The sequence below is a fragment of the Chiloscyllium punctatum genome, chromosome 10 (genome assembly GCF_047496795.1).
Source record: "Chiloscyllium punctatum isolate Juve2018m chromosome 10, sChiPun1.3, whole genome shotgun sequence".
NCBI classification, from domain to species: domain Eukaryota; kingdom Metazoa; phylum Chordata; class Chondrichthyes; order Orectolobiformes; family Hemiscylliidae; genus Chiloscyllium; species Chiloscyllium punctatum.
Window position 1 is genome coordinate 118,730,939 of NC_092748.1, and position 144,179 is coordinate 118,875,117.

Below are 144,179 nucleotides of genomic sequence, written 5' to 3' on the forward strand. Positions count from 1 at the left end.
TTCTATGGAACCATTTGCAAAAATACAGCATGGACAATCTGAGTGACTCATAATGTTAAATATTTAGTATTTTAATAATTAAGTATGTATTGTGACCACAGCAAAATGGCTAAAATTTCCGTTTTGAGCAGCTGTTTCCTTTATTACCCAAACTAAGTTTCCTTACACCAGAACATTAGCTAATTCAATCCACTCCACATGATTAGATTATCTACAGTGTGGAAACAGACTCATTGACCCAACCAGTCCACACCGACCCTCCGAAGATTAACCCACCCAGACCCATTTCCCTCTGACTAATGCAGCTAACACTATGGGCAATTTAGCGTGGCCAATTCACCTGACCTGCACATCTTTGGAATGTGGGAGGAAACCAGAGCACCCGGAGGAAACCCACGCAGACATGGGTCCACACAGACAGTTGCTCAAGGCTGGAACCGAACCTGGGACCATAGCACTGTAAGGCAGCCACCGTGCCGTCCATAAATATAAAGAAATAGTTGGAGGCACTGAATACTGCAAAGGCTGGAGGCCCTGACAACATGCCAGCAATTGTACTAAAGACTTGTGCTCCAGAACTTGTCACTCTCCTAGCCAAGCTATTCCAGTGCAATTACAACACTGGCATCTACCCGGAGAAAGTGAAGGCTATGGACGCTGGAGATCAGAGTTGAAAAGTGTGGTGCTGGAAAAGCACAGCCAGTCAGGCAGCATGTAGGGAGCAGGAAAGTCGATAATTCAAACATAATCTCTGCATCAGGAATGAGGGGTTGGCCCAAGGGAGCTGAGAGATAAATGGGAGAGGGGTGGGGCTATGGGGAAGGTAGCTGGGAATGCGATAGGTAAATAAAGGTGGGGTGAAGGCGATAGGTCAGAGAGGAGGGTGGAGTTGATAGGTGGGAAGGAAGATGGACAGATCAAGAGGATGGTGCCAAGATGGTAGGTTGGATCAGTAATAAGGTCAGGGGAGGGGAACAGAGGAAACTGGTGAAATCCACATTGATCCAGTGTGGTTGGAGGGTCCCACGACGGAAGATGAGGTATTCTTCCCCAAGCAGTCGGGTGGCTAGAGTTTGGCGGTGGAGGAGGCCCAGGACCTGTATGGCCTTGATGGAGTGGGAGGGGGAGTTAAAGTGTTCAACCACAGAGTGGTGGGGTTGCTTAGTGTGTGTGTCCCAGAGAAGTTCTCTGAAACATTCCGCAAGTTGGCATCCTGCCTCTCCAATGTAGAGGAGACCACATCAAGAGTAACGGACACAGTAGATGACAGATGTGGAAGTACAGATAAATCTCTGTCAGATGTGGAATAATCCTTGTGCGCCTTGGAAGGAGGTGAGGGAGGAGGTGTGGGCGCAGGTTTTGTACTTCTTGTGGTGCCAGGAGCAGAGAGTGGTTTGGCAGGGTGGGCATGGACCTAACAAGGGAGTCACAAAGGGAATGGTCTCTACGGAATGCAAATAGCGATTGGGAGGGAAACATTTCCCTGGTGGTGGGATCTGTTTGTAGGTGGCAGAAATGTCGAAGGATGATATGACGTATCCACAGGTTGGTGGGGTGGAGCTGAGAACCGGGTGTGGGGCTTGTCCTTGTTGTGATTGGAAAGGTGGGGTTCAAGGGTAGGGTTGTGGGAAGTGGAGGAGTGCTGGAGGGCATGGGAGGGGAAATTGCATTCTTTGAAGAAGGAAGCCATCTCGAATATTTTATGGTGGAATTGGTCCTCCTGGGAGCAGATGCGGCAGAGGCAGAGGAATTGGGAATAAGGGATAACGTTTTTACAGGAGGCAGGGTCCAAGTCCTCCATTTCTTCCTCTCCTGCCGACCCAACCACTACCCTCCATTGACACACTTTGTCGATTTGCTGAACTGGTGCTTATCCTCAACAATTTCCCCTTTGAATCTTCCCACTTCCTCCAGGCCAAAGGGGTGGGAATGGACACCTGCATGGGCCCCAACAATGCCTGTCTCTTTGTTGGGTACGTGGAACAGTCCATCTTCTACAGCTACACCAGCACCATTCCCCACCTTTTCCTCTGCAATATTGATGACTGTATTGATGCCACCTTGCGCTCCCACAAAGACGTTGAGCAGTTCATCAACTCCACGAACACCTTCCATCGTGACGTCAAGTTCACCTGGACCATCTTGGACAACTCCCTTCCCTTCCTGGACCTCTCCATCTCCAGTTCCAGCGACTGACTCTACACAGACATCTAGTTCAAACCCACCGACTCCCACAGCAACCTGGACTACAACTCCTCCCACCCTGCCTCCTGTAAAAATGCTATCCCTTAGTTCCAATTCCTCTACCTCCACTGCATAGAACTTGGAAAATTACAGCGCAGTACAGGCCCTTCAGCCCTCGATATTGCACCGACCTGTGGAATCAATCTGAAGCCTATTTATTCTACACTATTCCATTATCATCCATATGTTTATCCAATGACGATTTAAACGCCCTTAAAGTTGGCGAGTCTACTACTGTTGCAGTTAGGGTGTTCCACACCCCTACTACTTTGAGTAAATAAACTATCTCTGACATCTGTCCTATATCTATCACCCCTCAATTTAAAGCTATGTCCCCTCGTGCTAGCCATCACCATCTGAGGCAAAAGGCTCTCCCTGTCCACCCTATCTAACCCTCTGATTATCTTATATGTCTCAATTAAGTCACTTCTCAACTTTCTTCTCTCTAACGAAAACAGCCTCAAGTCCATCAATCTTTCCTCATAAGACCTTCCCTCCATACCAGGGCAACATCATAGTAAATCTCCTCTGAATCCTTTCCAAAGCTTCCACATCCTTCCGAATGTGGTCACCAGAACTACACGCAATACCCCAAGTTCGGCCACAGCAGAGTTTTTTGCAGCTGCAGCATGACCTTGTGGCTCCGAAACTCAATCCCTCTACCAATAAAAGCTAACACACTGTATGCCTTCTTAACAACTGTGTCAACCTGGATGGAAACTTTCAGGGATCTATGTACATGGACACAGAGATCTCTCTGCTTATCTGCACTGCCAAGAATCTTATCATTAGCCCAGTACTCTTTATTCCTATTGCTCTTTCCAAAGTGAATCACTTCACACTTTTTCACATTAAACTCCATTTACCATCTCTCAGCACAGCTCTGCAGCTTATCTACGCCCCTCTGTAACTTGCAACATCCTTCAGCACTATCTATAACTCCACCGACCTTAGTGTCATCTGCAAATTTACTAACTCATCCTGCTACATCCTCATCCAGGTCATTTATAAAAATGAGAAACAGAAGTGGACCCAAAACAGTTTCATGTGGTACACCACAAGCATCTGCTTCCATGAGGACCAATTATACCACAGAATATCCCAGATGGCCTCCTTCTTCAAAGTCTGCAATTTCCCCTCACACGTGGTCAATGATGCCCTCCAGCGCATCCCTTCCACTTCTTGCACCTCCGCCGTTGAATACCACCCCTCCAATTACAACATCACCTTCCATCCCAGCAACCTCCAGATACAGTGCATCATCCTTCGCCATGTCCACCACATACAAAACAGACCCCACCACCAGGGAGATATATCCCTCCACACTCCTATCTACATTTCATAGAGACCATTCCCTCTGCAACTCCCTTGTTAGGTCTATGCTCCCCACCAACCCACCCTTCACTCCTGGCACCTCCCCCTGCCACCACAAGAAGTGCAAAACCTGCAACCACAACATTTCCCATTCCCCCTCACCTCTGTCCAAGGTCCCAAAGGATCCTTCCACATCCAACTGAGATTTAGCTGTATTTCCACACACATCATCTACTGTGTCCGTTGCTCTCGATGTGGTCTCCTTTACATCGGGGAGACAGTTCACCAACTTTTGGAACGTTTCAGAGAACATCTCTGGGACACAGGCACTAAAGAGCCCCACCACCCTATGGCTGAACACTTTAACTCCTCCTCCCCGTCGGCCAAGGACATGCATGTCCTGGGCCTTCTCCATCGCCAAACCCTAACCACCCGACATCTGGAGGAAGAATGCCTCATATTCCGCCTGGGGACCCTCCAACCAGACAGGATCAACGTGAATTTCACCAGTTTTCTCAGTTCCCCTCCCCCCACCTTATCACAGATCCAACCTTCCAACTCAGCACTGCCCTCTTGAACTGTCCTACCTGTCCATCTTCCTACCTACCCATCTACACCACCCTCTGCTCTGACCTATCCCCTTCACCCCCATCCTCATCTACCTCTCGCATCCCCAGCTACCTTCCCCCAGCCCCACCCCCTCCCATTTATCTCTCAGCCCCCTTGGACCACCCCCTCATTTCTGATGAACAGCTTATGTTCAAAACATCGACTCTCCTGCTCCTCAGATGCTGCCTGATTGGGTGTGCTTATCCAGCAACATACTCTTCACCAGCATCTACCCAACAATATGGAAAATTGCCCAGGTGTAGCGTGAACACAAAAGTAGGATAAATCCAAAGTCTGCTTTGATAATCGGTAAAGTGATAGACGGTGTCATTAACAGTGCTATCTAGCAGCACCTGCACAGCAATAATCTTTTCATTGACATCCAATTTGTGTTCAACTAACACCACTCAACTCTTAACCGCATTACAGCCTTTGTTCCAACATGAACAAAAGAGCAGAATTCCAATGATGAGGTAAGAGTGACAGTCCTTTACATCAAGGCCCCATTCGATCCTGTATAGCATTAAGGAATCCCAGCAAAACCGGAGTTAATGGTTATTGGGGGGCAAACTCCCTACAAGCTGCAGTCATACCTGGCACATTGGATTATGTTTGTGTTTGTTGGAGGTTAGTCATCTCAGCTCTGCAGGAGTTCCTCAGGGTAGTGTCCAAAGCCCAATTATCTTCAGCTGTTTCATCAATGACTTTCCATCCATGATAAGGTCAGAAGTGGGGACGTTCACCAACGACTTCACAATGTTCAGTACCATTCACGACTCCTCAGATACTGAAGCAGCCTAGGTTCAAATGCAAGAAGGTCTGGACCATATCCTGGCTTGGACTGACAAGTGGCAAGTAATAATTGCACTACACAAATGCCAGGCAATGACGTCTCCAATAAGAGATAATCAGAGCGTCATGACATTCAAAGATGTGACCATCACTGAATCTCCCACTATCAACATCCTGAGGGCTGATCTCTAACCAGAAACTGAATGGACTTGCCACATAAACATAGTGGCTGCAAGATCAAGTCAGAGGCTAGGAATACTGTGGTGAGTAACTCACCGCCTGACTCCCCAAAGCCTGGCCACCATTAATAAGGCCCAAGTCAGGAGTATTATGAAATACTACTCAATACTCTAACCAATAAAGGAAAGCATACCAAACACCTTCTTCACTATCCTATCTACCTGCAGCTCTACTTTCAAGGAGCTATGAACCTGCACTCCAAGGTCTCTTTGTTCAGCAACACTCCCTTTCCCTGGAGGGTCGGAGGCTGAGGGGTGAGCTTATAAAGGTCTATAAAATCATGAAGGACATGGATAGGATAAATAGACAAAGTATCTTCCCTGGGGTGATGAGTCCAGAACTCAAGGGCATAGGTTTAGGCTGTGAGGGGAGAGATACAAACAAGACCTAAGGATCAACGTTTACATGCAGAGGGTGATACATGTATGGAATGAGCTGCCCGAGGAAGTGGTGGAGACGAGTACAATTGCAACATTTAGCAACACTTAAAAGGCATTCAGATGGGTATATGAATAGGAAGGGTTTGGAGGGATATGGGCCAGGGACAGGTGAGACTAGATTGGGTTTGGATATCTGGTCGGCATGGACGAGTTGAACCAAAGGGCCTGTTTCCATGCCATACATCTCTACGACTCTTTGCCTCCCCAATACCTGGATCGGGGCAGCTCCAACAACACTCAAGGTGCTTGACACCATTCAGGATAAAGCAGCCCACTTGATTGGCACCGTATCCACTTCATCCACCATTGACGTTCAATAGCAATAGTGCACTATCTACAAGATGCATTGCAAAGTTTCACCAAACATCCTTCAACAGAACTTTGCAAGTCCATGACCTTCCATCGAGAAGGACAAGTGCAGCAGATATATGGGAACACCACCATCTGCAAGTTCAACCCCAAGTCACTCACCATCCTGACTTGGAACCATGTCGCTGTTCCTTCAGTCTTGCTGGGTCAAAATCCTGGAATCTTATTAGCTGTCAGTTTTGTTGAGTTTGTCTTAGAGGGACTTTTGCTGTAAGGTCTAGTGGGCATCGTCTTTGGAAAGCCATTCTGCACCCATGAAAGCACGATCAGTCTGGATCTGCAGATGGGAAAATGGCTGCATACTTTGCCAGCAGGAGGCTGAATGTCTTGCTGTATGTGGTGGTGCAGTTGAGCAGTGTCCTATTTTCCTGTATCAGTAGCAGAGGTGAGCATGTTGTTATGAAGTTGAAGGCATGTACTGCACTTTTAAGAGAGTGGAAGCTGGCAAACACCTGTCATGTGATTGACTGTCAGGCACAGAGTGTACTGGAGAAGTAAAAGATGTCACCTTAGTCACGGGGGGATGTGACTACAGATTGATTGTTTGGATGGTCTCCCAACTGTGCCTGTGTAGTCACCTTCGCAATTGTTCTTACGTATTTTTACCGGGTGCAAAGTTGGTCGAACCTCCACGTGGCTCCCCCGAAAATGGCCTGAAAGAGGAAGCTCGATAACGGAGGACTGATTTTAACTTGCTTGAGGTGGTGTCACTGGCGTGGGTTTTAATCATTGGTTTTATTGTTGATATTATCTTTGGCTTTATCCGGTGCTGTGTGGCCACTGCCGGTTTTAATTTACTCTTTCCGTTGCGAGAGCATTACTCTTATAAGGTCGGCTAATAAGACCAGAGCAAGAATACGAGACGGCTGGTGACCTTTCGGTCAATTTTAGAAAACCCTATTGGCAGATTGGCGATTATATCGAGCTCCAAAATTTCCGGCCGGGTGGGAGACCGGGAAAATAACCGCCCCGCACGGTTGCTATTGGCAGCACCGTGCGCCAAATGTATTAGCCAAATAAGGACTCGGCCATCCGCTTCCACACAAACGGAAGAGACCCTCACGATTATCCCAACAAGGTTACCCTCAGGCAGGCATGAGGGGACCACTTATAAGATGGGGACACGACTGAATCAAGTTGAAGGATCCGAAGAGAAGGCCCCTGTTGAATCTTGTCCGCTCAACACCCGGACGAGTTTTAACTCGAATTTTAAAGGGTCATTCGATTTTAGTCGTAATAGAGAGTCAGAGAGCGATAGAGAGAGAAGTGAGAGTAGGATTATTCCTCCGATTGTTACAGAGAAAGATAAAATAGAGATAATAATAAAGTACGCAATAGATAGTTTTATATGTAAATTTTGTAATAACATTTATAATAAGACAGGGCAGTTTAGAAAACGTCCAAACCAGTGTAAAGGGATAAAATCAGTAAGAGTAAAGTGTAGCAAATGCAGCTGGGATGGTAGTTACCACTCAGTCATGTGTCACTATCCTAAATGCAATAGTAATGAAAGAAATAATGAAGTAGATAAATTGTTCCAGTGCGAAATTTGTCCACTCAGGTTTACAACAGCCATAGGTTTGGGACAGCACGAGAGGCACGTGCACCCAAATTTAAGGAATATTAAAAGAAATAAAGATAAAAAAGATAGCTTGGAAAAGTAGAAAAAGTTGGAAGCGGAGTCTGGTCCAACTCCGAAACAGAAATGTTAAAAGTGTTACCACAGGAATTTATAGCCTGTAAAAATATTAATAAACTTATCGCAGAAAAACTAAAAACTAAAACACCAAAGCAAATCTCTGATAAAAGAAGATTATTCATAAAACAAAATAGAATCAGCAATAAAGAAGTGGGCATTAGTCAAGAAGTAGTCCCCATTAATGATAATAGAAATGAGGAGATTAGTGACATTGATTTAGATACTCCAACGGAAGGTGTAGTAATAGAAGGTAAAAACAATGACTGCAGATGCTGGAAACCAGATTCTGGATTAGTGGTGCTGGAAGAGCACAGCAGTTCAGGCAGCATCCAAGTAACTTCGTAATTACACCGGCACCACTCCCCACCTCTTCCTCCGCTACATTGATGACTGCATTGGCGCCACCTCGTGCTCCCGCGAGGAGGTTGAGCAATTCATCAACTTCACCAACACATTCCACCCTGACCTTAAATTTACCTGGACTATCTCTGACACCTCGCTCCCCTTCCTGGACCTCTCCATCTCCATTAATGATGACCGACTTGACACTGACATTTTTTACAAACCCACCGACTCCCACAGCTACCTGGATTACACCTCTTCCCACCCTACCTCTTGCAAAAATGCTATCCCGTATTCCCAATTCCTCCACCTCTGCCATATCTGCTCCCAGGAGGACCAGTTCCACCACAGAACACACCAGATGGCCTCCTTCTTTAGAGACCGCAATTTCCCTTCCCACATGGTTAAAGATGCCCTCCAACGCATCTCGTCCACATCCCGCACCTCCGCCCTCAGACTCCACTCCTCCAACCGTAACAAGGACAGAACGCCCCTGGTGCTCACCTTCCACCCTACCAACCTTCGCATAAACCAAATCATCCACCGACATTTCCGCCACCTCCAAACAGACCCCACTACCAGGGATATATTTCCCTCCCCACCCCTTTCTGCCTTCCGCAAAGACCGTTCCCTCCCCGACTACCTGGTCAGGTCCACGCCCTCAAACAACCCACCCTCCAATTCTGGCACTTTCCCCTGCCACCGCAGGAACTGTAAAACCTGTGCCCACACCTCCTCCCTCACCTCTATCCAAGGCCCTAAAGGAGCCTTCCACATTCATCAAAGTTTTACCTGCACATCCACTAATATCATTTATTGTATACGTTGCTCCTGATGCGGTCTCCTCTACATTGGGGAGACTGGGCGCCTCCTAGCAGAGCGCTTTAGGGAACATCTCCGGGACACCCGCACCAATCAACCACACCGCCCCGTGGCCCAACATTTCAACTCCCCCTCCCACTCTGCCGAGAACATGGAGGTCCTGGGCCTCCTTCACCGCCACTCCCTCACCACCAGACGCCTGGAGGAAGAACGCCTCATCTTCCGCCTCGGAACACTTCAACCCCAGGGCATCAATGTGGACTTCAACAGTTTCCTCATTTCCCCTTCCCCCACCTCACCCTAGTTCTAAACTTCCAGCTCAGTAACTGTCCCCATGACTGGTCCGGACTTGTCCGACCTGCCTATCTTCTTTTCCACCTATCCACTCCACCCTCTCCTCCTTGACCTATCACCTTCATCCCCTCCCCCACTCACCCATTGTACTCTATGCTACTTTCTCCCCACTCCCACCCTCCTCTTGCTGTAGTAATAGAAGGGAATAGTCAGCAAGAAAATATTAATATTAATGGGAGTTCAGAATCTATAAATAGGCCACTAATAGAATTACTAGACATGATGGAGGACAAAATAAGTAAAAGCAAACCTATAACAATAAATGACTATGATAGCATTATGAACATGGTAATTGGTAAGTTAGGAAGTAATAATGATAGCAATAAATTGGATAAAAAGAAATGTAAAAAGGATCTCACTCCTAAACATAAGGATATTAGACAAAGATATAATACGAGATTTAAAAATGCTAAGAGAAGATATAATAAGAAAAAGGGAAAATTTAAAGAGATACAGGTTTTATATAAAAATGAAAGACAGTACCTAGCAAGGTCTATGATGGGAGCTCCATCCAAGTTATGTGTTCACTCAGCAAGGAGGAGTTGGAAGAATATTTTAGGTTGTCTACTTCTAATGATAAAAGTAGTTTAAGAGGCTTTGCCAAATATAAAGGTCAAATTGAGGGGTCCCTGTGTGACATGCTGACCAGCCCAGTCATGGTGGAAGACGTCAATCAGGCCTTAAAGGCGATGGATGTTAAAACCACGGCCGGGCAGGATCAATGACACTCAGAGACATAATTAGAATATTTAATAAAAATAATACAGTAATCCCTAGAATTTATAGTATTTGGCTTAAAATAGACAGTATCCCAAATGTGTTAAAGATAAGCAGAACAGTATTAATCTCTAAAATCAATGATGAGGTCAGTTTAAAAGATATTAATAATTGGCGACCCATCTCAACAGGCCCAATTTTAAAGAGACTTTTCACAAAAATTATTGCAAATAGGTTAAGTGAGGTAATAAATATAAATAAACGACAAAAAGGTTTTTTGGCAGGAGTGGCTGGTTGTGAAGAGAACATCAAAATACTTGAGTACATTATTAATAGAGCTAAGAAAAAGACAATTGACTTAGCTGTGGAATTTGTCGACCTGGCTAAAGCCTTTGATACCGTGGGGCACAAATTGATAATTAATGCCCTCAAAAGAATTCAACTTCCCCCAGTTTTTATTAAATTAATTACAAGTTTATACAACAATCATTTTACAAGGATTGAAGGTTTTAACTGTTAAATGAGTTTGATCAAAATTTTAAAAGGCTTTAAACAGGGTGACTCTTTGTCACCAATTCTTTTTAATACAGTTATGGACCCCCTCATAAACACAATTAAAGAGGCTAAAAAAGGAATACTTTTAGGTCAGGATATGGACAGTCACCATGGTGCAACCCTAGCTTTTGTCGATGATATAGCATTGATCAGCCAATCCTATGAAGGAATGGCATACAATTTAAAACTCATAGAAAGATTTTGCAATAATACTGGTATGGAGGTTAACGTGAGAAAAACAAAAGGATTTTACGTTGCTAATAAAAATAAATCATTTATTTATAATAATAGGGCCAATTGGAAATTTAATGAGGGAGACATACAGTTTATAGATCCAGGAAGCACCGATAAATATCTAGGTGCAAAAATTGATCCATGGATTGGGGTAAATCAATCGCATTGGGAAGACCAGCTAGGAAACTGGATAGATAATCTTAAAAAAATCTCTTTTAAAACCCGTTCAAAAATTGGAACACTTAAAAGTATATTTTATCCCTAGGCTTTATCATTATTTAGTTTTATCAGAGGCATCACAAAATTATCTAAATAGACTTGATAATATAATTAAAAGTGTGGTCAAAGAATTATTACATCTCCCGCAATCTATCGCAGATGGGTTTTTATATACTAGGACTGGCGATGGTGGCCTTGCACTGAATAAATTATCAACATTTATTCCAATTGCCATTTTAAGAAAATATGAAATGTTATGTACAGATCCGAGGATCAAATTTTACATGCTTCATTTTCATTCGAAGGTACTAGTATAACGACAAAAATGCAAAAATTTAGTAAATTGAATGCGACAAAGAAAATCTGGAATCCAAATAAAAATGGGCAATTGGAAGAAATGATTAATACTGATGAGGAGAACAATGGTATTGAAGAATTTAGTAACAAGAACTATACCAACTGGAGGAATGTAGAACTACAGAAATGGATGGCCTTGCCCTGTCAAGGGGCAGGCATCCATTAGTTCAAGAACAATAGTATCTCCAATAATTGGTTGACAAAGATTCAGCATATGAAGACGTCCAAAGTAATAAATTCAATTTTATTACGAACAAATTTATATCCAACAAGGGCGTTGCTAACCTACTGTTTTGACAAATTGACTCAATGAGATGATCTGACGTTTGAGTTATACGAAGCAGGCATTTTGGACAGTTAGCCAGAAAGTGCACCAGCTGCCATTGTCAGACAGACTACCCTTTTCATATGAAAAATCTGCACAGCTAAAGACCAAAGATGACCCAGGGAGATCTAGAAACAGAGGAAGGTCGGCGTTGGAGATGACAGCCGCTGTCTGGTTTTGAAAATTGAGCTGCTGTAAATTTAACAGGGGCTTTATTTGATCAGTATATTGTTAAAGTTTGGGAGGTAGATAACAAAGCTTCAAGAGAAAGGAGGCTTAATGTTGTAAAAAGTTGTTGTTTAACATTTACTTTAGAGTTAAACAATAAAGTTGATATTTTAGATTACTTACTTACAGTGTGGAAACTTCGGCCCAACAAGTCCACACCGACCCACCGAAGCATAACCCACCCAGACACATTCTCCTACATTTACCCCTTTACCTAACACTATGGGCAACTTAGCATGGCCAATTCACCTAACCTGCACATTTTTGGATTGTGTGAGGAAACCGGAGCACCCAGAGGAAACCCACACAGACACAGGGAGAATGTGCAAACTCCACACAGAGAGTTGCCTGAGGTGGGAACTGAACCTGGGTCTCTGGTACTGTGAGGAGCAGTGCTAACCACTGTGCCACCGTGCTGTCCATTATTTCTTGTTATTTCTTGTTAAATAGTGGAATTTGGGTAGTTCTCTATCACTTATACTTTAACAGATTACAAGGCGAATTGAGCTTTTCTGTCTGTTTGGTTTAATTAGCAGAAGAGTTTACAGCTGTGTTGTAACAATGCAGGAAGAAGGTTCAATGACTTTCTCTACTCCATCTATATCTTCGTGGGTGGGTTGCTCTTCGGAGGGACCAAAGGGCCTGTTTCTACACTGTAAGTAATCTAATCTAATCTAATCTAATCTCTCTGATACCTCACACTAACCCTATTTTTGGCTATTGTGCCCACCTCACACCAAGGCATATGCTTTACCACTCTCAATATTGCCTGCAGCATGTTGCCTTGTTTGCTTTCACCAATCCAAATCCCCGACAGCAAAACTTAGCATACCCTCTACACTGTTTATTCACTCACTGATACGGTCTTAGAGTTTTTACAGCATACTAAAGGCCATTCAGCCCAGTGTCTGTGCCATTCACCAAGCATCTATCTATATTAATCTAATTTTCCAGCACTTGGCCGGAATCCTTGTTTCAAGTGCTCATCTAAATACTTTTCAAATATCTTGAGGGTGACTACTTCTACCAGCTCTTTAGGCAGTGAGTACTAGATCTCCGCAACCGCTAGATGAAAGAAAATGCCTCCTCAAGGCCTGTAGAAACCTCATGTTCCTTTTCTTAAAACTAGGCATCTTCGCAATGATTGCTCTCCTAAGGTGAAATGTTTCTCTGTCGATACCTAGCTATGCCCTCATAACTTTGTATACCTCAAACATATGCCCTCTACTCTAAAGAAAACAACCCCAGCCTATCTAGTCTCTCTTCATAACATAATTGCTCCTGCCCAGGCAACATCCTTGTGAGTCTCCTCTACACACTAGTGCAATCACATCCTTATGGCATGATTAACACCTTATAGAGCTCCATCATAACTTCCTTGCTCTTGTATTCAATGCCTTGACAACTAAAGACAAGAATCCCTCATGCCTTCTTAACCTACCATTCAACTCCCCTGCCTTGTTGGTCCTCCCAAAATGCATCAACACATATCTTTTCCAATAAAATTCCTTTCATCACTGTTCAGTCCACTGACCAACCATCTATGTCGTTCTGCTTGGAATACCTTCCCATTTGCATCAGCATTAACAATTATGTCACCCACTTTCATCTCCCTTAATACCTGCCTTACTCTCATTCCAAGAGGAAAACTACAATAAGCAGAAATAGTCAAGAAGGGTGATGGGCTGCCTGACATTTGGCTCATTGCCTCTTATAAAGAGAGGATCCAGACTTCTGACCACCCTAAATGGCTGACTGACCATGTCCAACTCCCAGACTGGTATCAGAGGCTATCTCTGACTTAGTGCTGGGAACCCAGACCGAAAGCTACCTCCTTACAATAGAATCCCTACACTGTGTAAGCAAGTCATTGAGCCCATCAATTCCACGTCGACACCCCAAAGAGCATCCCACCCAGATCCAAATATTTATTAAGTTCCAATTCCAACATCTACTGTGGCACCATTTGAACTCAGGTTCTCAGATCATTGCCTGGGTCTCTGGATTAACAATCTAGTGATAATACTACTAGGTAATTAACTTGCCTGTACATGTTGAATGCCTACACCTGTGGAAGTCATGTGCGTGCAGCTGGTGGCCAAAGGGCATGCCCTGAGGTGTTAGTGCCTGGTGTTGAGCATGAAGGTCCTTTCGAGAATGTGGCAAGGTGAAGCTGTCAGTTGTCTACTCCGATTTCCATATCGAGAATTCTTGGCATCTAGTTTGCTTGTGGCAGGTCGTAGGGTAGAAAGCTGCCCTACTACTGAGGTGAGATGAGCAGTTAATACAGTCAGTGCCTACTAATAATCCCCTTTAATAGGCAACTCCCTACTAAGAATCTCACCTCAATGCCTGGAACTTGGCTGAAGATGCAATAATTTAATCCCATCGTTGAGACAGGCTTCACTGGACTGACTCAATTCTGCTATACTTTTCAGAATGATGCCCATCATTCAGGTTCCTATAAGATTCTGCTCGAAAACAGAAAATGCTGGGAATATCTAGCAGGGCAAATAAAATCTGGAGACAGGAACGTAAGTTTTTGTTTCAGGTGTACAACTTTTGTAAAGCCCACACCTTTTTATTTTTCTTAATTTTGGATATGGACCAAAATTGTAGGAAAATAGAAGAAAAAAACAAGGACTGTGGAGAGAGTTATTGCACTTTTAAAGGCATATTGTGAATTGTGTTTCCACTGTTGCTTTGATCAAGCAATTGGGAAGATGTCTAACGCCCCACAGTGGACTATGTGTGGACAGCAGGCTTGTCCAGAGACAGACTGCTGACAGGTTTGAGTAATCAGGACCAGTTGTGGAGGCTGAGAATTAATGACAGGATGACAATTGTTATGACACGGAGGTCAACCCCTCTGTTAATTAAACCAAACATCCAGAAAAGGTCACCTTCTCTTGTAATCGGTTAAAATATGAGTGACAGAGAACTCCCTAATTCCACTATTTAAAGAAAATAACATCAATTTATATTTTAACTTTAAAAGTGAACATTACACAACAATTATTCAGAATTCTAAGCCTCTCTCTTAACTGCTTACTATCTGCCTCCTACTCTATAATGTACTGTTCCAATAAGACACTTATTAACATTACATCAATTTAATTTCAAAACTGCAAAGCCACTGTCTTCTTCTGTGTCTTTCTTCTTCCAGCTGAGGAGCTCCTGGGGTCATCTTCTTTCTTTTTACTGTCAGTATGTTTCATATGAAAATGTATCTTTGATAGACAGCGTTTCCTAATTTCTTGAGAGCAAGATATTAGCTCTCCATGTGTTTCTGTCTCGATGGCAATTGCTCTCTCTGACCAATTTTCAAAATGTCCACACTCTATACACCTCCAACATTGGATAATCTCATTGGTTACATGTTGACAAAACAATAAATTCAAACTCAATTGGGTTTTAGTATCCTGGGGCATAATTTAAATTGATTGGTTAAATTCGAACTGTTGTCAAAAGAGCAACCCAAACTCAGATATCCATTTCACAGCCAATGTTACATATTTTCAATTTTCCAATAGATTCTGGGACTGCCATCTAGTCATATACAGAGGTGCTTGTAATCTCTCATCTCAGAACAGCATTCACTCTCTCTTAAAGGTACAGTACATGCCTGAAACTTCATAACACAACTCTCTGATTATCTTCTAGGCAAGTGAACAGATGGAAAACATACAGATGCAGAAGCTTAGAGACTGCAACAGATAAAGGGCCAGAATCTCTTTTTGCAATGAAATAATCAAAACCTAGAAGATAGCTAGTTATTCATCCCACCATTTTGCTATAAGCTGTTGCCTCTAATCAGACTGAAAGACCAAACAATTACTGTATCTTGCCTGTAGTAAAGCACTGAAAGATTTGGAAAGGAAAAGGGATGTCTCGTTGATTGATGTGGACTGGTGGTATTGAACTGCATTTGCCCAGTACTTTTCCTCCACCTATGACATCCATGTTGGTTTATTTCCAATGTTTGCCTGCATGTGTGTGTAGGGGTTTAAGAAAGGGGTTAGAGCTTTAACTAACAGGGCTTTATATTGATAAATCAAGTTTGTGTTTGCCTGTGGTTAAAATTGATTTGTTTGTAATAAATAAACGCAAGGTATTGCATTTTGGTACAGTATACAGGGCCTTGGGTAATGTTGTAGAACAGACCGACCCAAGGATTCAGGTACATAATTCTTTGAAGTTTGCAATACAGGTAAACAGGGTGGTAAGGAGGTGGTTCACTTGCTTGTTTTCATTGCTGAGTTCTTTGAGTATTTGAGTTGGGAAGTTATGTTGAGGTTGTACAGGACATTGGTGAGGTCTCTTCTGGAGTACTGTCCAGTTCTGGTCACCAGTTGTAAGGTGGATATTATTAAACTGGAAAGTGTTCAGAAGAGATTTACTAGGATGTTGGCAAGTATGGAAGGTTGGAGTTGGATAGACTAGGACCTTTTTCACTGGAGTGCACGATGTTGAGAGGTGACTTTATAGAGGTTTATACAATCGCGAGGAGTTTATAAATAGGACTAACAATAGGTGTCTTTTCCCTGGGTGGGAATTTTAAGACTAGGGGGCATATATTTAAGGTGAGAAAAGAGAGATTTAAAAAAAGGAATGAGGGACGTTATTTTACACAGTGGGTGTTTCGTGTAGGGAATGAGCTTCCTGAGGAAGTGGTAGATGTGGGCACAGGGAGTACTGGCACTCAGGTATCAACCCGTTTTCCCAAGTGGGTCATGACAACAGATCGGGGCTCTTGTGGGATAATCTTTCAATGGAGGAAATGAATTTTTGACTGTGATATTATCAAATGGTAGAAGACTAAAGGAAATGCCAAGTTCCATACCACAAATAATAAAGGGTCCTGAACACAGCAAAGGACTTCCTGCAGGTAGCAGAGTTGTTTCCAGTGAACTTAAAAGAAAGTAAGAGACCTTGGAGTGCAGGTTCACAGTTCCTTGAAAGTAGAGTCACAGGTAGACAGGGTGGTGAAGACCATGTTTGATCAGTGTATTGAGTATAGGAGTTGGGAAGTCATGTAGCGGCTGTGCAGGACATTGAACATAGAACATAGAACGTTACAGCGCAGTACAGACCCTTCGGCCCTCGATATTGCACCAACCTGTGAAATAAAGTGATGCCCATGTAACCTACAGCATTCCATTATTGTACATATGTATGTCCAATGCCCATTTAAATGCCCTTAACGTCGGCGAGTCTACTACTGTTGCAGACCTTGGTTAGGCCACTTTTGGAATACTGCATTCAACTCTGGTCTCCCTGTTACAGCAAAGATGTTGTGAAATTTAAAAGGGTTCAAAAAAGATTTACAAGGATATTAACAGGGTTGAAGGGTTTAGCTATAGGGAGAGGCTGAAGAGGCTGAGGCCATTTTCCCTGGAGTGTCAGAGGCTGAGGAATGACCTTATAGAAACATCACAATGTTTTGGCAGTGCAAGGAGCTCAATGTTCCTCCTGCGTGATGTTTGAAGTGAGGGACGCCATTAGTGTCCCATCCAAGTACATCTGCAGGGAGTGCACCCAACTCTCGCTCCTCCAAGACCGTGTCAGGGAACTGGAGCGGGAGCTAGATGAACTTCGGATCATTCATGAGGCAGAGGCTGTGATAGATAAGAGTTACAGGGAAGTAGTTACTCCTAGGCACAAAGAAAGTTGGGTGACTGTTCGAAGGGGAAAAACACAGTCAGTGGGATCACCTGTGGTCGTTCCCCTGAAAAATATGTATACCGTTTTGGATACTGTTGAGGGGGACGACTTACTAAAGGTATGCAATGGGGCCCAGGTCTCTGGCACAGAGCCTGTCCCTGTTGCACAGAAGGGAAGGAGGGAAAGGAGGAGAGTGTTAGTCATTGGGGACTTGATAGTTAGAGGCTCAGATAGAAGGTTTGTTGAGAGTGAACGAACTCGCAGTTGGTGTGTTGCCTCCCAGGTGTCAAAGTCCGTGATGTTTCAGACCATATCTTTGTGGTCATGAAGGGGTCATGTAGCAACAACATAGGTGGAAAGAGGGATAGGGATGTAAGGCAGGATTTCAGGGAGCTGGGGTGGAAGCTGAGAGCTAGAACAAACAGAGTTGTTATCTCTGGTTTGTTACCCATTCCATGTGGTAGCGAGGCAAGGAATAGGGAGAGATATCAGCTGAACACATGGCTGCAAGGATGGTGCAGGAGGGAGGGGTTCAGGTTCTTGGATAATTGGGGCTCATTTTGGGAAGGTGGGACTTGTACAAACAGGACGGTCTTCACTTCAACCAGAAGATGGGAAATTTGCTGGTGCTATTCGGGTGGGTTTAAACTAGCTCAGCAGGGGGTGGGAACTGAAGGTGTAGTTCCAGTGCACAGGAAGATGAGAGTAGGAAGGACAGGGACAGGACTTCAGGGTCACAGGAATGTGATGGCAGACAGCAAACTGGTTTGAAGTGTGTCTACTTCAACGCCAGAAGTATCCAAAATAAGGTAGGTGAGCTTGCAGCATGGATAGGTACCTGGGACTTCAATGTTGTGGCCATTTCAGAGACATGGATAGAGCAGGGTGAGGAATGGCTGTTGCAGGTTCCAGGTTTAGATCTTTCATTAAGAACAGGCAAGGCAGTAAAAGAGGGGGAGGTGTGGCCTTATTAGTCAAGGATAGTGTAACGGTGGCTGAAAGAACTTTTGATGAGGACTCGTCTACTGAGGTAGTATGGGCTAAGGTTAGAAACAGAAGAGAAGAGGTCACACTGCTTGGAGTTTTTTATAGGCCTCCGCAGAGTTCCAGGGAGGTAGAAGAGAGGATTAGCAAAATTATTCTGGGTAGGAGTGAAAGGAACAGGGTGGTCATTATGGGGGACTTTAACTTCCCCAACATTGACTGGAAATGCTATAACTCTAGTACGTCAGATGGATCAGTTTTTGTCCAATGTCTAAGGAGGGATTACTGACACAGTACGTCAAAGGGCCGACAAGAGGGGAATGCTTGGTAATGAACCAGGCTAGGTGTTTGACTTAGTGGTAGGTGAGCACTTTGGAGAGAGTGACCATAATTCAGTTACATTTAGTTTACTGATGGTAAGGGATAGGTCAAGATGCCACAGGTCAAGAGTTATGGATGGGGTAAGGGAAATTATAATGCGATTAGGCAAGAATTAGGATGTATAGAATGAGTAGCAAAATGCAGGGGATGCAGACAATGGAAATGTGGAGCTGGTTTAAGGAACAGATATTAGATTAGATTAGATTAGATTCGATTAGATTAGATTACTTACAGTGTGGAAACAGGCCCTTCGGCCCAACAAGTCCACACCGCCCCGCCGAAGCGTAACCCACCCTTACCCCTACATCTACATCTACATCTACCCCTTACCTTACACTACGGGCAATTTAGCATGGCCAATTCACCTGACCTGCACATCTTTGGACTGTGGGAGGAAACCGGAGCACCCGGAGGAAACCCACACAGACACGGGGAGAACGTGCAAACTCCACACAGTCAGTCGCCTGAGGCGGGAATTGAACCCGGGTCTCTGGCGCTGTGAGGCAGCAGTGCGTCCTTAATAGGTATGTCCCTGTCAGGCAGTGAGGGAGTGATAAGGTAAGGGAACTGTGGTTTACTACAGAAATTGTATCTCTTGTTAAGCAGAAGAAGGAGACTTATGTGTTGATGAGGCAAGATGGTTCAGATGAGGCGATGGAGAGTTACAGATCAGCTCGGAAGGATTTAAAGAAAGAGTTAAGAAGAGAAAAGAGAGGACACGAGCAGTCTTTAGCAAATAGAATAAAGGAGAACCCTAAAGCTTCCTGTGGTATGTGAGGAATAAAAGGATGATTGGGGTAGGAATAGGGCCAGTCAAAGACAGAAGTGGGAAAGAGAGTGTGGACCTTGTGGAGATCGGAGAGGTGCTAAATGGAAATTTCTCATCAGTTTTCACTCAGGAAAAGGAGAATATTGTAGAGGAGAAGAATGAGGTATGAGAAATAAGACTAGAAAGGATCGAGGTTAGTTATGAACAGGTGTTATCAATTCTAGAAGGAGTGAAAATAGACAAGTCCCCTGGCCCAGATGGAAAATTCTCAAGGATTTGCTGGGAAGCTAGGGAGGAGATAGCAGAGCCTTTGGCTTTGATATTTGAGTCATCATTGTCTACAGGTTTAGTACCAGAGGACTGGAGGATTGCAAATGTTGTGCCCTTGTTCAAGAAGGGCAGTAGAGATGACCCAGGTAATTATAGACCAGTGAGCCTTACTTCTGTTGTCAGAAAGGTTTTAGAAAGGATTATAAGAGATAGGATTTATAATCATCTAGCAAGCAACAATTTGATTTCAGATAGTGAACACATTTTCGTCAAGGGCAGGTCGTGTCTCACAAACCTCATTGAGTTTTTTGAGAAGGTGACCAAGCATGTAGATGAGGGTAGGGCAGTTGATGTGGTATACCTGGACTTCAGTAAAGTCTTTTATAAGGTTCCACATGTTAGGCTGTTGGAGAAAATGCAGAGGTATGGAATTGAGGGTGATTTAGCAGTTTGGATTAGAAACTGGCTTTCTGAAAGAAGGCAGCGAGTGGTAGTTGATGGAAAATATTCAGCCTGGAGTCTGGTTACTAGTGGTGTGCCACAAGGATCTGTTTTGGGATCACTGCTGTTTGACTATTTTATAAATTACTTAGACACAGGCATAGGTGGATGGATTAGTAAATTTGCAGATGATACTAAAGTCGGTGGAGTAGTGAACAGTTTGGAAGAATGTTACAGGTTGCAGGGGGACTTGGATAAACTGCAGAATTGGGCTGAGAAGTGGCAAATGGAGTTCAATGCAGGTAAATGTGAGGTGATTCACTTTGGGAAGAATAACAGGAAGGCACAGTACTGGGTCAGTGGAAAGATTCTCGGTAGTGTGGATGTGCAGAGGGATCTTGGAGTCCATGTACATAGATCCCTGAAAGTTGCCACTAAGGTGGATAGTGCTGTTAAGAAGGCATACTGTGTGTTAGGTTTCATTCGTAGAGGGATTGAGTTCCGGAGCCGCAATATCATGCTGCAACTATACAAAACACTGGTGTGGCTGCACTTGGAATATTGTGTACAGTTCTGGTCCCCATATTTCGGGAAGGATGTGGAAGCATTGGAAAAAGTACAGAGGAGATTTACAAGGATGTTGCCTGGTCTAGAGGGAAGGTCTTATGAGGAAAGGCTGAGAAACTTGGGTCTGTTCTCATTGGAAAAAGAAGGTTAAGGGGGGATTTGATAGAGACATACAAGATGATCAGAGAATTAGATAGGGTAGACATGAAAGTCTTTTTCCTAGGATGATGATGTCAGCTTGTACGAGGGGGTATAACTACAAAATGAGGTGTGATAGATTTAATGCAGTTGTCAGAGGAAGGTTCTTTACGCAGAGAGTGGTTTGGGCGTGGAATGGCCTACCCTCTAGTGTAGTCAACTCAGCCACATTACGGAGATGTAAACAATCCTTAGATAAACACATGGATGATTTTGGGATAGTGTAGGAGACAAGCTGAGAATAGTTCACAGGTCGGCGCAACATCGAGAGCTGAAGGGCCTGTTCTGCGCTGTATTGTTCTATTTTCTATCACAAGGGATATGGATAGAATGAATAATCAAGGATTTTCCCTCGGGGTAGAGGAGTCCAAAACTAGAGGGCATAGGTTTAATGTGAGAAGGGAAAGACTTAAAGGGGACCTAATGGGCAACCTTTTCACACAGACGGTGGTGTGTGTATGGAATGAACTGCCAAAGGAAGAGGTGGAGGTTGGTACAATGACAACATTTAAAAGGCATGTGGATGGGTACGTGAATAGCAAGGATTTAGCGACATTTGGGCCAAATGCTAGCAAATGGGATTCGATTAATTTAGGATATCTGGTAGGCATGGACAAGTTGTACCAAAGGGCCTGTTTCCATTCTGTACACCTCCAGGACTCTACCAAAAGCCAGGTACGTGAACTAACAAATAAGATGTGAGTGGAATTTCCTGCTGAAATGAAGAAGGCAGACACAATCAGATGGCTAGGAACTGAAATTCCTGATGAAGGGCTTTTGCCCAAAACATTGATTTTCCTGCTCCTTGGATGCTGCCTGACCTGCTGTGCTTTTCTAGCACCACTCTGATCTAAACTCTGGTTTCCAGCATCTGCAGTCCTCACTTTTGCCTTTGGACAGGTGAGTAGAGTGGACAAAGAAGTGGCAGATGGAGGACAATGTGGGGAAGTGTGAGGTCATGCATCTTGGTAGGAAGAATAGAGACATGGACTATTTTCTAAATGGACAGAAAATTCAGAAACCTGAAGAGATTTGGAAGTTCTAGTCTCGGATTCTCAAAAGGTAAACTTACAGGTTGAATCAGTAGTGAGGAAAGCAAATGCAATGATGGCATTTATTTTGAGAGGACTTGAATATAAAAGCAGGAGACTTCTGAGACTCCATAAGGCTCTGGTCAGACCATATTTGGAGGATTGTGCGCAGCTTTGGGCCCCATATCTCAGGAAGGATGTACTGGCCTTGGAGCGTGTTCAGAGGAGGTTCATGAGAATGGTCCCAGGAATGGAAAGCTTAACATATCAGGAATGTTTGAGGAGTCTGGGTTTATACTTGATGGAGTTTGGAAGGATGAGGGGGGAATCTGATTGAAACTTGCAGAATACTGATTGGCCTGGACAGAGTAAACATTGGGAAGATGTTTCCATTGGTAGGAGCGACAAGGATCCGAGGGCACAGCCTTAGAGTAAAGAATGGAGATAAGGAGAAAGTTCTTCAGCCAGAGAGTGGAGAATCCATGGAATTCTTTGCCACAGAAGGCTGTGGAGGCCAGGTCATTGAGTCTATTTAAAATGGAGATAGATAGGTTCTTGAATATCAAGCGGATCAAGGGTTGTGGGGAGAAAGCAGGAGAAGGAGTTTGAGAAACTGATCAGCCGAGCAGACTCGATGGATTGAATGGCTTAATTTCTGCCATGTCTTATGTCTTCTCATCACATGCTTTTTAATAGATTGTAACATAACCATGACTACTGACATCAAACTAACATGTCTATATTTGTCTTTTCTCCCTTTTCCTCCTTCCGAAATGGTAGGATCGCATTCACTATTTTCCAGCCTTCAGGAACCTTTCCAGAATCTGTAGAATTTTAAAAGACAATCACCAATGTATCGATTTCAGTTGTCTACAGCAGACACCTCAAGGCACTGGAGCAGTATCACCAATGCTGCCTGCACAAGATCCTGCACATTCACTGGGAAGACAGGTGCACCAACACTAGTATTCTTGACCAGGCCAACATCCTGAACATTGAGGCACTGACCACCCATGAGCAGCTACAATGAGCTGGGCATGTCGTCAACATAACCGAGATGAGACTCCCCAAGCAGGATGTCTGCTCCCAGCATTGAAATGGCAGGTGAACCACAGGGTTAACAGATGAAACGCTTCAGGGATATTCTCAAGTCCCCACTGGCAAAGTGCGACATTCCCAAAGACATCTGGGAATCACTGGCCCAAGACCATCCGAAGTGGAAGAGAAGCATTTGGGAAGGCATTGAATATATTGAGACTTGCCGTTGGAAAAAAGTGGAAGCCAAGAGAAAATAGAGAAAGGAGCATGCTGCTACACCAATGCCCCAGCCACCCCTTCCCATGACCACCTTCTGCACCACATGTAACAGAGCCTGTGGTGGCTGCATTAGACTGTACAGCCACATATGGACTCACCCTGAGATTGAAAGAGAGTCATCCTTGTCTGCAATGGACCGCTGATGATGATGATGAATGTACTGACAATAAGATCCTCTAATTGTTATGGCTCACTGGGGCAGCATGTGAGCTATGAAATAAAGATGCTATTCCCTGAGTTGTCACAAGATTTAAAAATTTTAAAAATAGAATTTCTATCTGTCTTTCAGACCCAGGTTGATGGAAAGTACAGACCACATTTTTGGTTCTTGAAAGAATCACTATTTATTACAAATAAATAGACTCCCTACAAGTAAACAATTATGAAGCATCAGTATATAACTCCATTAGTTACAACTCTATTCCCCTTATAAACTCCCCCTTACACACACAAACACACAGACAGGGAAAGAAATAGAGGATTTTTGAGCAGAGAGAAAGCAACTCAGTGGTTTTCTGTTTGCAGGATCTGCTGAGATGTTTCTTGTGCTGATCAAAGCATTGTTTCATTGTTCTCCTTCTCCAGATGCTTCTGCTGGTTTGCAGGAGACTCAGGGTGGCTGGTTCACTCATATCAATGGTCTCTGACTTATTTATTAAAAGGCATAACTTGCACGACTGTTGAGGGGAAAATAAACAGCTTTTCTTCAGTCGCTTATCCTGCGGAAAACAAGGGAGAGCTTCTGACCTGGTGGAGGTTTGAAGGCTTCTCCCGATCTAAATCAGAGGTTACTTAGATTAGATTACTTAAAGTGTGGAAATAGGCCCTTTGGACCAACAAGTCCACATCGACCCTCTGAAGCGCAACCTACCCAGACCCATTCCCCTTCACCTAACACTGCGGGCAATTTAGCGTGGCCAATTCACCTAACCTGCACATTTTCAGACTGTGGGAGGAAACCGGAGCACCCGGAGGAAACCCACGCAGACATCAGGAGAATGTGCAAACTCCACACAGTCAGTCGCCTGAGGCGGGAATTGAACTTGGGTCTCTGGCGCTGTGAGGCAGCAGTGCTAACCACTGTGCCACAGGACTTTATCTACCCTGGTCATTGATTGCCAGAGGCCAATGTCTTGATAATTAGTAGTTACATGCTGCTGGCTGTATTTCCATATGTACCCACACTTTGTTCCAACTCCTTCGTATCTTTTCCTACTACTGCTTGAACCAGAAGTTGTGCAAACAATAATATTAACAGAAGTTGCTGGAAAAGCTCAGCAGCATCTACGAAGAGAAATCAGAGTTAATGTTTTGGATCGAGTGACCATTCCTTAGCAATTTATATTTTTGTTTCTATTTATAGCATCCATAATTCTTTTGGTTTTTATTATGCTTTATAAACAGTGTTTACGATGAATGACAGTTACTTGCTTTCAAAAAAAAACAGTCATCCTTTTGTAACCCCTGCTTTTTAAGGGAGTTATTTTCCTATTTCAATACAAAATTTAAAAACATTTAAAAGGTTAAAAAAAGGTCAGTAGATAATTGGATGATCTCAGTGCACCACTGGAAACCCTGTGTCCAAGATGTACCTTCTGACCAGCATTACTAATAAATAGGTCATGTGATTATATCACTTGGCAATTCCTGGGATCTTACTGTGCACAAATTAACTGCCACATTTTATACATCACAAAAATATTTGGAAAAGAAATAATGCAAATGTACGAAATGTATTAACCCTGAGATGTCAGATCATTTTTCTTTCTTATGTTAAGATTATAGAACTAAAGGTACAAACGGTTTGAAGCAGTGCAGAATGGCTCACCATAACTTTGGGGTGCACGGGCTATTTTATTGCATTCATTCCTGAGAATGGTGTAATGACTGGTGTAATGACTAGAGACGGACAGCTGAAATATCACTACCATTGTGAAACCAGTGTAATTCCAACAAAGAAAAATGTAAGGAAAAGCACAATGGATATGAGAGCACAAAATGGACTAAACCCCCAGTCTTAGAAGAATTAAATGACTGAAATGTGGAAACATTCCACAAAGCTATCAGCATCTGTGGAGAGAGGGACAGATTTAATGTTTCAACTCTATTATGACTCTACAAAAGAAAGAGCCAGTACTGAGGGAGAGCCACACTGTCAGAGGGTCAGTGCTGAGGGAGTGCCGCACTGTCAGAGGGTCAGTGCTGAGGGAGTGCCGCACTGTCGGAGGGTCAGTACTGAGGGAGAGCCACACTGTCAGAGGGTCAGTGCTGAGGGAGTGCCGCACTGTCGGAGGGTCAGTACTGAGGGAGTGCCACACTGTCAGAGGGTCAGTGCTGAGGGAGTGCCGCACTGTCAGAGTGTCAGTACTGAGGGAGTGACGCACTGTCAGAGGGTCAGTGCTGAGGGAGTGTCGCACTGTCAGAGGGTCAGTACTGAGGGAGTGACGCACTGTCAGAGGGTCAGTACTGAGGGAGTGCCGCACTGTCAGAGTGTCAGTACTGAGGGAGTGACGCACTGTCAGAGGGTCAGTGCTGAGGGAGTGACGCACTGTCAGAGGGTCAGTGCTGAGGGAGTGACGCACTGTCAGAGGGTCAGTACTGAGGGAGTGACGCACTGTCAGAGGGTCAGTACTGAGGGAGTGACGCACTGTCAGAGGGTCAGTGCTGAGGGAGTGACGCACTGTCAGAGGGTCAGTACTGAGGGAGAGCTGCACTGTCAGAGGGTCAGTACTGAGGGAGTGACGCACTGTCAGAGGGTCAGTGCTGAGGGAGTGACGCACTGTCAGAGGGTCAGTACTGAGGGAGAGCTGCACTGTCAGAGGGTCAGTACTGAGGGAGAGCTGCACTGTCAGAGGGTCAGTACTGAGGGAGTGACGCACTGTCAGAGGGTCAGTACTGAGGGAGAGCTGCACTGTCGGAGGGTCAGTACTGAGGGAGAGCTGCACTGTCAGAGGGTCAGTACTGAGGGAGTGACGCACTGTCAGAGGGTCAGTATTGAGGGAGAGCTGCACTGTCGGAGGGTCAGTACTGAGGGAGAGCTGCACTGTCAGAGGGTCAGTACTGAGGGAGTGACGCACTGTCAGAGGGTCAGTATTGAGGGAGAGCTGCACTGTCGAAAGGTCAGTACTGAGGCAGTGCCGCACTGTCGGAGGGTCAGTGCTGAGAGTGCTGCACTGTCGGAGGGTCAGTACTGAGGGAGTGACGCACTGTCGAAGGGTCAGTACTGAGGGAGCGCTGCACTGTCAGAGAGTCAGTACTGAGGGAGTGACGCACTGTCGGAGGGTCAGTATTGAGGGAGTGCTGTACTGTCGGAGGGTCAGTGCTGAGGAAGTGCTGCACTGTTGGATGTTAAGTACTGAGGGAGGGCTGCACTATTGGAAGGTTAGTACTCAGGGAATGCTGCACTGTCAGAGGGTAAGTGCTGAGGGAGTACCACATTGTCAGAGGATCAATCCTCATGGAGTGCTGGTGGTATGTCTGCCTCTCTTTATAGGTCTTGGTTTCTTAAGGTAGGTGATGCCATTTCCTGTTCTTTCTATTTCAAGGGAAGGTAAATAGTTTTGTATTATCTTTCAGGTGTTCAGATCCTCTTGGCATGACTGTAAAAAGAGGAAAGCAGCATTGTAAAAGGGTGCATGGGTCTGGTCAGGTTTAACAGTGGGGCATGCTATCACCCACTCTGATTGTGTGATTGGAATTGGTGGGAGAACAACTCAAGAGTTCAAAGGAGTGAGATTGCATGCTCAGGTCCTCCTTGTAGTCTCTGTAAAAATGTGTACTACCTGAGTGTACTTTACCTATTCTACACTTCACTACATCCTGTTTATTACAAGAGTCTCTTCATGTTAGGCTCCCATGATTATCCCTTTAGCACAGTAGATCCTGTTGGTTCCTATAAGGAAATACTGTACCTCAGAGGTAACAAATATACCTCTTGGTGAGCAATTGTGCAGATCATCTTGTACAACACAATGGTCAGCAGTGAGGACTGCTCATACAGCCAGCAGCACTGCTCAACATCCTGCTGATTATTTATCCTTCAGCCAGACATTCTGGGTCATCCTGTTCTTGGGGAACCTGCTGGCTGTCAATTAGTTGCAGGAGCAGTCAGTCTACTTTGAAGCTCTCACTTGTGCTGTGGAGTGTTTTGGGTCTTCCTAAGGTTCTGACGGATGCAAAAGGAATCCAAGTTCTTCTTAAAAGAAGGCAGGGCAGAAAAGGCAGTACAGTTTCAGCAGGCAGTTGTTAGGATGGTGTTCACTGACTGGAAACAGCAGAATCCAAAGATAGTTTATCAAAATAAATTGAACAAACATTTGAAAAAAACAATGTATAAATGCTATGTGGAAAACGAACCCCTGCACTATGGTGAGTTTGTTTTATCAAACTTTTCCTGAGTCCACTGACAGCCATTACACACTGTGGGAATTGTAACTGAGGAAGGAGATCCGAATAAATGTGATCCAGATGCTCTGGTACTGTTCCAGAGTATTAACATATGCTCATTACAAATCCTCCCCTTCAGATTTTAAAACAGAAAGTGCTCACCATCTACCAGTATCTCACCATCTACCCACTTATCAAAAAGGATCAGAATTTCACCCACTCCAGGCACCAACAGAAGACAGAACCCATTGAAGCTCTCAAGTTTCCAGCTACTGATTAAATTCATTTCTTGCTTCCAGATTGATCTTTTCTTGACAAATGTTTCTGATCCAATTGTCGCTGGCTAAACTCCAAATTATTCGATTTCTGCCACAGGATATCCTTCTCCCTGGGAGAGACACAGAATCAATATTAATTACACATCCTGTCGCTCATCTCGTCATACTCACTACACACACTGTGACACACTGTATACCCATTGTGTCACACTTACTGCAAAACCCTGTCACAATCATTGTATCCACTGTCACACTCATTGCACATCTTATCAGCTCACTATCCATACATTCTGCCTCACACTCTTCAGATCCTATTAAACTCCATATCTGCACATAATCATCACATATCCTGTTACTCTCAATGGACATCCTGTCACACTCACTACAACTTATGTCAAACTGATTACACATAATCACACTCACTGTACATCACGTCACACACACTGCACACAATCACATTCACTGTACATGCCACACACACTGCACACACCCTCCATGCACTACCACATTCCATACCTTACCACACTTAGTTGAAATAATAAATTTGCCTCTTCTGATGGTCCCTTTCAGCTTTCATTCAGTGAGGTTTTTTGAGTTATTCAGTGCCTCACCTCAGCAGTTCCACTGTTCGGTCCTTCAGGGATCTGACTGTTTCCCTGAGAACCTGAATTTCACGGTGGGATTCCTCCTCCCTGCTTTTTGCATCTTCTTGTGTCTTTTTCAAAGTTGCCTTCAAATCTTCTTCAGCTCTCCTCATTCTCAAAATGAATTTGAAGAGTGAATTTCACTGATACAGAAATTAAATACTGTACAACTGTATATACCCTTTTAACTTCAAACAGATTTTTCAATGTGAAGCTCTCATAGGTCATTCCAAATCAGCCCTTTCAATTAAACTGTGTGATTGACTCACAGGTCGATCAATGCCTGGATTTTACAATTCTCAGCCTTGTTTTCAATTCTTGCTACATCTTATGCCTTCCTGTCTCCATTATCTCCTTCAGCCCAATAACATTCCAAGATCTCCGTGTTCATAGAGTCATAGAGTCCTACAGCATGGAGACAGGCCCTTTGGCTCAAACTGGTCCATGCAGACCAAAATGTCCAACCACGCTAACCCCATTTCCCTGGACTTGGCCCACTTAGTATTCTAAACCTTTTCCATCCATGTACTTGTCCAAATGTTGTTAAAGTATCCACTTCAACCACTTCCCCTGGCAGCTCATTCCAAGTGCTTACCACCCTCTGTGTAAAAATGTTGCCCTTAAGGTTCCCTTTTATTCCTTCTCCTCTAACCTTAAACTGATGCCCTCTAGTCCTAGATTCCCCAGTTCTGGGAAAAAGACTGAGTGCATTCACCCTATCCATGCCTTTCATGATCTTCTACACTTCTATAAAAGTCCTCATTCAGTCTCCTCCACTCTAAAAAAAAGGTCCTAGCTTGTCCAATCTCTCCCTATAACCCAGACCCTTGAGTTCTGGCAACATCCTTGTAAATTTCTTCTGCACTCTTTCCAGTTTAATAACATCCTTCCTATGGCAAGGTGACCAAAACTGAACACAATACTCCAAATGCAGCCTCACCAATGTCCTGTAGAACTCCAACATAACATCCCAACTTCTATACTCAATGCCATGACTGATGAAGGCCAGTGTGCCAAAAGCCTTCTTCACTGCCCTGACTACATGGGACTCCACTTTCAGAGAACCATGCACCTTAACTCCACGATCCCTCTTTTCCACTACACTCCTTAAGGCCCTATCATTTACAATGAAACTCCTACCTTGATTTGACATTCCAAATTATCTATATTGAACTCTATTTGCCATTTCTCGGCCCAGTTCCCCAGCTGATCAAAGTCCTGCTGCAATTTCTGATAACCTTCCTCACTGTCCATGATACTGCCTATTTTAGTGTCATCAGCAAACTTACTAGTCATGCCTTGGACATTCTCATCCAAATCATTCATGTTGATAACCAAGAGTAATGGGCCCAACACTGACCCCTGAGGCATTCTACTAGTCACAGGTCTCCAGTTTGACAAGCATCCTTTCACTATCACCCTCTGCTTCCTACCATCAAGCCAATTGTGTATCCAATTAGTCAGCTCCCTCTGGATTCCACATGATCCAACTTTCCAGAGCAGCCTATCCTGTGGAACCTTATCAAAGGCCTTACTGAAATCCATATAGATTACAGCCGGTCAGGCAGCATCCCAACAGCAAGAGAGTCAATGTTTTGGGCATAAGCCTGATGAAGGGCAGATGTCTCCGGTATGTCGACTCTCCTTCTCCTCAAATGCCGCCTGACCTGATGTGCTTTTCCAACACCACACATTTTGACTCTGATCTCTAGCAAGTGCAGTCCTCATTTTCTCCATGTAGATTACCTCTACCACCCTGCCCTCGTCAACCTTCCCGGTCACTCTATCAAAGAACTCTAACAAATTTGTTCCTCCAATTCTATCCTCCTGATTTTAATTGTTCTGCCAACTGCAGATAAGACTTCAGCTACTTAGGCCCTGAGCTCTGGAACCCTCCCCCTAGACTACCCCATCTGTCTTTAAAATCTATCTTTTTAACATTCAATTAGCCATTGTGCACTAGTGGCTTGGTGTCATCTTGGTGACATACTTGTATTTTGGAGAAGCTTCATAAATAAAGTTGCTATTGTGAACCTGATCACATTTTTAAAGCAAAATAAACCAACAATGATTGTGTTGGCACAGGCTGGATTGTTGGTTGGTTCATGTTAACGGGAAAATCTGGACAGTCAGGATAATTAAGCATCACATATGAACAGAATATCATAGATGTGTCTTGTATGGCTGTGTATGGCTATTGTAACCTTGCATTACTCAGTGTGTATGACCCTTATAACCCAGCAGTAATCAGGAGAATGAATAAGAGATTCTGATGAAGACAATATCATTTCTATGACACACTGCAGTTCACTGATCTGAAGCAGAATGAGACCTAATCTAGTGGCTAAAAAACCTGGGAACCAACACCATGATTTACACCTACAGTATGTACTGTGTATAGGGAATGATTTTCTCCTGTCTAATACTGGATGGAGTGTGTGTTTAGGTGTGTGTTTGATGGTGTCTGTGAGTCCATGTCTGTGAATGTATGTGTGCATGAATCTGTATGTAAATATGTGTCAAAAAATGTGACGTTGGAAAAGCACAGCCAGTCAGGCAGTATCCAAGGAGCAGGAGAGTCGATGTTTCAAACATAACCTCTTCATCAGGAATATAGAGGGTCCCAAGGGGGCTGAGAGTTAAATGGGAGGGGAGTGGAGCTAGGGGGAAGGTAGCTGGGAATGTGATAGGTAGATGAAGGTCAGGGGAAACAGTGATAGGTTGGAGTGAAGGGTGGAGCAGATAAGTGGGAAGGATGCTAGACAGGTCTATTGCTCTTGATGTGGTCTCTGGGGAGAGAGAACACCAACTTGTGTCAGAGAACATCCCTGGGACACACGCACAAAACAACCCCACTGTCCTGTGGCCGAAGACTTCAATTCCTCCTCCCACTCCATCAAGGACATGCAAGTCCTGGACCACCTCCCCCGCCAAATCCTATCCACCAGACACCTGGAGAAATATCGCCTCATCTTCCACCTTGGGATCCTCCAACCACACGGGACCAATGTTGATTTCACCAGTTTTCTCATCTCCCCTCCCTTGACCTTACAATCCTCCAACTCAGCACTGCCCTCTTGATCAGTCCTACCTGTTATGAAGTTGAAGACGTGTACTGTACCATTAAGAGAGAGTGAAGGCTGTTTTGGCAGTGAGAGTTTGCAGGCAACTGTCATGTGTCTGACTAGCAGTCTCAGAGTGTACTGGAAAATTGAACATATGTAACATATGGCTGTAAAATAGCTACGTGTCGTTTTGACTACCATTTGAATTTAACCAATCAGTTTAAATTATGCCCCAGGATATAAAACCCAATTGAGTTTGAATTTTACTGTTTTGACGACATTGAATCAATAAGATGATCTGATGTTTAGGGTATGAGTAAGCCGGCATTTTGAGAGTTAGCCAGAGAGAGAGTGACAACCTGCCATCTAAAGGTAGAAACTGTCTTCCAAAACACTCTCGATCAAAGGTACCTTTTTCACCTAAAACATCTCTGCAGCAAAAGAGTGAAGATGACCCAGGAAGACCTACAGCCAGAGCAAGACAGATGCCAATGACAACAGTCGCTGGGTGGTTTTGAAAATTAAGTTGATGTAATTTTAATAGGGACCTTTATTGGATCAGTATATTGTTATAGAGTTGGAGGTAGATAACAGACCTTTAAGAGAAAGGAGGCTTGGAGTTGTAAATAGTTGTTGTTTAACGTTCACTTTTAGAGTTAAAGAAAAAAAATTGATATTTTTCTTTAAATAGTGGAATTTGGGAGTTCTCTGCCACTCATACTTTAACAGATTATGATGCGAAGTAAGTTTTTCTGGATGTTTGGTTTAATTAGCAGAGGGATCCACCGCTATATCATAACAGTTTGGGGGCTTGTCCAAGATTCAGAATAATACCGACTTGATTTAAAGTGTTGTATATCTAAGCTATCCATGACTTCCTTAAACAGAGTAGGCCATATCAGGTGAAGAAAGTTACTTATTCCTCTACCACGCTTTTACCTTGATACTCCATAACAGAATTGCCTCCAGACATCTGGCAGACGCATCAATTATAGTTAAGAAGTACTGATTCCCACTTTTAGTTTTCGGGAGGGGACCTACACAATCAATTATAACCCATGTGAAAGGTCCTTTGAATGTGGGAATTGGCAACAAGGGTGCTGGTTTTATTACTGTCTGTGGCTTACCTACAATTTGGCATGTATAACATATACAGCACAAGTTTACCACATCCTTGTGCATTCCAGGCCAATAAAAATGTTTTTGTACCTTAGCCTGAGTCTTCCACACACATAGGTGACCTCCTACAAGTAGTTCATGTGTTACCCATAACTCTTCCTGTCTGTATGCTACCGGCAACACAATCTGGTGCAATCTGCCCATTTCTCCTCTGCATTAACCTGCTGTGGTCTCCATTTCTGTCTTAGGATTCTAACTTTAAGATAATAACCCTTAGGAATATTCTCTGACATCTTTTCTGAATATCCATCAACATATATATCTTTTATTGTCTCATCTTTCTGTTGTAAATCAGGACTAAACACTTGCCTCTGTTCAGGTTTTTCCTGCACCATTACATCAAACAGGTGCCCACTAACTGAACCTCAACTCCTTCATCTTTCTCTTTAGGTTTTGCTTCGTGGTGTGATTTATGATAATGGGATCTTGTTTCTACGCAGTCTTGCAAACTAACAGGGTATTCTTCTTTTAACTACTCCATTCCCTGGTCTTCCTTGGGCTTCTCCACAACAAGGGTGTCACTCCCACCTTGGATCCTGCTAAATCATTCCCAAGAACAAACTGAATTCCTGGAACTGACACCTTGTCAATATTCCCCACTATAACTTCCCCAGTTTTAAGTTGGCACTCTAACCTGATCTTATATAGGGGAATGCTAAATTTCTATCCACTGATCCCACAAATTACCACACTCTCGGGTAACAGATCAGAAAGAGTGCATAGTCACTCATCCCTTACTATCAGCAACTGGCTAGATCCTCTCAAAATTATAACTTCTTTCCCTTCTCCCCCCTGTTCTTTCTGAGTAAATTTTACCCACAGAAGCAAATTCCTTACAGAGATCAGGCACTAACTCCATATCCAGCCCCTGCCTAGGCAGCAGCTCCTCAGCTCTTCTTGGGGTCTCCTTTACTACCTTCACTAATGTCACTGGCTTAGTTTCTTTTACCACATCATTTCCCAAAATGCCTTTCTTTAACAACCAGCACTGTGTCTTTATATGTCCCAGATAAAAACAATGACTGTAGATGCTGGAAACCAGAGTCTAGATTAGAGTGGTGCTGGAAAAGCACAGCAGGTCAGGCAGCATCTGAGGAGCAGGAAAAATCAACGTTTCAGGCAAAAGCCCTTTATATGTCCCACTTTGCCACAGTGGAAAAACCTGAGGCCTTTCACCTTGTTTTCACCCTGTTGGGCTTCTTTTTTAACATGTGCTAACTATTGCCAGTGCTCTCTACTCTTCCCACAAGTCCTCTGACCACTCCATTTACCTAGCCAATTTTTCAAATGAAATAAATAAGGCTTTGACAACTTTCTCATCAAAATGTGGCAGTGTTTTAACATATTTGTATATATCATTATCTTCTCTCTTCATCTCCATCATGTTAACTTGACTTTCCTAAGTTGCAACTTTTAAAGTTCAAATTCTCTCACTTTCTTTCTTTCTTTTCTCTTTTTCTTTCTCCCTTTCTTCTCTCTCTCTCTTTGCTCAGCTAAGAACCTTCTGTCTCTTTCTTTTTCCTCTCTCTCTCTTTCTATCTTCTCTCTCTCACTTTCTTCCCCCCCTTATCTTCTAACTCCACTTTCCTCAATTGTAATTTAAGTTTTTCTAACTCTACAGCATTTGTCTCTTTCTCTGAACACTTAAGTGTTTGAGTAACCCCCTTACAATTTCAGCTTTACATTTGTCCTTAGTTAAACCCAAATCTAACCTCTTTGCTAATTCTAAAAGTATGGCCATTTTCTGTCTTTCTAAACTTTCTTGGCAAATTTGGGAATCATCTTCAAACTGCAGAATCTCTTCAGCAATCTTAAGAGCCATTTCTCTCACTTTTAATTTAACCAACCACAAGTAACTGAAATTAAACAAATTGTTTCACCTGTGTTTTATTTAAAGATCTAGGACACTAATTGGCAAATGTTAAAATCTGTTGGGATCTTTTGTACCCCAAATCTGTCCAAATCTCAGTCTGGATCTGTCTAAACCTGTCCCTGTCCACCCACCTATTAGCTCCACCCTCCTCTCTGACCTATCAACTTCACCCCCACCTGCATCCACCTATCGCATTACCAGCCATCTTCCTTCTAGCCTCACCACCCCCCCCCCCTCCCATTTATCTCGCAGCCCCCTTGCCACACACCCCCTTCCCCCCACACATTCCTGATGAAGGGCTTATGTTTGAAACATTGACTCTCCTGCTGCTTGGATGCTGCTTGACTGGCTGTGCTTTTCCATGTCACACATTTTGACTTTGATTTCAGCATCTGCAGTTTTCACTTTCTCCATGTAAATGTGTGTGCATGTCTGTGTGTACATGAGCTTGTATGTGCATGATTGTGTATGTAAGAGTCTGTATGTGAATATCAAAGTTTGTATATGTTTACGTATGTAAGTGCATACTTGTATGTATGTATGTATGAGTTCGTATGTATGTGTGTGCATGTTTGTGTTTATTGTCTATATGTTTACTCCAGTCTGGGTCTGTACTGCCTCAGTGTCAGCTCTTGAATGTATTCTGCATGCAGTAAGTACATATTTTACAATGCTCTATTTTACATTCAATGATTTAGTGAGGTCTGTGTTCTCATTTAGTTTTGCAAGTTTTGATTTAAAGGTATTTAGTATTATTCTGAGATGAGGTATTGGACCGATGGTCACAATTTTGGAATGGTGCCTGATTCCCCTGATCCTCAATCTCATTCTCATGTCCTACTCCCAAACACCCCTGCTCACTGCTTCCCACTCCCCAATCTTTGGTATGATGTGAAGGAACTGAAGAGGACAAAGTTAAAATCACACAATCTTTGATATGGGCAGCTTCAACTTCAAGCTTGTCTTCCTGTCTCTGGTCACTCAGCTGCAGAACCCTCGGTTCACAAGTGGCTTCAGGAAAATTAAACTAATTCACCTAGCCTGTTCATCATAGGCAATTTAGCATAGCTATTCCACCAAACCTGCTCATCTTTGACTGTGGGAGGAAACCAGAGCACCTGGAGGAAACCCACAGACACAGGAGAATGTCCAAACTCCATGCAGTCACCAAAGGCTGGCATTGAACCTGGCTTCCTGGCACTGTGAGACAGCTGCATTAACCACTGAGCTACTGTACCACACCTGATAAATTCTGCCCTGCTCCATCTGAGACATCCTCTTCCTCCAGCACTGATAGACTGTCTTTAACTAAGAATGCCATTCTCCTCCCTTTCTTCTTTCCCTGCCTGTTATTCATGAGAAGTTAAAATGCTTTTAGACAAAATCCAGGCATGCACTTTCTAATTAGTATTTTACATGAACTTCCACACAGCATAAAATCCACCAACCTGACTCTTCTTTAGATAGATTTGAATAAATACTTTTCTAAACAACTCATTCAGAGAGGTTGTTACAGATGGGAAAGCAGCAGCCTAGTGGTATTATAACTAGATTTATTAATCCAGAGACCAAGATAATGTTCTGGGGACCTGGATTCAAATCCCACCATGGTGGAATTCAAAATCAATTACAATCTGGAATTAAGAGTCTAATGGTGACTGTGCTTGTTGATGGTGACTGTTGATTGTTGGGGGAAAACCCCATCTGGCTAACTAATGTGACTCCAGACCTACAGCAATGTGGTTGGCCCTTCACTCCCCTCTAGTGCTGGCACTAATCAGTGATGTCCACGTCCTGTGAATGAACTTTAAAAAAAAACACCTGTGGCTCAGGTGGGACTTGAATCCAGATATCCTGGTTCAGAGTTAGAGGCACTACCACTATGTGACAAGAGCCCTTATCAGTGTAGATATTTAGCAATGTGTAGCAAAACGTTAATGTTGTGCATGAATCACAGAAGGTTGGTCTGCAGGTACAACAGGTAATTAGAAAGGCAAATGGAATTTTGTCCTCCATTGCTGAAGAGATTGAGTTTAAAAGCAGGGAGATTATGTTGCAGCTGTACAGGGTGCTGGTGAGGCCACACCTGGAGAACTGCGTGCAGTTTTGGTCTCCTTACTTGAGAAAAGATGTAGTGAATTGGGAGTTGAGAGGGTCGGTTTATGAGGAGAGACTGAGTAGATTAGGAATATTTTAATTGGAATTCAGAAGATTGAGGAGAAATCGTATAGAAACATATAAAATTATGAAGGGAATCGATAAGATAGAAGTAGAGAGGATGTTTCCACTGGTGGGTGAAACTAGGATAAGAGGGCATAGGCTCAAGATTAGGGGGAGCAGATTTCGGACTGAATTGAGAAGGAACTTCTTCACCCAGAGGGTTGTTAATCTATGGAATTCCTTGCCCAGGGAAATAGTTGATGCTACTTCAGTAAACATTTTAAAAACTAAGGTAGCTTTTTTTTTGAACAATAAAGGAATTAAGAGATATGCTGAGAGGGTGAGTAAGTGGATCTGAGTCCATGAAAAGATCAACCATGATCTTATTGAATGGCGGAGCAGGCTCGAAGGGCCCGATGACCTACTCCTGCTCCACGTTCTTATGTTATTTTTCTCTGAGTAAGGTGCTACCAAAGCTACCTACACTGTTTCATAGGTTGAATTTTTAAAAACCATTTTGCTTAAAGTTGGATAGTTGAATTGTTCTGGAATGCAAGTACAGTTTTAAGTGAGGACAGACTACATTCACTGTGCAGTAGCTTATACTTAACATCAGAGAGTCGTATGGGAGAGATGGTATCGCTCTCTGATCACAAGTAGGGCCATCAACGACTGACTTTAAACATAGTTAACTTTGCAGTTGTACCTGCTGGCACATTATACATTTATACATTGCATTATACATTGCGGATAGAGCATTTAAAGTGTGTGTATGTACATGCCTGCGTAAATGTGTGTGTGTATGTGTGTGTGTGTGTATGTATGTGTGTGTGTGCTGGCTACTTATTTTTGTCTTTTGCGAGAGCAGAGCTTGGTTAAAGGCAAACTGACAAGAACACTGCTTCCAATGACCGGAACCCCCTCTATCAGTCATTGGGATGGTTAGTCAGGTGCAGGAAGGGCTTTTTGGGAGTTGGGAGACAGGGTATCAGTGGATGTGCATCAGACAAAGATTTCATTTGGCAAGATGCAGAATTCAGGGCCTGAGCTCAGACTCCACCTCGATAGACTGAGTAGAGTGGGACCTGAATTTTCTGACTCAGAATGTATCCACCACTGGAGATCAATTAAATAGAGAGTAAAATATCCAAGATGGAAACAGACACTTACAAAGGTAAATGGACAATGCTTAGAAAGGTATTTGGATTAGAACCGAGGGAGTCTTACTCTGCAAGAGATTCAGCCAGTGACAGAAGCTCATCATCCTTGCACTTTAGTTTTTCCATTTTGCATTCGATGTCCTTTCTCACGGTCAGCAAGTCTTCATTGAGAGTCTGAGGATAAGAGGAAAATAGAGGGATTCATCTCAAAGGATAGCTCCCAAGCCACTGTCGATTCATTTTAATGCATAACAGGAACCCCTTCCTGTGAAGGTGCTGACCTTTGCTGTAATGTAGACTCCATGGGACCTGGTGATCCACCATGATGTCAATCAAATACCCATTCCTCATCGGTGAGGTGAGGCAGCAAGGATCATCCAGATATTCAACTGAAAAGGCACAAGTGTCTTTTCTTTGTTTATGGGATGTGGGTGTAACCAATAGGCTAACAATTGCTGTCTTTCCCTACTTGCCCCCAGAGAAGGCATTTTTGATCTGTTTCCCTCAACTGCATTTGACCTAAGGTGTAAGGAGATCCAAAATGCTGTTAGGAAGAAATTGCAGAATTTTGACTCAAGGAAAATGAAGTTCCATATCAGGATAATGAGTGGATTGAAGAGGAACACAAATGTGTGGTATTCCCACATATCTGTTGCTCTATCCTTCTAGATGGAAGTGGTCATGGCTTTGGTTGGTTTGGTCAAAGGGGCCTTAGTGAGCTAGACCAGAAGACTATAAGGCATAGCAACAGAAGTAAGCCATTCAGCTGATCAAATCTTCTCCACCACTAAATGTGACCATGGCTGATCTCATAATTCTCAAAATAAAACAAAGAACTGTGAATACTGGAGATGTGAACAAAAATAGAAACTGTTTCTCCAGCAATCATCTTCGATTCCATTTTCCTGCCTTTTCCCTGTAAGCATTAGAACATAGAACATAGAACATAGAAGAATACAGCGCAGTACAGGCCCTTCGGCCCTCGATGTTGCGCCGATCCAAGCCCACCTAACCTACACTAACCCACTATCCTCCATATGCTTGTCCAATGCCCGCTTAAATGACCATAAAGAGGGAGAGTCCACCACTGCTACTGGCAGGGCATTCCATGAACTTACGACTCGCTGAGTAAAAAATCTACCCCTAACATCTGTCCTATACCGACCACCCCTTAATTTAAAGCTGTGTCCCCTAGTAACAGCTGACTCCATACGCGGAAAAAGGTTCTCACTGTCAACCCTATCTAAACCCCTAATCATCTTGTACACCTCTATCAAATCTCCCCTAAACCTTCTTTTCTCCAATAAGAACAGCCCCAAGTGCCTCAGCCTTTCCTCATACGATCTTCCTACCATGCCAGGCAACATCCTGGTAAACCTCCTCTGCACCCGTTCCAGTGCCTCCACATCCCTCCTATAGTATGACGACCAAAACTGCACACAATACTCCAGATGAGGCCGCACCAGAATCTTATACAACTGCAACATGACCTCAGGACTCCGGAACTCAATTCCTCTACCAATAAAGCCCAGTAACCCATATGCCTTCTTCACAGCACTATTTACCTGGGTGGCAACTTTCAAAGATCTGTGTACATGGACACCAAGATCCCTCTGCTCATCCACACTACCAAGTAGTCTACCATTAGCCCAGTAATCCATCTTCTTGTTACTCCTACCAAAGTGAATGACTTCACACTTCGCTACATTGAATTCCATTTGCCACCTTACTGCCCAGCTCTGCAACTTATCTATATCCCGCTGTAACCTGCCACATCCTTCTTCGCTGTCCACAACTCCACTGACTTTCGTGTCATCCGCAAACTTGCTCACCCAGCCTTCAAGCCCCTCCTCCAGGTCATTTATAAAAATGACAAACAGCAATGGTCCCAAAACAGATCCTTGTGGAACACCGCTAGTAACTGCACTCCAAGATGAACCTTTACCATCAACTACTACCCTCTGTCTCCTTCCAGCCAGCCAATTCTTAATCCAAACCTCTCATGCACCCTCAATGCCATACCTCCGTAATTTTTGCAGTAGCCTGCTATGGGATACCTTATCAAACGCCTTGCTAAAATCCATATACACCACATCTACTGCTTTACCCTCGTCCACTTCCTTGGTCACCTTCTCAAAGAATTCAATAAGGTTTGTGAGGCACGACCTGCCCTTCACAAAACCATGCTGACTATCCTTGATCACATTATTCCTATCCAGATGTTCATAAATCCTATCCCTTACAATTCTCTCTAAGACTTTGCCCACAACAGAAGTGAGACTCACTGGCCTATAGTTACTCGGGCTATCCCTACTCCCCTTCTTGAACAAGGGAACCACATTTGCTATCCTCCAGTCTTCTGGCACTATTCCCGTAGACAACGACGACATAAGAATCAAGGTCAATGGCTCTGCTATCTCCTCCCTAGCTTCCCAGAGGATCCTAGGATAAATGCCATCAGGCCCAGGGGACTTATCTATTTTCACCCTTTCCAGTATTCCCCAGACCTCTTCCCTACATACCTCAAAGCCATCCATTCTAATCACTTGTGACTCAATATTCACATCAGCAACAGGGTCCTGTTCCTGAGTGAATACTGACAAAAAGTATTGATTTAGTGTCTCACCAATCTCCTCCGCCTCCACACACAACTTCCCACTACTATCCTTGACTGGACCGATACCTACCCTAGTCATCCTTTTATTCCTGACATACCTATAGAAGGCCTTTGGGTTTTCCCTAATCCTACCAACTAAGGACTTTTCATGTCCCCTTCTCGCTGCTCTTAGCTCTCTCTTTAGATCCTTCCTGGCTACCTTATAACTCTCAATCACCCCAATTGAACCTTCACGCCTCATCTTTACATAAGCCGCCCTCTTCCCTTTCACAAGGGATTCCAATTCCTTATTAAACCACGGCTCCCTCACAAGACCCTTTACTCTCTGCCTGACTGGTACATACTTATCAAGGACATCCATTAGCTGTTCCTTGAACAATCTCCACATATCATTTGTGTTCTTCCCTTGAAGCCTATTTATCCAATCCACACATCCTAAGTCATGCCTCACCGCATCATAATTTCCCTGCCCCCAGCTATAACTGTTGCCCTGCAGTGCACACTTATCCCTCTCCATCACTAGAGTAAAAGTCACCGAGTTGTGGTCACTGCCCCCGAAGTGCTCACCTAACTCCAAGTCTAACACCTGGCCTGGTTCATTACCTAGAACCAAATCCAGTATGGCCTCACCTCTTGTTGGCCTGTCTACATATTGTGTGAGGAAACCCTCCTGCACACATTGGACAAACACCGACCCATCTAACGAACTCGAGCTATAGCTTTCCCAACCAATATCAGGAAAGTTAAAGTCCCCCATAACAACCACCCTGCTACTTTCATTCTTCTCCTGAATCATCCTCGCAATACTTTCCTCTACTTCTCTCGGACTATTAGGAGGCCTGTAGAAAACTCCTAACAGGGTGACCTCACCTTTCCTATTTCTAACCTCCGCCCACACTACTTCAGATGGCAAGTCTTCCTCCATCACCCTTTCTACTGCTGTAATACTATGCTTGACAAGCAATGCCACACCTCCCCCTCTTTACCCCCATCTCTGACCCTACTAAAACATTTAAACCCTGGAATCTGCAACAGCCATTCCTGTCCTTGTTCTACCCATGTCTCTGTAATGGCCACAACATTGAAGTCCCAGGTACCAACCCATGCTGCAAGCTCACCTACCTTATTTCTTATACTTCTGGCATTGAAGTATACACACTTCAAGCCACCTTCCTGTTTATAGGCACCCTCCTTCGAGATCGAAGCCATGTTCCTAACCTCCCTACACTCAAGGTCCTGTACCCTAAAGCTACAATCCAGGTTCCCATACCCCTGCAGAGTTAGTTTAAACCCCCCCCCAAGAGCACTAGCAAACCTCCCCCCAAGGATACTTGTGCCCCTCAGGTTCAGGTGTAGACCATCCTGTTTATAGAGGTCCCACCTTCCCCAGAAAGAACCCCAGTTGTCCAGAAACCGGAATCCCTCCCTCCTGCGCCATCCCTGTAGCCACGCATTTAACTCTTCTCTCTCCCTATTCCTCGACTCTCTATCACGTGGCACGGGTAACAAATCAGAGACAACGACTCTTTTCGTTCTAGCTCTGAGCTTCCAACCTAGCTCCCTGAAAGCCTGTCTAACATCCTCACCCCTCTTCCTACCTATGTCGTTGGTGCCAATGTGGACCACGATCTGGGGCTGCTCCCCCTCCCCCTTGAGGACCCGGAAAACACGATCAGAGACATCACGTACCCTTGCCCCTGGGAGGCAACATACCAATCGTGAGTCTCTGTCGCCCCCACAAAACCGCCTATCTGTGCCCCGAACTATTGAGTCCCCAATAACTATCGCTCTACCCTTCTCGGCCCTTCCCTTCTGAGCAACAGGGACAGGCTCCGTGCCAGAGGCCTGAACCTCGTTGCTTGTTGAAATTCTGTCTCTCTCAACCTTGAGGATACCTCACAACACAGCCTCGACAGCCCTCTGCAGTAAAGAACTCCAGAGATTCACACAAAAACAGAAATTGCTGGTGGAATTCAGCAGATCTGGCAGCATGTAGGATAGCAAACCAACAATCACCAAGTCAGAAACCCTGCAATTGTAAATATAAATATTGAACTTGTAGCACTTCACAAGTATCCAGTATCATAATTTATATTGTTATAGTATGACTGCTACTAGCTAGAATGTATGACTATAACAAAATTGAACTGAAATTACTACTGACTCCATATTCTCCTGGTATTGCTAGCAAGGGCAATACCTGTTGCCAATCCCTAATTACCCGTAAAGGTTGGAGGGAGCTGTCTTCCTGAGTTCAGTTCATCTTGTGTAGATATGTTATATCCACAGCCATGTTTGAAAGGAAGGTCCAGGATTTTGACTCAGTTACAGCAAAATAGTTCTGTGTCATGAGGTTAAGTGGCTTGGAAAGGAACTTGAAGGTAATGGTGTTCCCATGCACCTGCTGATAGTGTTGGATGGTATTGAGCTTTAAGTGCTGTTGGGAGCTGAACTCCTCTACATGAATGGAATGTATACCATCACACAACCGACTTCTGCCTGGTGGACAGGCCTTGGGGAGTTGGGTGGTGGGTTATTCGCAGCCTCGGAACTGCTCTTGTAGTTTTTAATTTATGTGGCTGATCCAGTTCAGTTCCTCATCAACAATAATCCAAAGTTGTTGATACTAGGTGATGAAACACCAGAAATGCTATTAACTTCTGAAAATGATTAGATTCTCTGGAGATGGTTATTGTACTTGCGGTCTGAATTTGTTTGCTGCTTATCAGCTCACAGCCAAATGTTGTCCATATCGCACTACATATTAAAATGGATTGCTTTTGTCTGAGTTTTGAATGTTACTCAATGCTAACTGTCAATGAATATGCCACTTCTAACCTTCTGATGGGTCAGGCAGGTTAGGACAGTGGGTAAAGAAGTGGCAGATAGAATACAGTGTGGGAAAGTGTGAGGTTATGCACTTTGGTAGGAAGAATAGAGGCATGGACACGTTTCTAAATTGGGAGAAAATTCATAAATCTAAAGTACGAAGGGATGTGGGAGTTCTCGTCCATGATTCTCTTAAGGTAAACTTGCAGATTGAATCAATAGTTAGGAAGGCAAACACAATGTTAAGGAGAAAGTTCTTCAGCCAGAGAGTGGTGAATCTATGGAATTCCTTGCCACAGAAGGGTGTAGAGGCCAGGTCATTGAGTCTATTTAAAACAGATACATAGGTTTTTGATTGTCAAGAGGATTGAAGTTTATGGAAGAAAGTGGGAGAATGGGGTTGAAAAACTTATGATTGAATGGCCTAACTTCTGCTCCTATGTCTTATGGTCTAAGAAAACAGAGTCAATGTTTCAAGTCCAGTGACTCGTCATCAGAACTGGAATTTAAACCTGAACTCTTCTTTCTTCACACTGATGCTGCTGGAGTTTCTCCAGCATCCACAGATTTTTTTACTATCCACAGGTTCACCTTCCTCTGAGAGAAGAAATTCATCTTCATTTTTGTCATAAATGGGTGACTCTCTACTCTGATACTGTGCCCTCTGATCCTAGAATCTCAAATAATGGGAAACAATCTCTCTGTACCAGTCAGACCACAACTGGAATACTGTGAACAGTTCAGTCCAGTGGTTAGGATTCGGAGCTTTTATTGCAGTGGCCCGGGTTCGATTCCAGGTCAGGGAGCGGGTCCTTTCTTAACTGGGTGGCACAGTGGCTCAGTGGTTAGCACTGCTGCCTCACAACGCCAGGGCCTGGGTTCAATTCCTGCCTCAGGCAACTGTGTCTGTGTGGAGTTTGCACATTCTCCCCGAGTCTGCGTGGGTTTCCTCTGGGTGCTCTGGTTTCCTCCCACAGTCCAAAGATGTGTAGGTCAGGTGAATTGGCCATGGTAAATTGCCCATAGTGTTAGGTACATTAGTCAGAGGTAAATGTAGGGGAATGGGTCTGGTGGGCCGCTCTTCGGAGGGTTGGTGTGGACTTGTTGGGCCGAAGGACCTGTTTCCACATTGTAGGGAATCTAATCAACCGTGTCAAAACCCCTAAGAAGCTTAATGAGTTCAATAAGGTCTCTCATTCTTCTAAACTCTAATGCATACACACCCCAACCTATTCAATCTCTTTTCATATGTGCTATTAGCCTAGCAAACTATCTCTAGACTGCCTCCTGGCAATACATCTTTCCTTAGATAAGGTGCTCTGAACTGTTCACAGTATTCCAGTTATGGTCTGACTGGCGTCTTGGACAGTTTTAGCAAGATCGCTTTATTTTTATACTCAATTCCCTATGAAATAAGGAATTCATTCCATTTCCCTCCCCTTTTACCCATTGAACCTGAATGCTAGCTATTTGTGATTCATGCCCAAACCCCTCTGTGCTGCAGCTTTCTGCAGCCTTTCCCTGTTTAAATAATATTAATCTCTTTCCCATTCTTCACATAATCTGTCAGTCATGTAACCTGTCAATATCCTTCTGCAGACTCTTTGAGTCATCCTCATCACTTGTCTACCCAGCTATTCATGTGTCATCTGCAAACTTAGTGATAGTACATTTACGTCTGCCATCCAAATCATTAATATATAGTAAATAGTTGTGGTCCTGAGCATTGAACTCTGTGGCACTTGACTAGTTAAAGGTTGCCCCTTTATCCCAACTCGCCGTCTTTTATTAGTCAGCCAATTCTCTATCAATGTTACTACTTCTAATACCATGGGCTCTTATCCTATTAAGAAGCCTACTATGCAGTCCCTTTGGAAATTCAAATACATCAATCACTGGTTCCCCTTTATCTATTCTACTTGTTATCACCTCAAAGAACTGTAATAAGTTTGTTAGGCATGAGTTCCCCTTCATGAAGCCATACTGACTCTGCTTGATCATGTTATAAAGTTAAAAATCACAACACAGGGTTATAGTCCAACAGGTTTATTTGGAAGCACTAGCTTTTGGAGCGCTGCTCCATTGGGTGGTTGTGCACAATCACCTGATGAAGGAGCAGCACTCCGAAAGCTAACCACTTGTCGTTTTCCAATCCTCTAGGACTTGTCCACAATCTAAGGATTCTTGGAAGATTACTACCAATGCATCCACTAACTTTGTCGCTACTTTCTTTAATATCCTAGAATGCATCTCACCAGGACATTAGTCACGTTAGTTTCCTGAACAGTAGTGAGAGTTATTGTATTCATTTCCTCTCCTCCTTTTGCCCTTTGAATATTTTGTATTTGCAGATTGTTATTAGTGGTTTCTACTGTGAAGATGAATGCAAACTGTTTATTCAATTTCTTTGCCATTTCCTGACTTTCCAGTAATATTTCCCAAGTCCCATTCCTGAAGCAATTTTAAAATATACAATATATTTAAATATATTAAAAGAGTTATCACAGTGCATTTTTTAGAGAGCACACATAATGCTGCCACTTGGTAATGAGGAAAGTGACTGCTGAATGTGCCCATCAAGCAGACTGCTTTGTCCTGAATGCTGTTAAACTTCTCAAGTGTTAATGGAACTGCAGCTATCCAGACAGGTGGAGCATGAGGAAGGGGAAGAGTTACCTGGATGCTGTGTTTCAGGAGGAAGTCACATTTCTTTGAATTTGGTCAGTGAACAAAGACAGGAGGATCCTCAACCAAGGATACCCCAGAATTGTGGTTGACAGGGCCCTCAGCTGGCTCTAACACTTCAGCCCTCAACCCCTCTCTCTCTCTCTCTCTCCTCCTACAACAGTGAAAGGGTCCCTCTCATCCTCACCTACCATCCCCCAGCATCCATATCCAGAGGATCATTACCTGCCATTTCCGCCACCCCCAGTGAGATGCCACCACCAGACACATATTTCCTTCCCCTTCCTTGTCAGCCTTCCACAGGGACCGTTCCCCCTGCAACAATGTGTCCACTCTTACTCACTCCTCCACCCCCCTGACCCCCTTCACCACCCCCCACCCCCCACCGCACCCTGCACCCCCCCCCCCCCCCTCCCCAAGCGCCACGGCACCTTCCCTTGCAACCACAGAAGGTGTAACACCTGTCCATTTCCCTCCTCCGTCCTCGGTATCCAAGGCTCTAAACGCACCGTCCAGGTGAGGCAGTGCTTTACTTGCACTTGATCCAGTCTACTGCAGTCTCTGCTCACAATGTGGTCTCCTCTATACAGGGGAAACATGGACTGGGTGACCACTTTACAGAACACCTACGTTCTGTCCACAAAAAAGACCCTGAGCTTCCAGTTGCCAGCCACTTCAACACCCCACCCTGTTCCCTGGCCAACATCTCTGTCTCAGGCTTGCTGCAGTGTTCCTGTGAAGCTCAGTGCACAGGGACTGGTTGAACAACATCTCATTTTTCACTTGAGGCCCCTGCAGCATTCTGGACTCAATAATGAGTTCAATATTTTTAGGGCTTGAGACACCTTCTCCCATGTCTTTACCCCAACCCTCACACACCAGGCCTTCTTATCACATGGTCTGCTATTACACACCACCCGATGCAGCCATTCATTCTCCCAGTGTGACCGTTATCCACTCCTTTGTCTGTCTAACTGCTCTTCTCTGTCTCTTTGGGCTCTATCTCCACCTACCATTTATTCCTTGCCCCATCCCCCTCACCCTATCCTCTGCATAAAAAAAACAACTTTTTTCCTAGCTACCATCATTTCTGAAGAGGGGTCACTGGACCCAAAGCGTTAACTGTGATTTCTCTCCACAGATCCTGCCAGACGTACTGAGCTTTTCCAGCGATTTCTGTTTTGCTTCTGATTTCCAGCCTTTTTGTTTCGCTTTTTTATTCAGATGGATTCAGGAGCCACAGCCCTTGGGGGGCATGTCTAACAGGTTTGAGATTCTTGCTCTCTGTGTGGATGAGAGTGTTGGGGGAATGAGAAATATAGTGGTAATCAGGGATAGTATAGTCAGGGGAATCGATGCTGTTCTCTGTGGCCAGGATTGAGAGTCTCGAAGGCTGTGTTGCCTGACTGCTGCTTGGTTCAGGATATCTCATCTGGGATTCAAAGAACTTGGAGTGGGAGGAGAAAGATCCAATTATCGTGGTTCATGTAGGTGACAATAATAGGTAGAAAGGGGAAAGAGTTTCTGTTGAGGGAATATGGGCAGCTAGGTGCTAAATTAAAATACAGAAGTAACAAATTAATAGTCTCTGGATTAATACCTGAGCCATGAGCTAATTGACACAGAATCAACAAGATTGAAGACATAAACACATGGTTCAAAGATTGGTGTGGGAGAAATTCATTAGATATCGGTTCCAGTACCGGGTAAGGAAGAGCTGTTCTATCGAGATGGGCACCACATGAATCATACTGGGACCAGAGTGCTGGTGAATCACATAATTAGGTTTGTGGATAGGGCTTTAAACTAAACAGGGCTGAGTAGGTTCTGTTGCATAGAAAAATATAAAATCAAGGTAAAGGAGAAGATAAGATTGCAGTTAAGTGATTTGGCTGATTGTTACAAAAAAAAAGGAAGGAACAAAATGTGTATTGTACCAAGAAACCATAAATGTGTCATGAAATTTGGTAATAGAACAAATATGAAGGCTTTGTATCTCAATGTATGAAGCATTCAGAATAAAGTCAACAAATAGATGGCGCAAATCGTGGTAAATGAAAATGATCTCATAGTCATTACGGAAACATGGTTACAATGAATCAAAACTGCAAACTTAACATTCAGAGATATTTGGAAAGGCAGGAGGGACAGGGGTTTAGCATTGTTGATAAATGAAATGAAGACAGTTGTGAGAGATGATCCAGGCTCAGATGATGTGGCATTCTTCTGGGTACAGGTTAAAAACAGTAAGGGAAAGGAGACAGTAGGAGTAGTATACAGAGCTCCAAACAGTAGCCACTCAGTGGAAAAGGCTATAAATCAACAAATAATAGGAGCATTTAAAAAGAATAGAGCAATAATTATTGGTATTTTAATCTTCATGTTGATAAGGTGAAGCAAATTGGAAAGGGCAGCTATAAAAATGGATTCATAAAGTGTAATTGAGATAGTTTCCTAGAGCAATATGTCATAGAGCCAACCAGAGAACAGGATATCTTGGATGTGGTAATGGGCAATGAGGCAGGTTTAATAAACAACCGCCGAGTAAAAGATCCTTTTGGAAACAATGATCATAACATGATAGAATTTAATGCACAAACCAGAAATTGCTGGAAAAACTCAGCAGGTCTGTCAGCATCTGTGGAAAGAAAGCATGGGGGTTAATGTTTCTGGTCCAGTGATCCTTCTTCAGAGAGGTTCTGAAGAAAATTTTCTGCTTTCTAACAATTTCTGTTTGTGTTTCTGATTTACAGCATCTGCAGTTCTTGGTTTTATTGATAGAATTTAATATTCAGTTCAAAAGTGAGAAACTTGAGTCAGAAACAACTTAAGTAAGGAGAATTGGAATAGCATCAGAATAGAGTGAGACAAACTGAACAACGCTGATAGTTTAGCAGGGAAGACAGGAAGCAAGTAGTGACAGAGTTTTAAGGAGATAATTCCTGACTCTTGTCAAAACACCCCAGTCAGGAGGAAAGATTCTAAGAATGGGAGAAGCTGAAAATGTGTTGCTGGAAAAGTGCAGCAGGTCAGGCAGCATCCAAGGAGCCCTTCTTCAGGCTCATGCCCGAAACGTCGATTCTCCTGTTCCTTGGATGCTGCCTGACCTGCTGCACTTTTCCAGCAACACATTTTCAACTCTGATCTCCAGCATCTGCAGTCCTCACCTTCTCTAAGAATGGGAGAAACCAACCATGGCTAACCAAGTAAGTTAAGGAGAGTATTATTTTGCAAGAAAAAGCATATAGGAAGGCCCAAGTCAGTAATAGCCCGAAGACTAGGATAAATTCAAAATCCAGCAAAGGAGGACAAAAAGATATTAAAGCGAGAGAAAATAAACTGAGTGCTATCTGCTGACAATGAGAGCTTCTCTAAATAAATAAAAAGGAACAGAGAGATCAAAATTGCCCTAGTAAATTAATCCAGAGAGGGTTCTGTGGAACAAGGACCCTTAATCACTCACCTACAGTCACCGTTTTACAGCACCTTTTAGTCTAACTTGTCCATGCTGACCAGATATCCAAAATAAATCTAATCCCATTTTCCAGTATTTGGCCCATATCCTTTTAAACCCTTCCTATTCATATACCCATCCAAATGCCTTTTAAATGTTGTAATTGTACCAACCTCTTCCTCTTCCTCTGGCAGCTCATTCCACACACGCACCACCCTCTGCATGACTATTTCCATGGTCCTAACAGCCTCCCCTTCACGATGGATGTCAAATCCCTTTACACTTCAGTCACCCACTGGGAGCAACTCAGAACCTATTGATTCTTTGACACTTACAGCCCAGAAGGAGACCATTTGGCCCATCATGTCTGTGCTGGTCAACAAAGATCTGACTACTCTAATCTCATCTTCCAGGTCTTGGCCCATAGCCTTGGAGGCTATGGTAATGCAAAAAAAAAGATAAATATAGTTGCAAGAGTTTCTGACTCAATCACTCTTTTAGGCAGTGATTTTCAAGCTCCCACTACTCTTTAAGTAAAAAATATCTCAGCAACTCTCCTGTCACGAGCATGGAGTTGTGACAGGTAGGCAAAAGTGAGGACTGCAAATTAGATTAGATTCCCTACAGTCTGGAAACAGGCCCTTCAGCCCAGCAAGTCCACACCGACCCTCCGAAGAGAAACCCACCCCCCCTATATTTAACCCTGACTAATCCACCTAACACCATAGGCAATTTAGCCTGACCAGTTCACCTGACCTGCACATCTTTGGACTGTGGGAGGAAACCAATGCACTCAGAGGAAACCCATGCAGACACGGGGAGAATGTGCAAACTCCACACAGACAGTTACCCAAGGTGGGAATTGAACCCGGGTCTCTGGCACTGTGAGGCAGCAGTGCTTACCACTGAACCACCGTGTCACCCCCAGAGTCTTAGATTAGAGTTGTGCTGGAAAAACACAGCAGATCAGGCAGCATCCGAGGAGCACAAAAATCGACGTTTCAGGCAAAAGCTCTTCATCAGGAATCTCCTACCGCCACCTTGACCATGACCCCACCCCACCCCCATCATCAAACCATCATCTCCCAGACTATACAGAATCTCATCACCTCAGGAGATCACCCACCCACAGCTTCCAGCCTCATAGTCCGGGAAACCCCCACTGCCCGATTCTACCTCTTTCCCAAGATCCACAAGCCTGAACACCCCAGCCGACCCATTGTCTCAGCCTGCTCCTGCCCCACCAAACTCATCTTCACCTACCTCAATACTGTCCTTTTCCCCCTAGTCCAGGAACTCCCCACATACGTTCGAGACCCCACCCACACCCTCCACCTCCTCCAAAACTTCCGTTTCTCTGGCCCCCAATGCCTCATCTACATCATGGACATCCAGTCCCTCTACACCTCCATCTGGCATGACCAGGGCCTCCAAGCCCTCCATTTCTTCCTCTCCTGATGTCCCCAACAGTACCCTTCCACTGACACTCTCATTTGTTTTTCTGAACTGGTCCTCACCCTTAACAATTTCTCCTTGGAATCCTCCCACTTCCTCCAGACCAAAGGGGTAGCCATGGGCACACGTATGGGCCCCAGCTATGCCTGTCTCTTTGTTGGCTACGTAGAACAGTCCATCTTCCGTAGTTACACCCGGCACCACTCCCCACCTCTTCCTCCGCTACATTGATGACTGTATTGGCGCCACCTTGTGCTCCCTCGAGGAGATTGAGCAGTTCATCAACTTCACCAACACATTCCACCCCGACCTTAAATTTACCTGGACCATCTCTGACACCTCCCTCCCTTTCCTGGACCTCTCCATCTCCATTAATGACAACCAACTTGACACATTTTTTTTTACAAACCCACCAACTCCCACAGCCACCTGGATTACACCTCTTCCCACCCTATCTCATGCAAAAATGCCATCCCGTATTCCCAATTCTCCACCGTATCTGCTCCCAGGTGGACCAGTTCCACCACAGAACACACCAGATGGCCTCCTTCTTTATAGAGACCGCAATTTCCACTCCCACGTGGTTAAAGATGCCCTCCAATGCATCTCATCCACACCCCGCACCTCCGCCCTCAAACCCCACCTCTCCAACCATAACAAAGACAGAGGCCCCCTGGTCCTCACCCTCCACCCTACCAACCTTCGCATAAACCACACTTGTGACAGGTAGGTCATGCCTGACAAATCTCATCAGTTTTTGAAGGGGGTGGTGAAAGTATTGAACAGAGGATTGTCTATGGATGTATTGATACGGAATTCCAGAAGGTATTTGATAAAGTCTTAAAAAAGAGATTGTTAACTAAAGTAGATTTCCATGGAATTGAAACAAATTACTGACTTGGCTGGGAAATTGGCAGGTTATGGAAATTAGGGATAACTGATAGGTGGCCAAATTGGCAGAAAGTGACCAGTCATTGTCTTACATGGATCTGTATTAGGACCTCAGTTATTCACATTACAGAGGAACCTTGATTATCTGAATGACACGGGTGGGGAGTGTTTATTCGGATAATTGAATGTCCGGATAATTGAACACTGGATAATATAGTTTAGTCAAGCATTGGGACTTCGTGATCTTGTTTGGATAATCTGAAATTCGGATAATCGAGGTTCCTCTTTATATATTCATTATTAATGACATAGAAAACTATATATTCAAATTTTCTGATGATAAAAAAGTTAGGCAACATTGTAGACAATGTAGATATTATCACAAAACTATGGAGGGATATTGATAGGTGAAGCGAATGGGCAAAACTGTTGCAGATGGAATTCAATATCAGCAAGTGTGAGATTATCCATTTTGGACTGTAAAAGGATAGGTCAGGGTACTTTCTAGATGGTATGAAATTAAATATAGTGGATATCTAAAGGGTCGCGGGAGTTTAGGTGCATAGACCTTTAAAATGTTACAAATGGGTGCAACAAATGGCCAAGAAAGCTAATGAAACGCCTGCCTTTACAAATAAAGGACTGGGATACAAGGATGCAGAAATTATGCTGCAGTTGCACAAAACCCTCGTCAGACTCCACCTGGAGCACTGTGAGCAGATCTGGGCACCACATCTTCGGAAGATGTGGAATACAATGTAGATTTACAAGAACTATAGCTAGACTTCAGAGGAGAGATCACACAAATTAGGTCTGTTTTCTCTGAAATTTAAAAGGTTAAGGTGAGATCTGATCAAAGTTTTCAAGATATTAGCAGTGTAGATAAAGGTAAACTCTTTCAACTGGTTTGGGATTCTAGAACTAGTGGCCCAGTCTAAGGATTATAGCTAGACCATTCAGGAGCGATGTTAGGAAGCACTTCCGTACACAAAGGGTGGGAAGGGTTTGGAACTCTCTTCCACAAATAGCATTGGACATTAATTTTAAATCTGAGTTAGATAATTTTTTTGTGAAGCAAGGACATTAAGATAAATGCAATTTTTGAGAAGATTTGTAGCTTAGGTTGAGGTTCAGGTTGTAAGTTTGCTCGCTGAGCTGGAAAGTTTGTTTTCAGACATTTCATCGCCATATTAGGTAACATCATTAGTTAGCCTCTGGATAAAGCATTGGTGCTATGTCCCACTTTCTATTTGTGTGTCTTGGTCTCTTAAGGTGAATGATATCATTTTTGGCTCCTTTTTCTCCGAGCTCAGTAAATGTGTTGTGTGATTTTTAACTTTGTTCACCCCAATCCAACACCTGCATCTCTTCATCATGTTTTCTTTAGAGCAGAGAAGATTGAGAGGGGTATATGATTGAGGTGTGTAAGACTATGAGGGGTATGGACAGGGTGAATAGAGAGCAGTTGTTGCCTTTGGTTGAGGGGTCAATCACTAGACAGCATAGTTTTAGGTAAGGAGCTGCAGATTCAGAAAGGATTTGAGAAAAATCCTTTTCGCTCAGTGGGTAGCAGGAATCTGGAATGCACTGCTTGGGAAGATAGTGGAGGGCAGAAACCTTACAATCTTTAAAAAAACATTTCAAATATTATAACTCTGAAGGAAATGGGACAAGAGCAGGAAATTAGGATTGGCACACCTTTAGTTATATTGGTGCAGACACAATGGGCTGAAAGGGCAGTATGACTTTATGACTCCATATGGGACTAATGGCAGGTGTATGGAGTTAAGCCACAGATCAACATTGATCTGACTGGTAGAACAGATGCGAGGGGCTGAATGGCCTACTCCTATTCCTATCTTAAATTTATGCCCCTTGCTTACTGCTCCTTCTACTATAAGAAGTGTCTTTCTCTCCACCCTATCTGTGCCATTTATACATTTCTTATACATTTCTCTCAGCTCCCTTTGACCTTCGCTGCTCCAATCAAAACAGCTCCAGCCTTTCCAATTTTTCCTTGTAGCTCAGACCCTCCAGCCCAGGCAGTGTCCTGCTAAATCCCCTCTGCATCTTCTCTCATACAATCACATCCATCCTATTATGTGGTGATCAGAAGAGTACACTTTACTCCTGTTCTGACTCAACCAGTGTTTTATACAATTCCAGCATAATCTCCCTGTCTTTAAGATAATAAAGGCAAGTATCCCTTATGCCTTCTTAATCACCTTCTCTACCTACCCTGCTACCCTTCAGGGATTTGGGAAATGCGTATAAAGGTCCCTTATATCTTTTCATGTTCCTGCCATTCACAGTGCGACCCCTTGACTTGTCAGCCCTCTTCAAGTGCATTACCTTAGAATTTTCCAGCTTGAATTCCCTTTGCCACTGCTCCTTTACCCCCTACCATCACCCTCTGCTTCCTGCCTCTCAGCTAATTTTAGATGCAGTGAGCCACTTTGTCTTAGATCCCATGGGCACTTACTTGCTTGAGCAGTCTTCATGAGGGAGCTTATCAAAAAACATTTTAAAGTCCACATAAACCACATCAAATACATTTCCTTCATCAACACTCTCTGGTTACCTCATCAGAATGTTTAATCAAATTTGTCAAATACGACTTCTATAAACAAATTCCCACTGACTATTCCTAATGAATCCATGTCACTGCAAGTGCCCTTAACAACAATAACTTCTCCACTACCAAACTCTCTCTACTTCTTTATTGAATTGAAGTCTGAACAGTTCCCATCCATCAAACACCTCCACCTGGCTAAGCTTGTTCTTGCTCTGAACAATGGTGGCTCAGTGGTTAGCACTACTACCTTACAGCAGCAGGGACCCAGGTTTGATTCCAGTCTTGGGTGACTGTCTGTGTGGAGTTTGCACATCTTTCCCCATGGCTGCGTGGGTTTCCTATTCTCTCTCTAGTTATTCTTTCTCCTTTAATACACTTAAAGAACCTCTTTGGATTCACCCAAATCTGGATGCTCCGGTTTCCTCCCACAGTCCAAAGATGTACAGGTTTGGTGGACTGGCCATGCTAAAATTGCCTGTAGTGTTCAGGGAAGTGTAGTTTAGGTGCATTAGTAAAAGAAATGTAGAGTAATAGGATAGGGGAATGGATATGGGTGGGTTACTTTTCGGAGGGTCGGTGTGGACTTGTTGGGCCTAATGACTTGTTTCCACACTGTGGGGATTCTCTTTTTTGATTCTAACTCTGACCTCACCCATGGCTAACGCTGATGCAAAAATATCAGCCTGGGCCCCCGCAATTTCTTCTCCAGCCTCTTGTAATGTTTTTGGATATACCTGGTCAGGACCGGGAGATTTACCTACCTGCATATATTCTAATACATCCAACATCTCCTCTGTGATATGGACTGTCCCCAAGATATCACCAGTAATTTCCTCAAGTTCCCAAGTCTTCACATTTTTCTCCATGGTAAACACAGAGGAGAAATATTCATTGAGGACCTCACCCATCTCTTGCAGTTCTACACACACTTTGATCCTTGAGGGGTCCTATTCTCTCTCCAATTATTCTTTTTCCTTTAATGTACTTAAATGACCTCTTTAGATTCACCCTAATCTTCTCAGCCAAGGCTATTTTTGTGCACCCTTTTCACCCTCCTGATTTCCTTCTTCAGTAAACTCTGTATTCCATGTATACCTCCAGGGATTCCCTTGATCCCAGCTGACTGTATCTGAGCCATGTGCCCTTCATTTTTATGGTCAAAGCCTCAATATCTCTTGTCATCCAGGGTTCCCTACTCCTGCCACCTTGCCCTTCACTCTCACAGGAACATATAGACCTTGAACTCTAGCGATCTCACTTTTAAAGGCCTCCCAACTGCCAGATGACCCTTTGCCTGCAAACAAACTACTCCAATCAACCGCTGCAAACTCTAAATCCATTAAAATTCGCCTTGCCCCAATTTAGAACTTGAGCCTGTGGACCAGTTTTGTCCCCCTCCATTTAGGAGGTCAAAAATCAAAAGAGGTGTATGTAAGGTTTAGGAAACTGAAGACACACAGAGTCCTTGAAGAATTTGAAGATAGCAGGGAAGAACTCAAACAAGGAATTAGGAGGGCCAAAAGGGGCCATGGGAAATGTCTTTGGCATACAGGATTAAGGAAAATCCCGAGGCATTTTATATAAGGAACAAGCCATGGGAAATGCAGGGTTACAGGGATAGGGTTGGGGGATGAGTCTAGGTGGGATGTTCTTCGGAAGGCCGTTGGGCCAAATGGCCTGTTTTCACACAGTGGGGATCCTATAAGGAAGTAAGTAGCTGAGGAAAAGTTAGGTCCTCTCAAGGACAAAGGAGGGAATTTATGCATGGAGCCAGAGGAAGTGGGTGGTACAGAAATTGTTTACCGGGTTTTGCCCAGTTTGGAGTGTATTAATTGATAGTGACCTGATAGAAACTTGCAAAGTTATGGTAGAAAGGATAGTCAGAGTCTTTTTCCCAGGGTAGAAATGTCAATTACTGGGGGACACAGGTTTAAGGTAAAAGTGGGTAAGTTTAAAGGAGATTTGAGAGGCAAGCTTTTTTTATAAGAGGCTGGCAAGGGCCTGGAATGCACTGCCAGAGGAAGTGGTTGAGGCAGATACAATAGAAACGTTTAAGAGGCATTTCGACAAATATATGAATAGGCAGTGAATAAGAACAAAAGGTTTTTAGTTGAGAAAAGCATCATGTGTTGGCACAAGCTTGGTGGGCCGAAGGGCCTGTCCTTATGTTCTTTATTCTTCAATTCCACTTACCTGTTCCAATTAAAATTAGATTAGATTAGATCACTTACAGTGTGGAAACAGGCCCTTCGGCCCAACAAGTCCACACCACCCCGCCGAAGCGCAATCCACCCATACCCCTACATCTACCCCTTATTAAAAGGTGTTGCTATGGTTACGTGCATGGGTCCCAGCTTTGTTAGCCTTTTGTGGGCTAGATGCAACATTCATATTTTCAGTCCTACTCAAGGCCCGACCCTCATCTCTTTTTTTCTATAAATTCGTGACTGTTTTGGTTCTGTCCTGTGCACTCGCCATGAACTGGAACATGTCATTGCCTGTGCTTCCAGTTTCCCCTTCTCCCCAACATCATCTGCTCCATCCCTGGCTGCAGTTCTGAAGAAGTCAAAGGACCCAAAGAATTAACTCTCTTTCTATCTCCACAGATGCTGCCATAACAGCTGAGTTTCTCCAGCACATTTTGCTCTTATGCCATTCCTGATCCTTTCTTGACTTCTCTGTTTCCATTTCCAGGGTAGGCTGTTCTACCACCCTTTACAAAATTATCGATACCCACAGCTAGCTCGATTACACGTCTCCATCACAGAATCAGTACCACAGAAGGAGGTTATATTGCCAGCACTGGCTCTTCAAATCAGCAGCATTCCTTATTGTCAATCTCCTGCCTTTTCTGTTATGTTTTCTCACTCTCCCTCGCAACCTCCTTGCATCTGATCTGATGATACAAGCTTCTATCATCACACTTCTGACATATTTTCATTTTGCCACCATCGGGTGCTCCCACCCAGTAAGGTTAAAGGTTCCTTCAACATGTTCGATCTATTTCACACACCTCCCGCGAGCAACCACAAACACAGTCTCCCCTTCTCTCACTTTTCAGCATTCCTGAGAGACTTTTCTTTCCACAACATCTTTTTCCATTCCTCAGTCTTCCCTGCCCCCTCTCAGACACACCTTTCTGGGCAAAGTTAGTGGATGCAAACCCTTTCCTTTCACCTGCTGATATCTCCCCAAATAATTCTTTGAAATGAAACAGTGGATTCATTTGTTTTACTTGCAACCTATTTGTTTTTTTAATAAACTCATGGGACATGGGCATCGTTGACCAGGGCAGCATTTATTGCCTAGGCCTAGCAGCCTTGAGAAGGTGGGAGTGAACTGCCTCCTTGAACCATTGCAACCCATTTAGTCTGGAAAGTGTGGTGCTGGAGAAGCACAGCAGGTCAGGCTGCATCTGAAGAGCACAATCCTGCTCCTCAGATGCTGCCTGACCTGCTGTACTTTTCTAGCACCACACTCTCGACTCTGATCTCCAACATATGCAGTCCTCACTTTCTCCTAACTCATTTATGGGTGGCATGGTGGCACAGTGGTTAGCACTGCTGCCTCACAGCGCCAGAGACCTGGGTTCAATTCCTGCCTCAGGCGACTGACTGTGTGGAGTTTGCACATTCTCCCCGTGTCTGCGTGGGTTTCCTCCGGGTGCTCCAGTTTCCTCCCATAGTCCAAAGATGTGCAGGTCAGGTGAATTGGCCATGCTAAATTGCCCGTAGTGTTAGGTGCAGGGGTAAATGTAGGGGTATGGGTGGGTTTCGCTTCGGCGGGGCAGTGTGGACTTGTTGGGCCGAAGGGCCTGTTTCCACACTGTAAGTAATCTAATCTAATCTAATCTAATTTAGTGTAGGTAGATCCACAATGCTGTTCAGGATTTGGACTGAAGGAGTGGTGATATATTTTCAAGTCAGGATAGTCAGTGGCTTGGAGGGGAACTTGCAAGTCTCAAAAATTGCTGTCTCAAAATCCTGGAATTCCCTCCCAAAGGGCATTGTAGGGCTACCTACTGCACATGGACTGCAGCGATTCAAGAAGGCAGCTCACCCCCACCTTTTCAAGGGGCAACTAGGGATGGGCAACAAATGCTGGCCCAGCCAGTGATGTCCATATCCCAAGAATTAATTTTCAAAAAATTTGTAACCCACTTCTGCGCGCTCTCTAAGTTATTCACATCTTTCCTATAATCTGTCAACCACAACTGTACATTACACTCCAGCAGAGGTCTAACAAGTTTCTTGTACAAGTTCAGCTTCACCTCCTTGATCTTGCACTCTGTCCCCTGATTAACAAAGCTCAGGACATTATATATTTTACTCAATTCTCTCTCTCTATCTATCCTGCCACCTTCAATGATCTGAATACACCTACAGCCAGGCCTCTCTGCTCCTGCATTCCCCCCCCCCTTTTGAATTTTACCCCCTAATTTATTTTGTCATTCAATGTTCTTCTGACCAAAGTCCATAAGTTCACACTTCTCTGCATTAGACTTCATTTGTCACATATCCCCCAACTCCACCAACTTGAAACTGGAATTCTACATTGGCCTACTCACACGTTACAATTCTTCCAAGATTTGAGTCATCTTCAAACTTTGAAATTGCCCCCCTGCACACCAAATTGACAACAAATTTGGCAAAATAACAGGCAAAAGACTCACTGTTTGGCACCACTACTGTGAGACTGAGTTTGTACCTCTGTTTGCAAGTTACATTCCGTTGTTTTCTTAGCCATTTCCAGCTCAAACTCTGACCTCACTTGTCGCATCGATTGCTGCAGTGAGCTCAGTTGTTCTCTCATAGTCTGTAATTCAGCTCGAAGTTCTTCATTTTCCTTTGCCAGGGATGCCAACATTTCCTTGCCGTCCTGTGCACTCTCCAGCTGGTAGGCTCCATCATCCTCCTGCTGCTTTGCCAACCTGACAGTCTTTCCCTCCAATTCAACCTTCTCAGCAGACAGTTGTACCAGCTGTGCATTGAACTGCTTCATCTTTCCTTGGTCTCTCTCCATCTTACCTTGAGATGGTTCATTACTCAGCTCAACTTTTGCATTATTGTCCTTCAGCTGCAGCAGGTCCTCCTCGAGAATGGAAACTGTCTTCCTCAGGTTTTCCTTCTGTTGCTCCAGTGCTTTCTTCTCAGCTTCAACGGCCTTGATTCTTCCCAGCATTTCTTGAACCTTGAGATTATGAGCGTTCTCCAGCTCTTCCATTTGCTTCTTAACCTTGGTGACCTCCTGGCCAGACTGTTCAAGAGCAGAAAGTGCTGAGCTCAGCTCCCTCTGTGTAGATACTCTCTCCTTGCTGACCTCTTGCAAACTCTGCCTTAGTTCAGCACTTTCAGGTTGTATCATTTCTGTATATTTTCTTGCAGACACCGCCAACTTCTCCTTCATCTCCTCTTCATGAGCCACATGTTGGTCTTTCAATACTGTTGTTTGGTTGTCTGTACTTGATTGTTCTGCCATTAAAATATGGAGCTGGGCCACAGTTTCCTCCAGTTTCTGTGTGGCTTCTAACTTCTCAGCATTTGAAGCCTCTAATTTCTGAGTAATCTCCTTCAATTTGTCCTTCAAAACATTTAGTTCTTCCTTTCCCCTTGTGGCAACGTTCATGTTTTCCTCTTTCAGCACGGCCTGTTGGCCTTCCCACTTCAAGGCAGAAAGGACTTCCAAACTTGCAGCGTCTTCCTGTTTGAATTCATTCCTTTCCAGCTCTTGATTGACCAATTCATTTTGGTCTTGTCTCAGGTTTTCTCCAGGATTCCCATTGTCTGCTGCCAGCATTAACTCCCTCCCATCAGGAGAGGGAAAAGCAGCACCACTCTGTTGAAGCAGCTGTTTCTCAGGAGGTTGGAGTTTGCTGATCTCTGACCGAAGTGAGATGACAGACATTTTTAATTCTTTGACTTCCTGTTGGCTTGCCTTGTACTTCTCTTCAAGTGAATTGTTGAGAGACTCCAGGTCTTGTAGCTTGATCTGTAGCTCTTCCATCTCAATCAACTGACGCCCATTTTCCAAATTGATTTTACTCTGAGTTTGAACCAGAATTGTCTCTATATTTCTTAGTTCCTCCTTCACTGTTCTTCGCTTTTGGTCAGTATCTCCTTTCAATCCATCATCTTCCTTTTGATGTTCGTCAAGTGTGAACTTCAGCTTCTCCAACTCTTCCTCATGGAACTGTTGGGCTGCTGCCATCTTTTCTACCTGCTCCTTTTTCAGTAACATATTCTCGTGATCTTTCTCGACCAGGGCTTGTTTCAGTTCATCAAGAATCTTATCCATTTCCTCAACTGTTTCATTCAGGAAGTTGTTACTGTCCTCCAACTGCTCCACCTTGTTTGATTGTTCCTCAATATTCTTCTGCAATTCCTTGAAGTTTGAGATCTCTTGCTGAAGTTTGGAGGACTCCTCCTCATGGCTCTTCTCTTTCTCTTTGAGTAGAAAGTTCAGTTGCCTGATGACGTGCTCTTTCTCGGTTAGGTCTGTGTTGAGTTTTTCTAAGAGAGATCGCTGTTCTGCTATAACTTTGAGTTCAGTCTCTCTCTTCTCATCTGTTGTTGAGGTGGATACAGCATCCTGAGACCTCTGAACATCAATTTGGCTGCTGCCTCTGCACAGTTCTGATGCAGCAAGCTCTTGCTTCAAGTTGTTCACCAGTCCTATGTTCTGTTCTTCACGATGGAGCACTTGCTCATCATGTTCAGATTGTAGTCGTTGACCTGGATCTGACCTGGAGTCATTAGTACACACTTCCAGAATTGGTTCTTGGTTTCCTTGGAGAGCACCGAGACCCTTTGAGGCACTGTGTGTTGTTGATGCTCCTGGTGGTATTCCTGGTTCTTCAGATTTCATGAAACTCTGCATCCTTCCATTGATCACTGGCTTCTCGTGCTCGGGTTCCTTTTCTGACCAATAATTTAGCTTCTTGTACAGCCCCTGAATATGAAGCCAATTTCAACAATGTTGAACATCAGATCTTAAGCAGTAATCATGGAACATTCCTGTCTCCACCTCCATTAACATGGGAGGTGGAAAATGATCAACAAAATAAAGTGGATTCAACAGGAAGGTCACAGACAGCATTTTTATTTATAAAGCAAACATTTACCTTGAACTAAAACCACGCTGCGAGAGTCATAAAGCAGTGTAGAGGGAGCTTTACCCTGTATCTAACCCCATGCTGTGCCTGTCCCTGGGAGTGTTTGATGGGGACAGTGTAGAGGGAGCTTTACTCTGTATCTAACCTTGTGCTGTCTGCGTCCTGCTCTGGTGAAGTGTTATCCTAGACTCGAAATGTTAGCTTGCTTTCCCTTAATGGATGTTGGCTGACCTGCTGTAATCTTCATCATTTTCTGTTTTATGTCCCTGTGCTGGGAATGTTTGATGGGGACAGTGTAGAGGAAGCTTTACTCTGTATCTAACCTTGTACTGTTCCTGACCCAGGATTGTTTGATGGGGGACAGTGTAGAGGCAGCTTTACTTTATATTTACCCCTGTGCTGACCCTGTCCTGGGAGTGTTTGATGGGGACAGTGTAGAGGGACCTTTACTCTGTATCTAACACCGTGCTGTCCCTGTCCTGGGAGTGTTTGATGGGGGACAGTGTAGAGGGAGCTTTACTCTGTATCTAACCGCGTGCTGTCTCTGTCCCTGGGAGTGTTTGATGGGGACAGTGTAGAGGAACCTTTACTCTGTATCTAAACCCGTGCTGTCCCAGTCCTGGGAGTGTTTGATGGGGACAGTGTAGAGGGAGCTTTACTCTGTATCTAACCCTGTGCTGACCCTGTTCTGGGAGTGTTTGATGGGGACAGTGTAGAGGAAGATTTACTTTGTATCTAACCCCGTGCTGTCCCTTTCCTGGGAGCATTTGATGGGGGACAGTCTAGAGGAAGCTTTACTCTGTATCTAACCCCGTGCTGTCCCTGTCCTGGGAGCGTTTGATGGGGGACAGTCTAGAGGGAGCTTTACTCTGTATCTAACCCCGTGCTGTCCCTGTCCTGGGAGTGTTTGATGGGGACAGTGTAGAGGGAGCTTTACTCTGTATCTGACCCTTTGCTGACTATGTCCTGGGAATGTTTGATGGGGGACAGTGTAGAGGGAGCTTTACTCTGTATCTAACCCCGTGCTGTCCCTGTCCTGGGAGTGTTTGATGGGGACAGTGTAGTGGGAGCTTTACTCTGTATCTAACCCCGTGCTGTCCCTGTCCTGGCAGTGTTTGATGGGGACAGTGTAGAGGGAGCTTTACTCTGTATCTAACCCCGTGCTGTCCCTGTCCTGGGAGTGTTTGATGGGGACAGTGTAGTGGGAGCTTTACTCTGTATCTAACCCCGTGCTGACCCTGTCCTGGGAGTGATTGATGAGGACCATTTTTACCTCTGTGCTCTACCTGAAACTAAAGATCAGAAGTGGAAATGTTTGCTTTTCCCAGAATGTCAGAAACACAATAAAATTAATATATTGGATTTTGTTTTGAAGACACTCATTACCTTAAACAGGTTGTTGAATTGAACTTTTGTTGTCATTGTCTTCCTGGGAGTCTTATATTCACTGCAATTAGTGGAGAAGTGGGGGCATTGATTAATGATGATAATTGTGTATTAAATCTTACTTATTCAAATAGCTACAAATATATTTGGCTGTTACTATAAAAATTAGCATTAATATTAAAAACATTAGTACACAAATGTTCATTCACTCTCCTCCACCTCCAACACTCAGTAACAGCAGTGTGTACTATCTACAAGATGCACTGCAGAGATTCACTAAGGTTCCTTAGACAGCACCTTCCAAACCCATGACCACTTCCATCTCAAAGGACAAGGGCAGCAGATACATGAGAACATCACAACCTGCAAGTTCCCCTCCGAGTCAGTCACCATTCCGACTTGGAAATATATCACCGTTCCTTCGGTCAAAATCCTGGAGTTCCCTCTCTCACAGCATGAGGTTGTACCTACAGTGAGTGTGAGGTAGCAGAGAGAACAGTGTGGCATTTACTTTTCAATGGACCTTCTTATGGCATTACTGGCTGTTGCTCCATACCTTGAAGCAACACTGTCTGGGCTGGTAATCTCAACTGGGCTGCTAGGTGTGACGATGCCGTGGCTTTAAGAGGTTTTGTTTTCATCCTGTTTTTGTTTATTCATTTGTGGGACTTGGGCATCGCTGGCTGGCCAGTATTGATAACCCATCCGTGTATATCCTTGAGAAGGTGGGGGTGAGCTGCCTTCTTGACCCGCTGCAGTCCATGTGCTGTGGGTTGACCCACAATGCCCTTAGGGAGGGAATTCCAGGATTCTGACCCAGTGACACTGAAGGAACAGCGATATATTTCCAAGTCAGGATGGTGAGGGGCTCGGAGGGGAACTTGCAGGGGGTGGTGTTCCCATGTATCTGCTGCCCTTGTCCTTCTAGATGGAAGTGGGTTTGGAAGGTGCTGTCTGAGGATCTTTGGTGACTCGTCTGTGAGACAGCTCTCCTAATTTTGGTAAGGAGGACTTCACATGGTCGATAGGGCTGTTTGTGTTTTTCAGTTGTCTTTTCTGGTTCCAAGGTCAATACCAGGTGATCCGACTGGTTTCATTACTTTGTTGTGACTTTCTAGCGATTGATACAACTGAGAGCCTTGCTGGGCCATTTCAGAGGGCAGCTGAGAGTCAACCCCATTACTGTGGGTCTGGAGTCACATGTAGACCAGGCAAGATAAGGATGGCAGTTTCCTTCCCTAAAGGACATTACTGAGCCAGTTGTGTTTTTACGACAATTGAAAATGGTTTCATGGTCATCAGTCAACTCTTAATTCCAGAATTTTAAAAATTGAATTCATATTCCACCATCTGTCATAGCAGGATTTGAACCCAGGTCCCTAGAACGTTATAATGGGTTTCTGGATCAATAGTCAAGCAATAATACCAATAGACCATTGCCTGCCCATGTGGGGACCTTGGGATTTCTTTTAAAAAGTTGGAACAATAGAAGCAGCCTGGATGGGTGTGGCCAACTCTCACAGACCAGGATTTCTAATTTTTTTGAAGTTTTTATGGTTAGCGTTAAGCAGTTGCTATTGTGGTCTTGAAGGAGGAGCTATCTTTCCCTCTGTGGGTGACATCTAGAAGCTGGAGTTTCTCTCTGTAGCTGGGTTACCTGTGAAAAAAAATTGTCTTTTTTTTAATTTGCCTTTTTGCCAAAGGATGTGTTTATGGGATGGTACTATATTGGAACAGTTAATTAGTAATAGTTACTGTATCTATTATAAGTTTTCCAAAGAGTTGGTATCCTAAATTCTCCTTTCTTGCATTGTATTTTAAAAATAGTGTTTAAATAAATAAATACATTGTATTTTGCTTAACATCGAGCAGTTTGGCCAATTGAATTGCATCAAGAAGAAAGCATGTTAAATTAAATAAGAAAATGTTAGGGTCTGGGCTACCTTCTTAAAATATTTTGAGTGGGTCTAGCCTAGTCCTAACACAAGGTCTAGTGTCCTCTTCAGCTCACCCTCCCCATCTACCTGGACCTCAAGATCCTTGATGGAGAACCATTGCACATTTTCCCTTTCTGGAACATCTTTGAAACAACTGACCATCAATGAACAGGACAGCCTCAGAATGTCAGTTCTTGTCTGAGTGCAGGCCAGTTGCTGCAGATATCAGCCCTTCAGCAGGTATTCAGTGAGTGGGGATTTCTGGGAATGACAGGTGGTTAGATGGGGCTAGAACTGGGAAAGACCCTGGCAACGGGAGCAGGATAGGGTGTTAATGACGCAATATTTACGGGAGGCAATAGCATAGTGATAATGTTACTGGAATAGTAAGTGAAAATGCCAGGCTAATGTTCTGAGTTTGTTGATTCAAATCTCATCAGATGATGAAATTTGAATTTAATAAAATATGGATCATAAAAATCACCATGGTGACTATGAAATCATAATTGATTATTGTAAAAAAAAAATCTGTTTCATGAATGTCATTTAGGAAAGGAAACTGTCATCCTGACCTGATCTGACCCACACGTGACTCCAGACCCACAGAAATGTAGTTGCCTCTAAAATGCTCTCTGGGCAATTAGAGATGGGCAACAAATATTGGCCTGGTCAGTGTCACCCACCTCCCAAAAACAAGGCATGGTCCAATGTGACAAGAGATCTTGTTCGGCCTTGCAGAGAGAGAAATTCTCCTTGAAACTTATTGTTATTATGAGAGTAACACTGAGCCAGTACATCTCTCAGATTAACACTGAGACAGTGCATCTCTCAGAGTAACACTGAGCTAGTACATCTGTCAGAGTAACACTGAGACAGTGCATCTCTCAGAGTAACACTGAGCTAGTACATCTCTCAGAGTAACACTGAGCTAGTACATCTCTCAGAGTAACACAGAGACAGTGCAACTGTCAGAGTAACACTGAGCCAGTGCATCTCTCAGAGTAACACTGAGACAGTGCATCTCTCAGAGTAACACTGAGCCAGTACATCTGTCAGAGTAACACTGAGCCAGTACATCTCTCAGAATAACACTGAGCCAGTACAACTGTCAGAGTAACACTGAGCTAGTACATCTCTCAGAGTAACACTGAGCTAGTACATCTCTCAGAATAACACTGAGCCAGTACATCTCTCAGAGTAACACTGAGCCGGTGCATCTCTCAGAGTAACACTGAGCCAGTGCATCTGTCAGAGTAACACTGAGCCAGTGCATCTCTCAGAATAACACTGAGCCAGTGCATCTCTCAGAGTAACACTGAGACAGTGCATCTCTCAGAATAACACTGAGCCAGTACATCTCTCAGAGTAACACTGAGCCAGTGCATCTCTCAGAGTAATACTGAGCTAGTACATCTCTCAGAGTAACACTGAGCCAGTGCATCTCTCAGAGTAACACTGAGCCAGTGCATCTCTCAGAGTAACACTGAGACAGTGCATCTCTCAGAGTAACACTGAGCCAGTACATCTCTCAGAGTAACACTGAGCTAGTACATCTGTCAGAGTAACACTGAGCTAGTACATCTGTCAGAGTAACACTGAGCCCGTACATCTCTCAGAGTAACACTGAGACAGTGCATCTCTCAGAGTAACACTGAGCCAGTACATCTGTCAGAGTAACACTGAGCCAGTACATCTCTCAGAGTAACACTGAGACAGTGCATCTCTCAGAGTAACACTGAGACGGTACATCTCTCAGAGTAACACTGAGCCAGTACATCTGTCAGAGTAACACTGAGACAGTACCTCTCTCAGAGTAACACTGAGCTAGTACATCTCTCAGAGTAACACTGAGACAGTGCATCTCTCAGAGTAACACTGAGACAGTGCATCTCTCAGAGTAACACTGAGACGGTACATCTCTCAGAGTAACACTGAGCCAGTACATCTGTCAGAGTAACACTGAGACAGTACCTCTCTCAGAGTAACACTGAGCTAGTATATCTGTCAGAGTAACACTGAGACAGTACATCTCTCAGAGTAACACTGAGACAGTGCATCTCTCGGAGTAACACTGAGCTAGTACATCTGTCAGAGTAACACTGAGCCAGTACATCTCTCAGAGTAACAATGAGCTAGTACATCTGTCAGAGTAACACTGAGCCAGTAAATCTCTCAGAGTAACACTGAGCCAGTGCATCTCTCAGAGTAACACTGAGACAGTACATCTGTCAGAGTAACACTGAGCCAGTACATCTCTCAGAGTAACACTGAGACAGTGCATCTCTCAGAGTAACACTGAGACGGTACATCTCTCAGAGTAACACTGAGCCAGTACATCTGTCAGAGTAACACTGAGACAGTACCTCTCTCAGAGTAACACTGAGCTAGTACATCTCTCAGAGTAACACTGAGACAGTGCATCTCTCAGAGTAACACTGAGACAGTACATCTCTCAGAGTAACACTGAGCCAGTGCATCTGTCAGAGTAACACTGAGCCAGTACATCTCTCAGAATAACACTGAGCCAGTACAACTGTCAGAGTAACACTGAGCTAGTACATCTCTCAGAGTAACACTGAGCTAGTACATCTCTCAGAATAACACTGAGCCAGTACATCTCTCAGAGTAACACTGAGCCGGTGCATCTCTCAGAGTAACACTGAGCCAGTGCATCTGTCAGAGTAACACTGAGCCAGTGCATCTCTCAGAATAACACTGAGCCAGTGCATCTCTCAGAGTAACACTGAGACAGTGCATCTCTCAGAATAACACTGAGCCAGTACATCTCTCAGAGTAACACTGAGCCAGTGCATCTCTCAGAGTAATACTGAGCTAGTACATCTCTCAGAGTAACACTGAGCCAGTGCATCTCTCAGAGTAACACTGAGCCAGTGCATCTCTCAGAGTAACACTGAGCCAGTGCATCTCTCAGAGTAACACTGAGACAGTGCATCTCTCAGAGTAACACTGAGCCAGTACATCTCTCAGAGTAACACTGAGCTAGTACATCTGTCAGAGTAACACTGAGCTAGTACATCTGTCAGAGTAACACTGAGCCCGTACATCTCTCAGAGTAACACTGAGACAGTGCATCTCTCAGAGTAACACTGAGCCAGTACATCTGTCAGAGTAACACTGAGCCAGTACATCTCTCAGAGTAACACTGAGACAGTGCATCTCTCAGAGTAACACTGAGACGGTACATCTTTCAGAGTAACACTGAGCCAGTACATCTGTCAGAGTAACACTGAGACAGTACATCTCTCAGAGTAACACTGAGCTAGTACATCTCTCAGAGTAACACTGAGACAGTGCATCTCTCAGAGTAACACTGAGACAGTGCATCTCTCAGAGTAACACTGAGACGGTACATCTCTCAGAGTAACACTGAGCCAGTACATCTGTCAGAGTAACACTGAGACAGTACCTCTCTCAGAGTAACACTGAGCTAGTACATCTGTCAGAGTAACACTGAGACAGTACATCTCTCAGAGTAACACTGAGACAGTGCATCTCTCGGAGTAACACTGAGCTAGTACATCTGTCAGAGTAACACTGAGCCAGTACATCTCTCAGAGTAACAATGAGCTAGTACATCTGTCAGAGTAACACTGAGCCAGTAAATCTCTCAGAGTAACACTGAGCTAGTACATCTGTCAGAGTAACACTGAGCCAGTACATCTCTCAGAGTAACACTGAGCTAGTACATCTGTCAGAGTAACACTGAGCCAGTACATCTCTCAGAGTAACAATGAGCTAGTACATCTGTCAGAGTAACACTGAGCCAGTAAATCTCTCAGAGTAACACTGAGCTAGTACATCTGTCAGAGTAACACTGAGCCAGTACATCTCTCAGAGTAACACTGAGACAGTGCATCTCTCAGAGTAACACTGAGCCAGTACATCTGTCAGAGTAACACTGAGCCAGTACATCTCTCAGAGTAACACTGAGACAGTGCATCTCTCAGAGTAACACTGAGCCAGTACATCTGTCAGAGTAACACTGAGACAGTGCATCTCTCAGAGTAACACTGAGCCAGTACATCTCTCAGAGTAACACTGAGACAGTGCATCTCTCAGAGTAACACTGAGCCAGTACATCTGTCAGAGTAACACTGAGACAGTACATCTCTCAGAGTAACACTGAGCCAGTGCATCTCTCTGAGTAACACTGAGCCAGTGCATCTCTCTGAGTAACACTGAGACTGTACATCTCTCAGAGTAACACTGAGCCAGTGCATCTCTCTGAGTAACACTGAGCCAGTGCATCTCTCTGAGTAACACTGAGCCAGTGCATCTCTCTGAGTAACACTGAGACAGTACATCTCTCTGAGTAACACTGAGACAGTACATCTGTCAGAGTAACACTGAGACAGTACATCTGTCAGAGTAACACTGAGCCAGTGCATCTGTCAGAGTAACACTGAGCCAGTAAATCTCTCAGAGTAACACTGAGCCAGTGCATCTCTCAGAGTAACACTGAGACAGTGCATCTCTCAGAGTAACACTGAGCCAGTACATCTCTCAGAGTAACACTGAGACAGTGCATCTCTCAGAGTAACACTGAGCCAGTACATCTCTCAGAGTAACACTGAGACAGTGCATCTCTCAGAGTAACACTGAGCCAGTACATCTCTCAGAGTAACACTGAGCTAGTACATCTCTCAGAGTAACACTGAGACAGTGCATCTCTCAGAGTAACACTGAGCCAGTACATCTGTCAGAGTAACACTGAGCCAGTACATCTCTCAGAGTAACACTGAGCCAGTACATCTGTCAGAGTAACACTGAGCCAGTAAATCTCTCAGAGTAACACTGAGCCAGTGCATCTCTCAGAGTAACACTGAGACAGTGCATCTCTCAGAGTAACACTGAGCCAGTACATCTCTCAGAGTAACACTGAGACAGTGCATCTCTCAGAGTAACACTGAGCCAGTACATCTCTCAGAGTAACACTGAGACAGTGCATCTCTCAGAGTAACACTGAGACAGTACATCTCTCAGAGTAACACTGAGCCAGTGCATCTGTCAGAGTAACACTGAGCCAGTAAATCTCTCAGAGTAACACTGAGCCAGTGCATCTCTCAGAGTAACACTGAGACAGTGCATCTCTCAGAGTAACACTGAGCCAGTACATCTCTCAGAGTAACACTGAGACAGTGCATCTCTCAGAGTAACACTGAGCCAGTACATCTCTCAGAGTAACACTGAGACAGTGCATCTCTCAGAGTAACACTGAGCCAGTACATCTCTCAGAGTAACACTGAGCTAGTACATCTCTCAGAGTAACACTGAGACAGTGCATCTCTCAGAGTAACACTGAGCCAGTACATCTGTCAGAGTAACACGGAGCCAGTACATCTCTCAGAGTAACACTGAGCCAGTACATCTGTCAGAGTAACACTGAGCCAGTAATTCTCTCAGAGTAACACTGAGCCAGTGCATCTCTCAGAGTAACACTGAGACAGTGCATCTCTCAGAGTAACACTGAGCCAGTACATCTCTCAGAGTAACACTGAGACAGTGCATCTCTCAGAGTAACACTGAGCCAGTACATCTCTCAGAGTAACACTGAGACAGTGCATCTCTCAGAGTAACACTGAGACAGTACATCTCTCAGAGTAACACTGAGCCAGTGCATCTGTCAGAGTAACACTGAGCCAGTGCATCTGTCAGAGTAACACTGAGCCAGTGCATCTCTCAGAGTAACACTGAGCCAGTACATCTGTCAGAGTAACACTGAGACAGTGCATCTCTCAGAGTAACACTGAGCCAGTACATCTCTCAGAGTAACACTGAGACAGTGCATCTCTCAGAGTAACACTGAGCCAGTACATCTCTCAGAATAACACTGAGCTAGTACATCTCTCAGAGTAACACTGAGACAGTGCATCTCTCAGAGTAACACTGAGCCAGTACATCTGTCAGAGTAACACTGAGCCAGTACATCTCTCAGAGTAACACTGAGCCAGTACATCTGTCAGAGTAACACTGAGCCAGTAAATCTCTCAGAGTAACACTGAGCCAGTGCATCTCTCAGAGTAACACTGAGACAGTGCATCTCTCAGAGTAACACTGAGCCAGTACATCTCTCAGAGTAACACTGAGACAGTGCATCTCTCAGAGTAACACTGAGCCAGTACATCTCTCAGAGTAACACTGAGACAGTGCATCTCTCAGAGTAACACTGAGACAGTACATCTCTCAGAGTAACACTGAGCCAGTGCATCTGTCAGAGTAACACTGAGCCAGTAAATCTCTCAGAGTAACACTGAGCCAGTGCATCTCTCAGAGTAACACTGAGACAGTGCATCTCTCAGAGTAACACTAAGCCAGTACATCTCTCAGAGTAACACTGAGACAGTGCATCTCTCAGAGTAACACTGAGCCAGTACATCTCTCAGAGTAACACTGAGCCAGTACATCTCTCAGAGTAACACTGAGCTAGTACATCTCTCAGAGTAACACTGAGACAGTGCATCTCTCAGAGTAACACTGAGCCAGTACATCTGTCAGAGTAACACTGAGCCAGTACATCTCTCAGAGTAAGACTGAGCCAGTACATCTGTCAGAGTAACACTGAGCCAGTAAATCTCTCAGAGTAACACTGAGCCAGTGCATCTCTCAGAGTAACACTGAGACAGTGCATCTCTCAGAGTAACACTGAGACAGTGCATCTCTCAGAGTAACACTGAGACAGTGCATCTCTCAGAGTAACACTGAGCCAGTACATCTCTCAGAGTAACACTGAGACAGTGCATCTCTCAGAGTAACACTGAGACAGTACATCTCTCAGAGTAACACTGAGCCAGTGCATCTGTCAGAGTAACACTGAGCCAGTAAATCTCTCAGAGTAACACTGAGCCAGTGCATCTCTCAGAGTAACACTGAGACAGTGCATCTCTCAGAGTAACACTGAGCCAGTACATCTCTCAGAGTAACACTGAGACAGTGCATCTCTCAGAGTAACACTGAGCCAGTACATCTCTCAGAGTAACACTGAGACAGTGCATCTCTCAGAGTAACACTGAGCCAGTACATCTCTCAGAGTAACACTGAGCTAGTACATCTCTCAGAGTAACACTGAGACAGTGCATCTCTCAGAGTAACACTGAGCCAGTACATCTGTCAGAGTAACACTGAGCCAGTACATCTGTCAGAGTAACACTGAGCCAGTACATCTGTCAGAGTAACACTGAGCCAGTAAATCTCTCAGAGTAACACTGAGCCAGTGCATCTCTCAGAGTAACACTGAGACAGTGCATCTCTCAGAGTAACACTGAGCCAGTACATCTCTCAGAGTAACACTGAGACAGTGCATCTCTCAGAGTAACACTGAGCCAGTACATCTCTCAGAGTAACACTGAGACAGTGCATCTCTCAGAGTAACACTGAGACAGTACATCTCTCAGAGTAACACTGAGCTAGTACATCTCTCAGAGTAACACTGAGACAGTGCATCTCTCAGAGTAACACTGAGCCAGTAAATCTCTCAGAGTAACACTGAGCCAGTACATCTGTCAGAGTAACACTGAGCCAGTACATCTCTCAGAGTAACACTGAGCCAGTACATCTCTCAGAGTAACACTGAGCCAGTACATCTCTCAGAGTAACACTGAGCCAGTACATCTCTCAGAGTAACACTGAGCCAGTGCACCGCTCAGATTTTAACAGAGGTTGTGGTGCTTTCAGTTTTATCTATAGTGGATTACAGATACCTGGGAGTGAATTACAGACTGGAATCTGATGGAGAGGGTCGGGATGATTTTTAAATAACAGATATTTGGGAGTGAGTTGCTTCCAGACTTGAATCTGAGCAATGGGTGTGAGTGATTATACACAGAATAAAGGATCCCTGGGAGTGAGTGAATTGCTTTGAAGTGTCTGCGGGATGAGAATATTCATAAAATAACCAACAGACAGAGTGAGTGTTTTTTTGGGAACACTGTTGGTTTTGCTGCTCCTTTCACATGGTGTCAATTCCCCTTTTTGCTCATGACCGAATGAGGTCAGCACACTCTCCAAATGGTTTTGTTTCCATTTTACAAAACCACAGATTGTTTCCTTAAAACACAACCGAAAAGACCCGAGCCCCAGTGAGAGTCAGTGAGTGTGGGAGTGTACCCCAGTGAGAGTCAGTGTGTGTGGGAGTGTACCCCAGTGAGAGTCAGTGTGTGTGGGAGTGTACCCCAGTGAGAGTCAGTGTGTGTGGGAGTGTACCCCAGTGAGAGTCAGTGTGTGAGGGACTGTACCCCAGTGAGAGTCAGTATGTGTGGGAGTGTACCCCAGTGAGAGTCAGTGTGTGTGGGAGTGTACCCCAGTGAGGGTCAGTGTGTGTGGGAGTGTACCCTAGTGAGAGTCAGTGTGTGAGGGACTGTACCCCAGTGAGAGTCAGTGTGTGTGGGAGTGTACCCCAGTGAGAGTCAGTGTGTGTGGGAGTGTACCCCAGTGAGAGTCAGTGTGTGAGGGACTGTACCCCAGTGAGAGTCAGTGTGTGTGGGAGTGTACCCCAGTGAGAGTCAGTGTGTGTGGGAGTGTACCCCAGTGAGAGTCAGTGTGTGAGGGACTGTACCCCAGTGAGAGTCAGTGTGTGTGGGAGTGTACCCCAGTGAGAGTCAGTGTGTGAGGGACTGTACCCCAGTGAGAGTCAGTGTGTGTGGGAGTGTACCCCAGTGAGAGTCAGTGTGTGAGGGACTGTACCCCAGTGAGAGTCAGTGTGTGTGGGAGTGTACCCCAGTGAGAGTCAGTGTGTGTGGGACTGTACCCCAGTGAGAATCAGTGTGTGTTGGAGTGAACCCCAGTGAGGGTCAGTGCGTTTGGGAGTGTACCCCAGTGAGGGTCAGTGTGTGAGGGACTGTACCCCAGTGAGAGTCAGTGTGTGTTGGAGTGAACCCCAGTGAGAGTCAGTGTGTGAGGGACTGTACCCCAGTGAGAGTCAGTGTGTGAGGGACTGTACCCCAGTGCGGGTCAGTGCGTGAGGGACTGTACCCCAGTGAGAGTTAGTGTGTGAGGGACTGTACCCCAGTGAGAGTCAGTGTGTGTGGGACTGTACCCCAGTGAGAGTCAGTGTGTGAGGGACTGTACCCCAGTGCGGGTCAGTGCGTGAGGGACTGTACCCCAGTGAGAGTTAGTGTGTGAGGGACTGTACCCCAGTGAGAGTCAGTGTGTGTGGGAGTGTACCCCAGTGAGAGTCAGTGTGTGTGGGAGTGTACCCCAGTGAGAGTCAGTGTGTGTGTGGGACTGTACCCCAGTGAGAGTCAGTGTGTGTGGGACTGTACCCCAGTGAGAGTCAGTGTGTGAGGGACTGTACCCCAGTGCGGGTCAGTGCGTGAGGGACTGTACCCCAGTGAGAGTTAGTGTGTGAGGGACTGTACCCCAGTGAGAGTCAGTGTGTGTGGGAGTGTACCCCAGTGAGAGTCAGTGTGTGTGGGAGTGTACCCCAGTGAGAGTCAGTGTGTGTGTGGGACTGTACCCCAGTGAGAGTCAGTGTGTGTAGGAGTGAACCCCAGTGAGGGTCAGTGCGTTTGGGAGTGTCCCCCAGTGAGAGTTAGTGTGTGCGGGACCAGTGCCTGTCTATGTGCGACTGTACCCCGGTTGGATGTCCATGGACAGGCATGTACCTGTAACTATTATAAGTCAGTTTGATTTGTCTCCTTACCGTTTGCCCAATGGCCAGGCTGAGTCCAAGTCAACACCCTCCAAATCCAGATCGAAGTTTATTCCATTCAAGGAGTATAACTTGTCCACGATGTCAGAGCGGAGCCTGTCTGATAGGAATGGGCTCCGTGCGTAATACCACTCGCTGTGAAGGAGCAATCAATGCAGTGTGTGTCAATGGAATGACGTGATAGGTCAAGGAAGTTTGTGGAAGACAATGCAACCAGCCAGTCAGAGGGGTCCTCACATTTTTGAATCTCATTCATCTGAGATAAACCTGTCTGCAGATAATCTTCACCTGACAGTTACAGCGCACAGTGCCCAGAGCATATTCAGTCCAATGAAACCCCAGCTCACACACTATGAACTGCTACAGCGTTCAGCCCAACTGCTATTCAGCCCATTGTGGTTGTGCTAACTCTTTGAAAGAATTATCTAACTTTTAATTTGCTTTACATGGGAAGTTAGGGAAGTGATTGCTGGGCCTCTTGCTGAGATATTTAACGCAAGGAGTATCAGAAATAAGGTGGGTGAACTTAAAGCGTGGATCAGTACTTGGGACTACGATGTTGTGGCCATCACGGAAAAGTGGATAGAAGAGGGACAGGAATGGTTGTTGGAGGTTCCTGGTTACAGGTGTTTCAGGAAGAATAGAGAGGGTGGTAAAAAAGGAGGGGGGGTGGGTGGCGTTGCTAATTATAAATGGTACAACAGCTGTAGAAAGGCAATTCGAGGGGGATCTGCCTTTGGAGGTAGTATGGGCTGAAGTCAGAAATAGGAAAGGTGCAGTCACCTTGTTGGGTGTTTACTATAGGCCCCCCAATAGCAGCAGAGATGTGGAGAAACAGATTGGGAAACAGATTTTGGAAAGGTGCAGAAGCCACAGGGTAGTAGTCACGGGCAATTTCAACTTCCCAAATATTGATTGGAAGCTTAGTAGATTGGACAGGGCGATGTTTGTACAGTATGTCCAGGAAGCTTTTCTAACTCAGTATGTAGATTGTCCGACCAGCGGGGAGGCCATATTGGATTTGGTACTCGGTAACGAACCGGGACAAGTGATGGGCTTGTTCGTGGGTGAGCATTTTGGTGATGGTGACCACAATTCTGTGACTTTCACCTTGGTTATGGAGAGAGATAGGTGCGTGCAACAGGGCAGGTTTTACAATTGGGGGAAGGGTAAATACGATGCTGTAAGACAAGATCTGAGGAGCATAAGTTGGAAGCATAGGCTGTCAGGGAAGGATGTCGTGGAAATGTGGAACTTTTTCAAGGAACAGATACGACGTGTCCTTGATATGTATGTACCTGTCAGGCAGGAAAGAGATGATCGTGTGAGGGAACCTTGGTTGTCAAGGGAGGTTGAATGTCTTGTAAAGAGGAAGAAGGAGGCTTACATAAGGTTGAGGAAACAAGGTTCAGACAGAGAGTTGGAGGGATACAGGATAGCCAGGAGGGAGCTGAAGAAAGGGATTAGGAGAGCTAAGAGAGGGCATGAAAAATCTTTGGCGGATAGGATCAAGGATAACCCCAAGGCCTTTTATGCGTATGTGAGAAACATGAGAATGACGAGAACGAGGGTAGGTCCGATCAAGGACAGTAGTGGGAGACTGTGTATAGAGTCAGATGAGATAGAAGAGGTCTTGAATGAGTACTTTTCTTCAGTATTTACAAATGAGAGGGACCGTATTGTTGAAGAGGAGAGTGTGAAATGGACTGGTAAGCTAGAAGAGATACTTGTTAGGAAGGAAGATGTGTTCGCCATTTTGAACAACTTGAGGATAGACAAGTCCCCCGGGCCTGATGGGATATATCCTAGGATTATGTGGGAAGCAAGAGAGGAAATTGCAGAACCGTTGGCAATGATCTTTTCATCTTCACTGTCAATGGGGGTGGTACCAGGAGACTGGAGAGTGGCGAATGTTGTGCCCCTGTTCAAAAAAGGGAATAGGGATAACCCCGGGAATTACAGGCCAGTTAGTCTTACTTCTGTGGTAGGCAAAGTAATGGAAAGGGTGCTGAGGGATAGGATTTACGAGTATCTGGAAAGACACTGTTTGATTAGGGACAGCCAGCACGGATTTGTGAAGGGTAGGTCTAGCCTTACAAGTCTTATTGAATTCTTTGAGTAGGTGACCAAGCATGTGGATGAGGGTAGAGCAGTGGATGTAGTGTACATGGATTTTAGTAAGGCATTTGATATGGTTCCCCATGGTAGGCTTATGCAGAAAGTCAGGAGGCATGGGATAGAGGGAAATATGGCCAGTTGGATGGAAAACTGTCTAACCGGTCGAAGTCAGAGAGTGGTGGTAGATGGTAAATATTCAGCCTGGAGACCAGTTACAAGTGGAGTTCCGCAGGGATCAGTTCTGGGTCCTCTGCTGTTTGTAATTTTTATTAATGACTTGGAAGAGGGAATCGAAGGGTGGGTCAGTAAATTTGCAGACTATACGAAGATTGGTGGAGTTGTGGATAGTGAGGAGGGCTGTTGTCGGCTGCAAAGGGACTTAGATATGATGCAGAGCTGGGCTGAGGAGTGGCAGATGGAGTTCAACTCTGTCAAGTGTGAGGTTGTCCATTTTGGAAGGACAAATAAGAATGCGGAATACAGGGTTAACGGTCGGGTTCTTAGTAAGGTGGAGGAGCAGAGGGACCTTGGGGTCTATGTTCATAGATCTTTGAAAGTTGCCACTCAGGTGGATAGAGCTTGTAAGAAGGCCTATGGTGTATTAGCGTTCATTAGCAGAAGGATTGAATTCAAGAGTCGTGAGGTGATGTTGCAGCTGTACAGGACCTTGGTAAGGCCACATTTGGAGTACTGTGTGCAGTTCTGGTCGCCTCACTTTAGGAAAGATGTGGAAGCTTTGGAGAGGGTGCAGAGAAGATTTACCAGGATGTTTCCTGGAATGGAGAGTAGGTCGTACGAGGATAGGTTGAGAGTGCAAGGCCTTTTCTCATTGGAACGGCGAAGGATGAGGGGTGACTTGATAGAGGTTTATAAGATGATCAGAGGAATTGATAGAGTGGCCGGTCAGAAACTTTTTCCCCGGGTACAACAGAGTATTACAAGGGGACATAAATTTAAGGTGAAAGGTGGAAGGTATAGGGGAGATGTCAGGGGTAGGTTCTTTACCCAGAGAGTGGTGGGGGCATGGAATGCGCTGCCTGTGAGAGTGGTAGAGTCAGAATCATTGGCGACCTTTAAGCGGCAATTGGATAGGTACATAGATGGGTGCTTCAGCTAGGACAAATGTTCGGCACAACATCGTGGGCTGAAGGGCCTGTTCTGTGCTGTATCGTTCTATGTTCTATGTTCTATGTTCTATTTGTATCATCGATAGTCACAGGTGAGGTGCCGGAAGACTGGAGGTTGGCAAACGTGGTGCCACTGTTTAAGAAGGGCGGTAAAGACAAGCCAGGGAACTATAGACCTGTGAACCTGACCTAGGTGGTGGGTAAGTTGTTGGAGGGAATCCTCAGGGGCAGGATGTACATCTATTTGGAAAGGCAAGGATTGATTCGGGATAGTTAACATGGCTTTGTGCGTGGGAAATCATGTCTCACAAACTTGATTGAGTTTTTTAAAGAAGTAACAAAGAAGATTGATGAGATATAGAGAAGAGCAGTAGATGTGATATATATGGACTTCAGTAAGGCGTTCGACAAGGTTCCCCATGGGAGACTGATTAGCAAGGTTAGATCTCATGGAATACAGGGAGAGCTAGCCATTTGGATACAGAACTGGCTCAAAAGTAGAAGACAGAGGGTGGTGGTGGAGGGTTGTTTTTCAGACTGGAGGCCTGTGACCAGTGAAGTGCCACAAAGTGCTGGGCCCTCTACCTTTTGTCATTTACATAAATGATTTGGATGTGAACATAAGAGGTACAGTTAGTAAGTTTGAAGATGACACCAATATTGGAGGTATAGTGGACAGCGAAGAGGGTTACCTCAGATTACAACAGGATCTGGACCAGATGGGCCAATGGGCTGAGAAGTGGCAGATGAAGTTTAATTCAGAAAAATGTGAGGTGCTGCATTTTGGGAAAGCAAATCTTAGCAGGACTTATACACTTAATGGTAAGGTCCTAGGGAGTGTTGCTGAACAAAGAGACCTTGGAGTGCAGGTTCATAGTTCCTTGAAAGTGGAGTTGCAGGTAGATAGGACAGTGAAGAAGATGTTTGGTATGCTTTCCTTTATTGGTCAGAGTATGTCTGTCATACTAATCTGAAGCCCATCTAACCTACACTATTCCATGTTCGTCCATTTGCCTGTCCAATGACGACTTAAATGCACTTAAGCCTGGTGAATCTGCTACCGTTGCAGGCAAAGCATTCCATACCATTACTACTCTCTGAGTAAAGAAACTACCTCTGACATCTGTCTTATACCTATCCCCCCTCACTTTAATGTTGTGTCCCCTTGTGTTTGCCATCCCCATACTTGGAAAAAGGCTCTCCCAGTCCACCCTATCTCACCCTCTGATTATCTTGTATGTCTCTATTAAGTCACCTCTCAACCTTCTTTTCGCTAAGGAGAACAGCCTCAACGCCCTCAGCCTTTCCTCATAAAACATTTCTTCCATAACGGGCAACATCCTAGTAAATCTCCTCTGCACCCTTTCCAAAGCTTCCACATCCTTCTTATAATGCAGTGACCAGAACTGTACGCAATACTCCAAGTGTGGCCGTACCAGAGCTTTGTACAACTGCAGCATATCCTCCTGGTTCCGGAACTCAATCCCTCTATTAATAAAAGCTAAAACACTGTATGCCTTCTTAACAACCCTGTCAATCTGGGTGGCAACTTTCAGGGATCTGTGTACATGGACACCGAGATCTCTCTGCTCATCTGCACTCCCAAGAATCCTACCATTAGCCCAGTACTTTGCATTCCGATTACTCTGGCCAAAGTGTATCACCTCACACTTGTCCACATTAAACTCCATTTGCCACCTCACAGCCCAGCTCTGCATCCTATCTATGTCTCTCTGTAACCTACTACATCCTTCGTCACTATCCACAACTCCACCGACCTTAAGGCTTGGCAATCTCTTCCCTTGCTTCCCAGAGGATCCTAGGATAGATCCCTAGGATAGGCCCAGGGGTCTTGTCTATTTTCACACTCTGCAGTATTTCTAATACCTCTTCCTTGTGAACCTCAATCTCTTCTAGTCTAGGTGCAAGTCTCTCTGCATCTTCCTCGCCAACATTTTCATTTTCTTTAGTGAACACTGTCGAAAAATATTTATTTCGTGCTTCCCCTATCTCCTCTGACTCCACACACAACTTCCCACTATTATCCTTGATTGGCCCTAATTTAACTCTCGTCATTCTTTTATTCCTGACATACCTAGGGAAAGCCTTAGGGTTAACCCTGATCCTATCCACCAACAACTTCTCACGTCCCCTCCTGGCTCTTCTGAGCCCTCTGTTTAGGTCTTTCCTGACTTCCTTGTAACCCTCAAGCGCCCTAACTGAGTTTTCACATTTTGTCTTAACATAAGCCTTCTTCTTCTTCCTTAGTAAACCACGGCTCACGTGTTCTATATCTTCCTCCCTGCCTGATAGGTACATACCTATCTAGGACACACAGGAGCTTTTCCTTGAATAAACTCCACATTTTTAATGTGCTCATCCCCTGCAGTTTCCTTCCCCATTCTATGCTTCCTAAATCTTTCCTAATTGCATTGTAATATCCCTTCCCCCAGCTGTAACACTTGCTCGGTGAAGTACACCTATCCTTTTCCATCACTAAAGTAAACCTGACAGAATTGTGATCGCTGTAGTAAACCTGACAGAAGGGATATGTGCCGGGTGCTGGCTGGTGGGACTAGATTGCGTTGGGATATCTGGTCGGCATGGACGGGTTAGACTGAAGGGTCTGTTTCCATGCTGTACATCTCTGACTCTATGACATGGTATATAGGTGCTGCTGGCTGGCCACCATTCATTGTACATTCTTAATTTCTCTGGAGAAGATACTGATGAACTGTCTTCATAAACAATCCCTGGGTTCTTTTTAGATTAGATTCCCTACAGTGTGGAAACAGGCCCTCTGGCTCAACAAGTCCACACTGACCCTCTGAAGAGCAACCCACCCAAACCCATTCCCCTACCCTATATTTACCCCTGACTAACGCACCTAGCACTGTGGGCAATCTAGCCTGGCCAATTCACCTGACCTGCATGTCTTTTGGACTGTGGGAGGAAACCGGATCATCCGGAGGAAACCCACACAGACACGGGGAGAATGTGCAAACTCCACACAGACAGTCGCCTGAGACGGGAACCAAATACAGGTCCCTGGCTCTGTGAGGCAGCAGTGCTAACCACCGAGCCATCGTCAGGATTCTGATGGTCAGGGAGTTTCAGGATTTGCACTCGGAGAGTGCAGGTATATTTCCAAGTCAGGACGATGAGTGGCTCAGAGGGGATCTTGCAGGAGGTGGTGTTCACATATACCTGGTGCACTTGACCATCTGACTGGAAGTGATTTTGGGTTTGGAAGGTGCTGTTTAAGGGCCTTGGGAGGTTACTGCAGTGCATCTTGTAGATGGTACACACTGCTGTGACTGTATCAGTACCTGCAGGAAGTGAAGCTCGAAGCTTTTGGGTCAGGTGTCAACAAGCCGACTGTTTTGTTCTAAATGATGTCAAGCTCCTTGCATTTATCCAGGTAAATGGAGAGAATTCCATCATACTCTCAACTGGTGTATTCCAGATCCTCGGCAAAATGATGACTACAGATGCTGGAGATTAGAGTCGGGAGTGTGGTGCTGGAAAAGCACAACAGGTCAGGTAGCATCCAAGCAGCAGGAGAGTCGACGTTTTGGGCAAAAGCCCTCGTTCCAGATCCTGACCATTCACTAATGTTATTGCTTCTTTTGCCAAGGCATTTCGGGAGAAAACTGCACACAGATCACGCAGTATCAGAGAGTCTTGAATTCCAGGGTCACACAAAGTTCCTTGGACAGCTGTTCTCACAGTCTCCTGAGATCCACGCACAGTGCAATCAGCATCCACATGCACTTTAACTCATCTCTCTGTCCATCAGCATCACCTCACACTGGCTCAAAACTGTCCTAGTCTCTTGATCCATTTCACTCTTCATCTTACATGAAGCCTTCACAAGGAGCTTTTTCTCCTCCTTTCACATGTTAAGGAGTAGAAGTTCCAACAACCATCAAGTACCACAGCCCCTCTGCACCCTTCCTCCCCTCCCCTCCCCTTCCTTCCAACTCCAATCCTCCTCCTAATCTCATCGCTTGTTGTGGATTCACTGTCCCCTCTGACCTTCTGCCATTTGACTGCTCACCGAGACTCAAAGAAGAGGTAAGCCTTGAACACCTCTATATCATTCAGAAATAGGAATGTCCTCTTCTAATTCACATTAATACTTAATGTGAAATGAGAGTTCATTAAACCAATGATTCTTGAATGCATCATTAAAGACACTGGAATCATAGCTGACCCAATAAAGAAATACTTTACACAAAACTAAAAGCTGAGACTGACCTGCAAGGTCGATGAACTTACTGATTCTGAATGGGTTTCAGTGGTGAGTCCTCTGTGTTGGTCTCGAGATTGGGGAAAATTAAATCACAAATTTCACGCTGTCCCATGAGATCACGCAGCAAGTCCCTGAACATTCTGATGGTGTATGGGAATGGTTTCAGTTCCAAAGCTGAAAGGGCTCCAGAAAAATCTGTGGAGGTTTAACTCCATTGGCCAGAGCAGTGGAGCTCTCAAAGCAAAGCTTTTCACTGTGCCTCGGTACACGTGACAATAAACTCAATCCAATTCAAGATTCACCCACTGGCCACAAGTTGAAAATCTAGCAATATGGACCAGGAACACTGCATTTACTGAACTGGATGATAACAATAGATTCTGGAAATCTCCCATGAATGAAGACTCTAGGTTTCTGATTATATTTATAGTATCTTTCTGAAGTTATTCTTTAAATAGATTGCCTTTGGGAATCTAGAAATCTTTCAGAGAATGATATTCAACAGATTGGAAGATATTGACAGTATAAATGCTACCTGGCAGATGATTGTTAACATTGATTCATCAAAGAGGAACATGACCAAAGGGTCAGTGAGTTCCTGACAGTACACAGACTTAACACTTAATGTGAAATGAGAGTTCATTAAACCAATAATTCTTGAATGCATCATTAAAGACACTGGAGTCATAGCTGACCCAATAAAGAAATGCTTTAAGAGAATTTTCCACCACCCAGAAAGATCACAGAAACTCAAAGATTCCTTGGTACAGTGAATCAGTGAAAAGATTTTGACCAAGTTTGGCAGAAGTCAACAAGTTCAGAAACAAAATAAAAACTGGAAGCACTGTGAATGCTGTTAATCTGAAACAAAAACAGAAATTGCTGGGAAAGCTCAGCAGGTCTGGCAGCACCTGTGGAGAGAAATCAGAGCTAATGTTCTGAGTTCTGAGGAAGGGTCACTCGACCCAAAATGTTAGCTCTGATTTCTCTCCACAGATACTGCCAGACCTGCTGAGCTTTCCCAGCAATTTCTGTTTAAGATCTTGAGACAGGTTTTGAGGGCAGGGTCAGCAATGTCGCGTGCCTTGCAGTCACGAAATGCTTTTGAAAAGCTGAAACAATTGCTATTCTCCCCATAAAGTGTAACACGTTACAATCCACACTTATCAAACAGCAGATGAATTGCCTATGGAACCAGGGGAAATCCTGTCTCAGCGGAGAAAGGCAGCAAGTGGAGGCCATTCTAGTGTGTCGCTACATCACTTAACACAGACAGAACAGTGCAACCCACGATAGAGAAAGAAGTTTTGGGAGTAATTTGGGCACAGATTCACAGGATTTTACAGCACAGAAGGAGGCCAGTTGACCCATCATACCTGTACCAGCTTCCGAAAGAGCTACCCAGCTAGCGCTACCTCAAACCCAACCTCCATAGCCCTGTAACTTTAATCACTTTCAAAGATATATCCAGCTCACTTTTGAAACCTCCGTTGGAATTAACGTCCATCACTCATGCAGTACATTGCACATCCTAACAACTCTCTGAATAAAGGAGTTTATCTTTGTCTCTTTCCAAGCTCTCTTGCTGACAATTGTGAAAGTGTGACCTCCAATTACTGACATACCAACTCATGGGAACAGGATATCCTCTTTACCTTGTCAATACTGTTCATCATTTTGTATCTCAATAAGGCCACCTCTTAATCTTCTCTGCTCCAAGGAGAATAAGGCCAATTTCTCTAATCTTTCTAATCCGAAAAATGCCCATATTATGTCATAGGATTATGTTTCAATATAGAAACTGGCTGTAAACCATTGGCCATCCTCCTGAACATGAACAAAATTGCCAAGTTGCTGCTCAGAATCCAGTTGAGATTAAATTTAAAATTAAGGCTCACGAGGAATGATCCCATGAGCAAATGATTACAGGGAATGTACCAAATGACTGCATACACACTGCCAAGGATGCCATCGAATAGAACTGAAAGGACAACTTAGACCTCATTGAGAATGGTGAGACACTCATCCTTAATCTCCCACCGACTGTCATAGTGTCACAAAGTCATAGAGTTGTACAGCACAGAAACAGATCCTTCATTTCAACTTGTCCATGCTGCCCAGATATCCTAAATTAATCTAGTCCCATTTTCCAGCATTTGGCCGAAATCCCTCTATATCTTTCCAATTCATATACCCATCCTGATGCCTTTTAAATGCTGTAATTATACCAGCCTCCACCACTTTGGCAGCTCATTCCATACAAGCACCACCCTCTGTGTGAAAAAGTTACCCCTTAGGTCCCTTTTAAATCTTTCCCCTCTCACCCTAAGGCCTCTAGTTTTGGACTCCCTTGCCCTGGGGATGACCTTGTCTATTCACCCAATTTATGCCCCTCAGGATTTTATAAATCTCTATCAGGCCACCCTTTAGCTTCCAACACTCCAGGGGAAAATAGCCCCGGCTATTCTTAGGGCTAAATGGATCAAAGGGTGTGTGGAGAAAGTAACAGCAGGGGACTCAGTTGGATGATTATTCAAGGTCAAGATGGAACGGGCTCTAGGGGTTGAATGGCCTACTCCTGCCGCTATTTTCTACATTTTTCTTTGCTGAACTTGCTGCCTGGTGTGCCTCCGTCAGTGATTGAGCAGAAATCCAAGACAGAGAGAGCTTTATGGTTTAATTATGTCCTCAATGACAGAGTTAATAAAGAACAGGAGAAACAGTCTTATTCTTACAGAAAGCAGTGCGTCAGATCTGATACAGAGGAATCAATCAGACTGAAGAACTGGGGAAGGGTATACAGAGATCCTGCCCAGTTACAGATCGTGTGATAAATGCACTTGACAAACAGGAGTTAGAGAGACAGTTTCATTAAGGGATTGAGACAGACACACAGAGCAAGAAGGATCCAGGCTGTGAGGATAGAAAGATAGTGACAGGAATGACTGGGGGGTCAGAGAGAGACAGCTGATAATTGACTGCTACATGGTGGAGTAAGCTAAGATTTGTTATCTGACTAACATCAGGTGCGGTACATTCCATGAATAAAGGAAGGTAACTTTTATTTTCAATTGATGCTATGTCTCTCAGACTCCTCAGTCTCATCATCGCCCATCCTGGTGTGTAAACTTCACCCTCATGTTACCTGACTAGTTGCTGATTGAGGAAGCACAGCTGCAAGGAGTCTGCCAGTTTCTGTTGGACCAGACAGTATCGGATAAAAGCTCGTCCCTTCCCCAGTGAGGTCAACTGCAGGTCACAAAAAGAGAGAGCACTTAGGGATTTTATCGGCTGCTTGAGGATGGTACAGGTGCTGTTACAAGCTACGAGATTTACTGTGCACAGTTTCCTCACAAACAGCACCGTGTAAATGTCTCCCTCTATGGTCTGTGCTGCAAAACTCATTCTGTTTAAATGATTGGAGACAATTGGAATTTATCAGTAGGTTGGTGGGGATAAGTTACCTGGGTCTCCTGCTTTACCACTTGGATGGAAAGTAACTTTGCTGAAATTTTTACTGGCTGTTTCCTTTCTTTGCTACTATTCTGAGGAACAAAGTTAAAAATCACACAACACCAAATTATAGTCCAACAGGTTTAACTGGAAGCACTAGCTTTTGGAGTGCTGCCCCTTCATCAGGTGGTTGTGGAGTATAATATCATAAGACATAGAATTTATAGCAAAAGTTTTGCTGTAGATTCTGTGTCTTACAATCTTATACTCCACAACCACCTGATGAAGGAGCAGTGCTCTGAAAGCTAGTGCTTCCGATTAAACCTGTTGGACTATAACCTGGTGTTGTGTGATTTTTAACTTTGTCCACCCCAGTCCAACACCGGCATCTCCAAATTATTTCTGAGGATCTGCAGGGTGAGAGTAAGGGGTGGATAGATGATAACATGGACAGGTTCTACTATGTTAGGATGGGGACTGGGTGATGAATGGTTTGGTGTGACAATGTCGTCACTTTATTTTGTCCTTTTTTTTAAGAGAGGTTATAAAGCAGAGATACTGAAGTTGACTTAAGTGAACACATTGTGAGGCCTTGGGTTATTTTTAAACAATGGAAGCAGCCTGGGTGTGGCCAGCTCTTCCAGACCAGGTTTTCGAGATTTTTCAGCTTGAAGTAGCAGATGCCTTTGGGCACGAAACAGTTGGACGCTTCAGTGATGGAATTCTAGCTGGTATTCTCTCTGAACCTTCTGTTGATGCTTTTTCCTCGTGGATTGGAGAATCTGTGTCTGAATTTGCCTTTTTGGCAAGGGGTGTTTTTATGGGATGTTACAATACCAGAACAGTTCATTAGTAATTGGTAATGTATCTATTCGGTTAAGTGTTCCAATAGTTAAGTTATTCTAAATTCCTCTTTCTTTTGTTTGTGTTTTAACTATAGTGTTTAAGTAAATTGCTTTGCTTAACATCACATTGTGTCTGGAACATGCACTTCACATCTACCCTTCAAAATAAGAAAACATTAGGCTTGAGGCTACCTTCTTAAAATATTTGAGAGGGTCTGGTCCATAACATTAGTCTCTTCTCCTTTTCTGTATATCCGTGTTAATGAATAAATTGGTATATTTACAGATGGGAAACATCAAACTCATTCCACACACCTGTGATGTGAGGTTAATAAATTCCACAGCATTTGTTCCACATTTGTGACTATTCAAACACAGATTGATATAATCCCAATAATCCTTCCGGCTCCCAAAAATCGTCTTCTTCTCTTTCTGATCGTACTGGTAACGAGGAGAAAAGAAACAAAATGCACTCATCACAATTTGCTGGCCAGGCTGGCATTTGACATGTTAAGGTAGTAACAGCAATCTGAAAGTTTCATTTATCAAATGTTATTTATTCAAAAATGAAGGAAGGCTGAAAGCAGGAAACTACAGGCCAATCGGCTATCATAGGGAAAATATAATTGGGCAGAGTCAACATGGTTTTTGTGAAAGAGAAATCATGTTGAAGCAATTTATTGGAGTAATATTTACCATGGGTAAAGGGAAACTTGTAGAAACCTTGCTTAGATTTCCAACTAGAGTGTAAGTGAGTGACTCATCCAAAGTATATTGTATAAACTAAAGGCCCATGTGGGTAATATATTGGCATAGATAGAAGATTGGCTGACTTACAAGCAGAGAGTAGTCATAAATACATTATTTTCTGGTTAGTCACATGTAACAAGTATGCCACAGAAATCAGGCCTCAACTTTATTACAACTTGTACAAATGATGTGGTTAAAGGAAGGGGACTGGTTAGTCATATCCCTCACCTGTAACAGGTATTCAAGTCTAGTGCACAGGCTGTGGAGAATTGGGTTGGCATCGGTGATGGGAAGTTCATTCCTCTCCTGATCTTTGCAAAGCTCTTCAATAGAAGCTGTCAAAGTGAACAGGGTCCAATACAATTAACAAACCTCATACAGATAGAGGTAAAGTGTGTTCGAGGATTTAACGAGGACAGTGCAAGTGTAAAGCGTGTTGAAGGATTTAACACGGACAGTGCAGAGGTGGAGGTTGAGGAGATGATATGAATGAAATTGTACCTTGAAAGTCTTTGATCACCCTGAGAAGCTGGAGGTCTGTATCTCCTGCCATTCTGGTGCAGTGATCTGCTCTGAAGTGATGTCTGTGACCGACAGTGAAGGATTGATTGTGACAATGGTTTCTCTTCCTGCTCATAATAGTGAGGGTTCACAGCTTTAGATGTGATAGTTTCAGTAGCCATTCAATAACTCACTGAATCCCACATGCAACAGATCAACCAAACTTGCCATGTCAATAAATTCTCCTGAATCTGGACTTGTTTTCTGAATACTGTTCCTTTGAATACTGATGTTCCTGCCAGTGCAATCAGTTTCGCCTTATTCATGTGAACAAATTACCTCAGAATTTTGAACACTCCCCAATCTTTCCAATTATCTGAAGAAGGGTAACTCAACCTGAAACGTTAACTCTGATTTCACTCCATAGATGCTGCCAGACCTGCTGAGATTTTCCAGCAATTTCTGTTTTTGTTTCAGATTTCCAGCATCCGCAGTTGTTTTGACATTTTTCTTTCCTACTGTCTGTCGCCTGACACCTAAGCAAACAAAACTCACTTCACAACTCCAGTCCCGTCCAACATCAGAGTTCAGAACGTTGCCAATTGTACAATTTGCAGAACCATTGAAGTGTTACAGCGCAAAAGAAGGCAATGCCTCCCATTGTGGAGAAAGTGAGGACTGCAGATGCTGGAGATCAGAGCTGAAAAATGTGTTGCTGGAAAAGCGCAGTAGGTCAGGCAGCATCCAAGGAGCAGATGAATCGACGTTTCGGGCATGAGCCTTCTTTCCTGAAGAAGGGCTTATGCCCAAAACGTCGATTCTCCTGCTCCTCGGATGCTGCCTGACCTGCTGCGCTTTTCCAGCAATACATTTTCAGCAATGCCTCCCATTGTGTCTATGCAAGCTTGTTAACAGCATTGTGACTTAAATGCCATTCTCCTGAACTTGGTCAAATCAGGTAGGTAAGCCATGATTGTATGTACTGGGACCCTGCAACCGGCGACATTGTCATGGGATCACCCAGTCCCTTGCTTTCTCTGGGGCAGTTTGTCTCCAACAACAATCTCCCAAAACCAAGTTTAAGAGTGGGGACAATTCTGCACAAAGTTCCCTTTAAGAGTCAGACAGCCTGAACCCCAAAGTAGACAGCACAGGAAATCACTAACCCTTTTCTGAGTCAGTGTTCCAGTCTATCCTGCTGGGAAGATGGGAATTGATAACCTCGGGAAATGTTCTGTCTTTGGCCACACTCCCCCATGTCCACAGAAGGAGGTCCATCTCTTCCATAGGAGCTTTTGGGGCAGAGTCCTTGATCCCATGTAGATACTGGGAAGAGATGTATGCAGGGCTGCAGCCAATGGCATAGAGAATGTTAGCCAGTATACCCCAAATTGGGGAGCTCTTTCCTTTCAATTGTTTGACCCCGGCACCATCCCCACTACGTACTCATTTCCACACTCCCCATTGTCATAGACCCTGATGCCATCGCTAGTCCTGCCACGCTCTCAAACACTCCACCCCCCTCTCAGAGAAGAAAGTAGGAGAAAGTGAGGTCTGCAGATGCTGGAGATCAGAGTCAAAGAGTGTGGTGCTGGAAAAGCACAGCCGGTCAGGCAATATCCCAAGGGCCATCCTGACGTTCCTGGTGAAGGGTTTATGCCTGAAACGTCAGCTCTCCTGCTCCTCAGATGCTGCTTGACTGGCTGTGCTTTTCCAGCACCACATTCTTAGTATCAGAGAGGAAACGCTATTCTCCCTCCCCTCTGACTCCATTGCTGACTTTTCCCACTATTATCACTTCACTACTTCCCTAGTTTGGCTAAATATGGAATCATAAAATCCCTAAAGTGTGGAACCAGGCCATTTGGCCCTCCAAAGAGCATCCCACCTAGACCTATCCTCCTACCCCATCCCTATAACCCTTCATTTCCCATGGTTAATTCACTCTAACATGTACATCTTTGGACTGTGGGAGGAAACCCATGCAGACACACGGAGAATGTGCAAATTCTGCACAAGACAGTTGTCCGAGGGTGGAATCGAACCGAGGTCCCTGGTGGTAATCACTGAGCCACCCCTCCTTCCCGTGACCTTCCTCCTTCACAGAGCAGGATGGTGAGATGGTTGAGAGGCCCAGGTTAACTCCCTGACATAATACAGTTGGTGAGATTTAAATTTAATTTAATTTAATTGAAAGCTAATCTCAGTGATAGCGAGCATGAAAACTATCATCAAGTGTTGTAAAAAGTCGCTGGATTCATTAATATCTCTAAGGGAAGGAAACTGCCATCCTTACCTGGCCTAACCTACATGTGACTCGAGAGCCACAGTAATGTGGGTGACTGCTAACTGCTCACAGTGGTGGTGCAACACATCATCGCTTTCTGGGAAAAGGAATTACACAGATTAGCAATCGCTTTAAGATCTCTATTTTAGAATGTGACCTTTTATTCTTAAACAGCATCCCCTAGTTTTTGTCTGATGCACGGGGGCGGCGCGGTGGCACAGTGGTTAGCACTGCTGCCTCACAGCCCCAGAGACCCGGGTTCAATTCCCGCCTCAGGCGACTGACTGTGTGGAGTTTGCACGTTCTGCCCGTGTCTGCGTGGGTTTCCTCCGGGTGCTCCGGTTTCTCTCCCACAGTCCAAAGATGTGCAGGTCAGGTGAATTGGCCATGCTAAATTGCCCGTAGTGTTAGGTAAGGGGTAGATGTAGGGGTATGGGTGGGTTACGCTTCGGCGGGGCGGTGTGGACTTGTTGGGCCGAAGGGCCTGTTTCCACACTGTAAGTAATCTAATCAGAAACATCTCCAGTATCCACCCTCAGGATCATTATGTTTTTGAATTACCCCATTCTCCAGTAGGGTCGGATCCAACGTGTTCAACCACTCCTTAATAGGAATACGTTGAGCGAACCTTCTCTGAATAGTTTCTAATACAAATCTATCCTGTTCAAAGAGGACACCGAAACTATCAGTACAACAACTGAAGAAAAACAGGAAGAGAGAGAGAAACAAACTTAATGTTTTGAGTCCAATATAATTTTTGCAGAGCTTCGTGTTCTGACAAAGAGTCATACTGGACTCAAAACATTAACTTTGTTTCTTTCTCCACATACACTGACAGACTGCTGAGTTTCACCAGAATTCTCTGATTTATTTTAATTAGGAACAAACAACAATACAGCACAGGAAGAGGCCCTGCAGCCCTCCAAGTGTGCGCTGGCACATTTTGCCCTTCCACACTAAAACTGTCTTCAATTACAGGACCCATATCTCTCTATTCCCTTCCTATTCCTGTATCCGTCCAGGTGTTTCTTGAATGCTGCTATTGTGTCTCCTTCCACCATCTCCTCTGCCAGTGCGTTTCAGGCACTCACCACACTTTGCGTTAAAAAAAAACCTGCCTCGCTCATCTCTTTTAAACTTCCACCTTGAACCTATGTCCCTTAGTAACTGACCCCTCCACCCTGGGAAAACTTTCCACTCTATCCATGCCATTCACAATCTTGTAAACTTCTATCAGGATATAGATATCCTGTATCTCCATCTTCACTGTATTTTGATCTAATTGCAGTACTCTAAAAGTAGTCTCACCAACATCCTGTATGGTTGCAGTAAAACTTTTCCATGTTTTTATTCCAGTCCTCTTGCAACCGATGCCAATATTCCATTTGTTTCTTAATCACTTGCTGCGCCTGCATACTAACGTTGTGATTCATCTAGCAGGACACCAAAATTCTTCTGTAGGACAGAGTTCTACATTGCCTGTTCATTTAAACAGTAGCCTGCTGTTCTATTCTTCCTGCCAAAGTGACAAATTCACTTCTGCCCACAATATACTCCACCTGACAAATTTTATCTGATTATTTAACATATCTATATGCCTTTTCATACTCTTTACCTCCTTATGACCACTGCATTTTCTACCAGATTTTGTGCCGTGGGCAAATTTAGCAATGATATAATTAATCCTTTCATCCAAATCATTCATGTAGATTGTAAGTAATTAAAGCCCTAGCACTGATCCCTGTGACAGGAAATGACCCATTTATCTCTATGCTCTGTTTCCTGTCCGCCATAAAGAAGGACTTATGCCCAAAACGTCGATTGTCCTGCTCCTTGGATGCTGCCTGACCTGCTGCGCTTTTCCAGCAACACATTTTTCAGCTTCCTGTCCGCCACCCAATTTCCTCCATTTCAATATGCTGCCCCTACTCCATGGGCTCTTCTGATTTACTGAGCTTTAAGTGTGTTTCTCAAGGGGACAGGGAAATGGAGTCAATGATTATTTGGTGTACCTCACTTCTAATGTGATATACACATCACTCTCCCTTCTCATGTCAATGCTGTGCTGCTAACCTCTGTCCCCAGTAATAGGGAGGGAACAGTTTGCTGTGATGGGTATACAATGAGCCATCAGAAACATCTGAATCATTGATACAAACCCTGCCCATGTCCCTGTTGATAAGCCATCAGTGAGAGAGTAATGGGGAAACCCTCATTTCTCTGGTGCCCTTCACAACCCTGGAAGTCTCAAGGCCCTTTCTAGACAATCAAATACTTTTAAAATGTCATCATTGCTTTAATTTAGGAATCATGACAGCCAATCTGGACTCCGCACCATCTCACACAATGATATGATAATGGCCTGATCATCTGTGTGACGTAGTCACTTTTGGTGAGGAATAAACATGGTTGAGGTTGTCAGGCAAAGCTGCCTATTCTCTCAGTGGCCAAGGGATTGTCCACCTCCAGTTGACAGGGCAGTTTGGGCTATGGTTCAAGATCTCACTGATACTATAAACACGTCATAGCCACTGTGAGTTTGTACAGAGATAATTCTGAAGATTGTTTGCAGTTGACCCTGTCAGATTAACCATCTCAAGAAGAATTAATTGTCTTTGTGATATTGTCTCCAAGCTAAACTGACTAAAGCTCAGTGATGGGCAGATGAGTTCACTTCAATGGTTCCTACTGGGATCAGTATTTAGGGTGAAAGTTCACTGGAATACAAGCATCACGTGGACATGCAATCAGTGTAAATGGAGATATATTTCACTGTGATGTTCATTCCTGGAACACTTTGCACTTTTCTCACTCAGAGTACAGACTGACAGCTTATAAACAGGAAATTCTAGTTATGAGATTGATATTGTGACAGAGTTAAACTTCCAGATTTTGTTCAGTGAATGTCAGGTTAGAATGTTCTCTTTTAAAGGCAGATTAATTGTACATTTTCAATCCAGTCCTGCATCACTGTCAGAATGAACAGTGACTCTGAAATTGATCAACTGAAACGATGGCCCAAATTTCAGCACCTTTCTCAATTCCTCAGATACTGAAACAGTCCATGTCCGAATGCAGGAAGACTTGGACAATATCCAGGTTCATGCTGACAAGTGGCAGGTAGCATTCATAGCACACAACTGCAAGGCAATGATACTTCGAACATCCCATTAACACTAAAGAACATCAGGGCAAAATTAAGTACCATCACCATCACTAGAGAAGTAGTATTTGACTAACTGTTGGGACTAAATGTAACTAGTTCCCTTGGCCCTGGTGGCCTGCATCTAGGGATTCTCGAAGACGTAGCTACAGAAATAGTGGATACATTTGTTGTAATTTTCTGAAAATCATTGGATTCTGGAGAATTACCAGGGGATTGGAACACTGTTATTAAAAAAGGGAGGAAGGCAAAAAGTGGGTAACTTTAGGCCAAGTAGCCTAACATCTATTGTTGTAAAGGTTTTGGAATCAAGTATTAAGAAAGTATAAACAGCACATTTGGAAAACCATAAGGTAATCAAGCAGAGTCAGCAAACCTTGATGAAAGGGAAATTGTGTCTGACTAATTTATTAGAGTTTTATTGAGGTAGTCTCAACCAGTCAATATGCGGTATTTGAACGTCTAGATGGTGTTCAACAAAATACCTCACAAAAGGTTCTGTCAGAAGATAAAATCCCACAGTATGGGAGGTAGTGCATCGACATAGATAGGGAATTGGCTTCTGTGCAGGAAAAAGTGAGAGGGGATAAGGGAATCTTTCTCAGGTTGGTGATCCGTAACCAGTGGGGTTCCAGAGGGATCAGTGCTGAACTGTTTAAAATAAGTTAATGACTTGGAGAAAGAAAGTAAAGTTACTGTAGCCAAATTTGCAAATGTCAAGAATATAGTGGAAAGGCAAGTTGCGAAGGGGATATAAACACTTTACAGGGAGATATTGATACATTAAGTTGGTGGGAAAATATGGGAAAATGCAAAATAGTTCATTTTGGAATGGAGAACAAAGGAACAGAATATTATTTAAATGGAGAAAAACTGCAAAAAACACAAAGAAACCTGGGCTGACTCATATGTGAAACACAGAAAACTAGCACACAGGTGCAGCAGGTAATCAGGAAAACTAATGAGATGTTGGTCCATATTTAAAGGGGTTTGGGGGATAAGATTAAGGAAATCCTAATTGCAACTGTACAAGGTGCTGATGAGACCCCATCTGGAGTAATGTGAGCAGTTTTGGCCCACTTAAGGAAAGCTATCATTTTATGGAGGCAGTTCATTGGGATGATTCCTGGTATGGAGGGGTTATTGTATGAGAAAAGGTTAAACAGGTTGGGACCTTACTCACTGGAGTTTAGAACAACGAGAGGTGATCTCATTGAAACATATTGGATTATTAAGGGATTGGCAGTGTAAATGCTGAGAGGATATTTACCCTCATGGGAGAGTCTTAGACCAGAGGGCACAGTCTCAGAATAAAGGGACCCCAATTTAAGGCTGAGATGAGCAGGAATTTCTTCTCTCAGAGGGTTGTGAGTCTTTGAACCCCTTGCCACAAAGATCGGTGGGGAGTAGAGTCCTTCTGTACATTTAAGGCTGAGATCGAGAGATTCTTGATCAGTTGAGGAATCAAGGGTTACGGGGAAAGGGCAGAAATGTTGACATGGGGAATGTCAGGTAAGCCATGATTTTATTGAAGGATGGAGTAGGCTTGAGGGGTTGAATGGCCCCCCCTTTTCCAATTTCTTATGGTCTCCATCTTCAACATGTGAGAATCGAACCAACTCCTCTTCACATTCAATGGAATTCCCATCACTGAACTCCCCATTATCAATATCAACACTAATTACATTAACTACAAGAGCAGGTCAGAGGCGAGGAATACTGTGGAGAATAAACCACCTCCTGACTCCCCAAAGCCTGTCCACCATCTACAAGGCACAAGTCCAGAGTGTGATGGAATATTCCTGATGAAGGGCTTTTGCCCGAAACGTCGATTTCGCTGCTCCTTGGATGCTGCCTGAACTGCTGTGCTCTTCCAGCACCACTAATCCAGAATCTGGTTTCCAGCATCTGCAGTCATTGTTTTTACTCCCCACTTCCCTGGATGGGGGCAGCTCCAACAACACTCAGGAAGCTTGACACCATCCAGGACAAGGCAGCCGCTTGATTGGCACCACATCCACAAACATCCCCTCCCTCCCCCACCCACACTCAGTAGCAGCAGTGTGTACCACCTACAGTGTGCACTGTCAAAATTCACCAAAGCTTCTTAGATTCCAGCACTTTCCAAATCACTGACCACTTCCATCTGGAAGGACAAGGGCAACAGATACATGGGAACACCACCCCCTTCAAGTTCACCACCACCATTAAGCCACTCACCATCTTAACTTGGAAATATAGTGCTGTCCCTTCACTGTTGCTGGTCAAAATCCTGGAATTCCATCCCGAACAGAACTGTGGGTGCACCAACTACCTAAGGAAGGCATTGGTTCAAGAAGGCAGCTCACTGCTACCTTATCCAGCGCATTTAGGGACAGCCAGCAATACCCGGACCTTATGAAAGAATTTTTAAAATGCAGTCACATCTGGATAAGGTGGAAATTGATTTTGACCAGCAACAGTAAAGAAACAGCGCTATATTCCCAAGTCAGGATGGTGAGTGGCTTAATGGTATATAGATACTGATATAGATTTCAATATGAATCTTGTTGATTGTTATGATGCTAAATCAGAGAATATAGTTATCACAAAGGCAGAACTTGCACTCTTGCAACAAGTAAATTCCTATCACTGTGAATCCAAAAGGAATATGCCCTGAATGTCCTGTTTTCATTACAGTGGGGCAGGTTGTTGTTACAGTTAAACACAGATTCACTGGAAAGATTTCAGAGACAGCACAGCAATAGAAAACTGTCCACTTATTTTTACACACTCATAGGACGGGAGTGTCACTGGGTGGGCCCAGCATTTATTACCCATCCCTAGTTACCCCTTGAGAAGGTGGGGGTGAGCTGCCTTCTTGAACCGCTGCAGTCCATGTGCTGTGGATAGACCCATAATGCCCTTAAGGAGGGAATTCCATGATTGTGACATAGCCCTCTCCCTCATCGTTCCTCACCTCCCAACACACTCTCCATACTCGAGGGACATGCCTAATCATGCTATCCTACCTCCCAGTCCCATGACCCACTATAGTTCCTCCAACCATTCTCATTCCTCTAAGGGAACCTGTGCAGCATTAATCTTTTCATGATAACCCTTAGACTTATGTCAACAGATAGACAGTGTGATATAGCAAGCACTGTCTTTTATAAATGTTCAACAGATTGTTAATGTAATTTAACAGAAGTATACTTAAATGGATCCACAGTTTGACAGCTCCTTTTAACAATTTCAAGGGGTCAATCCAACTTACACATCTTCGTACCTGCGTTTACAACTCAAAGGGTACCTTACCTCTTCCCAAAGTGGTGCTTTCTGTTCCCAAATGACACATCACCTCTCCTGAAGCTCCCTCAGGACTGTATCCAATTGGAATACCTCTTCAAAGAAGCCTCATAATTTTAGCTATTCTCCTGATTGGTCCAAAGCCCAGAAATAGAGGTTCAGGCACTCCACTCCCAAAACTTGATCTGCCTGAAAGGCTGAATTTTTGTCCATGCAGTTACTTCCATGAGCGATGGTCATGCAAAATACAACCCACAAACCATTTACTCCCTTCCCCACATCTGCATAAATGATCAGGATCTGATTCAGGGGTGAGATTTCCTTATTTATGACCCTAGATCCATCTTGTTTAAGTAAGGCACCCTCTCCATCTGTGAGAATATCATAGAGTCAACGAATCCCTACAATGCAGATAGAGGCCGTTCAGCCCATTGACGCTGCACCAACACTCCAAAGAGCATCCTGCTCAAACCCCATGACTCCATATTTCCTATGGCTAATCCACCTAGCCTACACATCACTGAACACTACAAGGCAACTTAGCATCCACCCTAACCTGCATATCTCTGAACTGTGGGAGGAAATTGGAGCACCCGGAGACAGGGAGAATGTACAAACTCCACACAGACAGTCACTCAAGGCTAGAATCAAATCTGACTTCCTGTTCCTGTGAGGCAGCAGTGCTAACAACTAACATAATTAATAATTATTGTTCCAGTATGAATAATATATTAACACATTTGCAAAAAGGACACAAAATTGACAACTGCAGCTCAATATAGATCTGTGTGAGGTGATAGGTTTTGGTTGGAAGAATTAGGAGGTTACAAATCCCTGGGAAATAAATGTGTGCATAGGATTGAGGGATTCTGATGACAGATACACAAATCACAAGAAGTACTGACACAGGTTAATAAGGACGGAGAAAAATCAGAAACATTTCATTTCTGGAGGAATAGATATCAAAAGTTATTTTAAATGTTAGTGGAACATGATTTGACCAGACACTGAGTAACAGGTCCTCTCTTCAGATTGTAAAAACATTGAGAGGCACAAGAGGAGACACCAAAGATTTATAATTATTGGATCAACCTATGTACTTGTCAGACTTAATACCTCTCAACAAAATCTGTACAGTCTAGAGCTCTTTCCTCAGGTAAGGAGAAAACTGAGAGGTGATCTGACAGATAAAAGGATAATAAAGTAAAATAAAGATTTGAGGATGCTGGAGATCTGAACCAAAAACAGAAATTGCTGGTGAAACTCAGCAGGTCTGACAGCATTTGTGGGGAGAGAGAAAGTTAATGATAGGCCAGAGGCAGATAAAATGTGTCCATCTTAGTGGAGTCCAGAACTGGGACCTGCCAGGATAAGACAGTCACTGCTGAGTCCAAACAGGAACTCAGATGAACCATCTTTATCCAGAGTGTGATGAGAATGTGTACGTTAGTCCCAGGGGAGCATTGAGGAAGATACGGTAAATGGTTTAAAGAGAAACTAGATAGTAGAGGATGTGAAAAAGTGAACCGAGGGAAGCTCAGATATAACATAGCCGGTGACATTAATGAGTTGTGCTGTTTGTCTGGTTTCTGTTTGTACACACAGTGTAGTTTCAATAATGTTGTATTAAATCTGGCGCCTCTGACCCAACACCCTAATCTGAGTGGTTGCACTCTCAGCTCCGAGTCAGAGGGTCAGAGGTTCATTTCACACCCCAGACACAATCTGAGATTTACAGCACCAAAGGTGGGGCAACTTTCTCACGAGATGATTAACCAAGGCCCCATTAAGTGGGAACAAAAGGTTCCCCTAGGCCATCATCTCAAAGAAGTGCAAAGGTGGTCTTTACAGTCCAGGGTCAATGTTCATCCCTCAAACAACATCACTGAAACAGATTAGCCAGTCGTTATCAGAATACTGTCTGTGAGACTTTGCTGTGCACTAATTGGCAGCTGCATTTCCTACATTACAGCATTAACTGCTTTACAAGGTATTGCATTGTACAGCAGCTTCAGGCCTGTTTACTACCACATCCCCACAAGCATCCACTCCCTCCACCACCCACACTCAGTAACAGCAGTGTGTACCATCTACAAGATGCACTGTAGAAACTCACCAAAGACCCTCAGACAGTACCTTCAAAACCCACAACCACTTCCATCTAGAAGGACAAGGGCAGCAGATACATGGGAACACCACCCCCTATAAGCTCCCCTCCAAGCCACTCACCATCCTGACTCGGAAATATGGAATGGCAGGACATGAGGAAACTCAGAGGAACAGAGGGGTCTTGTGGTGATTGTTTAGGGATTCTTGAGGATGGGGCAGGATAAGAAAGTAAATGGGATGTTTGCCTTCTTCAGTGAAGGCATTGATTATAAGAGCAGGGAGGTGATGTCGAAGTATAAAGAGCTTTAGTTAGGCCACAGCTGGAGTACTGTGTGTAGTTCTGGTGCCCACACTATAGGAAGGATGTGATTGTACTGGAGGGGGTGCAGAGGGAGATTCACCAGGATGTTCCCTGGGATGGAGCATTTCAGCGATGGAGAGAGGCTGGATAAGCTCGGAATGTTTTCTTTGGAGCAGAGAAGGTTGATGGAGGACATTATAGAGGGTTACTAGATCATGAGGGGAGGGACAGGGGGATAGGAAGCAGTTTCTCTCTCTAGTTGAAAAGTCAACAACATGGGGCACAATTTGAAGATGAAAGGCAGGAGGTTTAGCGAGGATTTAAGGGTCTATTTTTTCACCTGGGGAGGGAACATTTCTGGGACGCACTGCCTGGGAGGGTCGTTAAGGCGGGAAACCTCATAACCTTTAAAAAGTACCTGATGAGCACCTGAAATGTTATAATATTCAAAGCTATGGGCTTATTGCAAGAAGTGGGACTGGTGTAGATTGAGAATAGTTTATGTTGGGCTCGATGGGCCGAATGACCTCTTGTATACTTTATGATGTTATGATTCTATGAATATATCACCATTCCTTCACTGTCACTGGGTCAAAATCCTGGAATTCCCACTGAATGGGCATTCTGTGTTTACACACGACACATGGACTGCAGTGATTCAAGAAGACAGCTCAGTCCTACCTTCTCAAGGGGCAACTAGGGACGGGCAATAAATGCTGGCCAGTCAGCAACACGCATGTCCCATGATCAAATTTATAAAAAACTTTGAGAATTCCTTTACTAACGCCATCCTGACTCTATTAGTGAGCTGGTAAGGCCAGGAAAAAGTACTCAAGATCAAATACTGAGTCTGATTCTCTCTCTGGTTCTCTGCATCTGTCTGATAGCTGCTCTGTTGGTAGAGCTGACTTTGTGATTGTCTGTCTGAATCTCTGTTTGATTGTCCGGCTGTGTGTTGCTCTGTTTAATTATTCCTCTCTCTCTGTCTGGTAATCTCTCTCTGATAGATTGTAGACTGCTATGGTGTCTGCCTGCCACTTTTCTCATTGGCTAGCTGCCTGATCGTGATTTAGTGTCCAGCTTCCTGTGTCTGTCTCTAGTGGATTTTGCCTATTTTACTGTCTTCCTGTCCGTAGTCAATTGTCTGACTCTCTTTGTTTGTCTGCGATTGATTTTCTGTCAGTCTCTCTCTCTGTCTGTGCTACAGTTTGACTTTTCCATGAATTCTCTCATGTGAGTGACCCTTTGCCATGTATACTTGCAGATAGTAGACATAACATCTCCTCATCTAGTTGTGTCCCAACACAGACACAGCTTCCTACCTTCCCCCTGTGCTGGGGCAGCGATGTGGGTTTTGCTCAAAGCGACAGTTTTCTGCTCGGCATTCCTATCAAGTGTTGCTGACTGCTCTTGTATGTCTGCAGAACTTGTTGCACAGAGACAGGAAGTGTTCCAAGTTAACAGAGCACCGCCCAGAGCCTATTAACCCTTGCCAGCCCACGTCGCCTGTCTGCATGTCAGGCCCCATCAATAACCACTGAGACGCTCCTTCATGCTCCCACCAAGAGGCGAGTGAGAAACCATGGGTATCAGCGAAATCACGCCTGACCTACTTTCACCCCAGTTTCCCTTCTACAGCAGTGAGAAAGTGAGGACTGCAGATGTTGGAGAGTCAGAGTTGAAAAGGGTGGTGCTGGAAAAGCACAGCAGGTCAGGCAGCATCTGAGGAGCAGGAGTGTCAACATTTCGAACATAAGCTGTTCATCAAAAATGTGGAGGGGAAGGAGGATGAGAGATAAATTGGGGGTGGGGGAGGGGCTGGGGAAGGTAGGTGGGAAGGCGATAGATGGAGGAGATGATCTGGTGGTTGCAGTGGAAGAGAGACTCTCTGGGTTCCTTGTGGATGGAAGAGGAGAACTTCTTCAAGGTGGGCATCCTTGAAAGAGGCTTCGCAGTGAGATTATAGCAATTCAGGGAAAGTGAGGGCTGCAGATGCTGGAGAGTCAGAGACCACTTTAACTCCATCTCCCATTATCTGTGGGCCTCCTCCACCACTAAATCCAAGCCACCAGACATCTGGAGGAAGAACATCTCATCTTCTACCTTGGGACCTTCCAACCACACGGAATCAACATCAACTTCACTAGTTTCCTCACCTCCCCTCCCCCACCTCATCCCAGATCGAACCCTCCAACTCAGCACCGCCCTCTTGAACTCCCCTATCTGTCCAACATCCTTCCCACCCATCTGCTCTACCCTCCTCTCTGACCTATCACCATCACCCTCCCCACCTGCATCTACCTATTGCCTTCCCAGCTACATTCCCCCCAGCCCCACCTCCTATTTATCTCTCATCCCCCTTCCCCTTCCACATTCCTGATGAAGGGCTTGAAGTGGGGCAGGGTGACACTAGACACATGAACACACATGATGGCCACTGAACCATAATGTTGGCCACTTGACACACAAGATGGCTGCCGGATCACAATATGGAGACAGACAGCAGAGAAAACACAGAACTCTACCTGGGGCCCACCAGAATGCCAGCACAATGCACTTCCAACTTAGTTGATTAGTTTAAGGCGGGTGGGGGAAAGAATAAACATGGGTAGCGTATACTGCCCGCCAAAGTGTCTGGGTCCAGTCAACGCCTTTGATAGAAATGCTAACACTTTGATACAGACTCAATACAAAGTGCTAATAGCCAGGGCTGCAGTAATCGTCCTTCTCAGGGAGAGCGATTAGCGCCCATTACTACAGCAAAGGACTTCCACGCAGACATTGAAATTGACAATGCCTGTGCTGAAACTGGCATCAACTGCGTTGAAATTAACAAAGGCTCCGCTGGCACTGACAACGACTGCATCAGAACTATCAAGGATTCTGCAATGGTTACAACAAACAAACTATGTTACAGAGACAATCACCTCATCATTGACCTATTATATCACAAAATGTATAAAGGTATCTTGACATGTGCTCCGGGTGGAGAGAAGAATCACAGCTGATCACTGTTGGTCTCTCTCTCTCCCTGGAGCTCTGGTATTTCCTTGTACAGTAAACTCTGTCGTTGAACCCCAACTCTGACTCCGCGGCTGGTGATCTTCCCCACAACAGCCTTATGCCTGAAACATCAACTCTCCTCCTCCTCAGATGCTGTGCTTTCCCAGTGCCACACTTATCAACTCCCTTCAACAACAGGCTCTTCAACCAACGGTTATAGGGTCTTGTGGCTGCAGGAGGAGATGCTCCAACAGCACATTCTTTATCTGTGAAAGCATCAGAGCACAGACCAAATAATCGCTTCAAACAGTGGGTCCAGATACTGGACCAAGAAATCAATGGGCAGTGGTCAGGAGCAGGAATCCGGGCTGATTTCCCCCCCCCCCCCCCCCCCCCTCTCTCTCTCTCTCTAACCCAGGGATCACTGGGCAGTGATCAGGAGCAGGAACCCTGGCTGATTTCCCCTATCACTCTATTTATCCCAGGGATCACTGGACAGTGATCAGGAGCAGGAATCTGGGCTGATTTCCCCCCTCTCTCTCAAATCCAGGGATCACTGGGCAGCGATCAGGAGCAGGAATCCAGGCTGATTGGCTCTATTGCTCTGTCACTCTCTCTCTCTCTAATGCAGGGATCACTCCATGTGTAGGAGTGATACTGGGATAAGGGAGTACTGACTGGCATTTATTGGATCCTATGCAACACATTATGGTCATGAATGGGTCATTTCTCCCATCAATTAAACTCCAATCACAAATTTCTACCCCAGCAGTTAACTGCTGGCAGTGTTACATGGGTGCTGTTTATCCTGCCAAGGGCTATATTGTGTTATTGAGGGTGGGTAGGGTGGAAAATCATAAAGCAATACCTCATGATAAGGGTTTGGTGCACAAAGCTGCTTTAACAAGGAGAATCTGAATCCCTGATGTTTATGATATTAACAGTGAAAGATAGCCTCTGCAGAGTTACTCTCTTTGACTTTTATTTGAGAGTTTGATCAGTCTGGGCAGGCAGGAGTTTGTCTGAACACAGACACTCGCAAAGAGCAGGTTTGGCAACAGTACAGAGACAGTGGGTGTGGCACAGTCTTCAGACTCTTCGATCAGGTTTTGAAATGCTGCAGAAATGATTCAGAATGTTTTAAGAAATGGAAAAGACTTGACACCACAGTGTACCAGAGTCCTTGTGGGAAACCAAGCCCCAACTATCACTCCAAGGAAGCGACAGCATGAGGTTAGATACACAGTAAAGCTCCCTCTACACTGTCCCCATCAAATACTCCCAGAACAGGGGCAGCACAGGGTTAGATACAGAGTAAAGCTCCCTCTACACTGTCCCCATCAAACACTCCCAGAAGAATGCAACAGAGTTAGACACAACTTTGATATACAGAGGGATTGTTGGGTACAAGTCCAGCATTCCCTAAAAGTGGCAACACAAGTGAATAAGGTGGTAAAGAAGGCTTATAACATGTTTACCTACATCTGTCAGGGCTGGAGATAGTGATGACTGCAGATGCTGGAGAGTTGGAGTGTAGAAAGAGTGGAGCTGGAAAAGCACAGCAGGTCAAGCAGCGTCAGAGGATCTATGAGGGAAGACTAGTGGATGTGATCTGTATGGACTTCACTAAGGCAGTTTTTAAAATTAATTTGTTGAGCTTGGGCATTGCTGGCTGGCCAGCATTGATATTCCATGCCTTGTCAAACTTTCGACAAGGTTCCCCATGGGAGACTGGTTAGCAAGGTTAGATCACAAGGAATACAGGGAGAACTAGCCATTTGGATACAGAACTGGCTTGAAGGTAGAAGACAGAGGGTGGTGGTGGAGTGTGCTTTTCAGACTGGAGGCCTGTGACCATTGTGTGGCACTGGGATCGGTGCTGGGTCCACTACTTTTTGTCATTTATATAAATGATTTGGATGTGAGCATAAGAGGTATAGTTTGTAAGTTTGCAGATGACACCAAACTTGGAGGTGTAGTGGACAGCGAAGAAGGTTACCTCAGGATACAAAGGGATCTTGATCAGATGGGTCAATGGACTGAGGAGTGGCAGATGGAGTTTAATTTAGATAAATGCGAGGTGCTGCATTTTGGGAAAGCAAATCAGAGCAAGACTGGAGTGCAGGTTCATAGTTCCTCGTGAGAGGAGTCGCAGGTAGATAGGATAGTGAAGGCGGCGTTTGGTATGCTTTCCTTTATTGGTCAGAGTATGGAGTATAGGTGTTGGGAGGTCATGTTGCAGCTGTACAGGACATTGGTTAGGCCAGTTTTGGATTATTGCGTCCAATTCTGGTCTTCCCAAAGGAAGGATGTTGTGAAACTTGAAAGAGTTGAGAAAAGATTTACAAGGATGTTGCCAGAGTTGGAGGGTTTGAGCCACAGGGAGAGGCTGAACAGGCTGAAGCTGTTTTCCCTGGAGCATTGGAGGCTGAGGGGAGATCTTACAGAAGTTTATAAAATCATGAGGCCATGAATAGGGTAAATAGACAGGGTCTTTTCTTTGGGGTGGGGTAGTGTAGAACTCGAAGGCATTGGTTTAGGGTGAGAGGGAAAACATTTAAAAAGGACCTAAGGGGCAACTTTTTCACACAGGGTGGTACATGTATGGAATGAGCTGCCAGAGGAAGTGGTGGAGGCTGGTACAATTGCAACATTAAAAGGCACCTGGATGGATATATGAATAGGAAGGGTTTGGAGGGATATAGGCCAAATGCTGGCAAATGGAACTAGATTCAATTCGAATATCTGGTCGGCATGGATGAGTTGGACTGAAGGGTCTGTTTCCGTGCTGTACCTCTCTGTGACTCTAAGACTCTATGTGCGGGCAGATGGAGGTTGGTTTAGAATGGCATCACAGTTGGCACAGACATGGTGAGCTGATTGGGCCTGTTCCTATGCTGCACAGTTCTATTCCACTCAGTCCTATCCACAAAAAAACATGACAAATCCAACCCGGCCAATTCCTGCCCCATCAGTCTCCTCTCGATCCTCAGTAAAGTGATGGAAGGGGTCAGTAACAGAGTTATCAAGCAGCACCTGCTCAGCAATAACCTGCTCAGTGACGCCCAGTTTGGGTTCCCCCAGGGTCACCCAGCTCCTGACCTCATTACAGCCTTGGGTCAAACATGGACAAAAGAGCTGAATTCCAGTGGGTTAGGGGAGAGGGACAGTCCCTGACATCAAGGCTGCACTCGACCGAGTGTGGCATCACGGAGCCCTGGCTAAACTGGAATCAATGGGTATCAGGTGAGAATTCCTTCTTGTTAAATATAATGGCCATGGCAGAGGGAATCTAATGGCTGAAATGAACATTATTTCCCCGAACGAAAGTGAGCCACATCATGTCATGTGGAATCTGGTGGTTGGTTTACCAACAGAGAGGAAACAAACAAAGTAAGGAGAGTTCCTTCCAGACTTAGTCGGCAACTGATCGAGGAGGGAATCTCAGAACCCAGACCACAGTTTGGAGACCTCACTGCTGCTGTCTGTGTTCATTGAGCCGTCGCAGATAAACTCCGAGATTAAAGATTGGGGTCAGGCTGCATAAACCAGAAACAAATCCTGAAAGAACTGTGGATGCTGGAAATCAGAAACAAAAACACACATTGCTGGAAAGACTCAGCAGGTCTGGCAGAGAGAAAGCAGAATTAACATTTCAGTTCCGGTGACCCTTCTTCAGAACTGATTGTAGTTAGGAAAAGGGTGGTATTTATGCAGAAAATAGGGAGGGGGAAAGGGGGTAACGATCGGTGGAGATAGAGCCCAGAGAGAGAGAAAAACAGTCAGACAGACAAACAACAGGTTAAAGGTCAATTTGGGAGAACGAATAGCCGCAAACTGAAACTGACACAAAGTGTCAGAGGAATCGCGGATGTGAGTGAAAGGATCTGGACAAGTTCTTGGGCTCCAGCCACCCCCTCTTTGCCATGGACATGCATTCCCTTTCCACGTTCATCCCCCATCAAGGTGTCTCAGGGCTCTCTGCTTCCTCCAGGAAGAAAGGCCTGAAACTGTCCCCACCCACCACCACCCTCCCCCCCGCCTGGCCACACTCATCCTCACCCTGAACAACTCTTCATGAGTCATAGATTCACACAGCATGGAAACAGAACCTTTGGTCCAACCTGTCTAAGCCAACTACGTTTTCCAATTTAAACTAACCGCATTTGCCTGTGCTTGATCCCTAGTCCTCTAAACCTTCCTTATTCATGTATCTGTCTGGATGATTTTTAAATGTTGTAACTGTACCTACATTGATCACTTCCTCTGGCAGTTTATTCAAAGGACGATCCACCCTCTGTGTGAAAACATTGCTTCTCAGGTCCTTTTTAAATCTTTCTCCTCTCACCTTAAAATTATGCCGTCTAGTTTTGAATTCACCCACCCTAGGGAAAAGACCGTTGCTATTCACCTTATCCATGCCCCTCATGGTTTTATAAACCTCAATAAGGTCACCCCTCAACATCCTAACTCCCAGTGACAATAGTCCCAGCCTATCCAGCTTCTCCTTATAAGTCAAACTTTCCAGTCCCAGTAACATCCTGGTAAATCTTTTTGGAATCTTCTCCAAATTAATAATATCCTTCCTATAGCAAGGTAGCCAGAACTGTACCCAGTACTCCAGAAGACACCTCACCAATGTCCTGTACAACTGCAACACAATGTCCCAACTCCTGTAAACAATGATTTGAGCAATGAAAGCAAGTGTGCCAAATGCTTCAGACAGTGATAAAACCAAGAACTTTAATGCCAGTTCCAGCATCTGGGAAATGTTTTCCAAGAGTCATAATTGATTGCATAAGATCCCCCTCTAAAACAAAAAGTGGGAATAATATTTGTTGATCGTAATCGTTGTGTCTGTGAAATTTCTGAAGGCCATTCAAATATGCAATATCAAAGGATCATAGTAGAGTTACTCAATTCGTACAGAGATACAACCAGGTCAAGCGTCAAATTTTACATCAAAATTATTCAAGGAAGCTATGGATAGCTTGGCAATTAAACAATTTAAATTAACTGTATACCATCCAGAATCAAAAGGAGCATTAAAACACCAGCATAAAACTTTAAAAACCATGTTGAGGGCTTATAGCCAAGACTCTCCAGTGCATTGGGATAAAAGAATTCCATGTGTACATCTTGCAATTAAGGATGCACTTAATGAATCAACTAAATTCAGTCCATTTGAATTTATTTTCAGACATTGTTATGGACTAGGCCAGACCACTCAAAACATTCTTAAGCAGGCAACCCAGGCCATAACTTTGCAATTTGTTTCGGTAAGTGTACACTGAAAATTACCCAGATTAAGTTAGCTAGGTTGAATACCAGGTTTTAAAACAGACAAAAATGTATTCACAAAATTGCACAATGAAACACAAATAACAGAATAAAGAACCCCTACAGAACTCAGTCTATCCAAACTGGACTTAATTATGTTTTTTCTGAATGTACACAACAGTCCCAATAAGCAAGCTCCCTTTAAAACCCAATATGGATGAAACACAGGCTGAAGTTGAAGAGCAGAAATAGAGAGAGAGTTTCCACACAGCTCCCTGTTGAACTTCCAACCAGTTCAAGACTGAACTAAAGCTGCTCAGCTCAGCGAGAGAACTGACCACTCCCTTTTAATTATACAGGTCACTTCTAAAACATGGCCCCTTTGGCCTCTAGTCTCATCTGTATAAACCAAAGGCCTCTCAAAATCCTTTCCATCTCTGAACCAAACCAGACTGATGGGAGCCCGGCCTGGTTTATTACCTCTCTGAAAAACATCCAGGACAGGGTCTCCTTGAGCCAAGGAACAGCGTTTAGAAAAAAAGGGACTAGCTTTGTGACAACATGAGGTAAGAAGACCAGTGAAAATTAGTAAGGAAAATGGGCAAGTCACAGTTCAGAGACACCACATTTGGAGTATATATCAAACTTTACAGAAAACTTAAATACAGTGGGGGTGAGTTTGAAAGTAGCGCAGCATGTGATGAAACAGAAATCAGACAAGAATTCAAAAACTTGTAGTTTTGCTGGTGGAGATAAAGTGTCAATATTGCTACCAGTGGTTGGTGAACTGTTAAAAGTAGTTTAGTGGGATGTATCAAATTGAAAGGAGTCATAGAGTTATGGAGATGTACAGCATGGAAACAGACCCTTCGGCCCAACCCGTCCATGCCGACCAGATACCCCAACCCAATCTAGTCCCACCTGCCAGCACCTGGCCCATATCCCTCCAAATCCTTCCTATTCGTATGCCCATCCAAATGCCTCTTAAATGTTGCAATTGTATCAACCTCCATCATTTCCTCTAGCAGCTCATTCCATACATGTACCACCCTCTGCGTGAAAAAGTTGCCCCTTAGGTCTCTTTTATATCTTTCCCCTCTCACTCTAAACCTATGCCCTCTAGTTCTGGACTCCCCCATCCCAGTGAAGAGACTTTGTCTATTTATCCTATCCATCCCTTCATGATTTTATAAACCTTTATTAGGTCATCCCTCAGCCTCTGAAATTGATAAGAATGCCAGACAGAAGGAAAACTCACAGAATGTGCGAAATGAACATGTGTTATTTGGTACAACGCAGAGTGAAGAACCAAATCTAGATAAATTTGAATTTGAAATTCCTTAAAATAAATTGGATAATGGGTCAGGTCTCAAAACTTGAAATGAATTATTGAGTTACCTTCCAGAGGAAAATCTAAATGACCAGAAAGAGTCATTATTATCACATGGACAGATGGGTGGGAATAAGCTGGGAACTAATATGGTGATTACTCATGATATATGAAATGCTGCTCCAATTAAGCAACATCCCTATAGCCTTAACCCTCTAAAATTGGCACAGGTTTTAAATAAGAATAAGAGCATGCTCAAAGACAATATAATTGAAGGCAATTGCAGCAAATGGAGCTCACCCATAGTAATGGTGCCAAAATCAGATGGTACCCAATGATTATGTGTGGACTATTGCAAAGTCAATGCAGTTACAAAGTCTGATTCATAATCTGTTCCACGGTATTGAGGAAGCAAGACAAGCAACTTATCTTTCGAAGCTGGACTTCTTCAAAGGATTCTGGCAGGTACCTTTATCCAAGAGAGTGAATTAAATTTCAGCTTTCACAATGTCAAATATTTAATATGAAAAGTGCACCAGCCACATTTCAAAAACTTCCCAATAAAGTCTTTTTGGGATTACCCAATTGTGTGATGTATATCGATGATCTGGTGATTTTTAGTCACATACGGAAGGAACATTTGGAGTATTATCTGAATTGTTTGATTGACTTTGGGAGGCAGGCTTGGTGATTAAATCAGGCTAAGAGTGAGTTTGGAAAAGCCCAAGTCACATTACTTGGTAATATCATTGGATATGGACTGGTGGCTTTACGGGATATGGAAACAAAGCTTATTGGGGAGTTTCCCACACCATCAATGAAAAGAGAAGCATTATAATTCCTGGGGCTGAGTGGTTTTTATCAAAAATTTATTCCAAACTTTAGCAGCATGGCTGCTCCACTGACTGGTTAATGAACTGCAAAAAATTTCTTTGGACATGGAATGTCAACCTGAAAACTGTGTTAACCACCGCCTCAGTGTTAACCACACCTAACATTATCCAACACCTCAGTCATTTAAGGTGGCTATTGATGCGAGTGACGCGGGTGTTAGTACTGCATTCTTGCAAGATGATAAGAAGATAGAAAGAACTATTGGGCATTTTTCCAGAAAGTTGAATACTCATCAATACTCAACGTTTCCCACTTGAGAAGGAGACCTTGAGCTTGGTATTGGCATTGCCAGTAATGTGTCTGAGACAATTGTATATACAGATCATAGCCCCTTAACATTCTTGGAAAAAATTAAAGATAAAATACAAGTCTGCTGAGAGGGAGTTTGTTATTATTTGAAAATTATACACATGGCAGGATGAGAGAACATAATTGCTGACATGTTGACACGATTTTGATGAAGGAAGGTAAAGATGTTCGCAGGGGGAAGAAATAGATTGAAATGGACTATAATATGAAATGTTTTCATCTTTAGAATCACTGTAATGTATATATATATTGTAGTGAACTAACAGAATAAAGCTAAAGGTTTTGTAAAAATGAAGCTACCTTTGTAAATTGATGGTTCTTTTTTTAACAGGGAGGTGTGACAATGCTATGGCCTTAAGAAGTGCATCTTGTCCTTTGTTTTGAAGGAGGTTTTGAGGTAGGGGCACTGGGCTGTCTATTTGAGCCAATAAAGTAAACAGCTCAGAAGGCCTTTTATTTAAAGTTAATAGAAGAAGCATGAAGAGGTAGGGTCAGACTTCCACGGATCTAGGGTTCTAGTTTAGTTTGCAGCAGGTGTCAGGGTTTTGAAGTTGGCTGTGAAAGCTGTTATACATCACTCTCAGCTGCAGCAAAACCCTGGAGTCCTCTCTCTCTCTCTCTGCCAGAACTTTCTCTTGGTGTTCTTTTCTCCTGAACTGAAGAAACATTTATTTTACTGAATTTGCCTCTGTCAAGGATGTGTTCATGGTATGTTACTATATTGGAACAGCTGTTGTTTAGTAATTAAATAATCTATTATTCTGTTAAGTTTTCCAACAGACCTAACTGATTCCAACCCTTTAAATAAGATAAAAGTTAGCATCTAGGCTACCTCCTTGATGTATGTGATGGGGTTCTTTGTTCTGGTCAATAGCAATATAGTTAGTGAATAAGGGGATATTTATTAAAAATGGAGATACAAAGGAATTTCTTCTCTCAGATAGTGAATGTCTGTGATTTTCTACCCCCGAGAATTTTGGGGGTTAGATCACTGAAAATATTTAAAGAGGAGGAAGGAGGATTTTTGAAAAATCGAGGAAGTCAGGCCAATGTAAAGCTGACGTGAAAGTGGAAGTTGAGACCTGGGCAAATCAGTCATGATCTTTTATAATGGCAGAGCTGGCTTAAGGGGCTGGAATATTCTTAAATATCCCATGTACAGAAAACTGGACAGGTTAATTTGAAAAAAAAAGCATTTCTGCACAGATGCTTTGAAGGAGGATGACGACAAATAATGAAACAGCATCAAAAGGACCAGGCAGTGCCTTGATCACCTGCAGAGACCTATTATTCAGCCTGTTGACACTCCACTTGCACCATTGTGTATGATGTTTGATCACTCTGCCTATAAACTCTGGGCCTGTGCGCTTCTCCCTCACTTCACCTGACGAAGGGGCAGCGTCCCGAAAGCTTGTGATTTCAAATAAACCTGTCAGACTATAACCTGGTGTCATGTGACTTCTGACCCTGTCCAACCCAGTCCAACACCAGCACCTCCACATTATCATTACAAATAATCTTAGAATTGGACCAAAATGGGTTTGAACAGAAGAAGGAGGAGAAAGTGAGGACTGAAGATGCTGGAGATCAGAGCTGAAAGTGTGTTGCTGGAAAAGCGCAGCAGGTCAGGCAGCATCCAAGGAGCAGGAGAATCGACGTTTCAGGCATCAGCCCTTCTTCAGAATCCAAGCATTACATGAAAATTGGCGGTGTCTTAAATAGTTTCCCCTGAGTGGAAGGCTCAACAACCAGGGCACATAGATTTAAGTTAAAGGGCAAGAGGTTTCGAGGTAAATGAAGGATGACTCTTTTTCAAAAACCGAAAGAACCATGCATGCTGGAAAACTGAAATAAAAACAGATATCAATGGAAAAGCTCAGCAGGTCTGGCAGCATCTCTGGAGAGAAAGCAAAGTTAACATTTCAAGTCCAATGACCCTTTTTCAGTTTGAATCGTCACTGTATTCACAAAGCATCCTATTCCGTGGTTCCACAATGAGACTACATCCTGTATTCATGGGCAAAATGATGTTTGACCCAGAATCTTCCAAATAAACTTGAGTAATTTCACTAGTTTATGCCCATTCCCAATATTCTTAGAGTAGGATTACCACCAGTAATGTTACAATGCGATCATCATCGGTAATGATCCAGCAAAAAATAATTAGCATTGTTAGAGTAGTGTTGGCCCATTTATATTAGTCCAGAGTCAGTTTGTTTACATAAGAACATTACCTGGCAATTACAATTACAATAGTACCACATTAGGTTAGAGCAGAATTGAAAATAGTAGTGGCAAAAACAGCAATTACTGGAAAAGCTCAGGAGGTCTGGCAGCATCTGTGGAGAGAAATTGTCAACCCGAAACATCAACGTTGATTCCTCTCCACTGATGCTGCCAGATCTACTGAGCTTTTCCAGTAGTGATGTTAGTCCATGGTAATATTTGAATGGAATCAAAAATCGCCATTTAGAAATAGATAAACATCTAAAATATTAAAATAGTGTTTTCACCAGTAATGATCATTGGGTACTGAGGAGGGAGGAGGTAAACAGACCAATGTTACACCTTCTGCGGTTACAGGGGAAGATGTTGTTAGGCCATAAGTGGGCACTAGGAGTGAAGGAGGAGTGGATTAGGGTGCTGGAAAAGCACAGCCGGTCAGGCAGTATCCGAAGAGCAGGAAAATCCATTTTCAGTCAAAAGTCCTTCATCAGGAATGTGGCTTGTGGGCCGGGGGCTGAGAGATAAATGGGATGGGGGCAGCTGACAATGCGATAGGTAGAAGGAGGTGGGGGAGAAGGTGATAGATGGGAAGGATGATGGACAGGTCAGGAGAGTGGTGCTGAACTGGAGGCTTGGGGCTAGGATAAGGTGAGGGGAGGAGAAAAAGGAAGCTGTTGAAATCCACATTCATCCCATGTGGTTACAGGGTCCCAAGGCAGAATATGAAGCGTTCTTCCTCCAGGCTTTGTGGTAAGAGGTGTGGTAAGGGTTTGGTGGTGGAGGAGGCCCAGGACCTGCATGTCCTTGGTGGAGTGGGAGGGAGAGTTGAAGTGTTCAGCCACGGGGCAGTTGGGTTGGTGGGTGCGGGCATCCCAGAGATGTTCCCTGAAACGATCCACAACTAGGCGTCCTGTCTCCCCGATGTAGAGGAGACCACATCAGGTACAATGGCTGCAGTAAATGACATTAGTGGAGGTACAGGTAAATCCCTGTCAGATGCCTCTTAAATGTCGAAATTGTACCAGCCTCCACCACTTCCTCTGGCAGCTCATTCCATACATGTACCACCCTCTGTGTGAAAAAGTTGCCCCTTAGGTCCCTTTTATACCTTTCCCCTCTCACCCTAAACCTATGCCCCCTGGTTCTGGACTCCCCGACCCCAGGGAAAAGACTTTGTCTATTTATCCTATCCATGCCCCTCATAATTTTGTAAACCTCTATAAGATCACCCCTCAGCCTCCAACGCTCCAGGGAAAACAGCCCCAGCCTATCCAGCCTCTTTAGCAACCCTAGCAACATCCTTGTAAATCTTTTCTGAACCTTTTCAAGTTTCACAACATCTTTCCGATAGGAAGGAGACCAGAATTGCTCGCAATATTCCAACAGTGGCCTTCATCACTATTCTATCTACCTGCCACTCCACTTTCAAGGAGCTATGAACCTGCACTCCAAGATGTCTTTGTTCAGCAACACTCCCTAGGACCTTACCATGAAGTGTATAAGTCCTGCTAAGATTTGCTTTCCCAAAATGCAGCACCTCACATTTATCTGAATTAAACTCCATCTGCCACTTCTCAGCCCATTGGCCCAACTGGTCCAGATCCTGTTGTAATCTGAGGTAACCCTCTTCGCTGTCAACTCTACCTCCATGGGACATGACATGGGAAATGCAAGGTTACAGGGATAGGGGAAGTGGGTCTGGTTGGAATGCTATGCAGAGGGTTGGTGTGGGCTGAATGGCCTGATTCCACACTGCAGTGATTCTATGATCTCCGCGATGCCCCTAATATTCCCTCGTACAAAGATAGAGGCTCCGTGGGGTCACCCACCTTCTCAGATCCTGGCTCAAATAAACTCAGAATACACTTGTCCTTCCCACTGAAGGGTGAGTGCAGATTCAGAACAAACAGAAACCCTACAGGGAGGGCATTGGCACAGAGACAATACAAGGACAGTGCTGTGGGAAAAACAAAAGATTCACTGTTGGAATACTGCGTGCAATTCTAGTCTCCTTCCTATTGGAAAGATGTTATGAAACTTGAAAGGGTTCAGAAAAGATTTGCAAGGATGTTGCCAGGGTCCGAGGATTTGAGCTATAGGGAGAGGCTGAGGCTGTTTTCCCTGAAGTGTCGGAGGCTGAGAGGTGACAGGCCAGTAGGCTCACGATGTTGTGCCGAGACTTAATCCTAATGTAAAATATAGTAACTTAACTTATGCACCCCTCAACTCACTGCTATCCAAAGAGGTTTACAAAATTATGAGGGGCATGGATAGGATAAATAGGCAAAGTCTTTTCCCTGGGGTCAGGGAGTCCAGAACTAGAGGGCATAGGTTTAGGGTGAGAGGGGAAAAATATAAAAGAGACCTAAGGGGCAACTTTTTCACACAGAGGGTGGTACGTGTATGGAATGAGCTGCCAGAGGAAGTGGTGGAGACTGGTACAATTGCAACATTTAAGAGGCATTTGGATGGGTATATGAATAGGAAGGGTTTGGAGGGATATGGGCCAGATGCTGGCAGGTGGGACCATATTGGGTTGGGATATCTGGTCGGCATGGACGGGTTGGACCGAAGTGTCTGTTTCCATGCTATACATCTGTATGACTTTATGACTCTAAGTAGATAGGGTTGTTAAGAAAGCATATGGTGTTTTGGCTTTCATTAAGAGGGGGATCGGGTTTAAGAGCTGTGAGGTTTTGCTACATCTCTACAAGTCCCTGGTGAGACCACACTTGGAATATTGTGTCCAGTTCTGGTCGCCCTACTATAGGAAAGATACAGGGGCTTTGGAGAGGGTGCAAAGAAGGTTTACCAGGATGCTGCCTGGACTGGAGGGCTTGCCTTATGAAGAAAGGTTGACTGAGCTCGGACTTTTCTCTCTGGAGAGGAGGAGGAAGAGATGTTTTAACATATTAAGAGAAAGGTATAGAGGGAATGTCAGAGGAAGGTTCTTTACGCAGAGAGTTGTGAATGTATGGAATGCGTTGCCAGCGGTGGTGGTGGAAGCAGAGTCATTGGGGACATTTAAGCGACTGCTGGACATACACACACAGCTGTGAATTGAGGGGTGTGGAGGTTAAGTTATTTTATTTTGCATTAGGATGAATCCACGGCACAACATCGTGGGCCTAACGGACTGTTCTGTGCTGTACCTTTCTATTTTCTATTCTATTTCTCAATCACATTCGAGTGTTTACCAAGCCAGTCGGTACAGAGAGCTGGAACAAACTTTTGAAATCAGGATTTCAAAAACTGATGCAAACCAGGTTCCTAATCACAGGATAGAATTTCATGAAAATTGAGAGAGACAGTCATATCACAACAACTGTCATGATGTCAGAATCTTGAATCCCTTCCAAATCTAGTTATAGTTCAATCTCCTCTCTCCTGTCTGATGCCCAAAATCTTCTGACAGTTCAACACAGAACCTCTGATAGTGCAGCACTCCCTCAGTACTGACCCTCTGACAGTGCGGCACTCCCTCAGCACTGACCCTCCGACAGTGCGGCACTCCCTCAGTACTGACCCTCCGACAGTGCGGCACTCCCTCAGTACTGACCTTCTGACAGTGTGGCACTCCCTCAGTACTGACCCTCTGACAGTGCGGCACTCCCTCAGCACTGACCCTCCGACAGTGCGGCACTCCCTCAGTACTGACCCTCCGACAGTGCGGCACTCCCTCAGTACTGACCTTCTGACAGTGCGGCACTCCCTCAGTACTGACCTTCTGACAGTGCGGCACTCCCTCAGCACTGACCCTCTGACAGTGCGGCACTCCCTCAGCACTGACCCTCTGACAGTGCGGCACTCCCTCAGCACTGACCCTCCGACAGTGCGGCACTCCCTCAGTACTGACCCTCTGACAGTGCGGCACTCCCTCAGTACTGACCTTCTGACAGTGTGGCACTCCCTCAGCACTGACCCTCTGACAGTGTGGCACACCCTCAGTACTGACCATCTAACAAACCGTCTGGTTTCTCTCCCCTCTGGCTCCTTGTGTTTGAATTTATTCTGTGAAGATTATGAGCTGCCTGAAGCTGTCATTACTAGTGATTCCCAGTGTGTGGCGCTGCTTACCCAGTGCTCAAAATCACACAACATCAGATTATTGTCCAACGAGTTTATTTGGGAATATCGTGCAAGCTTTTGGAGAGCTTCTCCTTCGTCAGGTAGCTAGTGGGATGGGATTATCAAACACAGAATTTATACGAACCTGCCCTACTAGCTACCTGATGAAGGAGCAGAGTTTCAAAAGCTAGTGCTTCCAAATAAACCTGTTGGCCTATAACCTGGTGTTGTGTGATTTTTAATTTTGTCCACCCCAGTCCAACACTGGGTCCTCCACGATATAACCCTGAGCTGAGTTAGTAATGTGGAAATGCCTCTTTCTCTCCGTGCTTATCTCTATCTCTCTCTGTCTCTGTCTCTGTCTCTCTCCCTCTCTCTCTCTCTCTCTCTCTCTGTCTCTCTCTCTCTGTCTCTGTCCTTCTATCTCTCTTTCTTTCTCCCTTTCTTAAACTGTCTCTCTCTGTCCCTGTCTCTATCCCTCTCTATCTCTTACTGTGCCCCTCACTCTGTCTCTGTCCTTCTGACCTCTATTGGTCAGAGTATTGAGTACAGGAGTTGGGAGGTCATCTTGCGGCTGTACAGGACATTGATTGGGCTACTGTTGGAATATTGCGTGCAATTCTAGTCTCCTTCCTATTGGAAAGATGTTGTGAAACATGAAAGGGTTCAGAAAGGATTTACAAGGATGTTGCCAGGGTTGGAGGATCTGAGCTACAGGGAGACGCTGAACAGGCTGGGACTGTTTTCCCTGGAGCGTCGGAGGCTGAGGGGTGACCTTATAGAGGTTTACAAAATTATGAGGGGCATGGATAGGATAAATGGGTCCAGTCTTTTCCCTGGGGTCGGGGAGTCCAGAACTAGAGGGCATAGGTTTAGGGTGAGAGGGGAAAAATATAAAAGAGACCTAAGGGGCAACTTTTTCATACAGAGGGTGGTACGTGTATAGAATGAGCTGCCAGAGGATGTGGTGGAGGCTAGTACAATTGCAACATTTAAGAGGCATTTGGATGAGTATATGAATAGGAAGGGTTTGGAGGGATATGGGCCGGGTGCTGGCAGGTGGGACTAGATTGGGTTGGGATATCTGGTCGGCATGGACGGGTTGGACCGAAGGGTCTGTTTCCGTGCTGTACATCTTTATGATCTCTCTATGACTCTCTTTTTATCTGTGTCCCTCGCTCTGTCTCTGTTCTTCTCTCTCTCTCTCTCTGTCCCTCTCTCTTTCTGTTTTTCTCTTCCTCTCTCTTCATTTTCCTCCTGAGCATTTCCTCTATCCTCATAGCTGTCCCCATCTCCGTTGTTCACAATCTTTGACATTATATTTACCAATTTCCTGTTTATTATTGAGTTGTTTCATCTGTGCCCCACCCCACTGTAATATTTTATAAAATTCCAAGTTTGTCATTTGTGAACCATCCTCCCTGGGTGCTATTGGCTGGTATCCCTTTGGGTTCCAGTTGAGTTGATCACAAGATCCTTCTTCGCTTCCAGAGTTTTGCGGCATCAACAGAATTCGTGCCTTCATTGGGAAATTACAGAATATCCGCTCGCTGTCACTCACAGCAGATAATCCATGTTCAACTAGGATTCTCCTGCCTGGGTGAACTGCTGAGTGAAAGCCAGTGTCAATAATTAGTTCAATATCAGTGTGTGTGTTAATGTCATTATGTATGTGAATGTCAGTGTGTGTGTCAGTGACACTGTTTATGTGAGTGCCAGTGTGTGTGTTAGTGTCACTATGTATGAGCATCAGTGTGTGTGTTGCCTCACTGTGTATGTGAGTGTCAGTGTGTATGTTAGTGTCACTGTGTATGTGAGTGTCAGTGTGTGTGTTGGTGTCACTGTGTATGTGTGTGTCAGTGTGTGTGTTTGTGTCGCTGTGCATGTGAGTGTCAGTGTGTGTGTTAGTGTCACTGTGTATGTGTGTCAGTGTGTGTTAGTGTCACTGTGTATGTGTGTGTCAGTGTGTGTGTTAGTCTCACTGTGTAGGTGAGCGTCAGTGTGTGTGTTAGTCTCAATGTGTATGTGAGTGTCAGTGTGTGTGTGTTAGTCTCACTGTGTAGGTGAGCGTCAGTGTGTGTGTTAGCCTCAATGTGTATGTGAGTGTTAGTGTGTGTGTGTTAGTCTCACTGTGTAGGTGAGCGTCAGTGCGCGTGTTAGTGTCACTGTGTATGTGTGTGTCAGTGTGTGTGTGTTAGTCTCACTGTGTATGTGTGTCAGTGTGTGTGTTAGTCTCACTGTGTATATGAGTGTCAGTGTGTGTCTGTTCGTGTCACTGTGTATATGAGTGTCAGTGTGTGTGTTAGTGTCACTGTGTATATGAGTGTCAGTGTGTATATTAATCTCAATGTGTATGTGAGTGTCAGTGTGTATATGTGTTAGTCTCACTGCGTATGTGAGTGTCTGTGTGTGTGTTAGTCTCACTGTGTATGTGAGTGTCAGTGTGTGTGTTCGTGTCACTATGAATGTGAGTGTCAGTATGTGTGTTTGTGTCACTGTGTATGTGAGTGTCAGTGTGTGTGTATTAGTGTCACTGTGTATATGAGTGTCAGTTTGTGTGTTAGTGTCACTGTGTATATGAGTGTCAGTGTGTGTATTAGTCTCAATGTGTATGTGAGTGTCAGTGTGTGTGTGTTAGTCTCACTGCGTATGTGAGTGTCTGTGTGTATGTTAGTCTCACTGTGTATGTGAGTGTCAGTGTGTGTGTTAGTCTCACTGTGTATGTGATGTCAGTGTGTGTGTTCGTGTCACTGTGTATGTGAGTGTCAGTGTGTGTGTATTAGTGTCACTGTGTATGTGAGTGTCAGTGAGTGTGTTATAGTCACTGGGTAAGTGAGTGTCAGTGTGTGTGTTCATGTCACTGTGTATGAGTGTGAGTGTGTGTGTTAGTGTTGCTGTGTGAGTGAGTCTCAGTGTGTGTGTGTTAGTGTCACTGTGTATGTGAGTGTCAGTGTGTGTCTGTTCGTGTCACTGTGTATATGAGTGTCAGTGTGTGTGTTAGTGTCACTGTGTATATGAGTGTCAGTGTGTATATTAGTCTCAATGTGTATGTGAGTGTCAGTGTGTATATGTGTTAGTCTCACTGCGTATGTGAGTGTCTGTGTGTGTGTTAGTCTCACTGTGTATGTGAGTGTCAGTGTGTGTGTTCGTGTCACTATGAATGTGAGTGTCAGTGTGTGTGTTCGTGTCACTGTGTATGTGAGTGTCAGTGTGTGTGTATTAGTGTCACTGTGTATATGAGTGTCAGTTTGTGTGTTAGTGTCACTGTGTATATGAGTGTCAGTGTGTGTATTAGTCTCAATGTGTATGTGAGTGTCAGTGTGTGTGTGTTAGTCTCACTGCATATGTGAGTGTCTGTGTGTATGTTAGTCTCACTGTGTATGTGAGTGTCAGTGTGTGTGTTAGTCTCACTGTGTATGTGATGTCAGTGTGTGTGTTCGTGTCACTGTGTATGTGAGTGTCAGTGTGTGTGTATTAGTGTCACTGTGTATGTGAGTGTCAGTGAGTGTGTTATAGTCACTGGGTAAGTGAGTGTCAGTGTGTGTGTTCATGTCACTGTGTATGAGTGTGAGTGTGTGTGTTAGTGTTGCTGTGTGAGTGAGTCTCAGTGTGTGTGTGTTAGTGTCACTGTGTATGTGAGTGTCAGTGTCTGTGTTAGTGACACAGTGTATGTGAGTGTCAGTGTGTGTGTTCGTGTCACTGTGTATGTGAGTGTCAGTGTGTGTGTTAGCCTCACTGTGTATGTGAGTGTCGGTGTGTGTTTGTCTCACTGTGTATGTGAGTGTCATTGTGTGTGTTCGTGTCACTGTGTATGTGTGTCTCACTGTGTATGTGAGTGTCAGTGTGTGTGTTCGTGTCACTGTGTATGTGTGTGTCAGTGTGTGTGTGTTAGTCTCACTGTGTATATGTGAGTGTCAGTGTGTGTGTTAGTCTCACTGTGTATGTGAGTGTCATTGTGTGTGTTCGTGTCACTGTGTATGTCTGTGTCAGTGTGTGTGTGTTAGTCTCACTGTGTATGTGAGTGTCAGTGTGTGTGTTAGTGTCACTGTGTATGTGAGTGTCAGTGTGTGTGTTCGTGTCACTGTGTATGTGAGTGTCAGTGATCGTGTTAGTCTCACTCTGTATGTAAGCATCAGTGTGTGTGTTAGACTCACTGTGCATGTAAGTGTCACTGTGTGTGTTAGCGTCACTGTGTATGTGTGTGTTAGTGTGTGTGTTAGTGTCACTGTGTATGTGAGTGTCAGTGTGTGTGTTAGTGTCACTGTGTATATGAGTGTCAGTGTGTGTATTAGTCTCAATGTGTATGTGAGTGTCTGTGTGTGTTAGTCTCACTGTGTATGTGAGTGTCAGTGCGTGTGATCGTGTCATTGCGTATGTGATTATCAGTGTGTGCGTTAGTCTCACTGTTCTTGTGAGTGTCAGTTTGTGTGTTAGTCTCACTGTGTATGTGTGTCAGTGTGTGTGTCCGTCTCACTGTGTATGTGAGTGTCAGTGTGTGTGTTATTGTCACTGTGTATGTGAGTGTCAGTGTGTGTGCTAGCGTCACTGTGTATGTGTGTCAGTGTGTGTTTTAGTTTCACTGTGTATGTATGTGTTAGTGACACTGTGTAGGTGAGTGTGAGTGTGTGTGTTAGTGTCACTGTGTATGTGTGTCAGACTGTGTTTTAGTTTCACTGTGTACTTGAGTGTCAGTGTGTGTGTTAGTCTCACTATGTCTGTGTGTGTCAGTGTGTGTTGGTGTCACTGTGTGTGTGACAGTTTGTGTGTTAGTGTCACTGCGTATTTGAGTGTCAGTCTGTGTGTTAGTGTCACTGTGAATGTGACTGTCAGTGTGTGTGTTAGTGTCGCTGTGTATTTGTGTGTCAGTGTGTGTGTTAGTCTCACTGTGTATGTGAGTGTCACTGTGTGTGTTCGTGTCACTGTGTATGTGAGCGTCACTGTGTGTGTTAGTGTCACTGTGTATGTGAGTGTCAGTGTGTGTGTTCGTGTCACTGTGTATGTGTGTGTCAGTGTGTGTATTAGTCTCACTTTGTATGTGAGCATCAGTTTGTGTGTTAGACTCACTGTGTATGTGAGTGTCAGTGTGTGTGTTAGTCTCACTTTGTATGTGTGTGTTAGTCTCACTGTGCATGTGAGTGTCAGTGTGTGTGTTAGTCTCACTGTGTATGTGTGTGTTAGTCTCACTGTGTATGTGAGTGTCAGTGTGTGTGGTAATGTCGCTGTGTATGTGAGTGTCACTGTGTGTGTTCGTGTCACAATGTATGTGAGTGTCAGTGTGTGTGTTAGTGTCACTGTGTATGTGAGTGTCAGTGTGTGTGTTCGTGTCACTGTGTATGTGTGTGTCAGTGTGTGTATTAGTCTCACTTTGTATGTGAGCATCAGTTTGTGTGTTAGACTCACTGTGCATGTGAGTGTCAGTGTGTGTGTTAGTCTCACTGTGTATGTGTGTGTTAGTCTCACTGTGTATGTGCATGTCAGTGTGTCTGTTAGTGTCACTGTGTATGTGAGTGTCAGTGTGTGTGTTCGTGTCACTGTGTATGTGAGTGTCAGTGATTGTGTTAGTCTCACTGTGTATATGAGTGTCAGGATGTGTGTTTGTGTCACTGTGTATGTGTGTGTCAGTGTGTGTGTTAGCCTCACTTTGTATGTGAGCATCAGTTTGTGTGTTAGACTCACTGTGCATGTGAGTGTCAGTGTATGTGTTAGTCTCACTGTGTATGTGTGTGTTAGTCTCACTGTGTATGTGCATGTCAGTGTGTGTGTCCGTATCACTGTGTATGTGAGTGTCAGTGTGTGTGTTATTGTCACTGTGTATGTGAGTGTCAGTGTGTGTGCTAGCGTCACTGTGTATGTGTGTCAGTGTGTGTTTTAGTTACACTGTGTATGTATGTGTTAGTGACACTGTGTAGGTGAGTGTGAGTGTGTGTGTTAGTGTCACTGTGTATGTGTGTCAGACTGTGTTTTAGTTTCACTGTGTACTTGAGTGTCAGTGTGTGTGTTAGTCTCACTATGTCTGTGTGTGTCAGTGTGTGTTGGTGTCTCTGTGTGTGTGTCAGTTTGTGTGTTAGTGTCACTGCGTATTTGAGTGTCAGTCTGTGTGTTAGTGTCACTGTGAATGTGACTGTCAGTGTGTGTGTTAGTGTCGCTGTGTATTTGTGTGTCAGTGTGTGTGTTAGTCTCACTGTGTATGTGAGTGTCACTGTGTGTGTTCGTGTCACTATGTATGTGAGCGTCACTGTGTGTGTTAGTGTCACTGTGTATGTGAGTGTCAGTGTGTGTGTTCGTGTCACTGTGTATGTGTGTGTCAGTGTGTGTATTAGTCTCACTTTGTATGTGAGCATCAGTTTGTGTGTTAGACTCACTGTGCATGTGAGTGTCAGTGTGTGTGTTAGTCTCACTGTGTATGTGTGTGTTAGTCTCACTGTGCATGTGAGTGTCAGTGTGTGTGTTAGTCTCACTGTGTATGTGTGTGTTAGTCTCACTGTGTATGTGAGTGTCAGTGTGTGTGGTAATGTCGCTGTGTACGTGAGTGTCACTGTGTGTGTTCGTGTCACAATGTATGTGAGTGTCAGTGTGTGTGTTAGTGTCACTGTGTATATGAGTGTCAGTGTGTGTGTTCGTGTCACTCTGTATGTGTGTGTCAGTGTGTGTATTAGTCTCACTTTGTATGTGAGCATCAGTTTGTGTGTTAGACTCACTGTGCATGTGAGTGTCAGTGTGTGTGTTAGTCTCACTGTGTATGTGTGTGTTTGTCTCACTGTGTATGTGCATGTCAGTGTGTCTGTTAGTGTCACTGTGTATGTGAGTGTCAGTGTGTGTGTTCGTGTCACTGTGTATGTGAGTGTCAGTGATTGTGTTAGTCTCACTGTGTATATGAGTGTCAGTATGTGTGTTTGTGTCACTGTGTATGTGTGTGTCAGTGTGTGTGTTAGTCTCACTTTGTATGTGAGCATCAGTTTGTGTGTTAGACTCACTGTACATGTGAGTGTCAGTGTATGTGTTAGTGTCACTGTGTATGTGTGTGTTAGTCTCACTGTGTATGTGCATGTCAGTGTGTCTGTTAGTGTCACTGGGTATGTGTGTGTCAGTGTGAGTGTTAGTCTCACTTTATATGTGTGCATCAGTGTGTGCGTTAGTCTCACTGTGTATGTGAGCGTCAGTGTGTGTTTCAGTGTCACCGTGTATGTGAGTGACAGTGTGTGTTTCAGTGTCACCGTGTATGTGAGTGTCAGTGTGTGTGTTAGTGTCACTGTGTATGTGTGTGTCAGTGTGTGTATTAGTGTCACTGTGTATGTGTGTGTCAGTGTGTGTGTTAGTCTCACTGTGTACGTGTCAGCGTGTGTGTTAGTGTCACTGTGTATGTGAGCGTCAGTGTGTGTTAGTGTCACCGTGTATGTGAGTTTCAGTGTGTGTGTTAGTGTCGCTGTGTATGTGAGCGTCAGTGTGTGTTAGTGTCACCGTATATGTGAGTTTCAGTGTGTGTGTTAGTGTCGCTGTGTATGTGAGCGTCAGTGTGTGTGTTAGTCTCACTGTGCATGTGAGTGTCAGTGTGTGTGTTAGTGACTCGGTGTATGTGTGTGTTAGTGTCACTGTGTAGGTGAGCGTCAGTGTGTGTGTTAGTGTCACTGTGTATGTGTGTGTTCGTGTGTGTGTTAGATTCACTGTGTACTTGAGTGTCAATGTGCGTGTTAGTCTCACTATGTCTGTGTGTGTCAGTGTGTGTTAGTGTCACTGTGTGTGTGTCAGTGTGTGTGTTAGTCTCACTGCGTATTTGAGTGTGTCTGTGTGTTAGTGTCACTGTGTATGTGACTGTCAGTGTGTGTGTTAGTCTCACTGTGTATGCGAGTGTCAGTGTGTGTGTTAGTGTCACTGTGTATGCGAGTGTCAGTGTATGTGTTCGTGTCACTGTGTATGTGAGTGTCAGTGTGTGTGTTCGTGTCACTGTGTATGTGAGTGTCAGTGTGTGTGTTAGTGTCACTGTGTATGTGAGTGTCAGTGTGTGTGTTCGTGTCACTGTGTATGTGAGTGTCAGTGATCGTGTTAGTCTCACTTTGTATGTGAGCATCAGTGTGTGTGTTAGACTCACTGTGCATGTGAGTGTCAGTGTGTGTGTTAGTCTCACTGTGTATGTGTGTGTTAGTCTCACTGTGCATGTGAGTGTCAGTGTGTGTGTTAGTCTCACTGTGTATGTGTGTGTTAGTCTCACTGTGTATGTGAGTGTCAGTGTGTGTGGTAATGTCGCTGTGTATGTGAGTGTCAGTGTGTGTGTTAGCGTCACTGTGTATGTGTGTGTTAGTGTGTGTGTTAGTGTCACTGTGAATGTGACTGTCAAATGTGTGTGTTAGTGTCGCTGTGTATTTGTGTGTCAGTGTGTGTGTTAGTCTCACTGTGTATGTGAGTGTCACTGTGTGTGTTCGTGTCACTGTGTATGTGAGCGTCACTCTGTGTTAGTGTCACTGTGTATGTGAGTGTCAGTGTGTGTGTTCGTGTCACTGTGTATGTGTGTGTCAGTGTGTGTATTAGTCTCACTTTGTATGTGAGCATCAGTTTGTGTGTTAGACTCACTGTGCATGTGAGTGTCAGTGTGTGTGTTAGTCTCACTGTGTATGTGTGTGTTAGTCTCACTGTGCATGTGAGTGTCAGTGTGTGTGTGAGTCTCACTGTGTATGTGTGTGTTAGTCTCACTGTGTATGTGAGTGTCAGTGTGTGTGGTAATGTCGCTGTGTATGTGAGTGTCAGTGTGTGTGTGTTAGTCTCACTGTGTAGGTGAGCGTCAGTGTGTGTGTTAGCCTCAATGTGTATGTGAGTGTTAGTGTGTGTGTGTTAGTCTCACTGTGTAGGTGAGCGTCAGTGCGCGTGTTAGTGTCACTGTGTATGTGTGTGTCAGTGTGTGTGTGTTAGTCTCACTGTGTATGTGTGTCAGTGTGTGTGTTAGTCTCACTGTGTATATGAGTGTCAGTGTGTGTCTGTTCGTGTCACTGTGTATATGAGTGTCAGTGTGTGTGTTAGTGTCACTGTGTATATGAGTGTCAGTGTGTATATTAATCTCAATGTGTATGTGAGTGTCAGTGTGTATATGTGTTAGTCTCACTGCGTATGTGAGTGTCTGTGTGTGTGTTAGTCTCACTGTGTATGTGAGTGTCAGTGTGTGTGTTCGTGTCACTATGAATGTGAGTGTCAGTATGTGTGTTTGTGTCACTGTGTATGTGAGTGTCAGTGTGTGTGTATTAGTGTCACTGTGTATATGAGTGTCAGTTTGTGTGTTAGTGTCACTGTGTATATGAGTGTCAGTGTGTGTATTAGTCTCAATGTGTATGTGAGTGTCAGTGTGTGTGTGTTAGTCTCACTGCGTATGTGAGTGTCTGTGTGTATGTTAGTCTCACTGTGTATGTGAGTGTCAGTGTGTGTGTTAGTCTCACTGTGTATGTGATGTCAGTGTGTGTGTTCGTGTCACTGTGTATGTGAGTGTCAGTGTGTGTGTATTAGTGTCACTGTGTATGTGAGTGTCAGTGAGTGTGTTATAGTCACTGGGTAAGTGAGTGTCAGTGTGTGTGTTCATGTCACTGTGTATGAGTGTGAGTGTGTGTGTTAGTGTTGCTGTGTGAGTGAGTCTCAGTGTGTGTGTGTTAGTGTCACTGTGTATGTGAGTGTCAGTGTGTGTCTGTTCGTGTCACTGTGTATATGAGTGTCAGTGTGTGTGTTAGTGTCACTGTGTATATGAGTGTCAGTGTGTATATTAGTCTCAATGTGTATGTGAGTGTCAGTGTGTATATGTGTTAGTCTCACTGCGTATGTGAGTGTCTGTGTGTGTGTTAGTCTCACTGTGTATGTGAGTGTCAGTGTGTGTGTTCGTGTCACTATGAATGTGAGTGTCAGTGTGTGTGTTCGTGTCACTGTGTATGTGAGTGTCAGTGTGTGTGTATTAGTGTCACTGTGTATATGAGTGTCAGTTTGTGTGTTAGTGTCACTGTGTATATGAGTGTCAGTGTGTGTATTAGTCTCAATGTGTATGTGAGTGTCAGTGTGTGTGTGTTAGTCTCACTGCGTATGTGAGTGTCTGTGTGTATGTTAGTCTCACTGTGTATGTGAGTGTCAGTGTGTGTGTTAGTCTCACTGTGTATGTGATGTCAGTGTGTGTGTTCGTGTCACTGTGTATGTGAGTGTCAGTGTGTGTGTATTAGTGTCACTGTGTATGTGAGTGTCAGTGAGTGTGTTATAGTCACTGGGTAAGTGAGTGTCAGTGTGTGTGTTCATGTCACTGTGTATGAGTGTGAGTGTGTGTGTTAGTGTTGCTGTGTGAGTGAGTCTCAGTGTGTGTGTGTTAGTGTCACTGTGTATGTGAGTGTCAGTGTCTGTGTTAGTGACACAGTGTATGTGAGTGTCAGTGTGTGTGTTCGTGTCACTGTGTATGTGAGTGTCAGTGTGTGTGTTAGCCTCACTGTGTATGTGAGTGTCGGTGTGTGTTTGTCTCACTGTGTATGTGAGTGTCATTGTGTGTGTTCGTGTCACTGTGTATGTGTGTCTCACTGTGTATGTGAGTGTCAGTGTGTGTGTTCGTGTCACTGTGTATGTGTGTGTCAGTGTGTGTGTGTTAGTCTCACTGTGTATATGTGAGTGTCAGTGTGTGTGTTAGTCTCACTGTGTATGTGAGTGTCATTGTGTGTGTTCGTGTCACTGTGTATGTCTGTGTCAGTGTGTGTGTGTTAGTCTCACTGTGTATGTGAGTGTCAGTGTGTGTGTTAGTGTCACTGTGTATGTGAGTGTCAGTGTGTGTGTTCGTGTCACTGTGTATGTGAGTGTCAGTGATCGTGTTAGTCTCACTCTGTATGTAAGCATCAGTGTGTGTGTTAGACTCACTGTGCATGTAAGTGTCACTGTGTGTGTTAGCGTCACTGTGTATGTGTGTGTTAGTGTGTGTGTTAGTGTCACTGTGTATGTGAGTGTCAGTGTGTGTGTTAGTGTCACTGTGTATATGAGTGTCAGTGTGTGTATTAGTCTCAATGTGTATGTGAGTGTCTGTGTGTGTTAGTCTCACTGTGTATGTGAGTGTCAGTGCGTGTGATCGTGTCATTGCGTATGTGATTATCAGTGTGTGCGTTAGTCTCACTGTTCTTGTGAGTGTCAGTTTGTGTGTTAGTCTCACTGTGTATGTGTGTCAGTGTGTGTGTCCGTCTCACTGTGTATGTGAGTGTCAGTGTGTGTGTTATTGTCACTGTGTATGTGAGTGTCAGTGTGTGTGCTAGCGTCACTGTGTATGTGTGTCAGTGTGTGTTTTAGTTTCACTGTGTATGTATGTGTTAGTGACACTGTGTAGGTGAGTGTGAGTGTGTGTGTTAGTGTCACTGTGTATGTGTGTCAGACTGTGTTTTAGTTTCACTGTGTACTTGAGTGTCAGTGTGTGTGTTAGTCTCACTATGTCTGTGTGTGTCAGTGTGTGTTGGTGTCACTGTGTGTGTGACAGTTTGTGTGTTAGTGTCACTGCGTATTTGAGTGTCAGTCTGTGTGTTAGTGTCACTGTGAATGTGACTGTCAGTGTGTGTGTTAGTGTCGCTGTGTATTTGTGTGTCAGTGTGTGTGTTAGTCTCACTGTGTATGTGAGTGTCACTGTGTGTGTTCGTGTCACTGTGTATGTGAGCGTCACTGTGTGTGTTAGTGTCACTGTGTATGTGAGTGTCAGTGTGTGTGTTCGTGTCACTGTGTATGTGTGTGTCAGTGTGTGTATTAGTCTCACTTTGTATGTGAGCATCAGTTTGTGTGTTAGACTCACTGTGTATGTGAGTGTCAGTGTGTGTGTTAGTCTCACTTTGTATGTGTGTGTTAGTCTCACTGTGCATGTGAGTGTCAGTGTGTGTGTTAGTCTCACTGTGTATGTGTGTGTTAGTCTCACTGTGTATGTGAGTGTCAGTGTGTGTGGTAATGTCGCTGTGTATGTGAGTGTCACTGTGTGTGTTCGTGTCACAATGTATGTGAGTGTCAGTGTGTGTGTTAGTGTCACTGTGTATGTGAGTGTCAGTGTGTGTGTTCGTGTCACTGTGTATGTGTGTGTCAGTGTGTGTATTAGTCTCACTTTGTATGTGAGCATCAGTTTGTGTGTTAGACTCACTGTGCATGTGAGTGTCAGTGTGTGTGTTAGTCTCACTGTGTATGTGTGTGTTAGTCTCACTGTGTATGTGCATGTCAGTGTGTCTGTTAGTGTCACTGTGTATGTGAGTGTCAGTGTGTGTGTTCGTGTCACTGTGTATGTGAGTGTCAGTGATTGTGTTAGTCTCACTGTGTATATGAGTGTCAGGATGTGTGTTTGTGTCACTGTGTATGTGTGTGTCAGTGTGTGTGTTAGCCTCACTTTGTATGTGAGCATCAGTTTGTGTGTTAGACTCACTGTGCATGTGAGTGTCAGTGTATGTGTTAGTCTCACTGTGTATGTGTGTGTTAGTCTCACTGTGTATGTGCATGTCAGTGTGTGTGTCCGTATCACTGTGTATGTGAGTGTCAGTGTGTGTGTTATTGTCACTGTGTATGTGAGTGTCAGTGTGTGTGCTAGCGTCACTGTGTATGTGTGTCAGTGTGTGTTTTAGTTACACTGTGTATGTATGTGTTAGTGACACTGTGTAGGTGAGTGTCAGTGTGTGTGTTAGTGTCACTGTGTATGTGTGTCAGACTGTGTTTTAGTTTCACTGTGTACTTGAGTGTCAGTGTGTGTGTTAGTCTCACTATGTCTGTGTGTGTCAGTGTGTGTTGGTGTCTCTGTGTGTGTGTCAGTTTGTGTGTTAGTGTCACTGCGTATTTGAGTGTCAGTCTGTGTGTTAGTGTCACTGTGAATGTGACTGTCAGTGTGTGTGTTAGTGTCGCTGTGTATTTGTGTGTCAGTGTGTGTGTTAGTCTCACTGTGTATGTGAGTGTCACTGTGTGTGTTCGTGTCACTATGTATGTGAGCGTCACTGTGTGTGTTAGTGTCACTGTGTATGTGAGTGTCAGTGTGTGTGTTCGTGTCACTGTGTATGTGTGTGTCAGTGTGTGTATTAGTCTCACTTTGTATGTGAGCATCAGTTTGTGTGTTAGACTCACTGTGCATGTGAGTGTCAGTGTGTGTGTTAGTCTCACTGTGTATGTGTGTGTTAGTCTCACTGTGCATGTGAGTGTCAGTGTGTGTGTTAGTCTCACTGTGTATGTGTGTGTTAGTCTCACTGTGTATGTGAGTGTCAGTGTGTGTGGTAATGTCGCTGTGTACGTGAGTGTCACTGTGTGTGTTCGTGTCACAATGTATGTGAGTGTCAGTGTGTGTGTTAGTGTCACTGTGTATATGAGTGTCAGTGTGTGTGTTCGTGTCACTCTGTATGTGTGTGTCAGTGTGTGTATTAGTCTCACTTTGTATGTGAGCATCAGTTTGTGTGTTAGACTCACTGTGCATGTGAGTGTCAGTGTGTGTGTTAGTCTCACTGTGTATGTGTGTGTTTGTCTCACTGTGTATGTGCATGTCAGTGTGTCTGTTAGTGTCACTGTGTATGTGAGTGTCAGTGTGTGTGTTCGTGTCACTGTGTATGTGAGTGTCAGTGATTGTGTTAGTCTCACTGTGTATATGAGTGTCAGTATGTGTGTTTGTGTCACTGTGTATGTGTGTGTCAGTGTGTGTGTTAGTCTCACTTTGTATGTGAGCATCAGTTTGTGTGTTAGACTCACTGTACATGTGAGTGTCAGTGTATGTGTTAGTGTCACTGTGTATGTGTGTGTTAGTCTCACTGTGTATGTGCATGTCAGTGTGTCTGTTAGTGTCACTGGGTATGTGTGTGTCAGTGTGAGTGTTAGTCTCACTTTATATGTGTGCATCAGTGTGTGCGTTAGTCTCACTGTGTATGTGAGCGTCAGTGTGTGTTTCAGTGTCACCGTGTATGTGAGTGACAGTGTGTGTTTCAGTGTCACCGTGTATGTGAGTGTCAGTGTGTGTGTTAGTGTCACTGTGTATGTGTGTGTCAGTGTGTGTATTAGTGTCACTGTGTATGTGTGTGTCAGTGTGTGTGTTAGTCTCACTGTGTACGTGTCAGCGTGTGTGTTAGTGTCACTGTGTATGTGAGCGTCAGTGTGTGTTAGTGTCACCGTGTATGTGAGTTTCAGTGTGTGTGTTAGTGTCGCTGTGTATGTGAGCGTCAGTGTGTGTTAGTGTCACCGTATATGTGAGTTTCAGTGTGTGTGTTAGTGTCGCTGTGTATGTGAGCGTCAGTGTGTGTGTTAGTCTCACTGTGCATGTGAGTGTCAGTGTGTGTGTTAGTGACTCGGTGTATGTGTGTGTTAGTGTCACTGTGTAGGTGAGCGTCAGTGTGTGTGTTAGTGTCACTGTGTATGTGTGTGTTCGTGTGTGTGTTAGATTCACTGTGTACTTGAGTGTCAATGTGCGTGTTAGTCTCACTATGTCTGTGTGTGTCAGTGTGTGTTAGTGTCACTGTGTGTGTGTCAGTGTGTGTGTTAGTCTCACTGCGTATTTGAGTGTGTCTGTGTGTTAGTGTCACTGTGTATGTGACTGTCAGTGTGTGTGTTAGTCTCACTGTGTATGCGAGTGTCAGTGTGTGTGTTAGTGTCACTGTGTATGCGAGTGTCAGTGTATGTGTTCGTGTCACTGTGTATGTGAGTGTCAGTGTGTGTGTTCGTGTCACTGTGTATGTGAGTGTCAGTGTGTGTGTTAGTGTCACTGTGTATGTGAGTGTCAGTGTGTGTGTTCGTGTCACTGTGTATGTGAGTGTCAGTGATCGTGTTAGTCTCACTTTGTATGTGAGCATCAGTGTGTGTGTTAGACTCACTGTGCATGTGAGTGTCAGTGTGTGTGTTAGTCTCACTGTGTATGTGTGTGTTAGTCTCACTGTGCATGTGAGTGTCAGTGTGTGTGTTAGTCTCACTGTGTATGTGTGTGTTAGTCTCACTGTGTATGTGAGTGTCAGTGTGTGTGGTAATGTCGCTGTGTATGTGAGTGTCAGTGTGTGTGTTAGCGTCACTGTGTATGTGTGTGTTAGTGTGTGTGTTAGTGTCACTGTGAATGTGACTGTCAAATGTGTGTGTTAGTGTCGCTGTGTATTTGTGTGTCAGTGTGTGTGTTAGTCTCACTGTGTATGTGAGTGTCACTGTGTGTGTTCGTGTCACTGTGTATGTGAGCGTCACTCTGTGTGTTAGTGTCACTGTGTATGTGAGTGTCAGTGTGTGTGTTCGTGTCACTGTGTATGTGTGTGTCAGTGTGTGTATTAGTCTCACTTTGTATGTGAGCATCAGTTTGTGTGTTAGACTCACTGTGCATGTGAGTGTCAGTGTGTGTGTTAGTCTCACTGTGTATGTGTGTGTTAGTCTCACTGTGCATGTGAGTGTCAGTGTGTGTGTGAGTCTCACTGTGTATGTGTGTGTTAGTCTCACTGTGTATGTGAGTGTCAGTGTGTGTGGTAATGTCGCTGTGTATGTGAGTGTCAGTGTGTGTGTTAGCGTCACTGTGTATGTGTGTGTTAGTGTGTGTGTTAGTGTCACTGTGTATATGAGTGTCAGTGTGTGTGTTCGTGTCACTGTGTATGTGTGTGTCATTGTGGGTTATTCTCACTGCATATGTGAGCGTCAGTGTGTGTGTTATTCACACTGTGTATATGAGTGTCAGTGTGTGTGTTAGTGTCACTGTGTAGGTGAGCGTCAGTGTTTGTGTTAGTGTCACTGTGTATGTGTGTGTCGGTGTGTGTGTTAGTGCCACTGTGTAGGTGAGCGTCAGTGTGTGTGTTAGTGTCACTGTGTATGTGTGTGTCAGTGTGTGTGGTAATGTCGCTGTGTATGGGAGTGTCGGTGCGTGTGTTAGCGTCACTGCGTGTGCGAGTGTCAGTGTGTGTGTTAGTGTCACTGTGTATGTGTCAGTTTGTGTGTTAGTGTCTCTGTGTATGTGAGTGTCAGTGTGTGAGTTCGTGTCACTTTATATGTGAGCATCAGTTTGTGTGTTAGACTCACTGTGCATGTGAGTGTCAGTGTGTGTGTTAGTGTCACCGTGTATGTGAGGGTCAGTGTGCGCGTTAGTGTCATCGTGTATGTGAGTGTCAGTGTGTGTGTTAGTGCCACTGTGTATGTGTGTGTCAGTGTGAGTGTTCGTGTCACTGTGTATGTGTCAGTTTGTGTGTTCGTGTCACTGTGTATGTGAGTGTCAGTCTGTGTGTTAGTGTCACTGTGTATGTGAGCATCAGTGTGTGTGTTAGTCTGACTGTGTATGTGAGTGTCTGCGTGTGTGTTAGTGTCACTGTGTATGTGTCAGTTTTGTGTTAGTGTCACTGTGTACGTGAGTGTCAGCGTGTGTGTTAGTGTCACTGTGTATGTGAACGTCAGTGTGTGTGTTAGTGTCACCGTGTATGTGAGTGCCAGTGTGTGTGTTAGTGTCACTGTGTAGGTGAGCGTCAGTGCGCGTGTTAGTGTCACTGTGTATGTGTGTGTCAGTGTGTGAGTTAGTGTCCCTGTGTATGTGTGTGTCGGTGTGTGTGTTCGTGTCACTGTGTATGTGAGTGTCAGTGTGCGTGTATTAGAGTCACTGTGTATGTGAGTGTCAGTGTGTGTGTTAGTGACACTGTGTATGTGAGTGTCAGTGTGTGTGTTAGTCTCACTGTGTATGTGAGTGTCATTGTATGTGTTATAGTCACTGTGTATGTGAGTGTCAGTGTGTGTGTTAGTGTCACTGTGTATGTGAGCATCAGTGTGTGTGTTAGTCTGACTGTGTATGTGAGTGTCTGCGTGTGTGTTAGTGTCACTGTGTATGTGTCAGTTTTGTGTTATTTTCACTGTGTACGTGAGTGTCAGCGTGTGTGTTAGTGTCACTGTGTATGTGAACGTCAGTGTCTGTGTTAGTGTCACCGTGTATGTGAGTGCCAGTGTGTGTGTTAGTGTCACTGTGTAGGTGAGCGTCAGTGTGCGTGTTAGTGTCACTGTGTATGTGTGTGTCAGTGTGTGAGTTAGTGTCCCTGTGTATGTGTGTGTCGGTGTGTATGTTCGTGTCACTGTGTATGTGAGTGTCAGTGTGTGTGTATTAGTGTCACTGTGTATGTGAGTGTCAGTGTGTGTGTTAGTGACACTGTGTATGTGAGTGTCAGTGTGTGTGTTAGTCTCACTGTGTATGTGTGTTTCAGTGTTTGTGGTAATGTCGCTGTGTATGGGAGTGTCGGTGCGTGTGTTAGCGTCACTGGGTGTGCGAGTGTCAGTGTGTGTGTTAGTGTCACTGTGTATGCGAGTGTCAGTGTGTGTGTTAGTGTCACTGTGTATGTGTCAGTTTGTGTGTTAGTGTCACTGTGTATGTGAGTGTCAGTGTGTGAGTTCGTGTCACTTTATATGTGAGCATCAGTTTGTGTGTTAGACTCACTGTGCATGTGAGTGTCAGTGTGTGTGTTAGTGTCACAGTGTATGTGAGTGTCAGTGTGCGCGTTAGTGTCACAGTGTATGTGAGTGTCAGTGTGCGCGTTAGTGTCATCGTGTATGTGAGTGTCAGTGTGTGTGTTAGTGCCACTGTGTATGTGTGTGTCAGTGTGAGTGTTAGTGTCACTGTGTATGTGTCAGTTTGTGTGTTCGTGTCACTGTGTATGTGAGTGTCAGTCTGTGTGTTAGTGTCACTGTGTATGTGAGCATCAGTGTGTGTGTTAGTCTGACTGTGTATGTGAGTGTCTGCGAGTGTGTTAGTGTCACTGTGTATGTGTCAGTTTTGTGTTAGTTTCACTGTGTACGTGAGTGTCAGCGTGTGTGTTAGTGTCACTGTGTATGTGAACGTCAGTGTGTGTGTTAGTCTCACTGTGCATGTGAGTGTCAGTGTGTGTGTTCGTGTTACTGTGTATGTGAATGTCAGTGTGTGTGTTATAGTCACTTTGTATGTGGGTGTCAGTGTGTGTGTTCATGTCACTGTGTATGAGTGTGAGTGTGTGTATTAGTGTCGCTGTGTATGTGTGTGTCAGTGTGTGTGGTAATGTCGCTGTGTATGTGAGTGTCAGTGTGTGTGTTAGTCTCACTGTGTATGTGAGCGTCAGTGTGTGTGTTAGAATCACTGTGTATGTGAGTGTCAGTGTGTGTGTTCATGTCACTGTGTATGTGAATGTCAGTGTGTGTGTTAGTGTCACTGTGTATGTGTGTGTTAGTGTCACCGTGTATGTGAGTGTCAGTGTGCGTGTTAGTGACACTGTGTATGTGAGTGTCAGTGTGTGTGTTAGAATCACTGTGTATGTGAGTGTCAGTGTGTGTGTTCATGTCACTGTGTATGTGAATGTCAGTGTGTGTGTTAGTGTCACTGTGAATGTGAGTGTCAGTGTGTGTGTTAGACTCACTGTGTATGTGAGTGTCAGTGTGTGTGTTAGTGTCACTGTGTATGTGAGTGTCAGTGTGTGTGTTAGACTCACTGTGTATGTGAGTGTCAGTGTGTGTGTTAGTGTCACTGTGAATGTGAGTGTCAGTGTGTGTGTTAGTGTCACTGTGTATGTGAGCGTCAGTGTGTGTGTTAGTCTGACTGTGTATGTGAGTGTCTGCGTGTGTGTTAGTGTCACTGTGTATGTGTGTGTCAGTGTGTGTGTGTTAGTGTAACCGTGTATGTGAGTGTCAGTGTGTGTGTTAGTGTCACTATGTATGTAAGTGTCAGTGTGTGTGTTAGTGTCACTGTGTATGTGAGTGTCAGTGTGTGTGCTAGCGTCACTGTGTATGTGTGTCAGTGTGTGTTTTAGTTTCACTGTGTATGTATGTGTTAGTGACACTGTGTAGGTGAGTGTCAGTGTGTGTGTTAGTGTCACTGTGTATGTGTGTCAGTCTGTGTTTTAGTTTCACTGTGTACTTGAGTGTCAGTGTGTGTGTTAGTCTCACTATGTCTGTGTGTGTCAGTGTGTGTTGGTGTCACTGTGTGTGTGTCAGTTTGTGTGTTAGTGTCACTGCGTATTTGAGTGTCAGTCTGTGTGTTAGTGTCACTGTGAATGTGACTGTCAGTGTGTGTGTTAGTGTCGCTGTGTATTTGTGTGTCAGTGTGTGTGTTAGTCTCACTGTGTATGTGAGTGTCAGTGTGTGTGTTCGTGTCACTGTGTATGTGAGTGTCAGTGTGTGTGTTAGTCTCACTGTGTATGTGTGTGTTAGTCTCACTGTGCATGTGAGTGTCAGTGGGTGTGTTAGTCTCACTGTGTATGTGTGTGTTAGTCTCACTGTGTATGTGAGTGTGAGTGTGTGTGGTAAAGTCGCTGTGTATGTGAGTGTCACTGTGTGTGTTCGTGTCACAATGTATGTGAGTGTCACTGTGTGTGTTCGTGTCACTGTGTATATGAGTGTCAGTGTGTGTGTTCGTGTCACTGTGTATGTGAGTGTCAGTGTGTGTGTTAGTCTCACTGTGTATGTGTGTGTTAGTCTCACTGTGCATGTGAGTGTCAGTGTGTGTGTTAGTCTCACTGTGTATGTGTGTGTTAGTCTCACTGTGCATGTGAGTGTCAGTGTGTGTGTTAGTCTCACTGTGTATGTGAGTGTCAGTGTGTGTGGTAATGTCGCTGTGTATGTGAGTGTCACTGTGTGTGTTCGTGTCACAATGTATGTGAGTGTCAGTGTGTGTGTTAGTGTCACTGTGTATGTGAGTGTCAGTGTGTGTGTTCGTGTCACTGTGTATGTGAGTGTCAGTGATTGTGTTAGTCTCACTGTGTATATGAGTGTCAGTATGTGTGTTTGTGTCACTGTGTATGTGAGTGTCAGTGTGTGTGTTAGTCTCACTTTGTATGTGAGCATCAGTTTGTGTGTTAGACTCACTGTGCATGTGAGTGTCAGTGTTTGTGTTAGTGTCACTGTGTATGTGTGTGTTAGTCTCACTGTGTATGTGCATGTCAGTGTGTCTGTTAGTGTCACTGTGTATGTGTGTGTCAGTGTGAGTGTTAGTCTCACTTTACATGTGAGCATCAGTGTGTGCGTTAGTCTCACTGTGTATGTGAGCGTCAGTGTGTGTTTCAGTGTCACCGTGTATGTGAGTGACAGTGTGTGTTTCAGTGTCACTGTGTATGTGTGTGTCAGTGTGTGTATTAGTGTCACTGTGTATGTGTGTGTCAGTGTGTGTGTTAGTCTCACTGTGTACGTGTCAGCGTGTGTGTTAGTGTCACTGTGTATGTGAGCGTCAGTGTGTGTTAGTGTCACCGTGTATGTGAGTTTCAGTGTGTGTGTTAGTGTCGCTGTGTATGTGAGCGTCAGTGTGTGTGTTAGTGACTCTGTGTATGTGTGTGTTAGTGTCACTGTGTATGTGTGTGTTCGTGTGTGTGTTAGTTTCACTGTGAATTTGAGTGTCAATGTGCATGTTAGTCTCACTATGTCTGTGTGTGTCAGTGTGTGTTAGTGTCACTGTGTGTGTGTCAGTGTGTGTGTTAGTCTCAATGCGTATTTGAGTGTGTCTGTGTGTTAGTGTCACTGTGTATGTGATTGTCAGTGTGTGTGTTAGTCTCACTGTGTATGCGAGTGTCAGTGTGTGTGTTAGTGTCACTGTGTATGCGAGTGTCAGTGTGTGTGTTCGTGTCACTGTGTATGTGAGTGTCAGTGTGTGTGTTAGTGTCACTGCGTATGTGAGTGTCAGTGTGTGTGTTCGTGTCACTGTGTATGTGAGTGTCAGTGATCGTGTTAGTCTCACTTTGTATGTGAGCATCAGTGTGTGTGTTAGACTCACTGTGCATGTAAGTGTCAGTGTGTGTGTTAGCGTCACTGTGTATGTGTGTGTTAGTGTGTGTGTTAGTGTCACTGTGTATATGAGTGTCAGTGTGTGTGTTCGTGTCACTGTGTATGTGTGTGTTAGTGTGTGTGTTAGTGTCACTGTGTATATGAGTGTCACTGTGTGTGTTCGTGTCACTGTGTATGTGTGTGTCATTGTGGGTTATTCTCACTGCATATGTGAGCGTCAGTGTGTGTGTTATTCACACTGTGTATATGAGTGTCAGAGTGTGTGTTAGTGTCACTGTGTAGGTGAGCGTCAGTGTGTGTGTTATAGTCACTTTGTATGTGGGTGTCAGTGTGTGTGTTCATGTCACTGTGTATGAGTGTGAGTGTGTGTATTAGTGTCGCTGTGTATGTGTGTGTCAGTGTGTGTGGTAATGTCGCTGTGTATGTGAGTGTCAGTGTGTGTGTTAGTCTCACTGTGTATGTGAGCGTCAGTGTGTGTGTTAGAATCACTGTGTATGTGAGTGTCAGTGTGTGTGTTCATGTCACTGTGTATGTGAATGTCAGTGTGTGTGTTCGTGTCACTGTGTATGTGTGTGTTAGTGTCACCGTGTATGTGAGTGTCAGTGTGCGTGTTAGTGACACTGTGTATGTGAGTGTCAGTGTGTGTGTTAGAATCACTGTGTATGTGAGTGTCAGTGTGTGTGTTCATGTCACTGTGTATGTGAATGTCAGTGTGTGTGTTAGTGTCACTGTGAATGTGAGTGTCAGTGTGTGTGTTAGACTCACTGTGTATGTGAGTGTCAGTGTGTGTGTTAGTGTCACTGTGTATGTGAGTGTCAGTGTGTGTGTTAGACTCACTGTGTATGTGAGTGTCAGTGTGTGTGTTAGTGTCACTGTGAATGTGAGTGTCAGTGTGTGTGTTAGTGTCACTGTGTATGTGAGCGTCAGTGTGTGTGTTAGTCTGACTGTGTATGTGAGTGTCTGCGTGTGTGTTAGTGTCACTGTGTATGTGTGTGTCAGTGTGTGTGTGTTAGTGTAACCGTGTATGTGAGTGTCAGTGTGTGTGTTAGTGTCACTATGTATGTAAGTGTCAGTGTGTGTGTTAGTGTCACTGTGTATGTGAGTGTCAGTGTGTGTGCTAGCGTCACTGTGTATGTGTGTCAGTGTGTGTTTTAGTTTCACTGTGTATGTATGTGTTAGTGACACTGTGTAGGTGAGTGTCAGTGTGTGTGTTAGTGTCACTGTGTATGTGTGTCAGTCTGTGTTTTAGTTTCACTGTGTACTTGAGTGTCAGTGTGTGTGTTAGTCTCACTATGTCTGTGTGTGTCAGTGTGTGTTGGTGTCACTGTGTGTGTGTCAGTTTGTGTGTTAGTGTCACTGCGTATTTGAGTGTCAGTCTGTGTGTTAGTGTCACTGTGAATGTGACTGTCAGTGTGTGTGTTAGTGTCGCTGTGTATTTGTGTGTCAGTGTGTGTGTTAGTCTCACTGTGTATGTGAGTGTCACTGTGTGTGTTCGTGTCACTGTGTATGTGAGTGTCAGTGTGTGTGTTAGTCTCACTGTGTATGTGTGTGTTAGTCTCACTGTGTATGTGAGTGTGAGTGTGTGTGGTAAAGTCGCTGTGTATGTGAGTGTCACTGTGTGTGTTCGTGTCACAATGTATGTGAGTGTCACTGTGTGTGTTCGTGTCACTGTGTATATGAGTGTCAGTGTGTGTGTTCGTGTCACTGTGTATGTGAGTGTCAGTGTGTGTGTTAGTCTCACTGTGTATGTGTGTGTTAGTCTCACTGTGCATGTGAGTGTCAGTGTGTGTGTTAGTCTCACTGTGTATGTGTGTGTTAGTCTCACTGTGCATGTGAGTGTCAGTGTGTGTGTTAGTCTCACTGTGTATGTGAGTGTCAGTGTGTGTGGTAATGTCGCTGTGTATGTGAGTGTCACTGTGTGTGTTCGTGTCACAATGTATGTGAGTGTCAGTGTGTGTGTTAGTGTCACTGTGTATGTGAGTGTCAGTGTGTGTGTTCGTGTCACTGTGTATGTGAGTGTCAGTGATTGTGTTAGTCTCACTGTGTATATGAGTGTCAGTATGTGTGTTTGTGTCACTGTGTATGTGAGTGTCAGTGTTTGTGTTAGTGTCACTGTGTATGTGTGTGTTAGTCTCACTGTGTATGTGCATGTCAGTGTGTCTGTTAGTGTCACTGTGTATGTGTGTGTCAGTGTGAGTGTTAGTCTCACTTTACATGTGAGCATCAGTGTGTGCGTTAGTCTCACTGTGTATGTGAGCGTCAGTGTGTGTTTCAGTGTCACCGTGTATGTGAGTGACAGTGTGTGTTTCAGTGTCACTGTGTATGTGTGTGTCAGTGTGTGTATTAGTGTCACTGTGTATGTGTGTGTCAGTGTGTGTGTTAGTCTCACTGTGTACGTGTCAGCGTGTGTGTTAGTGTCACTGTGTATGTGAGCGTCAGTGTGTGTTAGTGTCACCGTGTATGTGAGTTTCAGTGTGTGTGTTAGTGTCGCTGTGTATGTGAGCGTCAGTGTGTGTGTTAGTCTCACTGTGCATGTGAGTGTCAGTGTGTGTGTTAGTGACTCTGTGTATGTGTGTGTTAGTGTCACTGTGTATGTGTGTGTTCGTGTGTGTGTTAGTTTCACTGTGAATTTGAGTGTCAATGTGCATGTTAGTCTCACTATGTCTGTGTGTGTCAGTGTGTGTTAGTGTCACTGTGTGTGTGTCAGTGTGTGTGTTAGTCTCAATGCGTATTTGAGTGTGTCTATGTGTTAGTGTCACTGTGTATGTGATTGTCAGTGTGTGTGTTAGTCTCACTGTGTATGCGAGTGTCAGTGTGTGTGTTAGTGTCACTGTGTATGCGAGTGTCAGTGTGTGTGTTCGTGTCACTGTGTATGTGAGTGTCAGTGTGTGTGTTAGTGTCACTGCGTATGTGAGTGTCAGTGTGTGTGTTCGTGTCACTGTGTATGTGAGTGTCAGTGATCGTGTTAGTCTCACTTTGTATGTGAGCATCAGTGTGTGTGTTAGACTCACTGTGCATGTAAGTGTCAGTGTGTGTGTTAGCGTCACTGTGTATGTGTGTGTTAGTGTGTGTGTTAGTGTCACTGTGTATATGAGTGTCAGTGTGTGTGTTCGTGTCACTGTGTATATGTGTGTTAGTGTGTGTGTTAGTGTCACTGTGTATATGAGTGTCACTGTGTGTGTTCGTGTCACTGTGTATGTGTGTGTCATTGTGGGTTATTCTCACTGCATATGTGAGCGTCAGTGTGTGTGTTATTCACACTGTGTATATGAGTGTCAGAGTGTGTGTTAGTGTCACTGTGTAGGTGAGCGTCAGTGTTTGTGTTAGTGTCACTGTGTATGTGTGTGTCGGTGTGTGTGTTAGTGCCACTGTGTAGGTGAGCGTCAGTGTGTGTGTTAGCGTCACTGGGTGTGCGAGTGTCAGTGTGTGTGTTAGTCTCACTGCGTATGTGACCGTCAGTGTGTGTGTTAGTGTCACTGTGTATGTGAGTGTCAGTGTGTGTGTTAGTGTCACTGTGTATGTGAGTGTCAGTGTGTGTGTTAGTGTCACTGTGTATGTGAGTGTCAGTGTATGCGTTAGACGCACTGTGTATGTGAGTGTCAGTGTGTGTGTTAGTGTCACTGTGAATGTGAGTGTCAGTGTGTGTGTTAGTGTCACTGTGTATGTGAGCGTCAGTGTGTGTGTTAGTCTGACTGTGTATGTGAGTGTCTGCGTGTGTGTTAGTGTCACTGTGTATGTGTGTGTCAGTGTGTGTGTTAGTGTCACTGTGTATGTGTGTGTTAGTGTCACCGTGTATGTGAGTGTCAGTGTGCGTGTTAGTGACACTGTGTATGTGAGTGTCAGTGTGTGTGTTAGAATCACTGTGTATGTGAGTGTCAGTGTGTGTGTTCATGTCACTGTGTATGTGAGTGTCAGTGATCGTGTTAGTCTCACTTTGTATGTGAGCATCAGTGTGTGTGTTAGACTCACTGTGCATGTGAGTGTCAGTGTGTGTGTTAGTCTCACTGTGTATGTGTGTGTTAGTCTCACTGTGCATGTGAGTGTCAGTGTGTGTGTTAGTCTCACTGTGTATGTGAGTGTCAGTGTGTGTGGTAATGTCGCTGTGTATGTGAGTGTCACTGTGTGTGTTCGTGTCACAATGTATGTGAGTGTCAGTGTGTGTGTTAGTGTCACTGTGTATGTGAGTGTCAGTGTGTGTGTTCGTGTCACTGTGTATGTGAGTGTCAGTGATTGTGTTAGTCTCACTGTGTATATGAGTGTCAGTATGTGTGTTTGTGTCACTGTGTATGTGTGTGTCAGTGTGTGTGTTATTCTCACTTTGTATGTGAGCATCAGTTTGTGTGTTAGACTCACTGTGCATGTGAGTGTCAGTGTGTGTGTTAGTGTCACTGTGTATGTGTGTGTTAGTCGCACTGTGTATGTGCACGTCAGTGTGTCTGTTAGTGTCACTGTGTATGTGTGTGTCAGTGTGAGTGTTAGTCTCACTTTATATGTGAGCATCAGTGTGTGCGTTAGTCTCACTGTGTATGTGAGCATCAGTGTGTGTTTCAGTGTCTCCGTGTATGTGAGTGACAGTGTGTGTTTCAGTGTCACCGTGTATGTGAGTGTCAGTGTGTGTGTTAGTGTCACTGTGTATGTGTGTGTCAGTGTGTGAGTTAGTGTCCCTGTGTATGTGTGTGTCGGTGTGTGTGTTCGTGTCACTGTGTATGTGAGTGTCAGTGTGTGTGTATTAGTGTCACTGTGTATGTGAGTGTCAGTGTGTGTGTTAGTGACACTGTGTATGTGAGTGTCAGTGTGTGTGTTAGTCTCACTGTGTATGTGAGTGTCATTGTATGTGTTATAGTCACTGTGTATGTGAGTGTCAGTGTGTGTGTTAGTGTCACTGTGTATGTGAGCGTCAGTGTGTGTGTTAGTCTCACTGTGTATGTGAGTGTCAGTGTGTGTGTTATTGTCACTGTGTATGTGAGTGTCAGTGTGTGTGCTAGCGTCACTGTGTATGTGTGTCAGTGTGTGTTTTAGTTTCACTGTGTATGTATGTGTTAGTGACACTGTGTAGGTGAGTGTCAGTGTGTGTGTTAGTGTCACTGTGTATGTGTGTCAGTCTGTGTTTTAGTTTCACTGTGTACTTGAGTGTCAGTGTGTGTGTTAGTCTCACTATGTCTGTGTGTGTCAGTGTGTGTTGGTGTCACTGTGTGTGTGTCAGTTTGTGTGTTAGTGTCACTGCGTATTTGAGTGTCAGTCTGTGTGTTAGTGTCACTGTGAATGTGACTGTCAGTGTGTGTGTTAGTGTCGCTGTGTATTTGTGTGTCAGTGTGTGTGTTAGTCTAACTGTGTATGTGAGTGTCACTGTGTGTGTTCGTGTCACTGTGTATGTGAGCGTCACTGTGTGTGTTAGTGTCACTGTGTATGTGAGTGTCAGTGTGTGTGTTCGTGTCACTGTGTCTGTGTGTGTCAGTGTGTGTATTAGTCTCACTTTGTATGTGAGCATCAGTTTGTGTGTTAGACTCACTGTGCATGTGAGTGTCAGTGTGTGTGTTAGTCTCACTGTGTATGTGTGTGTTAGTCTCACTGTGCATGTGAGTGTCAGTGTGTGTTAGTCTCACTGTGTATGTGTGTCAGTGTGTGTGTCCGTCTCACTGTGTATGTGAGTGTCAGTGTGTGTGTTATTGTCACTGTGTATGTGAGTGTCAGTGTGTGTGCTAGCGTCACTGTGTATGTGTGTCAGTGTGTGTTTTAGTTTCACTGTGTATGTATGTGTTAGTGACACTGTTTAGGTGAGTGTCAGTGTGTGTGTTAGTGTCACTGTGTATGTGTGTCAGACTGTGTTTTAGTTTCACTGTGTACTTGAGTGTCAGTGTGTGTGTTAGTCTCACTATGTCTGTGTGTGTCAGTGTGTGTTGGTGTCACTGTGTGTGTGTCAGTTTGTGTGTTAGTGTCACTGCATATTTGAGTGTCAGTCTGTGGTTTAGTGTCACTGTGAATGTGACTGTCAGTGTGTGTGTTAGTGTCGCTGTGTATTTGTGTGTCAGTGTGTGTGTTAGTCTCACTGTGTACGTGAGTGTCACTGTGTGTGTTCGTGTCACTGTGTATGTGAGCGTCACTGTGTGGTTTAGTGTCACTGTGTATGTGAGTGTCAGTGTGTGTGTTCGTGTCACTGTGTATGTGTGTGTCAGTGTGTGTATTAGTCTCACTTTGTATGTGAGCATCAGTTTGTGTGTTAGACTCACTGTGCATGTGAGTGTCAGTGTGTGTGTTAGTCTCACTGTGTATGTGTGTGTTAGTCTCACTGTGCATGTGAGTGTCAGTGTGTGTGTTAGTGTCACTGTGTATATGAGTGTCAGTGTGTGTGTTCGTGTCACTCTGTATGTGTGTGTCAGTGTGTGTATTAGTCTCACTTTGTACGTGAGCATCAGTTTGTGTGTTAGTCTCACTGTGTATGTGTGTGTTAGTCTCACTGTGTATGTGAGTGTCAGTGTGTGTGGTAATGTCGCTGTGTGTGTGAGTGTCACTGTGTGTGTTCGTGTCACAATGTATGTGAGTGTCAGTGTGTGTGTTAGTGTCACTGTGTATATGAGTGTCAGTGTGAGTGTTCGTGTCACTCTGTATGTGTGTGTCAGTGTGTGTATTAGTCTCACTTTGTATGTGAGCATCAGTTTGTGTGTTAGACTCACTGTGCATGTGAGTGTCAGTGTGTGTGTTAGTCTCACTGTGTATGTGTGTGTTAGTCTCACTGTGTATGTGAGTGTCAGTGTGTGTGGTAATGTTGCTGTGTATGTGAGTGTCACTGTGTGTGTTCGTGTCACAATGTATGTGAGTGTCAGTGTGTGTGTTAGTGTCACTGTGCATGTGAGTGTCAGTGTGTGTGTTCGTGTCACAATGTATGTGAGTGTCAGTGTGTGTGTTAGTGTCACTGTGTATGTGAGTGTCAGTGTGTGTGTTCGTGTCACTGTGTATGTGAGTGTCAGTGATTGTGTTAGTCTCACTGTGTATGTGAGTGTCAGTATGTTTGTTTGTGTCACTGTGTATGTGTGTGTCAGTGTGTGTGTTAGTGTCACTGTGTATATGAGTGTCAGTGTGAGTGTTCGTGTCACTCTGTATGTGTGTGTCAGTGTGTGTATTAGTCTCACTTTGTATGTGAGCATCAGTTTGTGTGTTAGACTCACTGTGCATGTGAGTGTCAGTGTGTGTGTTAGTCTCACTGTGTATGTGTGTGTTAGTCTCACTGTGTATGTGAGTGTCAGTGTGTGTGGTAATGTTGCTGTGTATGTGAGTGTCACTGTGTGTGTTCGTGTCACAATGTATGTGAGTGTCAGTGTGTGTGTTAGTGTCACTGTGTATGTGAGTGTCAGTGTGTGTGTTCGTGTCACAATGTATGTGAGTGTCAGT

General features: G+C 44.4%; 1 protein-coding gene across 4 annotated transcripts; it reads right to left on the bottom strand.

The window, feature by feature from the left end:
- Nucleotides 1-26,513: 26,513 nt before the first annotated feature.
- Nucleotides 26,514-100,480, bottom strand: LOC140482502 (uncharacterized). Of its 4 annotated transcripts, XM_072580047.1 has the most exons (12): nt 100,354-100,470; nt 90,180-90,267; nt 87,884-88,011; nt 87,611-87,717; nt 86,948-87,073; nt 85,480-85,583; nt 74,826-74,969; nt 63,231-63,291; nt 59,441-61,681; nt 38,295-38,401; nt 28,758-28,904; nt 26,514-28,256 (listed from the first exon to the last, which is right to left on the bottom strand). In XM_072580047.1, exons 3-12 carry the CDS (start codon nt 87,933-87,935, stop codon nt 28,151-28,153), a joined length of 3,195 nt encoding a protein of 1,064 aa, XP_072436148.1. In that variant the 5' UTR covers nt 87,936-88,011; nt 90,180-90,267; nt 100,354-100,470; the 3' UTR covers nt 26,514-28,150. The 4 variants fall into 4 exon arrangements, with proteins under 4 accessions (XP_072436148.1, XP_072436147.1, XP_072436149.1 ...); XM_072580046.1 differs by lacking the exon at nt 90,180-90,267 and having other exon boundaries at nt 100,354-100,480; XM_072580048.1 differs by lacking the exon at nt 90,180-90,267 and having other exon boundaries at nt 87,884-87,966.
- Nucleotides 100,481-144,179: the final 43,699 nt, after the last annotated feature.

Coding starts and splice junctions, on each gene's coding strand:
- LOC140482502 (XM_072580045.1), bottom strand. CDS start 88,019: ATGAGCAGGAAGAGAAACCATTGTCACAATCAATCCTTCACTGTCGGT. Junction 87,718..87,883: donor GGTGATCAAAGACTTTCAAG/GTACAATTTCAT, acceptor TCACTTTGACAG/CTTCTATTGAAGAGCTTTGC. Junction 85,584..86,947: donor TTATTAACCTCACATCACAG/GTGTGTGGAATG, acceptor TGTGACCTGCAG/TTGACCTCACTGGGGAAGGG.